Genomic DNA, 144,179 nt, shown 5'->3' with positions numbered 1-144,179 from the left:
GAATTACACCAGCATACAGGACAAGAGAAGTGGTCTTGTGTAGTGTCCATATCAACAGAATAGGGGAATATACTGAGAATTACACCAGCATACAGGACAAGAGAAGTGGTACTGTGTAGTGTCCATATATATACAGAATAAGGGAATATACTGAGAATAACACCAGCACATGGGACAAGAGAAGTGGCACTGTGTAGTGTCCATATATACAGGATAAGGGAATATACTGAGAATTACACCCAGCATACAGGACAAAAGAAGTGGTACTATGTAGTGTCCATATATACAGGACAAGGAAATATACTGAGAATTACAACAGCATACAGGAGAAGAGAAGTGTTACTGTGTAGTATCCATACATACAGAATAAGAGAATATACTGAGAATTACACCCAGCATAAAGGATAAGAGAAGTGGTACTGTGTAGTGTACATATATATAGAATAAGGGAATATACTGAGAATTACACCAGCATACAGGACAAGAGAAGTGGTACTGTGTAGTGTCCATATATATATAGAGAATAAGGGAACATACTGAGAATAACACCAGCATATGGGACAAGAGAAGTGGTAGTGTAGTGTCCATATATACAGGATAAGGGAATATACTGAGAATTACACCCAGCATACAGGACAAGAGAAGTGGTACTATGTAGTGTCCATATATACAGGACAAGGAAATATACTGAGAATTACAACAGCATACAGGAGAAGAGAAGTGTTACTGTGTAGTATCCATACATACAGAATAAGAGAATATACTGAGAATTACACCCAGCATACAGCTCAAGAGAAGTGGTACTGTGTAGTGTCCATATATACAGAATAGGGGAATATACTGAGAATTACAACAGCATACAGGACAAGAGAAGTGGTACTGTGTAGTGTCCATATATACAGGACAAGGAAATATACTGAGAATTACACCCAGCATACAAGACAAGAGAAGTGGTAATGTGTAGTGCCCATATATACAGGATAAGAGAATATACTGAGAATTACACCTCGCACACAGGACAAGAGAAGTGCGACTGTGTAGTGTCTGTATATACAGAATAAAAGTATATACTAAGAATTACACCGAGTATACAGAACACGAGAAGTGGTATTCTGTATTGTCCATATATACAGAACAGGAGAATATACTGAGAATTACACCCAGCATACATTATAAGAGAAGTGGTACTGTGTAGTGTCCATATATACAGAATAAGGGAATATACTGCGAATTACACCCAGCATACAGGACAAGAGAAGTGGTACTGTGTAGTGTCCGTATATACAGAATAAGGGAATATACTGAGAATTACACCAGCATACAGGACAAGGGAAGTGGTACTGTGTAGAGTCCATATATACAGAATAAGGGAATATAGTGAGAATTACACCAGCATACAGGACAAGAGAAGTGGTACTGTGTAGTGTCCACATATACAGGATAAGGGAATATACTGGGAATTATACCAGTATACAGGACAAGAGAAGTGGTGCTGTGTAGTGTCCATATATACAGAATAAGGGAATATACTGGGAATTACACCCAACAAACAGGACAAGAGAAGTGGTATTCTGTATTGTTCATATGTACAGAACAGGAGAATATACTGAGAATTACACCCAGCATACATTATAAGAGAAGTGGTACTGTGTAGTGTCCATATATACAGAATAAGGGAATATACTGCGAATTACACCCAGCATACAGGACAAGAGAAGTGGTACTGTGTAGTGTCCACATATACAGGATAAGGGAATATACTGAGAATTACACCAGGATACAGGACAAGAGAAGTGGTGCTGTGTAGTGTCCATATATACAGGATTAGAGAATATACTGAGAATTACACTTTGCATACAGGTTAAGAGAAGTGCGACAGTGTAGTTTCTGTATATACAGAATAAGAGTATATACTAAGAATTACACCGAGGATACAGGACACAAGAAGTGGTACTGTGTATTATCCATATATACAGAATAAGTGAATATACTGAGAATTACACCCAACATACATTATAAGAGTAGTGGTACTGTGTAGTGTCCATATATACTGAATAAGAGAATATACTGGGAATTACACCCAGCATACAGGACAAGAGAAGTGGTATTCTGTATTGTCCATATGTACAGAACAGGAGAATATACTGAGAATTACACCCAGCTTACATTATAAGAGAAGTTGTACTGTGTAGTGTCCATATATATACAGAATTATACAATATACTGAGAATAACACCAGCATACAGGGCAAGAGAAGTGGTGCTGTGTAGTGTCCATATATACAGAGTAAGCGAATATACTGCGAATTACACCCAACATACAGGACAAGAGAAGTGGTACTGTGTAGTGTTCATATATACTGAATAAGAGAATATACTTGTAATTACACCCAACATACAGGGCAAAAGAAGTGGTATTCTGTATTGTCCATATGTACAGAACAGGAGAATATACTGAGAATTACACCCAGCATACATTATAAGAGAAGTGGTACTATGTAGTGTCCATATATAGAGAATAAGGGAATATACTGAGAATTACACCAGCATACAGGACAAGAGAAGTGGTACTGTGTAGTGTCCATATATACAGGATAAGGGAATATATTGGGAATTACACCCAGCATACAGGACAAGAGAAGTAGTACTGTGTAGTGTCCGTATATACAGAATAGGGAATATACTGAGAATTACACCAGCATACAGGACAAGAGAAGTGGTACTGTGTAGTGTCCATGTATACAGGATAAGGGAATATACTGAGAATTACACCAGCATACAGGACAAGAGAAGTGGTACTGTGTAGTGTCCATATAGACAGAATAAGGGAATATACTGAGAATTACCCCCAGCATACAGGACAAGAGAAGTGGTACTGTGTAGTGTCCATATATACTGAATAAGAGAATATACTTGGAATTACACCAGCATACAGGACAAGAGAAGTGGTGCTGTGTAGTGTCCATATATACAGGATAAGAGAATATACTGAGAATTACACACCGCATACAGGACAAGAGAGTTGCGACTGTTTAGTGTCTGTATATACAGAATAAGGGAATATAGTAAGAATTACACCGAGTATACAGGACACAAGAAGTGGTACTGTGTATTATCCATGTATACAGAATAAGGGAATATACTGAGAATTACACCAGCATACAGGACAAGAGAAGTGGTCTTGTGTAGTGTCCATATCAACAGAATAGGGGAATATACTGAGAATTACACCAGCATACAGGACAAGAGAAGTGGTACTGTGTAGTGTCCATATATATACAGAATAAGGGAATATACTGAGAATAACACCAGCACATGGGACAAGAGAAGTGGCACTGTGTAGTGTCCATATATACAGGATAAGGGAATATACTGAGAATTACACCCAGCATACAGGACAAAAGAAGTGGTACTATGTAGTGTCCATATATACAGGACAAGGAAATATACTGAGAATTACAACAGCATACAGGAGAAGAGAAGTGTTACTGTGTAGTATCCATACATACAGAATAAGAGAATATACTGAGAATTACACCCAGCATAAAGGATAAGAGAAGTGGTACTGTGTAGTGTACATATATATAGAATAAGGGAATATACTGAGAATTACACCAGCATACAGGACAAGAGAAGTGGTACTGTGTGGTGTCCATATATATAGAGAATAAGGGAACATACTGAGAATAACACCAGCATATGGGACAAGAGAAGTGGTAGTGTAGTGTCCATATATACAGGATAAGGGAATATACTGAGAATTACACCCAGCATACAGGACAAGAGAAGTGGTACTATGTAGTGTCCATATATACAGGACAAGGAAATATACTGAGAATTACAACAGCATACAGGAGAAAAGAAGTGTTACTGTGTAGTATCCATACATACAGAATAAGAGAATATACTGAGAATTACACCCAGCATAAAGGATAAGAGAAGTGGTACTGTGTAGTGTCCATATATACAGAATAAGAGAATATACTGAGAATTACACCAGCATACAGGACAAGAGATGTGGTACTGTGTAGTGTCCATATACACAGAATAAGAGAATATACTGAGAATTACACCAGCATACAGGACAAGAGAAGTGGTACTGTGTAGTGTCCATATATACAGAATAAGAGAATATACTGAGAATAAGGGCTTAGTCACACGGGCACATCCACTAATCTAAGCTATGGAGCATCCTTGGACATGAACCCAACAAAAGTTTTTGTTCCCAGTTTAAGTTTCTCGCTATTTTGCGCAAATAAAAGGAAAAGCCTTCTGTTTTCTTAAACGTATAAGAACTGCATGTCCCCCTTTGCAGTTTGTCTTCTGGTTTGGAGGCGTGAACCGCTACTGATAACTGAAGACTTATAGGAATAAGTCCCCAGTTGTCAGTAGTGGTTCATCACAGATGCTGGTAGAGTTTTGCAATTGCCCTTGGATCACTGGGCACTTGTACCTCTGACCAGCGGAGGTGGGGTTGGCATCTTTCTGGCCTGTGGACATGAATAATGAGACGTCTCAGCAGCTGGGATGGAATCACGTTCCAGGAGACGCTCCCAATTTGTTTTTGTGTTGTTGGCAAAGATTGAGAAACTATGTGAAGACTTATACTGTGAAATTCCTGTTGTGGAAGTCACATGATGGAAGCTGCATATATTACTAGCTGTGTGACGCCGCCGAGCGTAGGTTAATGAAAGCAGTATCAGCTGTGTCCAGTCATACGTCAGCTAAACTCTGACGTTATCGCCCCCCATCCTCCATGGAAGGCAAGTCCAACCTTGTAGATATAGCTCCATCATCTTAGAACAAGGGACCTTCCACACAGGATGGAATATTCTGTAACAGAGTAGCAACAGAGAAGCGGAATAAGCCGTTCTGCGGAATATTCTGCTCCAAAATCTGCACTGCTGACGGACGGATTTTGATTTGGAATTGAAAATGGCCGACTGCTAATGGCAATTCTGCATCAAAATCCGCAGTAAGACGTGTGGACTTTGGCGCGGAATTCTAGGACGGCATATTCTGTAATTCTCCCTAACAGTTTCTTCAGCTTTCCAATAGACTTTATGTTTCCATTCTTCAGAATTCTCAAGATCTCTGCTTGTTGTCAATGACTGGAAACATTATTCTTCATATAGAGATGGTTGGAAATCCATCTTAACCTACCCATGCTCACACAGCTGAGGGTTTGTTACAGTTGTATCCAGGACTCTAGTGCGATCATTTTATCAGCACTGATATAGAAGGTGTCTAGATACTGTTTACCCAATTAGGGTGGTTTCACATTTGTATTGGGGGTTCCTGTTTTCTGCTCCATAATGAGAGCACGAAAGGGGATTCACCTGGCTGAATAGAACCGAACTATGCTGAACGGACCCCATTGACTATAATGGGGTCTGTACGGTATCTGCTCAGCTGCTCGGCGTGTGCAGCGCTGTTTGTTACGGTATTTTGTATTAGATTTGCGATGGAGGTTTCAGCTCAGATGTGAAAGCAGCCTAAGAAAATGTATGAAACATGAGCCGTAAAAAGAAAAAAATTCAGGTTGGTAACATTGACATTCTCAGCTTTTATTGCGAGAAAACGGCGACACCTGCAGAAAAGGCGATGCACATGCTTTGGTTATGGGAGACCCTTATGAGGTTTGGTGTTGCCTGTACCACCTATGCTGTTCCTGATTAATCAGGGTGACTTTCAGGTGGAGTTAAAAATATTTTGGCGTTGCGCTGTGAATTAAGCAATTGTTTATTTTTTCCCCAAACTAATTAATTTTTATTAAATTTCTAAATGGGATCAACAATTTCGAAACTGTATTAGGGCTCCTTCACGCGAGCGTGTATGCAAATGTGCACGCTTCAGCGCAACGTATTTGTGCTGTGAACGAGGTTGATTTGCGCACGTGTCTGCACATTATAATATCTTATTTTGCGGACACAGGGCCTGTTCATATGTTCGCAGAATACACCCACACCCCAGAAGCATAACTTTAGGCTTCTGGTCCCCGATGCAAAACCTGTAACAGGGCCCCAACTGTAATGCTTTATTCATACTACTGGGTTCCCTATATGAAGAAAAGAGGCCTTATGGGCCCCCTAAGGCTCCTGGGCCCGGGTGCAACCGCATCCCCTGCATCCTCTATAGTTACGCGCCTGCCAACCTGATTTAAAGCCTTTTAATGAGGTCCAGATGTGTTCTTTTCCCCACATCGCCCTGTGCATTGCGTGTGCATTTGCGCACCCCTCTAGATTTCTATGGTGCACAAATACACAGGAAATACACAAGGTTCTAATTTTCTATTCTAAATTGCCTTGAAGAAGATATATGAGTGAACCAGATGAAATCAGTGGCTTCTATTCTCTGTTTATTGTGAGCGCTAATCTGTCCGCGTGAAGAAACCGTTAAGCCCCCTGTCCACAGGCGTGAAATCGCCGGTGAATCACGCCGTCTGAAGCTTTTCACTGCGTTGCTATGGAAAGCGCCGTTCCCGTGTCCACAAGCAGAGAATCATTGCGATTCTCCGATCCCGGCCGGCAATTCGCAGCATACAGCAGATAGGCTGACAGTGGAGATCCATCTGCTGGCTCCTGCTCCCGGGCGGCAGCTGCCACGGCGGATCGTGGACAAGGGGCCTTATAGCAAACTATCAGGACACAAAAGGAAGTTGCTGCAGCTTTGTGTAGCGCAGAACTTCTGAGACTGGATACAATTGTAGCAAACCTTCAGCTGTGCTGAACGTGTAGAAGAATGTTCCCCTCTGCTGAGAATAAGCAGAAATCCTGAAGATGGTGAATAGTTGAAAGAGGAAGGGGATGATTAATCACTTTATTTCCACCAGTATTTTGGTGCAATTTGTTCTTTAGCCTCCTTTATCACATTTGTACCTGATTATAGTTTTGCCCCTGTTTTTCCCCCGGAAGTTGTAGTATCTGTCATTATACAGGGCTGAGGCTTTATTTACTGAAAACTGTATTTTTATGCAAATACTTTTCGCGCCGCTTATCTCCGGATTGGATCAGCAGTGAAAATGAAACATAGTGGATCTAACCGCACCCCCAATTGAATGTCTCAGTGGGCTTGGCATCCCCAATACACATTGGGTAGTCGTCTATGGAAGTGTCGCTCTCATTATATACCTCTCAGTTAGACTTTGAAACAATCAGGCGTTGCCATGGAAACATTGGGAAGCCATGTTATGCGCTGCAGCTGTTATTCATCATATTACCATGTGGCAAGAGCTACTTTTGTGTGATATCTCACGGATTCTACGAGGGACATGACGGTCAATGTTCAGTGCTTATGACATCCAATAACCCTAATTTTATGTCCCTGCGTCCACCTCTCATCATTGCCCCATTACTGGTCCCATCACTTACCTCCAGGAAGGCTAAGGGGGCCGCACGGTTTGCTGATCACGTCATTCCCTTCCATGAATATCTTCTTGGTACACAATCGCCACAAGCCGAAGTGCGCCATCTCACATGGTTCATCATAACTGTCCACTTTGGGGCTCATGACGGCCCAATGGTCGCTCATCACAGCGGCCAACATCAGGGACACCCCAATAAGGATGATGCTGAAGGTGATTCGGATCTTCAGGGCTTTCAGTTCCAACATGGTGGAGTCTACGAAGGTCTCTTCTGGGTTTTTTTTTTGTGAGTTTGTCTTGTCGCCTCCTCAGCTCTCGTGTCTTTGTGGCTACAGCTGAGATCGGAGAAGGGGCTGGGCTGGCCCGCAGCTGTCGGGATCTGTCAGTGAGGGTTACACATAGAGCAGGGAACGCTGGGAAGTTCTATTAATGCAGGACCCTTCGGTTTTCTCTTTGGCCGCGGTTAATTTGTTGCTGTAAATAATTACATTGTTGCTTCCTGCTGCAGCAGCTTGTTTGTTTGTAGCTTGGAAAAAAAAAGTCTAAACAGAAAAAACTAAACTTTCCAAGAAAGTTTTTAAACATTGTTGCATAATTGTTTACAACAAAGAATCTTCCCATGCAGGACAGCAGCGGTAATCACATCATCTGGTGCGCAGCCCGAGAGCCACCAGGAGGATTCTTGTCCCCGGACTTTCAAAGAAATTATTTTACAGTTTTTAAAATTACAATGTCCAGGTGTGAACATGGGTGATGGATGCTGTAAGGCTGCCTTCACATCTGTGCTGGAACCTCCATTCGGATATCAATATCAAGCCAGATCTTCTCTTGCCGCTGATCACTCCAAGCATTATTGATGTTTTTACACAATTAGCTCGCATTATGTGGCCAAAGTATGAGAATTTCTGTTTTGTAATTTTCCCCCTAATTATAACTTTTCATGATCTTGGCGGTCCAAGGAATTCGTAGGAGTTTCCTTCAGCACCAAGGTTCAAAGGCAGCAATCTTCCTCCAGTCCCTTTTCTTCATTATCCTGACAAGAGGTCATCAATAGAAAAAATACCCTAATTCCTGGAAAACTCTTATAAATGCTTTGTCACATTCCTTAAGCCATTTCCCAACATTTTTTGCAGTGTGGGAAGACATATTATCCTGTGAAAGAGGTCATTGCCACTAAGTAATACCGCTGGCGTGGTCTGTACAATGTTTAGGTACGTGGTATGTTACACAATAATATCCATGTCAATACCACAACCCAACCCAAGGTTTTTCCAGTGGGACATTGTCTTACTGGGAAAACCTTCACCACACCTTCACACTGCCTCTGTCTGCTTGCTTTCTATCCATAGTGCTTCCTGATGTCATTTCCTCCCCAGGTAAGTGGCTTTCCACATAATATAAAAGGAAACATGCTTCACAAAAGAGAAGGAGGGACAGAAGGAGGGAGTCCTTTAACCCCTTACTGAAGAGTATATTTTGTGTCTTAGGGACCAAGCAATTTTCATCATAGCTGTATGAGGGCTTGTTTGTTTCTTGGGACAAGTTGTATATTTTAATGGCACCACTCGGGTTCATGTAATGTGTTATATAACTTTTATAACTTTTTTTTGGCAGTAGATGGAAAAAATGTCCAGAAATTCCACAATTGTTTTTTTTTTTTTTCATACAGAAAAAATGCCATAATAACTTTCTTATCTGTATCTGCACGATTACTGCGATGCCAAGTTTATAGAGATTTCTTTATTTTTTCACTATTTCTGCACAATAAAAACACATTTTTGAAGAACCATTTCACTCTGCATCGCCGCATTCTAAAACTCATGACATTTTATTTTTCTGGCAACGGAGTTCTGTGAGGGCTTCATTTTTGCAGGAAGAGTTGTAATTAGAGATGAGCGAGCGTGCTCATTTAAGGCTGCTGCTCGAGTGAGTAGCAGTCTTTTCGAGTAACTGTGTATTCGCCGGAGCATCATGCGGGGTGGGGGGACATGGATGAACAAAAAAAGCATTCTTCACCCTTTTTTTTAGTGTTCAGTGGGATAAATAGTGTGATTATTTTATGGTTGTTACAGACGCTGCAACGCCAATTATGTTTTTTCTTTTAGTAACAAAAGAGTTTTGCAAGGGAAAAACTTCCTTTTTTGCTTTTACACTCTTGCACTAATCCCACAATGGGAATGTGATAGTTTGATTGCTTTCATAGTATACTGCACTACCTATGCAGTGCAATGTATAATGTCAATACCTTAATACCATGGCTACCAGATACAATTTCATCCTAGTGCATACAGTTCTGTCCCTGAGCAAGTCCCTCCTGGCTTAATTGATGTCCCACAAGTTTTCATAAGTGAGGCTTGTTGAACTGTAAGGTGGTGGACGAGCTCCCGGCTACTGCACTGTAGAAGATGAGTAGCCACCGATGCTCCCGGCTGGGGGCCACGACCCCTGGTGATTTGACTGTGGAGAAGGTCACACTCTTTAGTCTACACTGGCACTCTGGGCAACGGCCTGTAGCTCAACCTGTTGAATGATGCGGTTGGTGACTCAACTAGTGAATCACTGGTCCTTATGTTTCCGCCCACAGTACCCATTACTGATGATGGGACAAAGTAGGAGAGTCCCAATATAAGGCATACGCATGCACCATATTGCAGTGCACTGTGGCGTGAGCTTTGTGATAGACTACATTCTTCCCCCAGGACTGCGGTGAGCGGTTCTTTGGCATCTGCCAAGCCACGGCCCCCTGTGCAGCCCTGCAGTTCTGTATGGCCACAAAAGAGGGTCAGAAGGCCTGACAGTGGGGCCAGGAGGCAAGGGCCCAGTGACCAAGAGGCTAGATACAAAGGCCTGTGCACAGCTGCACAGGTGAAGGTAATCAGACAGTGACCAGCAGACGAAGGGCTGAAGATTACAGTGAAGCCAGGCCAGCAGAGAAGAGAGCTTGAGATGACCAGAAAGGCTCAGAGCAAGTGAGGAGTGTCCTTCCCCACCATTACCAGAGATGACCAGACGTAACAACAAGTTCTGGGCTTGTTGAAAGAGTTTTGGGAGTCGATGCTTCGGCCTGAGGGTCAGCCCCTGTGAACCTACAGTTGAGTGAACGTTTCTCAAGGAGAGTAATTCTATACCAGCATCTTAGAGGCAGTCAATCTAGGGGCCAGACTACTCGGCTCCTCAGCAAAATGCGACCACTTGGATGACTATCCATGGATAATTAGCATATGGCACGTGACACTTCGGTCTGGCAGGACCGTACATCCTATCAGGATCTTTGCAGAAACTGAAGGGTACCACAGCAGATGGCAGCCACTCACCAGCTGGACTCCCGGAGGATATATGTTGGCTGCAAAGGCTCTCCGGTCACATGCATATCACCCCTTGCCCAGTCTAAGAAGGAGGGGACATCACCACATGGTTATATTAAATAGACTTTAATCTCATAACCAACGTTGAAATGCAAGTAGATATACTTCTCCAACCAGCTTAAAGATTTTGCGAGGGAACCCCAACAGATAGTCTGTGAGCCTATGGAGCTGCTCAATCAGCAGCCTCACTGCACCACCGTATCACTGACACTTCTCGTAACTTGAGTCATTCTCCTTGATATGACACTTAGGGGCCACTTGCTTTCTCCAGGTATCGGCCCTTGCTGTAGAACAGCTTACTGCTGCCAAAATCTGACATGCATGCGTCCAACTTTTATAGGACCCTCATCTTATAAAAGACTGTGTCTTAATGCTTCCCCAGCTACCCTATATACAGAACACCTATTTAAAGTGACAGGACAATATTTTTTTTTTAAAGGAACGTTTATTTAGCCAAAAGGCAAATATACAGAAACAGCAGACATCATAAAGAATGCACACCTTGCTGATACATCACTGTACATGAGAACTGAAAAAAAAGACAAAAGTGAAAACACTGAGTGTCTCGCATATTCGTGTGCATTTCTCATAAAACATAATACTTGGCTGTTCATTTTCACATTCATCAACTACTCATAATGGAACAAACCCAAACCAGGGAGGGCTCCTAGTCCGGAGCCCCAATACAACAGGAGAAAAAGGAAGAAGAAAAAAACAAGACAAAACAACCAAAAAAGGGGTAAAAAAATAGAGAGAACAACCCCCCCTCCCCTCCCCCTTAAACAACAACCCTGCGCGACTCTTAAAGAAAAAAAGAATTAGCCCTAACAGTAGATCGGTTCAAGCGGGTATCCCTCACCATATCCATTCCCAGTATCTAGACAGGCATCTCTGCTGCTGTTGCCAGACAGTTCATCCAGTGCCCACAAACCTTGTCAAACTTCTCAGGAGATCCCCTCGCCATATAAGTCAGTTTATACATTGGAAGCACAGAGTTCACCACCTGGATCCATGCGTTTCTGGTCGGCCTACCAGGGTGCTTCCAATTTAACAAAATCACCTTCTTAGCATAGAAAAACAGTAGCTTATATAAGGTGCGGGTTGCGGCTGCCACTGGTAGGTCTCCAACAAGACCAGAGAGGCACACCCCAGGGTGCATGATCCTCGGGGCCCCCAGGTGAGATTCCATAAATACAAGTATGTCCCCCCAGTAGTCTTGCATGACACCACAGTCCCAGAACATGTGCATGATGGTCCCATTGGCCATTAAGCATCGGGGACAGGACGCTGAGGGGAGCAGACCCATTTCATGTAGCCTGGATGGGGTGTAGTATAAGCCTATCTCTAGCACTAATCAAAGGAGGACCAGAGCTCGCCAATATGTCTTCACTCTCCTCCGCTAACAGATCAGGAATGTCAATGACCCACTTCTGGGTCGCCTTTAACGAGGCAAGACACTGCACCAAGTGGGCATAGAAACTGGACAGTGGTCTTACTAGGTTGCACATCTGTGCCAAGCCTTCCAACTGAGTCAGGGACAGCGGTATGGACAGGCCCTGAAACTGAGCCCTGATCACATGTCGTAGCTGGTAGTACCTGAAATAGAGGTGCTCAGGCAGGTTGTAGATTATCTGCAGCTGGAGGAAAGTGCAGAAGATGCCCTCACGGACTATGTCCGATAGTACATTAATACCATGAGCTCTCCAGAATGCAGACTCTGTAAAGCGCTGCAGGTGCGGCAAGTGTGAATTATCCCACAAAGGAGTATGTGGGGACCATGTGACTTCCACTACAGGGGTCAGCTGCAAGGCCTTGTGCCATATTTTAAGTGTTACCAGCTTGGGGTCAGGTAAGGAGGCAATAGGAGAGGAGGGGCCACGCATCAGCAGACCCCTCAATCCCAGGGCGGAGCCCTCCACCCTGCGCTCCAGTCCCACCACCGGATTATAATCCGATGAAGTCAGCCACCACCCAGCATACACCAGCTGGCTGGCCAGATAGTAGTAGTAGAAGTGGGGTAAGGCTAATCCTCCCCAGCTCACCGGGAGGCACAAGGTCTCCAATTTAATCCTGGGGGTGGAGCCTCTCCACAGGATATGCAGTACAATCCCACGAAGCGTGGCAAAGAATCTGGTTGGGACCAGGACAGGGGAGTTATGCAGGACGTATAAAACTTTTGGTAGTAGCTTCATCTTTAACAAATTGACTCTGCCCACTAGAGTGAGCGGGAGAGAGGCCCAACGCGTAGCCATTCCCTCAGCCCATTTAAGGAGGGGAGCTAAATTAAGGTCAAAGAAGGTAGAAACCCTCACCGACACTCTTATACCCAAATAGGTTGCCTGAGCTGTCGACAGGACAATATTTAACAGTAACTTAAATACATACTAGCTGTCTTCAAAAACACTTTTATCTCCCTTCTACATCACTTCATTTTATTTCTTTATGTGGCAAGGAATGGTCTAGACAGGGACATTTGTAGAAGCCTTTTACTGTCGGGTACAACTCTAAGGTGGTGATTTAGGGGCTGGAAATGAGACCGGACTCCTGCAACCAAGGGACCAGCCTAGGGTGTTCCTAAGCTGAGCAGGTTCTTCACTTTAATTGGCCCAGTGAGTGGAGGTGGGGAGTGGGGGGTAAATTGGGTGTTTTAGCATGCACCGCTGTAGTTTATTCAGACAGTTGTGGGGCAGGACGGAATCCCTGGTAAGGTGATGACGGCAGTGGGAGCTGAGATACATGGCAGAAGGGCAGAACTATCAGCCATACGAAGTTGGTGTCCAAATTAAGCCCTTCAGCCACCATGGAAAAGGACCAGACAAGGTTCCTAGGAACGTTGTGAATGTGGCATGTTAGGTCATGCTGCTCATACGATCTGATTGCCCTGCCTTTCAGCCTAGTATCCCCTTCTCTATTGTGGCAAAACAAGGAATGCTTAGTGAGAGAATGGGGGAAACATCAGGCGGCACAACCCACACTTAACTAAAGAAATAGTTTCGAAGTTGCTGAGGATGGGCCCCTTTCAGCGCTTTTGAAAAGAGAAAACTCCCGAACGGATTCTTTCTCTCTTTTTTTTTTAATATAGTCACTGCTGGCATCTTCCTCACTTCAAACTAGATTACTCCACCTGAGGTGAGAGAATCTAACATCAACCCTTTCTCAGCCCTTGATCACAAAGGATACTGACCTCTTCACTTCCCTAGACCACCAGGGACACAGACATAAATCTTATCCCTACCCTAAACCATCAGGGTTGCAGTTATTAAAGGGGTTTTTGTTTAGTTTTTTTAATATGCTGCGCATGCAGAAATTATAGTAAAAGAGACTATATTTACCTGTCCTGGATCCCCGCAGCCCCAGTGCCACGTCTCCGTTAACCCCTCTGAAGTCACAGAGGAAGTCACAGAGTGCTGTGGTCAATCATAGACCACAGCTGTCAACTGCTGAGATCTGTGATTGCCTGCAACAGTCTATGATGTTCTGTTGATAGGCTTAGGCCTCTTTCCCACGAACATATATCGGACCATCATTTTCACGGTCGGCATATATACACTATGATCTGATGCATTGGATTCCAATGCATCAGATCGAATGGCCGTATTCCCGCGACGTAAGGCACCCAGCCGGCCAATATAGCGCTGCGCGTTTTTACATCGGGCTCAGAAGATAGTCCTGGAACTATCTTTTAGGCCGGAATACGTCGGCCGCTGCATGGGCTCCTATGGGCACCTCCAGGGTCATCGGATCCAACCCCCTGCTAAACGCAGGTTTCTTATGCTTGTCCATTTTTCCTGCTTTCAACACATCAACTTGAAGAACTGACTCTTCACTTGTTGCCTAATATATCTCAGGGCCAATTCTCACAAGATAACCAATGTTACTCACTTCAGCTGTCAATGGTTTAAATGTTTAGGCTGATTGGTGTATATTTGAAGGCAGACACCTATAAAATTTGATTAGGGTGACAGCAAAAACATACAGATAGGTGAATATAGATTGTGAGCCCAAAGCAGGACTGAACCCAATACCAAGTGATGTGTAATATGTAGAGATGAGCGAGCATTCTCGTCCGAGCTTGATGCTTGTTCGAGTATTAGGGTGTTCAAGATACTCGTTATTCGAGACGAGCACCACGTGTACTCGAGTCAATTACATTTACTTCCCTGAAATGTTAGCGCCATTTTCTGGCCAATAGACATGCAGGGAAGGCATTACAACTTCCTCCAGTAAGGTTCCAGCCCTATTCCACCCCCCTGCAGTGAGTGGCTGGCGAGATCAGGTGACCGCCGAGTATTTAAATCTTTTCCGCCCGCTGCTCGCCTCAGACACACGCTGGCAGAGATTAGGGAGGGTGCTACTGCTATAGTTAGAGTGTTGGTGTCTTCAAGAGCCCCAACGGTCCTTCTTAGGGCCACAGCTCACCTAGTGCACTACTGTTGTGGGTGCTGGGAGCAGTTTTGCACAATTTTTTTTTTATATCGGGCGTGCAGGCTATAGCGTTCTCAGGCTGCAGTCTGTACTACGTAGTATAGGGGCAGTATTGGTCAGGCAGGGACAGTGGGTAGTGTAGAAGAACCCCAACGGTGCTTCTTAGTGCCACATCTTACTGTGTGAATTACAGTTGTTGCTGCTAGGAGCAGCTTTGCACCAAATTTTTTCTTTCATCTTGGGCTCTGCAGACTATTGCGTTCTCAGTCTGCAGCCAATTATACAGAGTATAGGGGAAGTATTGGTGAGGCAGGGACAGTGCTACTGTAGAATCCTGTCAACAAATACCCCCAAAAAGCACCTGTTTAGGGCTATCTGTGACCGTCTGCATTTAACTCCGTGGCTGCTGGTAGTTGTAGTACCTCATTATTGCACAGCTAGGCGTGCTTGCAGTCTTCCGAATAATTTTTTTCCTGGCTGCAGTTTGCGCTGTCTCACTCCAACTGCAGGCCAATAAGAATTCAAAAATTTTTTACACTGCGGTTTGTCTGCTGTAAATTGCACGCACGGTGACAGACCCCCATACAGGGAAACTCACATTGGCGCAATATAGCCTGCATTGCACTGCATTGCACAAAAATTACCAAAAAAACCCAGAAAATCCTTAGGGCCCTGGTGGACAAACTGATGGTAAACTTCCCATCTGACAGCGCTAGCGGCAGAAGGCGTAGTTCTGAGGGCCAAGTAGCAGGGGAGACGCAGAGATCAGGCAGCATGTTCAGCATGTTTATTTCAGCTTTATGGCTCCCCAGCAATACTGTGTCACCACTTCCCAGTCAAGGCTGAATCGGAGGGAGCACTATAAAAAGATGGTGAGGGAGTATGTAGCCGATTGTACCACCGTCCTCCGTTACACCTCTGCTCCGTACAACTACTGGGTGTCAAAGCTGGACACGTGGCACGAACTCGCGCTGTATGCCCTGGAGGTGCTGGCTTGCCCTGCGGCTAGCGTCTTGTCAGAGAGGGTGTTTAGTGCAGCTGGGGGAATCATCACGGATAAGCGTACCCGCCTGTCAACTGACAGTGCCGACATGCTTACACTCATAAAGATGAACAAAGCCTTGATTTCCCCAGACTTCTCTTCTCCACCAGCGGAGAGCAGCGGTACCTAAACAATCTTTTCGCTGCAACCACAGATAAAAGCACTCTTCTCTATCACCGTAAAAAAAGGGACATTTACCTTTGTCAATCTGGCTATGATATTAGTCCTCCTCCTCCTGCTCCTCCTCCTGAAACATTCTGTCAGCACGCTGAACTGCCAATTTTTCTGTGGCCCAAAGGGCTCATATAACTTTTGTCTAACAATATTTCGACTTTTCTAACTGAAGCATTGAAACTTCAACATGAACCAATTTTTTTAACAGGGCTGCCTCCAGGCTCAGTTACAAATTAAGCCACAGTAAGCTAAAATACTAATGGGTTTCACCTGCCCTCTCGGTTGAGCAATTTTTCTGGGGTCTGTCTATACTGCTGCAAATGAAATGTTACTGGGGTCTGTCTATACTGCTGTAAATGAAATGTTACTGGGGTCTGTTTATACTGCTGCAAATGAAATGTTACTGGGGTCTGCCTATGCTGTTACTACTCAAATGTTATGGGCTCTGCCTATACTGCCGCTACGGAAATGTTGCTGGGGTCTGTCTATACTGTTACCACTGAAATGTTACTAATTCTGGGCTCTGCCTATACTGCTGCTACTGCAATGTTACAGGCTTGTGGAAACGGAGGCTTTCCTAAGCCATGATGGTGGCGAGGCCGCGCTATTAAGTCTGTCAGGGTAAATTCTGCGTACAGCACTAATCAGGCCCACCCCAATGCCCCGCTGCCGGCGGTAAAGAAGAGACACCACACATGGAGGTCTGGTATAGTTCCTCACACGGGGACATGACTGCGCACTTTATTACAGATTACATGGGATCTTATACCCTTTGGTCTCATAACTAGGAATGGGTGATGGGCTCATTGGCTCAAATTCACCGCATAACCATATATGTAAAGTCCGGATGTCCGGCCTGAGATAGTGAAAGTTATATACGTAGTTGAACAGTCGTTATCTAGATATGGCGCTTCTGGGAAAACAGCCAAGAACGCGGCCTTCGTGTCCGGTTCTGTATCATCTCTGAATTTCTGGAAACATCTCTCTCAGCCTTGCAAACTTTTGGAATATCTGATGTAAGGCGACATATAAGTTTTTCTCATTTTAACTTTGAATAGAACTTGCATACAGGTATAAAAGCATAAAAAAAACATGGCAATATATACATATACCCTCACAAACCCCCCTAAAAACTTATATGGAGATCAAGCACCAGACCTTGCACTCTTCCTCGGTCGCCTCTCCCTTGCGTCAGGGTTTCTCCATTGCCCGTAAGTCCCTACTCCTAGGAGGGGGGATCCCTACCTCACCTCAGAAGGAGGCCATGGATTCCCTGGGCTCATTTCCGGGCATCCATACCCTCTATCTGTACAAGTTAACACCCCACAGGGTGTGCCCTCGCTCGAACCTAAGGTCTTCTGCACTATCCCTAGGCAATGGATAGTCCACTGACAATTCATCTTATGAGACCGGGGCAGACACAGTACTAGTACATTTCTCCATTCTTCTGGTAACGTATCTGGTTGGCATTATCGGAACTGGCTCTTCATCTTTTTCAAACAAGGGAAATGTTGGTGTCACATTGTCCAGTCCCTTACTCATACTCTTTTTGATCAAATGGATAATACACATACAGGAAATTACATACCCCACCTCTTTCTGCTAAAATCATATCCAGGGCCACTCTATTTTAGAACACCATGGATGCAGTGGGCCCTAACTGGTCAGCTAACCCTTGCAAAAGCATCCCTGGTGTAGTTTACAAACCTCTGCTGATTGTAATAGATATAATTCATCCAATCTACATTATTATTAACAGTGACAATAGAAAATAAGGACTCAAAACCTGCTTTAACCTGATCTCTAGAATTAAATTAATCTCGCACCCCCCTTGGCACTCCTATTGCATCTATGTATACATGTGGATCAAAGTTACCACCTGGAGTCTCAACTTATCTCTTAGCACGATGCGGTGTTGGATTCTCATCCTCAGTGTAGTCTTATTGATTGTATTAATTTGTTCTGATCCCTGAAACAGGGGGCTAGTGTACTACTGTACTACTGTCAAAAGGTGTGTGTTAGTGGAATTGTACCACATTAAAGCATGTAAAGGATATGCAGGATCATGAGTTCTTTCAGTGCGAAGTGTGGATCCAAGTGGGCTTTCCTTCGAGCTTGACTGCAGTTGGGGTGGTGAGCAACATCTGGTAGGGACATTCAAACAGGGTTTCTCTCTCAAACTTTTTCACATAGACCCTGTCACCTGGTTTCAGATAGTGACACTCATCTGTAGGACCTGGGAGAAAAGCAGAGACTGCAGAATGCATTATTGACAATTCCTTGGAGAGGCCTATGACAAAATTAACAAGAAAATCATTCCCCAAACTCTGCTACTGAGGCATGTATCCTCCGGAGAAAAAGAAAAACTAATGGAAGACACTCAATTCAAGATTTGCCCGTTTTCTTCATTGCCTTTTGAATCTACTTTCCCACTACTCCGCGGATGGTAGGGTGTGTGAAAAGCCTGAAATATACCCAAAGCAGACATGATGTGTTGCATTATTTCACCTGTGAAGTGTGTACCTTTGTTTGACTCAATCACTTCCGGTGCCCCATATCTGCGGATTACCTCATTCATGAGCTTCTGTGCGGTTACCTGCTTATGCGGTTACCTGCTTATTTACTTTAGTAACAGGGTAGGTCTCCAACCTGAAAAGAAATCAACAACAACAAGCACATATTCATACTTCCCAACAAGTGGGAGCTGAGTGTAGCCAATTTGCAATCCCTGAAATGGGTAGAGTGGCCTAGGCAAGTGTTATGTGGCAAATTTACTTCTGCCCTGTTGCTTTACGGCAAAGATCATGCAAAATTGGACAAATGATGCAGCAGCTACAGAAAACCCAGGAGCCACCCGTCCTCGTTCAAGCGTCGACTTTATTGGTGCTTTGAGAGGTGCGTCTTTCCGTGCGTCAGCTGGGCCATCATGGGGCACAGGGATCATGGTGGGCAAGTGCTGTTGACTGTTCACCATACACCGTCCTGTTTCTGCTGCTCCCATATTTAGTCCATTTGTCTTTTTCTTTCTTGCTGGCTTGTAACTGTAAAGTCTTTAGCATATCAAAGTCCAAAGTTTTGTCAAAGTCCAAAGTTATTGTCAAATTCTTCTTTTTTTCTTTTCTTCCACGGCTTGAGGGCCACTGCCTTTGCTGTGTGGTCTTTGATGGCGTTGCCTCTTGCTTCTCCGATGTAGGAATTGGTGTGAGCTCTGCATTTTGTCAGGTAGAAGTAGGGCCTCCGTGAGACTCTGCACCGCTGCATCATTCTTAATTGGCTGTCCTGCTGAGGTAAAAAACTGTCTGGCCTTCCATGTTGGGCCGTAATCATGAGCTATGCCAAATGCATACCGGGAGTCAGTGTAAATGTTTGCCGTCTTACCTTCCTCCACTCTACACGCCTCAGTGATGGCCTTTTTAGTTCCGCTTCTTGTACTGCGACATGCGGAGGCATTCTGCTTTTAGGACATCTTGTTGTGTGACCACTGCATATCCAGTGTGGAGTCGTCAATCACCCTGGTACCATCTATAAAAAACAACTCAAAATATGCATTGTTAACAAAGGCTTTCAGTAACTTTTTAAAACTTAAATTTTCTTGTTGCATCACTGCTAGACAATCATGCTGATATTCTATTTCAAAAAGATCAGAACCTTGTTGCAAAAAAAAAATTTAAAAATGGCTGATTTGCAATACCTAGATCACCTATGCCTTCTCCTCCCCCCTTTGAACCAGGGTACTCAATTGTAAGAAGAGTAGCCGGGTTTAAAGTAGTATAACATTGTAAAAAGATTTGATGGATGCAGATAAGGCCTGTAAAATGTTAGCACCAATAACAGAGACATGAGTTACATCGGGGCAGAATAATCTACAAACACCTATTAATATTGGAAATGTGATATCCTTTAAGCAAATTCATTATTAATCTGATCCTGCCTGCAATGTCTTATCAAATTTGAGAGAGAGAAAAAAAAACAAAAAAACTTTTACTAGCTGCTCAAGATCCTCACCCCCTCCCTTGTGGATAAGAGGGATGAAACATTACGTCCTTTACATCATCTAGCTCCACCCCCTCGATACTGGTCGCTTGCATCTTTTTTCCACCTTCATTTAAGCTTAACAGTCTAAGCATCCACATCTCAAACAAGTAAAGTCTTATGCATGGAGGGGCTTTTATCCCCAGTCAATACCTGCATCACACATTTTACATTCATCACAGCCTGAACACTGGGCACTAACTCTCATCCATCCATGTGCTCAAGTCTGTCCCATCACCCCCCATTGAAGGTGTCCCAGTACATACAGATGCACAGACAAAAAAAGTTTGACAAACAAACATACATCAGTTGAAAAACATTGAGGTGAGTGCTATAATGTTATAAAGTACATGATTCTATTGAGATGAGATTATGAATGAGCGCTATTTTTGACAAATTATGTGAAAAAGTTTGAGTGACTGAGACATTCTATACTTCTTATTTACTGAAGCTATTATATGCTATATTAAACGCTGAAGTATTTTAGTTTCTGTGACCCTGAGTTTGAGTCAAGTCTGAAAGCCCCCACCTTTGCAAAATAACTTCTTGGCCTTGGAAAGCTACACAGACTGCAGCTTTAAGTAAACAATCCTTCTCCTCTAAAAGCAAGCTCAGTTAACCCTTTGCACACATATATACATATATACACATACACATACATCTATATCTATTATCTATCTAGTATTATACACCTTTTCCTCTCTCTCTGCCAACAAATCACATGCATTGTAACCTTCTTCTCGACTTTGCTTGTTCCCCATATTTCTCTCCCTACCTAACTGCCAATGTAACCTTCAATAGACACTCTCCCGACACCCTCTTGATCACTTACTGTACTTTCCAACATTTCACTTACGGATACTTTCTTAAACAAATAATGTGTACATACTTAACTTTCTCTGACTGTCTCTCTGCTTCTCACTTCAGCACTTTCTAGCAACCCTTGGTCTTTCAAGGCGCCCTTCTTGGTCCTAAAGACCTCCTCCCAGTCACCATACTGTAATCTACCGTGCGGGTCCATGTCACACATTTTCATAAGAGTTTTCTTACATTTTACAAATTGGGACCCTTGTCTCTCCTACTGTCTCTCCTCCATCAATTGATCCGCACGGCGGCAGCCCATAAAGGGCTCCGTCTTCTTTAATAAGGTCTTACGCATATTAGAACAACAACAACAATAATAATAATAACACGCTCCATAGAATGTATCCTTCTTAATTCCAAATTGTCAGCCCCTTATATACCGGCAAAACAACCGAAGGTCTCTTCTCCTATGGAACCAGCCTCACAGAATGCATCCCTCTGAAATCAAATCGTTAGCCCCATATATAAGGCAAAACAACTGAGGGTCCCTTCTCCTATGAAGCCTGTCTCACAAAATGCATCCCTCTTAAATCAAATTGTTAGCCCCTTATATACTGGAAAAACAACCGAGGGTCCCTTCTCTTATGAGACTAAATGAAAAGAAAGAGAAAAAAAAATTCTGCAGATACAACAAACAATCTCCACTATCATTAAAACGTTAAAACTTCAAAGTACAAATAGACTAATGACTAGTCCCTGGGTGAGCGATTGGTGCGCATATCACGGTCAGTGGTCCGTGACGGCAAACCCGAAGCCCACACGAGTTACCGTGTAGAACTCTTAACCCAACCCGTCCGGTCACAAAACACAGATAGTCCTTCCCGCTGCAAGACTCGCAGTGTAAAACACAACATAAATATATGCCGGTCTTACCTGGAGTTCTGTGAGTTGATCAGGCTCGGTTTGCAGCAGGACGGCTTCCCCGTGGCGTGGATCCGGGTGGACTGCGCTGTACGGCTCCGGTTTTACGGCTCCACTTTTGGGCGCCATTGTCAGGGTAAATTCTGCGTACAGCACCAATCAGGCCCACCCCAATGCCCCGCTGCCGGCGGTAAAGAAGAGACACCACACACGGAGGTCTGGTATAGTTCCTCACACGGGGACATGACTGCGCACTTTATTACAGATTACATGGGATCTTATACCCTTTGGTCTCATAACTAGGAATGGGTGATGGGCTCATTGGCTCAAATTCACCGCATAACCATATATGTAAAGTCCGGATGTCCGGCCTGAGACAGTGAAAGTTATATACGTAGTTGAACAGTCGTTATCTAGATATGGCGCTTCTGGGAAAACAGCCAAGTACGCGGCCTTCGTGTCCGGTTCTGTATCATCTCTGAATTTCTGTAAACATCTCTCTCAGCCTTGCAAACTTTTGGAATATCTGATGTAAGGCGACATATAAGTTTTTCTCATTTTAACTTTGAATAGAACTTGCATACAGGTATAAAAGCATAAAAAAAACATATGGCAATATATACATATACCCTCACAAGTCCACAGTCGCGACAATTTTTACACCAACGCAGTTGCTGGGAAGGTGCATATAACCACGGACACGTGGACAGGACACGTACTGCCTCAAAAACATTCCCCTCCTCCTCCTTCAACAATGAAAACATTCTTGGCAAATGCTTTCGCAGTGGTCCATCTGGCGTCGGTCCAAGAATTTCACCTAAAACGACACGATAAGAAAGCCTCTCACCACCCCCCGCCACGGCCCACTTAATCCTGGCCACATTCCGAAAACCAACTAAATACAACTGCGCTTCTAGGTCGACACTCCACAACTTCATCCTGGCCACATTCCGAAAACCAACTAAATACAACCGCACTACTAGGTCGACACTCTACAACTTCATCCTGGCCACATTCCGAAAACCAACTAAATACAACCGCGCTACTATGTCCACACTCCACAACTTCATCCTGGCCACATTCCGAAAACCAACTAAATACAACCGCGCTACTATGTCCACACTCCACAACTTTATCCTGGCCAGATTCTGAAAACCAAATAAATAAAACCGCGGTAGTAGTCCGTTATCCCTAGCTGAAGCTTTCAGCCGACTGGTAGAGCAATGGTGGCTTCCAACTTGTTGGTACTGCTAAGTCCAAAGATAAGCGTACAGCTGAGGTCGGAATACAGGTGACTATAGAACACAGCATCCCTGCAGGGCAAGGGACAGAGTAGCAGCAGACACCGATCCTTGGTGGAAGCAGGCCAGCTGAGAACCACATACTCCCTTAATGATTTTGGACTGACCGATGATGAGGCCTTTACTTGTGATCATCTTTGGTAATACCTAAGAAAGAAGCGTGGTAGTAGCCGGAAACTTGGATTGCTATTTGCTAACACTTTGAAATGGACAACAGAAAACATATGAATGAAGCCTTTCCATATTTCAGCTTGAGATGAGGAGGAGTGCAGACTTTCAGTACCTCGAATATCCTTTTCATTGCAATCAAATGCCCCTCTCTTGTCTCAGAAAATACTAGCTTTTCCACAAAGGTTTTGTCTATCTGTCTATACTGTTACTACTGAAATCCCACTAATACTGGGCTCTGCCTATACTGCGGTTACGGAAATGTTACAGGGGTCTGTCGATACTGTTACTACTGAAATGTAACTGATACTGGGCTCTGCCTATACTGCAGCTACTGAAATGTTACTGGGGTCCGTCTATACTGTTACTACAGAAGTGTTAATAGGGTCTCCCTAGACTTCTGCAACATAACTGTTAGTGGGGTCAGCTTATACCTTTGCTACAGGAATATTACAGGGGTCTGTGCATACTATCGGTGCACTAAGTGTTTCCATCGCGGTGTTCAACGTACATGGTCCAAAAAAAAATTACCCAGACTGACTAGGGCATGCAGTGTGGGCCGAAGCCTACCTGCATTTTATCTCACGTTACCTTAGCTATTCGGGGCACTGCAATGTTATGAATAATTCACAGAAAAAGCCAAACATCCAATACCCCTTACTCTTCAAAGCAGACACGGTCGCCATAGGTAGTATCACCACAAGGCAGGCACAATCGCCATCAGCAAAATCGCAGTAGGACAGGCGCAAATGCCATAAGCACTACAAATATGCCGGCAGCCAGACAATGCTGTGGAGGACAAACTTGTCCATGGCAGGCTAATATGCGGTCACTCACTCAACCAACCCCGTCGGTGGGTTCCAGGGAGCCACCCATACTGTGGGTGCACACATAGCGGAGTTCTACGTACCTGTCACATTGTAAATTACACATACTGACTGGAGCATGCAGTGCGGGCCAAAGCCAACCTGCATTTCTTCTCACGTTACTTCAGCTTTAAGGGCGGCACTGCAGTGGGATATTTTTATGTACCATCGGTGGCTTCCTGGGACCCACCCCTGCTGTGGGTGCACACAGACTTCCCATAGTGGAGTTGTACCTGCCTGTGATTATGTAAATTACCCAGACTGACTGGAGCATGTAGTGTGGGCCGAAGCCAACCTGCATTACTTCTCGCGTTACCTCAGCTTTAAGGGAGGCACTGCAATGGGATTAATTTATGTACCGTCGGTGAATTCCAGGGAGCCACCCATGCTGTGCGTGACCACGGAATTCCCATTGCGGAGTTGTACCTGCCTGTGTCTATTTATAAAAAACCCCAGTCTGACTGGGGCATGCAGTGTGGGCCGAAGCCCACCTGTATTTTATCTGACGTTAGCTCAGCTGTGCAGGGCACTGCAATGGGATGCATTTATGTACCGCCGGTGGTTTCCTGAGACCCACCCATGCTGTTAGTGCACACGGAATTCACATAGGGGAGTTGTACCTGCCTGTGTCTATTTATAAAAAAAACTCAGTCTGACTAGGCCATGCAGTGTGGGTCGAAGCCCACCTGTATTTTATCTGACGTTAGCTCAGCTGTGCATGGCACTGCAATGGGATTAATTTATGTACTGCCGGTGGCTTCCTGGGACCCACGCATGCTCTGGGTGCACATGGAATTCCCATGGTGGAGTTGTACCTGCCTGTGTCTATTTATAAAAAAACCCTGTCTGACTGGGGCATGCAGTGTGGGCCGAAGCCCACCTGTATTTTATCTGACGTTAGCTCAGCTGTGCAGGGCACTGCAATGGGATGTATTTATGTACCGCCAGTGGCTTCCTGGGACCCACGCATGCTGTGGGTGCACATGGAATTCCCATGGTGGAGTTGTACCGGCCTGTGTCTATTTATAAAAAACCCCAGTCTGACTGGGGCATGCAGTGTGGGCCGAAGCCCACCTGTATTTTATCTGACGTTAGCTCAGCTGTGCAGGGCACTGCAATGGGATGTATTTATGTACCGCCGGTGGCTTCCTGGGACCCACCCCTGCTGTGGGTGCACACAGACTTCCCATAGTGGAGTTGTACCTGCCTGTGATTATGTAAATTACCCAGACTGACTGGAGCATGCAGTGTGGGCCGAAGCCAACCTGCATTACTTCTCGCGTTACCTCAGCTTTAAGGGAGGCAATGCAATGGGATTAATTTATGTACCGTCGGTGAATTCCAGGGAGCCACCCATGCTGTGCGTGACCACGGAATTACCATTGCGGAGTTGTACCTGCCTGTGTCTATTTATAAAAAACCCTAGTCTGACTGGGGCATGCAGTGTGGGCCGAAGCCCACCTGTATTTTATCTGACGTTAGCTCAGCTGTGCAGGGCACTGCAATGGGATGTATTTATGTACCGCCAGTGGCTTCCTGGGACCCACGCATGCTGTGGGTGCACATGGAATTCCCATGGCGGAGTTGTACCGGCCTGTGTCTATTTATAAAAAACCCCAGTCTGACTGGGGCATGCAGTGTGGGCCGAAGCCCACCTGTATTTTATCTGACGTTAGCTCAGCTGTGCAGGGCACTGCAATGGGATGTATTTATGTACCGCCGGTGGCTTCCTGGGACCCACCTATGCTGTGGGTACACAAGGAATTCACATAGGGGAGTTGTACCTGCCTGTGTCTATTTATAAAAAAAACGAGTCTGACTGGGGCATGCAGTGTGGGCCGAAGCCCACCTGTATTTAATCTGACGTTAGCTCTGCTATCCGGGGCACTGCAATGGGATTTATTTATGTTCCGTTGGTGGCTTCCTGGGACCCACCCGTGCTGTGGGTCCACACAGACTTCCCAGAGCGGAGTTGTACCTGCCTGTGATTATGAAAAAAGGCCAGACTGACTAGGGCATGGAGTGTGGGCCGAAGCCCACCTGTATTTAATCTGACGTTAGCTCTGCTATCTGGGGCACTGCATTGGGACAAACTAGAGGAGAAATACAGCGCTAATAAGACGTTGACAGCTACGCTAGCATAGGAGTCCGCTGTAGGCACGCGATTGCTGAGGGTTTGTGCAGAGGCCTATGTCCTGGATGCAGTGAAAGTCCGCTTCCTGCCTACGATTGCTGAGGCTGTGGGCCAAGGCCTATGTCGTCGGCGCGGTGCAAGTCTGCCATGTTTGGCCGCTCTTATTTATTTATTGTTCATGTCTTGAGTTGCCTAGGACCCACCTATGCTGTTGGTGCACACTTAGTTCCCATCGCGGTGTTTGACCTGTCTGGCACAAAGCCACTGACTGCCTTGGGTAGGAGGCAGAGTGCAGATGGCTTTCCCCTTGCAGTGTCGATTGAGCTATGCGACACCTTGACAGAATGAATACTGTGTGGCACATGGATTCCCCATTGCTATGTAACTCATGCCCACGTTTGCAGCTCCTGACAAAGGTGGCACAGGGTTGGAATGAAGATCGAACGTCAATTTCTCATCGATTCTCTACAGCATTGTGGGCTATCGCCCCACCCATTTTAAAGAGGGTCGCTGCCTGGCCCTGCCAACCCTCTGCAGTGTGTGCCTCCGGTTCCTCCTCATGGCTGACGCACTTATAAATAGACATGAGGGTGGTGTGGCTATGAGGCCAGCGTGTGGCATGAGGGCAGCTGAAGACTGCGCAGGGACACTTTTGTGTGCGCTGCGGACGCAGGGTTGTGCGGGGGAGGGGGGGTTGGGCAGCATGTACCCCGGTGAAGAGGTTTGGTTGGAGGTAGTGTGGTGCTTAGCTAAGGCGTGCCTTGCTAATGAGGGTTTGTCCGAAGTAAAAATTGTTAGGGGAGGGGGTCCACTCTTGCCGCTATTGTGGCTTAATAGTGGGACCTGGGAACCTGAGATGCAGCCCAGCATGTTGCCCCTCGCCTGCCCTATCCGTTTCTGTGTCGTTTTCATCACTTTCTTTGGTTTTCTAGATTTTCACAAATGAAAACCTTAGCGGAGCATGGGTCATATACAAAAATGCTCGAGTTGCCCATTGATTTCAATGGGGTTCGTTACTCGAAACGAACTCTCGAGCATCGCAGAAAGTTCGACTCGAGCAACGAGCACTCGAGCATTTTGGTGCTCGCTCATCTCTAGTAATATGCATGCACTATATGATTATCATCTATACTGGTTAATGATTGTGGTTTATGTTATGCCATAGGTGCCTAGACTTTGTGCAGTGTTAAGCTACACGTAGTACCTATGTTGAGTGAGGAGAGCTTGTGTTGAACATCTACCTTGAAAGACGGGTGCCATTATTAAGTCACGGGCACCAGTGTTGAGTGACAGCCACCTATGTAAGTGTTGGGTCCAGTATTGGATACGGGAAGTCTATATTTAGTGATGGGGCCTTAGTGTATGAGATGAACCTCTACATTGGGCCATTGGTGCCTGTGTTAAATCACAGATGTCTGTGTTGGGAGACAGCCACCTATGATGTGCAGTGATCTCCTGTATTGGGGAATACAGTAGAAGCCAACGCCTTGCGATGGGTTCTTGCACTTACTGATGTGTTCTTGTATTGCGCTATATTAAGCATGTATACTGGATGATAGATGTTTATGTTACATCATGGGTGCCTATATTTGGTAATAGCCACCTTCAATGATTATGGTACTTTTGTATTGGGTTATTGGAGTTTACATTGAAAAGTATGTACTTACACTGAGTGATGTGCCTGTAGTGTACATTGTCAGTGCTCACATATTTTAAGTCCTGCGAATCCATATTAGTTGACAACCACCTATGATGAGTGGCGGGGCTCCTACATTGGTTATGGGGGTTGTCTGATGAATGGTGTGCACCTATATTTTCTGTATTGGATTACAGTGCTTTATGTTCAGTGATGGACACCAAGATAGGTCTACTGTTAGCTTTGTATATATTGGCTGTGTTGTCTGAGGTGGAGGCGGCCTGTGTCTTCTGGAGCTATGTTAGAGTCAGTTTAGGGCTTCCATCTCTGTACTCCATTTTTATAGGACAGAACCAGATATAAAATGGAAAAAAGCTGATAAGTTTTTTTCCCGATTAATTTCAAAGGGGTTTCAAAAAGTGGAAAGCAAACAGAAAGGTTTCTGTTTGCTTCTATTCCATTAGGTTTCAGTTTTTTGGATAGGAAAAAAGGGTAGCCTTCAGCGGTTATTATGTGTTCATGGTCCGGGGGTGTTATTTGACCCTCATATAGTGTTATTATTGGTAATATTGATCGTTGTAGTGGTCTTTATTCGGTGAAATTAATTCAGGAAATTACCAGTACCAGTGTTTTTGCTGGCGTAAATTGCCACACAGCTGTGCTACATGGTACATCCATTATGATCCCCACACATCACACACACAGCTCTACTACATCCATCCTGACCCCACACATTACACACACAACACATTACACACACAGCTCTACTACAACCATCCTGATTCCCATACATCACACACATCACATGACACACACAGCTCTGCTACATCGTGATTCACACCCACAGCTCTGCTACATGTTACATCCATTATGATCCCCACATATCACACACACAGCTCTACTACATCCTTCCTTACCCCATACATCACACACACAGCTCATGACACACACAGCTCTGCTATATCCTGATTCACACACAGCTCTGCTACGTGGTACATCCATTATGATACCCACACAGGACACACACAGCTCTGCTACATCGGGATTCACATACACACAGAGCTCTGCTACATGGTACATCCATTATGATCTCTACACATCACACACACAGCTCTACTACATGCATCTTGATCCCCACACAAGACAAAAACAGCGATGTTCCTCCCACAGCAGTGACATCCCCACAGGTTCTTCAGCTCACCGGATCTCTGTGGTGGTAGTAGGTCGGTGTCTTCTGTCAGGGCCGCTGAGATGTGTCTGAGATGATAACAGCTTAGTTGTATTCTCATATTGTCATTTTTGTTCTCCCCTTTTCAAGAGCCCTAACTGTGTTGTTCTTCTGTCGGTCAGGCTTTGTGTATTATATATCCTGTAGGACCTGCGATGACGTAATCATGGGGTGGAGCATGAGAAGACCCCACATACAGTACTTTCTACCAAACTGCACAATGGCTCCTCCCACAGTAGTGACGTTACCACAAATCATTCAGCCCACTGGATCTCTGTGGTGGAGGTAGGTCAGTGTGTTCTGTCAGGACTGCTGAGTTGTGTCTGAGATAATAAAGGCTTAGTTGTATTCTCATTTTGCTATGTTTGTCCTCCCTTTTAAAGAGCCCTAAATGTGTTGTTCTTGTCGGTCAGACTGTGTTTTATATATATATATTGTAGGGCCTTCGATGACGTCCCCAAGGGGCGGTGCATAAGAAGCACTCACATACTAACTGGCAAGTGGTTGTTAGTAGTTTATAGGTAATATGTGATCACAGTGTGGCAGTATTATCTGCCCCTCATATAGTGTTATTATTGGTAATGTTGGTCTTGGTATAGTGGGTTTTGTTTAGTGACAGTATGGAAGTAATTCTAAGGGTTGCGATGATTAAAGTGATTCTGTGTATTCTTTATTTTTCTTCTCTTCTACAAAGTAACTTTTTTTAAAATTATTAAATTGTTAATAAACTTTATTAACATTTATTCTGCTATGTATTTAGACCCACAGAGTGATCTTTGGTATACTCAGTATAGCGAAGAATTAATCCATGTGTGTCTAAAACTGCAAAGCAATCTATTAGGTGGTGCTGAAGGCTCAGCCTAGGGGCGGCTTCAGACAACCGTATGCGCAATTGTACATGCTTCAGCTCAATATATTTGCGCTGTGAAACAAGCTTGTTGATGTAGATTTGCGCACATATCGGCGCATAGTACTGTACTTTTTGTGCACACAAAGCCTGTTCATACACGCATTTGCACACCTTCCATAGACTTCTATCGGGATCTTTTCTGCACAATCCAAAAGAAAAAAATAGAACAGGACCTATTGTTTTGCGCCCACGTATCGATGGACTCTATTCTTTGCGCATTGCACGTATATTTTCCGGAAATACGGTCGTCTGAAGCCGCTTTAATACAGCTGTGGTATGCCTGGGAGCCTTTCCTCTGTCTCTGCATGATTACCCATTGGCATCCCGAGATTGTATTGGTGGGGGGCCAATAGGGACAGAAGGAGCCCCCTCCCTCTGTCTAATCACCTACGTAGCATGGTCGCTATTGATCAAGGCATCTAGGGAGTAAAATGACAGGGATCAGAGTCTCTCTAATCCTGGCCATTACAGTCAACACGGAGATCATGCGTGCGCAGGACACATGATACATGTCTGTCATAGAACTTCAAGACTAGCCGGACTATAATGTTCATTTATGTCATGGAGGATTAACAGGTTAGAAATAGTCGGCACCTTAATATATACCCCCAGTCCTAAAATGTTCTGTGCTTCACAGTGAAGTTACAGCGGCGAACTATGCACACCATATAGGCTTCTCACCTTCAACCTCGTGGCTGCGGTAGGTGATTTGCTGATCCCTACCTATTTGTATTCTCCCCATTTGCTGCTGGTTTGGGCCCCCCTACAACATGGGTCACTTTGTAATATTTTCCAGGGCCACTTTGATTTCCCAATCCGCCGCAGTTCTCATCTCATGTTATTGCGCCGCTTCCTAAGTAATCATTTCCTTCTTTAAACCCATAAATATGGAGAAGCCAAGTTCTTGTTGGCTCCCTTGAGATACTGAACCCGGAGCCAACAGTTGCAATCAAACTAATTTAACCCCCATTACAAGTTAGTTTATTTGCCAAATTTACAATCTTTCAGCTGTTTGCAAAAAGCAACCAAAGAGCAGCAATCGTAAATGGAATGCAAAAACAATAACGGTGCATGCATATTTGCGCACATGAGCGTAGTGTTTTTGCGGATGAATGTGCGTACATTAACGTATTTTACTGTACTTTTTGCGCTCACAAGACATGTTCATTTGCGTGCGGCAAACAAAGACACACCAATTAAAATGGCGAATTAGTCTTAATGGGTACCAAGTGTGTGTTTTCTACAGCAGAATTACGCAGTGTTTCACGCATCTCTCTGTGTATTGCATGTGCATTTGCGCACCCCTCATTGACTTATATGGTGACTTTTTGGTGCGCAAACATACAGAAATATATAGCTTGTTCTAATTTTTTTTTGCACAATCGAAATGTGCGCACAAAATCCGGAAATTTGAAGCTGGCCTTAGAGATTGCCGATAACATACCCGGGTACAGAGCGGCTGACATGGGGAATAAATAAACACAAAGGGCTTGACAAACATAGATGACAAAACGTAAGACATGGCATAAACTAGCTTTATAAGATGCGTAATATTTATAATCAACGTAAAGAGGAGAGAAAAAAAGAGCAACATGGGGATGAATTAAGGAAAAAATAAAAATATTGGATAATATGGGGACAAGCCCAGCATATAAGTATAGTTCCATATTACAAGCATAGGGAATTTGGGACCTCTTAGTACCCTTTCCATGAAAACTGTAAAAATGCAATCACATTGAAGCCATTTCAATAGGGTTCACAGAAATACTTACTGCAGTGGCTCGGAATAGCAAGGCCCCTCTATAATGTATACATGCATTTGTCTTGTGCCTATGTGTTGTCAGTGTCTTCTATGTTGCATGAATAGGATGTGTATTGCATAGTTGCAGCACTGAATGGGTTAACTGTCTGGTATGGCCGCCTGCAGACGGGCGGAAATTCCGCGGCGGGATTTCCGCCGCTGGAAGCCTGCATAGGATTGCGTTAACAAACGCAATCCTATGCAGACGGCTGCGGTTTGGCCGCGCGAAATCTCGTGCGGCAAACAAACCGCGGCATGCTCTATTTCTGTGTGGGGCTCGCACAGCCCCGCACAGAAACGTCACTGCCCACCCGCCGGCTCCGCTGTGCGCATGTGCCGGCTGCCCGGCAAGCCGGCACATCAAACAGCCGGAGCCGCGGGCCGGGTGAGCACGCGCCGCTCTCTGCAGGCGCTCGGGTCGGGTCCTGCGGCGAGAATCCTCGCAGCCGAATCCGACCTCGCCTGTCTGCAGGTGGCCTATGTGAGGTGTCTGGAAAATGTATCTTGTTGTGTGTCACATGATCGTGCTTTGTATATATGTGTATGCAAGATGTTTTGCAAGAGTTCCAGTCTGGGCTTGCAAGAGAGAAGGAAGGAAAGGTTGGAGTTCTGCTCTGTGTGATCCGGAATGGAGGAGGCTAAGAGGTATCCACCAGCTTATCCTGGGCCTAGTTTACCCAGGAGATTCCAGTGTTACCTTTAAATACTGTGAGGAGGAGAGGGAGAGGAGCTGCCATGCAGAGTGGAGTGCCTGGATTCCAAATGGGAGTGCTGACCGGTAGAGAGCTGAAGAGAGTAGAGAAGAGTGACCGGGAACAGAGCCCCACCGATAACTGGGACTGTGGATTCTTCTGCTATCCTGTGATTTTCCTCCCTGTTACATCACTTTGTGTTTTGCACTGATTTCCTGCTGCTGTGAGTTTGTACCATTGTTGTACCAGTTATTCTTCAAGTAAACAAGCACTGCTGACCGTTCCCGGCTTTGCTCTTTAAACGCTTCCCTGTGTGTGGACTGCTTTTTTTCTGCTATCCGGCTTCACCCCAGAGGAAGGAACGGTGGCGTCACGAGCGACAGGACCTAAGGAAATCTACATATTGGGTTACCCACGTGCAAGTTCCCCCAGCGGTAACTTGTGGACAGGTCCCATGCTACCCCCCAGGATTTGACCAGGCCCAAATTCTACTCCGCTGTCTACTCAGCTGTGGGCCCGCTCCTTAGTTGCTGCGTTTACCACACCAGCTGTGGGGATCCACGTAGAAAACAGATTCAATGGAAGTTTCAGCACTGCTTATCGTTCACTGTACCATAAAAATCCTAGTGTCCACTAAGGTTCGGTCTCAGAAGTCCTGTAAGATTTTGGAGTGGCCATCGCAGTCATCTGACTTCAACCCCTTAGAAAATCTTTGGTGAGATTTGAAGAAGACGGCTGCATCACTGAAACCCCAAAATAATAGTCAACTGGAAGCCATTACCCATGAGGAATGACCTAGCATACCCCAGGAACGCTGCCAGAAGCTGCTGGCTGGCTAAGCATCATATTTGCAGCAAGTAATAACAGCAAAAGGGTCACTACTAAGTACTTAAGACGCTTGTGAAGAAGGGGTTGAATAATTCTGAGCAGGGGCCTGACCAGAAAAGGCTGGGCCCCATAGCAAAATATTGAATGTGACTCCCCCTTGAGCATGAACAATTTCCAGCACCATGTAAAACTTCAGATGATAGAATAATACCATACCGTTACTGAATAAAGACCACTGCAGAGAAAAATGTTACCAATGATAACTGTATGAGAGCCAATAATACAAATAGAAAGACCAATATTAGCCCCATATAGCGACCATATAGCCACAAATACCAGCTCTTCAAACGTTCTGCAGACCATAAAAGTGCTATAAGTACCATTATAGCTAGTGATCACAAGTGATGTCTTTTCTGGATGGAGTTGTTCATTTTTCACATCTTTTCCATCCAGAGCACCATGATGACTTCTCCTGTCTGCAGAATTTGATATACAGACAACTTTGGCTTCTTGCTTTTTCAAAACCCTCGCTACATTTCTTTCCTTTATACAATCTCCCCATTACAGTGTCCCAGGTAGTAATAATGCCATCCCTCGTGCCCCACACCATAATAGTTTTACCCATTTTGTGTCCTCTGTAAGCCCCACACAGTAAGTGATGCTTTTATTGCCCCCACACCCCTCAAAGTGCCTCCTTGTACCCCTGGTTAGTAATAATGCCTCCTTATCTTCCTGCTGAGTATTTGTGATCTGTTGATGACACTTTCCATGGGCAGATGTGTTGGTCTCTGGATATAAGATGACACTGCATGCATAGTGCTGGATGAGATAGTGATAGCTGCCTGCTCACCGTGTGCACCCTCCTTGCTGGAGACGCCTTGTCTGCAGGTTCCTGGAATGTCTTAAGGACAATTACATTGGACATTCTTCCCACAAACTACTACGTACCACTCCTGTACTTACACAAGAGCGGTAGCCATTGGAGTGAATGGAGGCGTAGCGAGCTGGGAGTGTTTCTGCAGCTCGCCTCCAAACAGGAGTCAATGTTTCCACGGGCCGACAGTCGTCTGGTTTTTAGTTTTGCTATAAACCAAGAGACTCAGACAGGTGTGCAGTTTCTCGCTCCGTGCGCTGTGGATAGCGGCGTGTACACGGGATGATTATTGACCACATTCGCTATTTCCAGTGGGTGATAATCGCCTCGTGTAAAGGTACCTTTACAGGTTCTGGAGTCATCAGATTGATGTGCGCATAATGTGACATTGTTCATTGTCTCAGCTGCAGTTGAACCTCTTTGAGAGAGGAAAGGGAATTTATTATGATGTTCTGCAGCAGTGGGGGCATATATTATGATGTTCTGCAGCAGCTGATCTATATATGATGATGTTCTGCAGCAGTGTGGGGGGTATATGTTGATGTTTTGCAGCAGTGGGGGTATATATATAATGATGTTCTGAAGCAGCTGATCAAAATATAATGATGTTCTGCAGCAGCTGAAATGTATATGAGGATGTTCTGCAGCAGCTAAGGTGTAAATGATCATGTTCTGCAGCAGCTGAGGTGTATATGATGATGTTCTGTAGCAGTGTGTGTGTGTGTGGGGGGGGGGTATATGTTGATGTTTTGCAGCAGTGGGGGTATATATATATATATATAATGATGTTCTGAAGCAGCTGATCTAAATATGATGATGTTCTGCAGCAGCTGAAGTGTATATGATGATTTTCTGCAGCAGCTGAGCTATATACGATGATGTTCTGCAACAGCAGAGGTGTATATGATGTGGTTTTGCAGCAGTGGAGGTATATATGATGATGTTCTACAGCAGTGGAGGTATATATGATGATGTTCTGTAGCAACGGAGATGTATATGATGATGTTCTGCAGCAGTGGAGGTATATATGATGATGTTCTTCAGCAGCTAAAGTGTATATGAGGATGTTCTGCGGCAGTGGAGGTATATATGATGATGTTCTGCAGCAACGGAGATGTATATGATGATGTTCTGCAGCAGTGGAGGTATATATGATGGTGTTCTGCAGCAGCTGAGGTGTATATGAGGATGTTCTGCAGCAGCTAAGGTGTATATGATCATGTTCTGCAGCAGCTGAGGTGTATATGATGATGTTCTGCAGCAGCTGAGAAATATATATAAGATTCCGAAGCAGCTGTGTTGTGTATTTTGAGGTTCTGCGGGATTCCTGGACACATCCTGGGTGCTTTCTTCAGCCTGTAATGCTCTCCGCTGGCTTTCTCTGGTATCTAATATCTCCCAGGAGGCCAAATGTCTGAGTCACTGCTGTCCCCTTCTGCAGGCTAAATCCACCTCACCCCAGATACAGGGAAAAAACAGCTGTAAAGTTCCTATAGACTGGACCAGAAGTGACCCGAAAACAGACCAGCAATCATCCTGCGCACGTATGAGAGAGGACCAGTGATGTCATCACATCAGCGCAGTGATGTCATTCAGAACTCTCAGCCAAATGCCAAGCCATCTAGACCAATGATAACACATGATGCAGACGTCACCTGAGCCTTAATGATGTCATAGTTGTGACTTATTTATGATGTCACTTCACATAAACAAGGCTCAAGGCCCTTTAACACAAAACAATTATTGTTTAAAAAAATTAAAAAAAATTGTTCAAAGACGCAAATGTGAATGATATATTGGTTAGTCTGAACGCAGCCAACGGCCGGGGGACTAACCATAAATCATTTACTTTTTATTCTCCGTTCATTTTATGCAGAACTAAACATCATCGTTGTCTTGTTCATTTTTCATTCAGCTAAGGGCTCCTTCACCTGGGTGTATTTGTGCGCATTTTGGCACACGCAAAAACTGAATGCGCAATACACAGCGAATAGAACCCTATGATTTCATTGGGTTTGTTCTCATTTCCTTCTTCTGCGCATGAATTTCTTGCGTGCAAAAAAAAATACAATTTGCTCTATTTTGTGTGCATTTGTGCATCACAGGGCCCCATAGAACTCTATGGAAGGTGCGCAAATGCACAGGCAAGACACGAAGGGATGCACAAAATACGGCGAAAAGAGCACATCTGGACCTCAATAGGCTAAATAGCCATAGCGTTCTTGTATGTGAAAAAATATGCCCTGCTTGCGCCAAAAAAATACATTAAAATGCACCTATATGCACGAAAATCTGCCTCGTTCATAGTGCAAAAGTTTCACTGAAGCATTTGCAAATGGCGCGAAGTTTGAAAAGCTGTCAAAGTGGAAGTAATTCCCTTAGTTCAGGCACAACTACGCTCTATGCCAGCATAACGGGACAAAACGAAACCATTGACTTCACAATGGCTTCATTTTCACTAGCGGGATTATCGGCCGTAATATTAACGAGATATGACTCGCCCTGTAGATAGTATTAAGATCAGCCAGCACCCATCTTCCCAGAGTTTTTTTTTTCAAATTCCTGTGCTATAGCGCAGAGTTTGCACGGCCGGAGAAGGAAAAAAAATCCTGTTCATGCGCGACTATGCTCCGTAGCAGCGAGCGTAGTTGCTCATAAGCCTGTGTGATTTTGCCTTAAGTGAATGAATAAGCGCTATTGAAACCGAATGACTAGTGAATGAACCAACGATGGTTTTTATGCTGCATAAAATAAACAAGGACCAAAAAGCGATCGTTTGCGCTAAACTATTCGTTTTCGCTCATTTGCATGATTGTTCGAATGATAATCGTTCCGTGTAAAAGGGACAGCAGACAGTATCACTCATAGTAGACAGAATCACACATGGAAAGCTTCGACACCCAGACATTTATGCACAGATTGATAAGTTTGTGCCCCCCTGTAGATACAGTAAATAACTATGCAATAGGACATACAGAGTTGGGAAATATTTTTTTTTAAACTCAACATTTCAGGAAAGGCAATTCCAGAATCACAAGCAGAGTCTATGTGGAAACATATTGCTGTATTTAATCCTTTGCGGTCTTCCTTCAGGCGTCCTTGTGTATTCGTGTGAGTTTGGTGTCTGGAATGTCTGGCATTGGAAGGCGCTATTAGGAAGCACTTGACTAGAGGCATCAATAACCCAATGCCTCACCCTCCACCCCAATCCAGGCTCCTCAGGATGGTCTGGAGGGAAATACGGCACCAAACATAAAACCAAACTATGAGCAATGTTCCACTTGTCCTACAGATCTGACCTTTTACATTCCAGTCCGTAACCCCAGGGGCCAACAAGGTCTCAAAATATTTTTGATACATTTTTCACCAAAACATTAGGGTTCAGGCAAATGTCTTCAGTTTTTAGCTGGTCGAATGTTGGACTGAAGCATCTCTATGTAGTGTCAAGCATGTCCCATCTGTAGACAATGGTGGTAGAGTTACTTCTACTCTACCTCTGAACTTGAAGACTGGGTTATCTCATGTATCTACTGAACATCATTATGGAGACTACTGGGGTTCCCCAGTCACTTTTGTGGTTTCCACATTGAACTCTACAAAATTTTCAGAAGCTCACAGTATAGGACATATCTAGCAAAGTTAAGGAAGAAATAGAGGTTACAAAGTATCACAAAATTGTGGCGTTCCTGAGTTTCGGTGGACCAAAGCCATCATCTTAGAAGTTTGCTCACCATCAGTAGTGTAGGATTACCCTGGAGTTGGCTAGTTGGTGAAACACTGTTATGATCTTCCTCACCTGCTTTGATAGCAGAGACCTCAGTCAGCTTGGCTCTGGCTAGACATGATGTGCAGTCTATGGCATCCTCAGATTGTCACCCTTTAACCCTTGTGCATGGATCTGAACATTTCTGCTGGTTACTCCCAAGTCACGTCCACGGAATAGCTGCTGACTAGTAGAGGGGTAGCAGGTAACGCATAGTTGGGAGTAGGATGGAGCATTACAGGTATCAACAAGGATCTCAAGAGTCCAGGGAATAGATTATAAAGTAGTACAACATGTTCCAGATGAGGTATCAAAATGGCAAAGTAGGAGCTTAGTCATGCTAAGCCAGGAGTCACGTTAAGGTAAAACTAGAGGTTCCAGTTAGACTAACCCAAAGGGCAAGGCAACAGATAGAGTCCAAAAACAGAGCTGGTAGTAGCAGAGTTGTATACATAGTCCTGAGAGCAAACCAATTAAAGGGGTCAGCTGAGAGCATACAAGCAAAGGTTAGCTCACAAACCAGAGTTCAGAGACAAACACCTAATAAATGCCACAGAGTTCAGCACACTAATGACTTGTAATGAGCGCCCAACTTCAATAGAGCGCTCGGATTGGTGGGATGGGTGTGCACACAGATCGAGCAACTGTGCAATTCACACATGGCAACAATGACACTGGTGATGGCTGGCAGACGGAGATAGCACTGGAAGGTTACTGAAGACTCCTCCCAACCGAGATCATATAAGTCATCGACCTGTTGAGGCCTCTCCGAGATCATACATGTCTTTGACCTGTTGAGGCATCTCTGAGATCATACAAGTCTTGGACAATTGGTTGAGGAATACTGATATTGGCTAAATCCATGTTAATCGCAACTAACTGAAAGAGCCTTTGGTGATAGTGGTTGGAGTAATAGGAGATGCTGGGCTTTCCAATGCTGATGATAATAGTAAGATATTGTCATCAAGATAAGGTTCTTTTCCTCCAGGAAAACTTTACATGAATGGGATGCTGAACCCTTATACACTATTCTCTCCCGATATTTATTCAAGTTTTAGTGAAATATATGTTTAGATCCTCCAAGATGCAGAACTGACACAAATAACCTAGAAGAATCATGGTCAACAAGTCAGCCAAGCCCATGGAAAAACTTAGAGGTAGCGGGTTGGAGGGACTTATTCTGAGATGACAATGTAGCCGCATGGTCAGGGTGATAGTTGTTTTGGCAAGACCAAGTCATCTGAGAGATGTTGTCAAGTCATTTTTGCAATTGGTCACTGATTCTGATTACCAGGGCCATGAGGCTGTAAAGCACCATAGGCTCCAAACATAGTATGTTCTCTGATGTGGCTCAAAATGCTGGTCAAAAACATTTATTTTAATGGGCAGAAATGACTTTTAGGTTATGCACACTTTTGCAACAGTAATAATTTGTATCTAAAAGAAAAAAAAATGAAGTATTCTCGTACTGCATGTATACAGCTCCTATGCAAAGCTATGTGTCTCCATCAGCACTAACTAGAAACAAACCTCTTGTTAATCCATTCCACTTGCCCTCTTTGTTTTGATCATCAGTATTTTGTGGGCAGTTACAGGGTGTATGACTGAGGGATCAGATTACACAAGGTTTTGTAGCCTTGGAGACATACAGCTCTCCATAGAAGCTATATACACAGCAGTGGGACATTTACAGTGAAGACTATGTGCAAAGTTGATTCACTTTTAATTTTGGTTACATTGTCTCAATAAAAAGATGGCTGCAGAAGTATGCATCCCCTTTACCGTTTATCGCAGACATTATCCTCCTGCAACAGTTTTGCCATTGATTAACAGTCGCATTGTTCAAAACAGTCAATTCACATAGAAAAATTAGCATGGCCGTAACAGAATCCACTGAAAGGTGGGGCTATGTATTATAGCCAGGTAGTGCCACCTTCTTGCAAGAGCCCTTGAGTCTCATCAAATGATAATAAAAAAGTTTCAGAACACAAACAAGATTTTCATCTGGCCTAAAGTTTTTGCAAGTATTTTGGGGGTTGTTATCACAAATGGCTTATTTGGCACAATTAAGGAGCTTCTGCTTTCAGTTTTGGGTACATTATGAAATTTACACCTCTTCTTGCTCCCGAACCCTACCTGCCTATATCCGACCTGAAGACGTAAGTTCATTACCTATATTGGGGAGGGAAGGGTAAAACGTTACATAATCCATCACAGAACAGGAGTGAGGGCTATCACGTACCGCAAGCAGGTACCAGTTTTTCTCTTCTATATAGAAGTACACAGACTGCTGTCTCTCTCCCATCTGATCCTTCTAGACTCATTATCCATATATAATACTGATCTGATCCATGGTTCACCCACCATGGCCAACCCATTATTGTCCCCAAAGTTTCATATCCACCAAAACAGCAGGCCTTGATCAAACTGGGGTGGTCCTTCGATTTACCATGCTGATGTGAAGACCTTCTTTCAGTTCTTTCTGAAAGCAGTTATGGACTTGCATAAAGCTGGCATCTTGATCTGGGTTAAAACTGGCAGCTGTGGTGATTTTCAGGGGTTCCCTCGACAGAGTATACATGGAAATGTCCGCTATAGGGATGGTACTGGCATATTTGATGGCAGCTGGAGACATTTCCCTGGATGGAGAAGCCTCTGTAGACCTGGAGCTTGACCTGGACCGTCTTCTGCGATACCTGTAACTCGGCATTCTGGCGTAGGGAGACGATGAAGTCTTGATGAATTCTCTCTTGGATTTGAACCTAATTTCTTTGTTTCGTTCTATATAGATATTTACGGCCAGGACACCTATAGTCTCTGCCACAATAAAGGAGAGCGCCCCGAAGTAGAAAGACCAGCCATAGTTATAATGGTTCTTCTTATCCTCATCCTTTTTATCACTGGGGTCTCCCGCATTACTGGATATATAGACGATGATCCCTATGATGTTGCTGAGACCTATGAGCAGAAAGAAAAACAGAGGAGAGCTGAAGTTTAAATCATGGAAAAGGGACTGAAGAACAGTCTGAGAGACTGATCAGCCTGGAACTGAACTTTAGACTACAAGACTCCAATGGACCATGAAGATGAGCTGGAGTCACTAAGCATAGCTATAACCTAATGGAGATTCAGTTTAAAGCACATAGGGAGGACAGAGCTACGGCCTGAGCTTCTGATGAAAGACTATGTAGCAGAGCTAAATCAATGATCCCAGCTGAGCAGTAGTTTAAAGCATGGAGTAAGCTTTTGATGAGAGAATAGGTAAAGTTCAGCCTACCTCAGACTCAGGGGCGTAGCTAAAGGCTCATGGGCCGGCTGAAAAAGTTTATCTTGGGGCCCCCAACTTTTCTTAACCCTTAACGCAGAGGCGTAACGTGAAGCTCCTGGGCCCCAATGCAAAACCTGTAACAGGGCCCCCAACTGTAATGCTTTATTCATACTACTAGGCTCCCTATATAGAGAAGAGAGGCCTTATGGGCCCCCTAAGGCTCCTGTGCCTGGGTGCAACTGCATCCCCTATAGTTATGCCAGTGCTCAGACTCCAAAAGACAATATAGATGACCTGGAGACACAAATTATAGCTGTACCCTAATAGAGCAGAGATACAGTTTAAAGCATGGGGGATGGACAGAGCAACAACCTGACCTTCTGAAATTGGAAAAAGAGTTTGATGTAGATGAGTTGGAATTGGGCTACTTCCCACTTGCGTTTTTTAACACTGCGATATCGCAGCCCTTAAAGCACTGATGAGAGACAGAGCAGCACCCCAGGAAACTGGTGGTGGAGAAGCTAACACAGCAGCATAGGGGCACATTATTGGTGCTGCCCCAGAATTCTGGTGTAAGTTGTGCCTTTTTTGTGGCAACTTGATTTAGCCAGATTTACTATTGATTTGAGCCAAAAAGAGCAGATGTTATGCTCTTACTCCACTTTTCAAAACGGTCTACAAAAGGGGGTGGAGTTTCAGAGATATTGGTGACATGCAACTTTCTAAAAAGTCACACAATTTGTCAAAATCTCACTTCAGTAGCCGAGTGGTGCACAAAGTGACTCTACATCTCTAGACATTGGAAGATGCAACAAATGTATCAACTTGCAACATTTGATACATTTGCTGCAACTTTAAACTGGAGAAGGTAAGAAAAACTGCCAAAAAAGTGGAGTCAAAATTTCCCCCGATGATAAATCCCCCCATAGTTTGTAAGAGATAATAAACGAGAGCAGCGCTCCTGGGATAGGGAGATAGATAAATAAAGTGGAGGTGACTTACCTGGCGTGATCGGGCCACCCTAGAAGGGGCAGTGCATCACACCTGAAGTCCCAGTTTGCTTATCCAGTGGTTTTCGGTCACACAGCCACTGGTCAAAGGGCCGGAGTGCAAGGGCATGCGTTCCAGCAATTGTTTTTACACCTGGATGCACCACAAAATGTGCGCTCCACTGAAGGTTTCTGCTCCGGGACGCACAGCGTTGGTAGATGCTCATCTTCAGAGCTTTTTTTCACGCCAAGATGACCGGAGTAGTGGAAAATTGCTAATACACGCCTACTGATATCTATCTTTCGTAAACATATCGCCTTGCTGGACACCCTGTTATGTGCTTCAGAAAGGGAGTGAAGCCATCTTCCGAAACGCGTTGCACACTTTCCTCGGTTATTTAGATGTATTGGGTTTTTTTTGCTTTTTTTAATGCAGCCAGGGCTTATTTTAGGGACAAACAGTAGGATTTCCTACTGTAAAAGTTGCAGTGCACGAAAATGAAAAGGAGGGCTCCTTAGGGAAACATTGGCTACAAAACATTGCAAATCTTGGCAATATTCAGCATGCTGTGATTTTTTTTTCTCACAATGTAACAGCCTACAAAACATCACTAATCTGGAGGAACCCATTGAAAAGCCTGGGCTTCACATACATGCGATTTGTAGCACCGTTGCATTGGAAGAAAATCACATGATTTTGTCGCCCGTGTGACAACGGCCTCAAGCATAAGGAAGCTACAACAGCCCATGCTTTTAACAAGATTTGTGCTGGAATTTTCTACCTGAAACTCCAATAGATAAAGTAGATGACATGAAGTCACTGATTAGAGCTTGTGCTATGGAGTGAGAGATGCAGTTTAAAGCATGGGGGATGAACAGATGGATGGCCTGAAGCTACAGTTTAAATCAATATTCCATGCTGATTACATTGATCTGTGGGTTCATATAAGATCATCTGCTAAATAATAGAATTGTACTTACCAGCTGCCACGAAGAGTATGCCTGCGCTCAGGATGATGTTATTCCGTCTGTTATAGATGCGTCCTGCCCCTATACACAGTCCTCCCAGTAACAGTAAGATGGTGCTGAGGATGGGGAAGACACTGGAGGCTCGGACAATACCTGCAGGGGATAAAGCAGGTACAGAATTACATGCCGTAGTATGGGCAAGCATGGCCCTCAACAAGAATGGGCTCAATAAGTTTGTCATTCCCCTTCTCATAGCAGCAGCTCCCACCATTACTTTTTCTGGGTTATGGTCAGGGGAGGGTACTTAGCTTGGTCATTAGTTGAACGTTACGTTTGTTGGACCCATGCGGGGTAATTGCTCCTCATCTACTGATAGATAACAAGGAATGACAGGTGCCAGGCAGTGTCCGTTCAATGATTTGAGGGTTATGACTCCCAGAGCATCGGTTTCAATCTGTAGCCACAGGGGCGAAAATTACATTGAGGCAACATATGGTTACGGTCCCAACCGCGGAAGTATGGGCAGCGAGGGGTGAAAGTGTCAATGAGATGCCAAAAGGTTTAGGGACTAATAATGGCTTGGAGCATGATCAGGTGACTATGGGTGTGAATTTAGGAGCAAGTGGCACAAGGGTACTGTTTTTAACGATTAGACTGCTTAAAAAATTAACACCGGGGTAAGACGGTTTAAGGGCTTCTTCAAATGACCGTATTTGTGCATGTTTCTGCGCATATAATATATATGCGCAGAGAATAGGCCCCATTGATGTCAATGAGCGAACCGTGCGTGCAAGAAAATAGATGCCGTTCTATTTTCCTGCGTATTTGTGCACAAAGGGCCACTTAGAAGTCTATGAGAGATATGCAAATACGCACTCAATATATGTGAAAATGCGCAATTCCGTGGGACCTAACTCGTCTTAATAGCCTTTTAAACCATAGAAGGAGTGTGTTGCGTGCGCATATGGCCCTGCATGCGTAAAAGTACAGTACTATGAACACGCGCAAGTCAACCTCATCAAGCTTCAACCTCGTTCACAGTGCGAATACGTCACACTGAGGCGAGCGTACTTCTCAAGCCGCCCTTAGGGTATGTTCTTATGTTGGAGAAATCCTATGGAAATTTGCAGAGCAGGAATTGTGGATGAGATTTCAAGAAAGCTTCAAGCTTCAGGAAAAATCTGCAGTGCAAACTGACCTGCGCCGTGGATTTTAGATCTGTAGTCTGTTCATTGATGCTGATTTTACCACTTCATGTGAAACATGCAAATTTTGATGCGGTCTGCAAAAGAAATTTGCTGTGGATTTTCCATTGCAGAAAACCCCCAACATGTGAGCATTCCCTAAGGGCTAATGCTGGAGTTGATAATCCGGCTCATTATGAAGCACATGGTGGGGTAAGAGGGTCCAGGAGCGGAGAGCGATGAATATGTGGATGTAGGGATAGGGAGTTCCGGGTCTGAGGGCTCCCACCCACTGACGATATTTTCTTTCTTGCGCTGCGAGAGCACGAGAAAAATCTCGCATCGCAGCGCAAGAAAGAGGCCGGTATAGAACCGGCATATCGCAAGTGGTTTCAATGGGGCTAGTGACAGCAGCGTTGAAAGCATAGGGAGAATAGCACGGACTTCTGCCACAGCTGTGACAGAAGTCCGCGGCATTCTATTCTATTGCTTTCAATGGGATTGGCACTGCTGCCGATCCCATTGAAATCAATGGTTGCAGCCAAGCCCCGCAGAATGATTATCGGGGAAGGGCTTGAAATATAAGCCCTTCCCCGATAATCATAAATAAGTGTGTAAAAAATTTAAAAATGTATTACTCACCTCTCCTGCGCTCAGCCGCGTCCTCCTGCTGGCTCTCCAACACTGCTATGAAGCTCTTTCAGCAGTCGGGGATTTAAAAATCCCCGCCTCCTGAAAGGGCTGTGCAAATTGGCTGAGGGCTCAGCCAATAACAGCTACTGCTTAGCTATTGGCTGAGCGCTCAGCCAATCACACATAGCTCTTAGCTATTCATTCATAATCAGTAGCTGCTATTGGCTGAGCCCTCAGCCAATCTGCACAGCCCTTTCAGGAGGCGGGGATTTTTAAATCCCCAACTGCTGAAAGTGCTGGACAGCAGTGCCGGGGAGCCAGCCGGAGGACGCGGCTGAGCGCAGGAGAGGTGAGTAATAATTTTTTTTATTTTTTAACACACTTTTGGCAGATTATAGGGGAAGGGCTTATATTTTAAGCCCTTCGACGATAATCATTCCGCGGGGCTTGGCAGAAAGCAATGCTTTCAATGGGATCGGCAGCAGTGCCGATCCCATTGAAAGCAATGGGCTAGAATGCAGGGGACTTCTGCCACAGCTGTGACAGCTGTGACAGCTGTGGCAGAAGTCCCCGGCATTCTCCATCTCTTTTCAATGGGGCTAGCGCTGCTGCCGCTGGCCCCATTGAAAAGACTGGCAATATTTCGGCGTGATGCCGATATCCCGGCGTCATGCCGATTTTTTTCTCGCATTGCAATGCGAGACTTTAAATTTAGAATCGCATCGCAGTGGAGAAAATATCGCCAGTGGGTGGGAGCCCTTATAGTTAGTGTTATAAGTGTGCAGGTTGCTGAGGGGGCAAATGGTGGGACAAGGGGGTTCAAGGTTGAAAGGGGCTTTCGTCAATTGGTATGCTGTGTGTGAGGTTCGTGTGTAAAGGAGTAAGGGACTATTTTTGGTGAATAGAGTAAATTGCTACAATGGACAGAATTTTCTTAAAATTTTTGAGACTTTTTGATAACATTCCAAGCCCTTGTTACGTCATATCTGGCTGTGTTAGAATAGATATCACTATTTCACCTCTCAGTAACTGTTATTTCTGTCCTTCTATAATGTGTTTGTGTGTACGTATGTGTGTTTGCGTATGGGTAGGGGGTGGGGGGGGACTTACGCTTCAACGCATCCCACCAAGTATGGCCTATTTTAGGAAGCATCTTTTCTTTCTTTCCCATTTAAAGCTGACAAATGAACTGTAAAAAAAACAAAAAAAAAACAGGCAGCAACCTGCTCCAGGTATCGAGCTACCGAACCCAGATTTAAGCTTCATGAAGGAGGCAGATCTTGTGTTGTCCTTTTTTGTTTTATTGGCTTTGAAAAAAAAATGTATACAAGTTTAGATTTTCTTACCAAACTGTCATCTTTCTCCGAGTCTAAAGGCAGCTCAGAGAAGGGTTAACACTCCACTTAATCCCAGCTAGGGCAGAATATAAGGGAGAATCAAATTCTGTTAGTTAACTGCCTAATTAACCAATTACACTCACACAGGCCTATAGGCCCATTTACACTTTAAGATAATTGCTCAAACGACAGTTTGAGTGACAGTTTTGAGTGATCATCTTTGTATAACTCTAAGTAGCTAATTAGCTTCTTAAGAGTTAATGCAGGCGGAGCGGGATACCGCCGCGATAACTCTGAGAACAATGCAGCTGTTTTGTATATGCAAACAGCTGCATTGTTCTCAGAGCTTTCAGCTGGTGTCCCGCTGAGAACTGCCAGCGGGATGCCAGCTGAAAGAGTGCTATCAGCGCCACCCGCTGAGAAAATCAGCCTGCGGCACTGAACAGTCATTGGTGATGTCTAGCTTGCCAGAAATCACCGATGAACGAATAGTGCATGAACAGTGCACGATGGCCGCACGTTTAGATGCAACGGTTATCACTCAAAAGATGGCCTTTGAGCGAATTTTGAGTGATAATCGTTGTGTCTAAGTGGGCTTTTGGAAGAACCTTACTGAGACAATGATCAGACGGGTTATTATTAGAGATGAGCGAGAATACTCGCTAAGGACAATTACTCGATCGAGCATTGTCCTCAGCGAGTATCTCCCCGCTCGGAAGAAAAGGTTCGGCTGCCGGCGCGGGTGACAGGTGAGTTGCGTCTATGAGCAGGGGGAGCGGGCGGGGGGGGGGGGGGGAGAGAGATCTCCCCTCCGTTCCTCCCTGCTCTCCCCTGCCGCCCTGCTCATAGCCGCAACTCACCTGTCACCCGCGCCGGCAGCCGAACCTTTTTTGCTCCCGAGCAGGCAGATACTCGCTAAGGGCAATGCTCGATCGAGCAATTGCCCTTAGCGAGTATGCTCGCTCATCTCTAGTTATTATATAGCAACAAATTTTTTTTTCTTTTTGAAATAATGTTTTTATTAAATTTTTACAGTTGTTTGATAAAGAAAACAAAGCAATATTCGAGTTTAGACATATGAATTAATACAGTCTTAAGATTCATTGCTTGAATTAAAACAAATCAAACAGTTTTAATATAAAAGTAGTAAAAATGAATGTAAACTGGTCAAGTTATAGATTCTCGAATCATGTATAGTAAATCTCTCAATGGGTCAAGTGTAGACTGAATATTGTTCAAGTATCAGATCAGGAGAAGCAGTAGGAGCTCTGGAGGAGGGAACATTTGTGCTACCTTCGGACTCGGAGAAAGAATTTAAACTTTCCCAGTCGTCCTCAGGCAGCACAGGAAAGGGAAAGTAAAGCTATGAAGGAAATAAAGAAGGAAACACCTAAGGCTCCATAACATCTAGTACTTTTTTGCCAAAGGACACCTCCAAATCAGCCAATGTATCCAACCTATAAGGTCTTGTGAATGTATTAGAAGATGGACACTTGGCTGCTTGATACATTTAATCCAGTGAGACATGCTTCCTTTCGGCCCAAGAAGTTGACACTGCCCCTAGTTGAGTGAGCTCTCAAATGTGAAGGAATCGGTAGATCTTCATTGTTTCAAAAAGCAATAGTGTCCTTTATCTATCGGCCCAAAGAAGACTTAGCCACTTTTCCCGCCTTTATAGGAACCTTGGAACTAAAGAAATAGAATTCAAGATTTCCTGAATGGTCATGTTCTTTCTAAACTTAATTGAACAGACCTTGTAACCTTGAGGGGATAAACATTAAGGTTCTCTGTGGATGAATCAGTAGTAAAACGTGAAAGTAAAATTTCTTGGTTGACATTATTAGAGAAAGCCACTTTAGGCAAGAAAGAAAGGCACAGCTCTAGTATTAAACAATCAGGATGAATTTTCAAATAAGGATCCTTGGATGATAATGCCTGCAATTCCCCACCCCTCTTAGCTGTAGTAATTGCTACAAAAAATAATGTTTTCCAAGATAAAAATCACAGATTAGCCTTCTGAAAGGGTTCTAAGGGAGATTTTAAAATGTTTTTTCACAATAGTTAAGTCCCAAGAAGAAGCCATAGTTTTCATTGGTGATCTCAAATTCCTTATAGTCTTGAAAAATCTCTTAATTAGAAGTCGATTAGAAAACTTGTTCTCTGACAAGAAACTGATTGCTGAAAATGAACTTTCAGTTTATTAAACTTTAAACCTTTATCAAAACCTTCTTGGAGAAATTGAAGCATAGAAGTTATAATGGATGCTGATATACTTTTCAAAATACATCAAGATTGAAAGTTCTTCCAGATTCTTGAGTATACTTGTGATATAAAAGTTCTTCTAGAATGTAAAAGGGTATTTACTACTTCCCTACTTTTCCATTAAAAGTTTCCGATCAACTTCCAGGACATCAGATGCAATTTCACTGTATCTGGATATATCATGTTGCCTTGTCGAAGAAGGTCCGGTCTGACTGGAAGTTTCCAGAACTGACCCCTCAAAAGTTCTAACATGAGTGGAAACCAACCCCTCGAGGTCAAAATGGTATGATCGCTATTGCAGTTTCCTTTAATTTCTGTAGGACTCTGGGGATCGATGGAAGAGAGGAAAAGACATGAATCAGGTGATGACTCCAACTAACGGACAGACTGTCCAGAGCTTCTGGATGATCGTCCCTGCAAAGGAAACAAAACCTCTGAGTCTTCGCATTCTGGGCTGTTACCGTGACATTTATCACTGGAATTCCAAAGCCCTTTGTTATCTGATTGAATATCTCCACATTAAGACTCCATTCTCCTGGTTTTCAAAAGTTTGCGTCTGAGCCAATCTGCTCTGCAATTTAAGGAACCCTTGATGTGATTTGCTGATAGATCTATGACATGGTTCTTGGCCAAAGACATAATACTCCTGCATATTGATATCAGAGAATGGCTGTGATTATCATCTTGCTTGTTCAAGTAGAAGACAGTGACAAGGTTGTCTGACTGAACAATCACTTTGGAGTGAGACAGAAGAGGGGTGAAATGTACAAGTGCTAGGTGAAGCTTCTTAGAATTGGAAGACCTGGATATCTGTTCTTCTAACCATCTTATTTGAATCTATTGTTTGGTGAGCACCCTAGCCTTGTATGGATGCAATCATTTGGGGATGTTTAATGAGAGATCTTCCCTAAGACAAATGAGATGGGTGAAGCCATTATCCCAAATCTTGCTTTGCTGCTAGCGACAGGCACATCCATTTGTCAAAATTGTTCTGTGCGCCATCCCATTGAGATAGGATCTCCAACTAAAGACTCCGAAAATTAACTCTTTCCCAGGGTGCTGCATCCAGGGTTGAGGTTAGTAGACTTAGCTCATTGTTGTTCTCACTCAGTTTCTCTGAGCTGTAATTAACCAAATCAACTTTGTTCTGCGACTGGTAATTCTTGATTCTGATAGGGAGCCAGATATATTTATTGAATCTATGAGGAAACCTAGGAACCTGCAAGAATTCAATGGAATCAAATGAGACTTCTTGTAGTTTATGATGAAACCTAGACTGGATAGAGTTTTGAAAGTGAGATGTAGATGAAGACTAAGTAAATCTATTGACGTTACTCTGATGAATCAATTGTCTAGGTAGGTATTATGTACACTCCCTTCATTCGCAGATAAGCTGCTATCACTACAACAATCTTGGTGAATAATACCCTTGGAGGGCACAATAAATCGAAAGGAAGACAGGTAGATTGGTGATGTCTCATTGATCTGCTCCTGCATTTCACTAGTCTGAGGAACTTGCGATGGGACCTGATGACTAGCAAATAGAGATTGTGCATCCTGAAGGTCTATTGTCAACATCAAGTTTTCCTGTTGTGGAATTAGCATGACAGATCTTATTGACTCCATTTTGAATTTCACTTTCTTGATAAATTTGTTGAGGAAGGTGAGATCTATTACTAGTCTCCAAACTTTTTTGGTACAACAAAAATTTTGGAATATACCACAAAACGTCTTTGATGAAATGGAACATCCTTTAATGCTCCGTTTAATACAAATTCCCAAAGAAGATGACGAATAGAGATGAGCGAGCACCAAAATGCTCAGGTGCTCGTTACTCGGGACGAACTTTTCGCGATGCTCGAGGGTTCGTTTCGAGTAACGAACCCCATTGAAGTCAATGGGCGACCCGAGCATTTTTGTATTTCGCCGATGCTCGCTAAGGTTTCCTTGTGTGAAAATCTGGGCAATTCAAGAAAGTGATGGGAACGACACAGCAACGGATAGGGCAGGCGAGGGGCTACATGTTGGGCTGCATCTCAAGTTCACAGGTCCCACTATTAAGCCACAATAGCGGGAAGAGTGGCCCCCCCCCCCTCCCAACAACTTTTACTTCTGAAAAGCCCTCATTAGCATGGCATACCTTTGCTAAGCACCACACTACCTCCAACAAAGCACAATCACTGCCTGCATGACACTCCACTGCCACTTCTCCTGGGTTACATGCTGCCCAACCGCCCCCCCTCCCCCCCACAGTGCACACCAAAGTGTCCCTGCACAGCCTTCAGCTGCCCTCATGCCACACCACCCTCATGTCTATTTAGAAGTGCGTCTGCCATGAGGAGGAACCGCAGGCACACACTGCAGAGGGGTTGGCACGGCTAGGCAGCGACCCTCTTTAAAAGGGGCGGGGTGATAGCCCACAATGCTGTACAGAAGCAATGAGAAATAGAATCCTGTGCCACCGCCATCAGGAGCTGCACACGTGGGCATAGCAATGGGGAACCTATGTGCCACACACTATTCATTCTGTCAAGGTGTCTCTGCATGCCCCAGTCAGACCGGGCTTTTTAATTCATAGACACAGGCAGGTACAACTCCCTATTGTGAAGTCCCTGTGGACCGACAGCATGGGTGGCTCCCTGGAACCCACCGGCGATACACAAAAATATCCCATTGCATTGCCCAACACAGCTGAGGTAGTAATGTCGTGCTTAATGCAGGTGGGCTTCGGCCCACACTGCATGCCCCAGTCAGACTGGGGTTCTTTACAAGTGGAAACAGATGCATTTATAATTCCCTGTGGACCCACAGCATGGGTGGGTGCCAGGAAGCCACCGGCGGTACATAGAAATATCCCATTGCATTGCCCAACACAGCTGAGGTAGTGTTAGCGCAATTTTCGCTATTTCGATATACTGTGCGTTTCCAAATTAAGATAATATGTGCAGGCCTGGAGAGCCTTTCAAAGACCACACGTCTACATCATGTGCCCCCGAAGAAAACTCTGTCTTTATTAAGCGCGCGTAAAACTTAAATAAGTTTAACACAGGAAATGAAGTAATTTAGGAATACAGTTACAGTATTTAGCGAGCCGATTGGTCATTCTCAGAGGGAGGTATTTGTGAGGTAGCTTGTGATGTCATCCATCTGGGAGGAACTTCAGTGAGCACGCTCAGTTCATTCTTGAATTTAGCTTCATGAGAGAAACATCCTGTTTCTCCTCTCTGTTTGTCAAGGACAAAGACATTCCTATGCCATGTGCTTTCAATTGGACCCCCCCCACCATCTGAAGTAGCCAGTTTCTTTGATCAAAGGTTCAGAATCAACAACTCAATTCCCTAGACAATGCTGATGGTATCACAGGATTAACAAGACTCAACAGATTCATGGCCATACAATGTATATGGACAGAGCTCAAACAAACCTATACAAATGGAATTGTAGTAAAAGCAGGTAGCATTGTTCTGTATAAGTAAGACCAATATACATATGTTAGACCTCTATCTTATACAAAGAACTAACAAGTCACATACACATTTCACAGTTACATCAAAGCTTCCTACACCAAACAGGTTTGAAGTCCACATGAATGTTCATAGCTATTCGTATGTAAAATACAGAATGGAGAATAAAAGCAAATATAAAATGGAGGATGAAGGACAAAATGGAGGGCTACAAATAGCCAATTATATTTGCACCACAATCCACCCTTTGGCTATTTGTAGCCATCATACAACTATTTCATAATGTGATAAAGAAACATAAAATAAACATACAATTTAGGGCTGGAATATGCATTTTGACATATCATGGTTTGATCTTCAAGTTCTATTAATGAACAATTAGCAGCTTCCAAATGTTTCCTTCAAATGTTCATATTTTATATTCGTTTAATACGTCAAATATTAAAACATGTATATATACATATACATCAGACAATAATATCCTGAAACTTTTCATTCCGCTCACAATTCCCTCTTTTTTTTTTTTGTGAATATTTTCGTTGTCATGGATGGTTTTGCTCTTCCTATTTGTGTTCTCGGGCCTTTCCCTACCACCTACAGGGGACCCTGGCTGTCACCTTCGCCATGAGGCTGCCTCCCGCAAGGGTGACACCCCACGCCTGGGCCCTTTCCCTGTCTCCTAATATTATCCCTTCCTGCAGCTAGTGATAATCCATGACAAGGTAAATATCTCACAACATTTTACATCCTGTTTCTATTTGTCAATATTGCGGATGGACAGTTCTTAGAAGGTGTACCTCCCCCCTGATATTTCTGTTGATTTGAGTAGCCCAACCGGTACATAGAGCAAACAAAGTGGGCACACATTGAAGGCAGCAGCATACTGAAATACAAAAAATTGTTAAACTACATATAATTCCCAAGAAATGTCGGATCCAGGACATGCTAAACCATGAGCCAAAAAGCCAATCAAACCAACCTTTGTCCTTGTCTTGCTTAAGGGTTTGCACAATTTTTCGAATATCCTGGATGTTTCTATGTATAGACTCTGAATTATCTGTCAGGTTAAAGCAGCACATACCTTCAAATTCTTCACAATGATGATTTAATGCTAACAACATATAGTCAATAGTGGCTCTATTTTGCAAGGTGGCTTTTCGTATTTCTTTTACGTCTAAAAGTAGTGAATCAAGGGCTTGGGAGGTAGCATTTAGAGCCTTGGCCATGTCACACGCTATTCCATTTATTACTCGACCGTTGTATACTGCCAAGCCCCAAACTCCCACTATCGATGCTCCTAGGGCTATTACTTCAGTTTTACTCAGAAGCGTAGGTGGACCCTCACAATTTTCATCCAACCCTTTTGTCTCCCGTTTACTTCTAATACTATGATCAGGCTTCTGGTACATAAAAACACTCAAGCGAGCCAAAGCACAAGGGCCTCCAGTACTGAAGTAGAAGTGGGCACGGCTAACAGACAAGTCCGTAATATATCTTCCCCACTTTTAAGATTTGCCATACACATATTGGTGATATTTAATACATCTCTGGTCAAATATTCCCACATATTTGCATGGCCCTCTGCCCATTGTAACCACCTCTTTTCGTGGTGGAGATCTTCTTCTTTTCCTGTTCGGAAAAAGAAAAAGAAGGATAATACAATGACCCCAAAGGCCCCACATGCTATGAAGGATATAGGCTTCATTCGACTTTTTCGATGTTGACCTTCTTGCAATGACTAGCGTGAACCCAATTAGGCTTTCCCTCCAACTTTACTGAGGTAGCGGTGGTTAGTAGTACTTGATATGGCCCGTCGTATCGTGGCTCCAGGCTCTTTCTTACGTGTCTTTTAAGAACAACCCACTCTCCTGGCTCCAATAAATGTGTACTAGTTTCAGAATTTGGATCTAGAAGAGAATCAAAAACTTGTTTATGCACCTGATTAAGACGTTTTTGCAGGGCCTGGACATGTCCTGTAAGGGCATTATGATGCATCTGTAACACCTGAGGGAAGTACAACCCCGTTCTGGGGACTGATCCAAAAAGGATCTCAAAAGGGGACAATCCTGTCCTCCTGTTGGGGGTAAACCTCGCAGAAAAGAGGGCCAAAGGTAGGCACTCAGTCCAAGGTTTGCCTGACTCTTCCATGGCTTTTTGGATTTTTAGCTTTAGAGTACCATTCATTCTCTCTACCTTCCCATTACTTTGTGGGTGATATGGAGTATGAAAAGCTTGCTCTATTCCCAGAGCCTCCATTATTTCCTTCATCAGATCTGCAGTAAAATGAGTACCCCTGTCACTCTCTATGGTTTCTGGTACTCCGTATCTACAAACTACTTCATTAATTAATTTCTTGGCTGTTGCCTTTGCAGTGGCGTTTGGTACCGGATAGCATTCGGGCCAGCTGGAGAAAACATCAACACAGACAAGGGCATACTCATATATGCCAACCTTTGGCAACTGTATGTAGTCAATTTGCAACCTTTGGAAGGGGTAGAGCGGCCGTGGGAGGTGTTTCTGAGGAACTTTTATTACCTTACCAGGGTTATGCAGAGCACAGACCATACATGCTTGCGTGAAGCGGGCAGCTACAGTACTGAATCCTGGAGCAATCCAATGTTGGGCCACTATATTACACATCTCCGTTTTCGACTGGTGTGTTTTCCCATGAACACACTGTGCCATCATGGGATAGAGGGCGCGGGGAAGACACAGCTGTCGTCCTTTTCCCCATAGACCATCATCTTTTTGACTGGCTCCAGCCCCTGCCCAGCTCTTCAGCTCAGATGGTAAAACCTGATTCTGAAGAGACCGGAGCAGTTCCAGATGAACTGGAGTGGCTAGGGTCACAGCTTGAAGATGGGCCTGCTCCTCTGATCCGTATCTTCTCGCAGCTGCTTTTGCAGCCGCATCAGCACGTGCATTTCCTTTTGCCTCTGGACTGCCTGTTCCAGAATGGGCTTTTACCTTCACTATACCTAGCTCTACGGGTAACATAAGAGCTTCCATCAACTGCCTCACACTCTCTGCATTCTTGATGGGTTTTCCCCCTGACGTCAGAAATTCCCTTGCTCTCCAAATGGGTCCATAGTCATGAGCTATGCTAAAAGCGTATCTGGAATCCGTGTAGATGTTTGCTGTTTTACCTCCAGCCGCTCTACATCCTTCCGTTAGGTCCCTCAACTCCGCCTCCTGTGCCGACAGATGTGGCGAGAGTGGTTCAGCTTTTATTACCTCATTCTGTGTGACTACAGCATAGCCGGTGTAGAATTTGCCATTTTCCCGGTACCTGGAGCCATCTACAAAAAACTCAAAGGTAGGATTATCAATTGGTTCATCTTTCACGTGTTCAAACCCAACAGTTTCTTGTGCCATTAATGCTATACAATCATGAGGATGTAAGATGTCATCCTGCCTGCCTTCATCCAAAGATTTAAAAAAAAGAGGGTGTTCTCTATATTCTCCCCCCCCCCCCCTCTGAATCCAACGGAAGTAATGTAGCTGGATTCAGAGTGGTACATCGTTTTAAGGTGACATTTGGCGGAAGCAATAAAGCACATTGTAAACGCAACTGCCTGGCCATTGATATGTGACGTGGTTGAACTTGGTTCAGGATGGCATATACATCATGGGCAGTGTAAACAATGATGTCATAGGTGAGTACAATTTCAGATGCTTTATTAAGCAGCAATTGTACTGCCGCTATGACTCTGACACAGAAAGGAGCCCCCCTCGCTACTGGATCAAGCCTTGCAGAATAGTAGGCAACTGGACGCTTTTGCTGACCATGATGCTGCGTTAAAACTGCCGTACCATGTCCAGCAATCTCTGTACAATACAGGAAAAAAGGTTTTTTCGTAGTTTGGAGTACCCAATGCTGGTGCTGAGACAATGGCCAACTTCAAGGAATGAAAATTGTCTACTGCGTCTTGTGTAAGTTGGAAAGGCTTTGATGATAGACACTCATAGAGCGGTTGCATCATCTGGGAAGCTGAACGAATCCAAGGCCTGCAGTATGACACAAGACCCAGGAATGTCCGAAGCTTCCCAAGATTTGTAGGTATGGGAATATTCTTTACCGCTTCTTTCCTTGTTTCAGTGAGATGACGGGCCCCTTCTGAAATACAATGACCCAAAAAGATGACTTGGGTTTTCACGCATTGCAATTTTGTTTTTGATACCTTACATCCATTCTCTGCCAAGAAACAGAGTAGGGAAACAGAAGCTTTCCAACACACTACTTCTGAGGGGGCACAAAGTAGTAGGTCATCCACATACTGCAGTAATACAACTTGAGTATCCGGTGGAACCCAATGCTGTAGTACCGATGCTAAGGCTGTTGAGTACTGTGTCGGGGAGTTTTGGGCCCCCTGGGGCAAGACTAACCAAGTAGATGACTAATAAAATGTTTACCTTTATTATTTATTATTACTTCTGGTGTACCCAAATATTCAAAATTACTTTCATAAAACATATTCTTAGGTCATATTTTTGGCGTGTTAAAAATTATTTTTATTTTATTTATTTATTTCTCAAGCCACGCCTCCAAATAACATGAAAAGAGGTCTATGCAAACCAACAACTCCAAACACCTACCTGTGGTAGCTGTATGCTATCATTCTGCAGTCACTGATACAGATTGTCTGGCTCGCACCGAGAAGGTACCTTGACCAATTGGCCTGGATTGTAACGGGCGCATATCGTGCATCCCGTGTACAAACCCTATTGCAGCAGTGTTGAACCCTGGGGTAAGCCAAGCAGAAGACACCATACCACACATTACCTCCTTGGATGAATGGGTTAGCTCAGGGATCAGGTGTGACATCATGGAGTACAGCGTGCAGGGGAGGCACAGGCATTTACCTTTCTGCCAGACCCCAGTAGCATTCCGCTCGCTTTTCCACTCCTCTTTTTTCTTCTTTTGAGGCCTGTTCCTGTAATTCAAGCAACAGAGAAATATCTACACCTGTTTCAGGTGCAAGCAGGTTACCAGCCGTTACCTCATTCAAGGGAAGTCAGGCTGCTGCGGTGCTTGCTCTCTGGTTCCTTCCAGCCTCAGTTGTTGTCTCTGTGGCATAAGCCTGGACTCTGATGATAAGTCACCTGTGCGGAAAGAGCTAAAAACTTGTAGAACAAAGACACTTCTTCTGCATTCTGGATTGGCTTACTCAAGGACCCCATGAAACTTCCACTGTGCCACATAGATGTGAAATCGTGTACGATTCCAAATGTGTACCTTAAGTCGGTGCAGACATAAACAGTCCTACCTGCAGCCAGCTTACATATTTCAGTGAGCGCCATCACCTCTATTTCCTGAGTAACTGAGTGTCTCATGAGGAAAAGAGTGGTTTTTGTATAATTACCTCTTTCTGTCGGTTACCATTGCATAGCCTGTTTTGCTTGTCAATTTTCACAATATTTGGAACCATCTATGGGTAAAACTCAAGATTTACATTAATCATGGCAGTTACAACATTATTGTTAGGACACCCAGTTTTCTGTTTTCATTAATCTTCCGACAATCATACAACCATGTGCTTGCTATTGAATGTCATGGTCTGCACCTGCTGCCCCTCCTCTCAACCTTCTAAATTCAGTAAAAGACATGAAACATCATTTGGAACTATACCCCTCTTGATTGCGATATGTGAGGGTGCTAGCAGGGCAGTCTCATACATAGCTAGTCTGGAAGCTGAAAGATGTTTAATTTGTACTCTATGCAGTATTTTATGACCCCTTGAGGAAGCATGATATTAAGGGGCCCCGCACCATCTCTGGTACCTGTACGAAAACGTACTGCAAACAGGAGAGGAAATATTGTTATTACAATCTGCAACCATGACAACTGCACCAATGATAGTTAACTACTGGTTTACTAAGGGACTGGTATCCCTGATACCCTTTGGGATAAACTCAATTACTGGCATTAAAAATTTTCTTATTTTTCAAATGTAACGATTTTCATGTAAAATACTGTTGTTAACTGAAAATGAGATACACTCTAAAATAGAACTTTTGCTATTTATTTGACTAAAGTACTTATCAGGTGTCTCAAGTACACAATTATCTCATTTTAGTATTTTAATTCAATAATATTCAAAATAAATACAACTCAATAATTTTAAATTCTCCACATACTCAAAGAACCTATATATAGATATATATACTGTGGCAATCTTGGACTATTATCTCACACAACTACCCTCAGGAACAAAACTAGATGCCCCTCCTTTGGTCACCTACATTTGTTCAAGTGAAAGACTTAACATGGAGTCTAAGAGTGACCTTCCCTCTATACATTACCACAATATACATATATATACCAACATCCACTTAAATGGAGACACACTTCTCTCCTAGGCTGGTCTGTGTTGAGGGTGGAGCAAGACCTCTTCCTATTGTTCTTCCCTCCCATCTCCTTACATCACCTAGCTCCACCCCCTGTGGCCTGGCTCAGCGTTTGGTCTTTCTTGCATCATTTCATTTCTAGCCACCGGACAGTACACACCATATAACACAATCTAACTCTCATACGGGCCCTTCATTTATACACAAATTCACACTCACTGGGGTTTTCATTCACTCATATACAGACTGATAAGTATCTCATGTGAAGTAGAAACTGGGATTGTATTTACTGTTCATAGAACTTCCCATATTGAACAAAGTATATATATAAGAAAAACTCTTATGTACCGCGGTTTTTACATATTTTGTTCAGAATAGGCTATCCAATGACAAACATAATACAACTTATGCCCATTTCCACCCACATACTTATATTCACCACTCCAGATAGCAACTATTATCACCGTTCATTGTTAAACCTTCTACCTTTCCTTAACTCATTGACTTGCTTTTTCCTTTCCCATTTTTGTGTGTCCAGTTATGTTTACAAACATCATCTCACTGAATTTGCTTGCGAGTCATTGATTTTTCCCACAACTCACGACACAGGTCTGGCTTACCACTAATAAGCACTTGCAATTTCACCCCTGCCCATCTTGTCGTAATTGGAAAAATCCTTAATTAATTGAGATTCTCTACTCCTGCACCTCATGGCACAGATCTGTACTTTTGGCACCACATTGCGGAACCTCAACAGCCTGCTTGGCCTGCCATAATCGGAGCAGAATCTCTGGCTAGCCCACATCTCTACTCCAAGCCCAAATTCCCTTGAGTTGATGTATGCAGACATGGCAAATGCAAGCATTCCATGTGCACCCCTCCCCCCACATAACAAAGGGAGACCTCTTCAGCCACATGTTGAACAATGGAAACTCACCGCATGGACACTCTCAGCAACTTTACTCACTACTATAACCTTCAGCTAAAATTGCTTATATCAACTTTCCTTTTTGCTTTCTTTTAACAAGTTATACTACACATTCTTTGTTCCTTATTAACCTGCACAGTCTGTTCACACCATTCACTACTACAGAGACAATATAACCCCCCATAGCTTACACCTTCTTACACTCAGGACATTACTTCACAGAGAACATAAAAACCACACAGTATATCTGCTTCATAGTTCTTTTGATACAGACTTATCATATTTCAACTCACCCGGCCTGGGGCGGATCATAGCAGAGAGGGAGAGATGGGACAGATATAAGAATAGCTTATTACCTTGTTTGAGCTCATTATCTGTCCGTCTCTGCTTCGAAGTCCCCTTGTGTCCGGATAACGATGAAATATGTTCATATCTCTGTATCTTCATTATCCCAGCGGTGCCTCCAAATTTGTTAGCGCAATTTTCGCTATTTCGATATACTGTGCGTTTCCAAATTAAAATAATATGTGCAGGCCTGGAGAGCCTTTCAAAGACCACACGTCTACATCATGTGCCCCCGAAGAAAACTCTGTCTTTATTAAGCGCGCGTAAAACTTAAATAAGTTTAACACAGGAAATGAAGTAATTTAGGAATACAGTTACAGTATTTAGCGAGCCGATTGGTCATTCTCAGAGGGAGGTATTTGTGAGGTAGCTTGTGATGTCATCCATCTGGGAGGAACTTCAGTGAGCACGCTCAGTTCATTCTTGAATTTAGCTTCATGAGAGAAACATCCTGTTTCTCCTCTCTGTTTGCCAAGGACAAAGACATTCCTATGCCATGTGCTTTCAATTGGACCCCCCCACCATCTGAAGTAGCCAGTTTCTTTGATCAAAGGTTCAGAATCAACAACTCAATTCCCTAGACAATGCTGATGGTATCACAGGATTAACAAGACTCAACAGATTCATGGCCATACAATGTATATGGACAGAGCTCAAACAAACCTATACAAATGGAATTGTAGTAAAAGCAGGTAGCATTGTTCTGTATAAGTAAGACCAATATACATATGTTAGACCTCTATCTTATACAAAGAACTAACAAGTCACATACACATTTCACAGTTACATCAAAGCTTCCTACACCAAACAGGTTTGAAGTCCACATGAATGTTCATAGCTATTCGTATGTAAAATACAGAATGGAGAATAAAAGAAAATATAAAATGGAGGATGAAGGACAAAATGGAGGGCTACAAATAGCCAATTATATTTGCACCACAATTCACCCTTTGGCTATTTGTAGCCATCATATCACTATTTCATAATGTGATCAAGAAACATAAAATAAACATACAATTTAGGGCTGGAATATGCATTTTGACATATCATGGTTTGATCTTCAAGTTCTATTAATGAACAATTAGCAGCTTCCAAATGTTTCCTTCAAATGTTCCATATTTTATATTCGTTGAAGGGCGCCCACCCACTGGCGATTTTTTTTCCCTGCGAAATTCGCAGCATTTTTTTCTCTGCAGGAGTCTATGGGACTTGTAATGTTAAAATCGCGATCGCGCAAAATCGCGATTTCGCGGTAAATTGCGATTTTGCGCGATCGCGATTTTAACATTACAAGTCCCATAGACCCCTGCAGAGAAAAAAATGCTGCGAATTTCGCAGGGAAAAAAATCGCCAGTGGGTGGGCGCCCTAACAGTAACAGCGTTGGTGGGAAATGGCCTCGCTGCCATCATGTCTTTGGGAAGCCTCTGTTTCCACACCCCAGAGACATACCATTAGCAGCGGTATAGGCAGAGCCCAGAATTAGTAACATTTCAGCCGTAGCATTAGCGACAGGCCCCACTAACATATCACTAGCAGCATTATAGGGGGAGCACAGTCTTAGTTCCATTTCAGTAATAGTAGCAGCCTACACAGGCCCCAGTAACAATTCCAAAGCAGCAGTATAGTGGGAGCGCAGTCTTCGTTCCATTTCAGTAATAGTAGCAGCCTACACAGGCCCCAGGAACAATTCCGAAGCAGCAGTATAGGAGGAGCATAGTCTTAGTTCCATTTAAGTCATTGTAGCAGCCTACACAGGCCCCAGGAACAATTCCGAAGCAGCAGTATAGTGGGAGCGCAGTCTTAGTTCCATTTCAGTAGCTGCAGTATAGCCAAGGCCCAAGTTACATTTATGTAGCTAAAGTGTAGGCCAACCCCGCACACACTTCTGTACCATGAGTGCAGGCGAAGAACATACAAATTGCTATGATTACACTGTAGGTGAGGGCCCCAAAACATTGGTGTACCAACAGTACTAATGTACCTCAGTAAAAATTGGCCATGCCCAACCAAGATGGCAGGTGAAACCCATTAATCGCTTTGGTTAATGTGGCTTAAGTGGTAACTAGGCCTGGAGGCAGCCCAGTTTAACGAAAAATTGGTTTAAGTTAAAGTTCCAACACTTTTAAGAGCATTGAAACGTATAAAAAATTTTTAGAAAAATTATATGAGTGAGCCTTGTGGCCCTAAGAAAAATTGCCCGTTCAGCGTGATTACGTGAGGTTTCAGTAGGAGGAGCAGGAGGAGGAGGAGGAATATTAGACACAGATTGATGAAGCAGAAATGTCCCCGTTTTGGATGGTGAGAGAGAACGTAGCTTCCATCCGCGGGTGCAGCCTACGTATTGCTTACGTATCGCTGCTGTCCGCTGGTGGAGAAGAGAAGTCTGGGGAAATCCAGGCTTTGTTCATCTTGATGAGTGTTAGCCTGTCGGCACTGTCGGTTGACAGGCGGGTACGCTTATCTGTGATGATTCCCCCAGCCGCACTAAACACCCTTTCCGACAAGACGCTAGCCGCAGGACAAGCAAGCACCTCCAGGGCATACAGCGCTAGTTCAGGCCACGTGTCCAGCTTCGACACCCAGTAGTTGTAGGTGGCAGAGGCGTCACGGAGGACGGTCGTGCGATCGGCTACGTACTCCCTCACCATCCTTTTACAGTGCTCCCGCCGACTCAGCCTTGACTGGGGAGCGGTGACACAGTCTTGCTGGGGAGCCATAAAGCTGTCCAGGCCCTTAAAGACTGTTGCACTGCCTGGGCTGTACATGCTGCTCGATCTACGCACCTCCCCTGCTACCTGGCCCTCGGAACTGCGCCTTCTGCCACTAGCGCTGTCGGATGGGAATTTTACCATCAGCTTGTCCGCCAGGGTCCTGTGGTATAGCAACACTCTCGAACCCCTTTCCTCTTCAGGAATGAGAGTGGGAAGGTTCTCCTTATAGCGTGGGTTGAGCAGTGTGTACACCCAGTAATCCGTAGTGGCCAGAATGCGTGTAACGCGAGGGTCACGAGAAAGGCATCCTAACATGAAGTCAGCCATGTGTGCCAGGGTACCTGTACGCAACACATGGCTGTCCGCACTAGGAAGATCACTTTCAGGATCCTCCTCCTCCTCCTCCTCCTCCTCCTCAGGCCATACACGCTGAAATGATGACAGGCAAGCAGCATGGGTACCGTCAGCAGTGGGCCAAGCTGTCTCTTCCCCCTCCTCCTCCTCCTGAACGCGCTGAGATATAGACAGGAGGGTGCTCTGACTATCCAGCGACATACTGTCTTCCCCTGGCTCTGTTTCCGAGCGCAAAGCGGCTGCCTTTATGGTTTGCAGGGAACTTCGCAAGATGCATAGCAGAGGAATGGTGACGCTAATGATTGCAGCATCGCCGCTCACCACCTGGGTAGACTGCTCAAAGTTTCGAAGGACCTGGCAGATGTCTGCCAACCAGGCCCACTCTTCTGAAAAGAATTGAGGAGGCTGACTCCCACTGCGCCGCCCATGTTGGAGTTGGTATTCCACTATAGCTCTACGCTGCTCATAGAGCCTAGCCAACATGTGGAGCGTAGAGTTCCACCGTGTGGGCACGTCGCACAGCAGTCGGTGCACTGGCAGATTAAAGCGATGTTGCAGGGTGCGCAGGGTGGCAGCGTCCGTGTGGGACTTGCGGAAATGTGCGCAGAGCCGGCGCACCTTTACGAGCAGGTCTGACAAGTGGGGGTAGCTTTTCAGAAAGCGCTGAACCACCAAATTAAAGACGTGGGCCAGGCATGGCACGTGCGTGAGGCTGCCGAGCTGCAGAGCCGCCACCAGGTTACGGCCGTTGTCACACACGACCATGCCCGGTTGGAGGCTCAGCGGCGCAAGCCAGCGGTCGGTCTGCTCTGTCAGACCCTGCAGCAGTTCGTGGGCCGTGTGCCTCCTATCTCCTAAGCTGAGTAGTTTCAGCACGGCCTGCTGACGCTTGCCCACCGCTGTGCTGCCATGCCGCGCGACACCGACTGCTGGCGACGTCCTGCTGCTGCTGACACATCTAGATTGCGAGACAGAGGTTGAGGAGGAGGAGGGTGCTTTAGTGGAGGAAGCATACACCGCCGAACATACCACCACCGAGCTGGGGCCCGCAATTCTGGGGGTGGGTAGGACGTGAGCGGTCCCAGGCTCTGACTCTGTCCCAGCCTCCACTAAATTCACCCAATGTGCCGTCAGGGAGATGTAGTGGCCCTGCCCGCCTGTGCTTGTCCACGTGTCCGTAGTTAAGTGGACCTTGCCACTAACCGCATTGGTGAGGGCGCGTACAATGTTGCGGGAGACGTGGTCGTGCAGGGCTGGGACGGCACATCGGGAAAAGTAGTGGCGACTGGGTACTGAGTAGCGCGGGGCCGCCGCCGCCATCATAGCTTTGAAAGCCTCCGTTTCCACAACCCTATACGGCAGCATCTCAAGGCTGATAAATTTGGCTATGTGGACGGTTAACGATTGAGCGTGCGGGTGCGTGGCGGCGTACTTGCGCTTGCGCTCCAACACTTGCGCTAGCGACGGCTGGACTGTGCGGTGCGAGACATTGGTGGATGGGGCCGAGGACAGCGGAGGTGAGGGTGTGGGTGCAGGCCATGAGACGGTAGTGCCTGTGTCCTGAGAGGGGGGTTGGATCTCAGTGGCAGGTTGGGGCACAGGGGGAGAGGCAGCGGTGCAAACCGGAGGCGGTGAACGGCCTTCGTCCCACCTTGTGGGGTGCTTGGCCATCATATGTCTGCGCATGCTGGTGGTGGTGAGGCTGTTGGTGGTGGCTCCCCGGCTGATCTTGGCGCGACAAAGGTTGCACACCACTGTTCGTCGGTCGTCAGGCGTCTCGGTGAAAAACTGCCAGACCTTAGAGCACCTCGGCCTCTGCAGGGTGGCATGGCGCAAGGGTGTGCTTTGGGAAACAGTTGGTGGATTATTTGGTCTGGCCCTGCCTCTACCCCTGGACACCGCACTGCCTCTTGCAACCTGCCCTGCTGCTGCCCGTGCCTCCCCCTCTGAAGACCTGTCCTGTGTAGGCGTTGCACACCAGGTGGGGTCAGTCACCTCATCGTCCTGCTGCTCTTCCTCCGAATCCTCTGTGCGCTCCTCCCTCGGACTTACTGCCCTTACTACTACCTCACTGCAAGACAACTGTGTCTCATCGTCATCGTCCTCCTCACCCACTGAAAGGTCTTGAGACAGTTGCCGGAAGTCCCCAGCCTCATCCCCCGGACCCCGGGAACTTTCCAATGGTTGTGCATCAGTGACGATAAACTCATCTGGTGGGAGAGGAACCACTGCTGCCCAATCTGAGCAGGGGCCCGAGAACAGTTCCTGGGAGTCTTCCCGCTCCTGAGCATGTGTCATTGTAGTGGAGTGAGGAGGCTGGGAGGAAGGAGGAGCAGCAGACAGAGGATTCGGATTTGCAGCACTGGACGGCGCAGAACTCTGGGTAGATGATAGCTTGCTCGAAGCACTTTCTGCCATCCACGACAGGACCTGCTCACACTGCTCATTTTCTAATAAAGGTCTCCCGCGTGGACCCATTAATTGGGCGATGAATGTGGGGACGCCAGAAACGTGCCTCTCTCCTAATCGCGCAGCAGTCGGCTGCGACACACCTGGATCAGGAGCTCGGCCTGTGCCCACACCCTCACTTGGGCCTACGCGTCCTCGGCCGCGTCCACGTCCTCTCGGCCTATCCCTACCCCTCAGCATGCTGTATTACCAGTGATTTCCAAGCCAGGAAAGAAATTGGCGCAGGCCTGCAGCCAAAATAGAATTTATTCCCTTGTTTTTCAAAGGACAAGCCACACTGCGTGTATTCAATGAATACTACTAAGTTTAATAACTGTGTTGTGGCCCTGCAAATGTGTCAGAGAACTGCAGTGATGCAAAGTTATTGGCTCCAGCAGATCAGGGATTTCCCATGCAGGAAAGAAATTGGCGCAAGCCTGCAGCCAAAATACAATTTTTTCCCTTGTTTTTCAAAGGACAAGCCACACTGCGTGTATTCAATGAATACTACTAAGTTTAATAACTGTGTTGTGGCCCTGCAAATGTGTCAGAGAACTGCAGTGATGCAAAGTTATTCGCTCCAGCAGATCAGGGATTTCCCATGCAGGAAAAAAATTGGCGCAAGCCTGCAGTAAAACGTAGCTGGCTGCGTCAGATTTTTTTTTAACGTTCTGCACGCAGCACACACGTACCCAGAGCCCTGAGGACTGTCAGAGGCAGGTGAAATAGAATTTTTTCCCTTGTTTTTCAAAGGACAAGCCACACTGCGTGTATTCAATGAATACTACTAAGTTTAATAACTGTGTTGTGGCCCTGCAAATGTGTCAGAGAACTGCAGTGATGCAAAGTTATTGGCTCCAGCAGATCAGGGATTTCCCATGCAGGAAAAAAATTGGCGCAAGCCTGCAGTAAAACGTAGCTGGCTGCGTCAGATTTTTTTTAACGTTCTGTACGCAGCACACACGCACCCAGAGCCCTGAGGACTGTCAGAGGCAGGCGAAATAGAATTTTTTCCCTTGTTTTTCAAAGGACAAGCCACACTGCGTGTATTCAATGAATACTACTAAGTTTAATAACTGTGTTGTGGCCCTGCAAATGTGTCAGAGAACTGCAGTGATGCAAAGTTATTGGCTCCAGCAGATCAGGGATTTCCCATGCAGGAAAAAAATTGGCGCAAGCCTGCAGTAAAACGTAGCTGGCTGCGTCAGATTTTTTTTAACGTTCTGCACGCAGCACACACGTACCCAGAGCCCTGAGGACTGTCAGAGGCAGGCGAAATAGAATTTTTTCCCTTGTTTTTCAAAGGACAAGCCACACTGCGTCTATTCAATGAATAATGTATGTCTTCTGGCCCTGCCTACCCAGTTCTATCCCTGTAGTATTAATGCCGGGTGCAATGGTCTGCACAGCCGGTCTTGAGAAAAAAAAAAAAAATATGCAACACTGCTAACAGCAGCCTGGACAGTACTGCACACGGATAGATGTGGCCCTAGAAAGGACCGTTGGGGTTCTTGAAGCCTACACTCACTGCTAACACTCTCCCTGCCTAACCACCACTTCTGTCCCTATTGCAGGGCGCAATGCTCTGCAGATCCAATTTTGAAAAAAAAAAAAAATATACAGTGCTAACACAGTACTGCACACTATTAGATGTGGCCCTGAGAAGGACCGTTGGGGTTCTTGAAGCCTACACTAACTCCTAACGCTCTCCCTACAGCAGCTCCAGCACGATACCACTGTCCCTCAGCTAACTCACAAGGCATGTGTGGCGAGCCGCGGGAGGGGCCGACTTTTATACTCGGGTGACATCTGATCGCCCCAGCCACTCACTGCAGGGGGGTGGTATAGGGCTTGAACGTCACAGGGGGAAGTTGTAATGCCTTCCCTGTCTTTCAATTGGCCAGAAAAGCGCGCTAACGTCTCAGAGAGGAAACTGAAAGTAACCGGAACACCGCGTGGTACTCGTTACGAGTAATGAGCATCCCGAACACCCTAATATTCGCACGAATATCAAGCTCGGACGAGTACGTTCGCTCATCTCTAATGACGAACCATCGGTTTGCTTCCTGGATTGATAAATAATTTTGGGGAAAAGATATTAGCTCTACAGAATATCCCTTTGAGTCAGTTGGTAGGACCCAAGCATCTGAAGCTATCTCCTGCCAGTTGCTTGCAAATTTTTGTAGGCGGGCACCTACTTTTGAGGGATTTAAATTGTCATAAATCTTCTTGCTTTAACTCTGATTATTGCTTTTTCTTTGTAGATTGGATCTGTTGACCTCTTCGTTGAGTAGACCTACTTTTATTATCATGATATATGATGTTTTTTCTGTTTCTTGGAGATCTTCTCAGTTGGAAACGAAAATTCCAAATTTTTTTCTTAAGAACTTGTGGAAAAGATAAACCATGCTCTTTGATAAGAGATCTTAGAATATTCTCCAACTGAGGGCCAAAGAGAGAACTAGTATGATAAGGTAAGGCAAAAAAAAGATTATTTGACGGAACATTTCCTGATCATTCAACGAGAGATGTAGATAAAGCCGTGATTTTAGTATTGAGATGAAAAACATCCAGAGGAAAATCTAATAAGAATTCTGAAGCCAATTTAAGATTTGGGATAGTCTGTAAAAGCAGAACCTCCTCCTGTAAATCACTAGAGAGCTGGCTAAGCCAAATCATCAAGGCTCTTGCTGCTGAAACAGATGCTAATGATGCTGTAGAAGCAGCCGCTGAGGCCATATAGCTCCTTCTTCATAAAGATTCAGATTTACGATGCATAGAGTCCCTAAATAAAGAAGATTTATCTGAAGGAAAAATAAACTTCCTTAAAAGTTTAGCTGCAGCCAAATCCATTCTAGAACGATTTTCTCAGTCTTTGCTGAATTTAGGATCCGGTCTATATAAAGATCTGTTTCGAAATCTGGCTTTTTTTTCGGGTTTAGACCAATCTAGTTCAAAGAACTCTTTCATAAGGGGATGATCTGGAAAATATTTTGGACATTTCTCAGGAAAATAAAATGCTGTTTCTTTGGTTTCTTAGAATTAACTCTACACTCAACAGCTTTAGGCTTCTTTCACACGAGCGCATATCGGCTGGCCTTTTTCATGGCCGGTCAATATGCGCTGTGATCTGATCAGATCACATGGGCGTATTACTGAGACATAAAAGCGCCAGGGAAGGCCAATATAGTGCCTGCCGTTTTTACGTCAAGCCCAAAAGATAGTCCTGGCGCTGGAATATGTCTGCCACTGCATGAGCTCCTATGGGAGCCCATAGCAGCGGCCATAGGTGGGAGGGAGTTTAGCAGCATGGCTAAACTCCCTCCCTCTGCTCTCCTCACCCCCCCATGCAGGCTCACCTCTCGTCTCCTCCCTGCTCGTTCTGTACAATGGAAGGGGGCGGGGCAGAGCTAAGCGTCGGCCCGTTCCGCCTCCTCCCATTGATGGCTATGAACAAGTAGCAGGACGTGGGTGAAGCTAAGCTACCACCCTCTCCCCGCCCCTTGTCTATAGCCATCAACGGGAGGAGGCGAGGCGGGCCACCACTTAGCTCTGCCCTGCCCCCTCCCATTGCAAAGAACGAGCGGGGAGGAGATGAGAGGTAAGCCTGTGATGGGGAGGAGGGGAAATGGGCGTCGCATGGTGAACTCGGCACATATACACTGGGCCCTGTTTCGTGTGAATGGGCGCACAAACATTAGATTTGTGTGCCCGTTCACGAGCTTCTACGCCCCAGATAGAACTGTATATTGGCCGGCTGTGAAAACGCCGGCCAATATGCGCTCGTGTGAAAGAAGCCTCAGGAGAACAAGTAGATAACTTATATCTCTATTGAATAAATAATACTCATCAGCACCACCGCGATGAGAATAATCAGAATCAGAACATAATTCACCCTCCGATACAATATGTTTGGAAGAAGTGTCATTATTAGAAGAACACACATTTCCACAACATCACTTCTTTGGCACTTTGATCTTCTACTATAATCCTCTTTAAACCCCCAAAACACTTCCACGATTTGAGATTTGAACCCGTTGAAAAATTATTTTGCTTTCTTGCTGAATAGAAGCAGACTCAGGAGATTCACATAGATTACATATGTCAGAGACTGAATCATCAGGTAATGGTTGGTTACACTGAAGACATTGTCTACTTTTACCACCGGGATGGGAGGAATTGGACATCTACAAACACAGAATACAGTCATAATTAGTGGAATGATCAGGAGCACAAAAGAGAATAACCTCTGGAGAGAAGCATATCTTAGCGCCAAGTTGGATGTGCAGCCTGGCAGAGCACAGAACGCTGAATAGTGAAGGAGTTTGAAATAGGCCACAAATCTCTCGAGAATTTGATCATTCTGAACAGGTGCACTAATTAAGCAGACTTGTGCATACTCCATAGAGAACTAATCGCTCGCTGATCTGATCTCTGATCCAAGAACTCTATCGCAAACATCCTGAGGAAGTCCATTGAATAGCCTGCACTATAAAGTGGCCACCACTTAGTACCAAGAGAGCCAACCCAATTACAGGGGGCAAAGTGGATGCTCCGGGGGTTCCACCTCATCGATCAGAAGATAAAAAAAAAACTAATCGAAAAGACGGCAGAAGAATAGAAACACGTCTGATCATTGTCTTAGTGAGGTTCTTATAAGGCATGTGAGAATGTGATTGGTTAATAAGGCAGTTAATTAATAGAATCTGATCCTCTCTTACCGTGTTTCCTCGAAAATAAGATTATATACGTTTTTTCCCTAAAGAGGCATAGTCTTATTTTCGCGGGATGTCTTTTTATACTTACCTAGCAGGCTCAGTCCAGGTTCCTCCTGCTGCTCTCTGGACCTCCAACGCACTTCTTGCTGTTCTCGGTCACCCACAGAAGATTACTTCCTCTTTACGGGATTCATAAATCTCGCCTCCAGGAAGTGATGGCTCTGATTGGTTCTCAAGCACTGATCAGCCAATCAATGCAGAGCTTGATGAATCACTCCAATGGCTGTGATTGGTTCATCGAGCGCTGCATTGATTGGCGGAGCAGCGGTTGAAGGACCAATTACAGCCATCGCGTTGTGGAGGTGGGATTTATGAATTGGCTGAGCTGTGGCATTACCAAGCCTGCTAGTTAATGTATTCCTTTTTTCATGTAATGCAACTAGGGCATATTTTTGGAGTAGGGTTTATATTTCAATCCTCCCAAAAAATCTTGGAAGGGCTTATTTTCAGGATAGGTCCTATTTTTGTGGAAACAGGGTATTATCTTCTGTCTTAGCTGTGAAAAGTGGAGTGTTAACCCTTTCATGTGCTGCCTGAGGAAAACTGTGATAAAGGGTGATATAAATGAAGATTATTGAATGAAGTGTACTCTTTCCAATAAACTTTATACAAAGATATACCAAGTTCAGCTTTAGTAAGCTTGAGTAAGTCACTGGTAAAGGCATGCTCACATGTGTCAGTGATAATGTGCAAAGGTGTACATAACGTAGAAGCAGCCCATCCAGCTGCAATGGGCTCTTGGAGGGAAGGGACGCTGATCCTAGTTGGTCCCACCCCCTTGGCTATTAGCTGGTGAGAACCTGTGCAGGAATCCTCTCCATCTTTAGCAAGTAAGGATGGTTGGTGGTGGGTTTTGGCCCAATGTACATGGAAAGTGTGAAAGAAACATCAGGTCCTTCTGTCCAAGGAAGCGAAGCCTAACAAGAACACCAGGGCTATGTGATACGAAGATCGCAGTGTCGTAATGCAACGTTACATCAGGCGATTGTCAATGAGGTCACTTTACGACCAATGGCCTTGCAAAACTGCGAACCGACAGTTGCAAAAAACTCTAACAACTGGGATTTTGGTTGAAGGTCGTATGTGACTTTTCCACAATAGACGCCAATGTAAGTGGCATGTGACTGCGACTTGCTTGCAACCTGTCTGCGATTTGGCTGTTTAACAGTCCCGCAACAACAAGTCGTGCAAATTTTTCAATCATGCGACTTTTCTGGGACTTTATGTCATGTGACACATGTCGCCATTGCCCTAGCCGTATGGGAGTGCCCAGTTTTAGTATTTGCTTACATTGTTCACCACTTTACTGTCACTTTAGGGCTCAGTCACACGGGCGTTTGTATGCGCATCTGTCAGTTGCGTTTGCGATCCGCATCTATATAGAGCCAATGCTTTTCAATGGGAGCGGTCACATGTGCGAATTTTACATGTGCACAAACGCATGCGGCGAAAATTATAGGACACAACGATTCGCAGAACGTTGCTATCTGCGTTCTGCATTTCAAATTTCAACACAAACGTATGTTTTGAAGATGCCTGCGATTTTTATTTTTTGACCATGCCACACTGCATTCCCGTCGTGGAGCACGACGAAAAAGTTCCGGATTCATGCATGTTTTGATGCGCACTGCGCATATACCCAGGTCAGACGGCCGTTTTACCGGCACAGATAAACGCTGCTGAGTGCAGATTTTTCGCCGTGACGCCCGCTTTGGTCACACGATTTTTTAAACGCATCAGTTATGTGCACTAAAACTCGTGCTACCAAACGCCCGTGTGACTGCGCCCTAAGGAATAGCATCAAAATCATGAAAAACTCAATGTAGTTCACCATTATTTTTTTTTACTATCAGCACGTATTTTTTTCCCAAGAACTAGATATATCACTACAACAATCATTTCTTCCTTGTGGGGAGTTTCTGTCCCCTTTAGCCACTTTCCACCCTAAGCCGTAATAGTACATTATGACTTACACTTACCGCAAGCCGCCGTACAATTACAATGCTGTGACAGCGCAAGCTCAGGAGCTGCCATCACCTGCCAGTGACAGCTGTATTATACTGCCGGCACCCCAAGATCAGAGATAATTCCACTCCCAACTGTTTAATTCTTTAAATGCCACTGTCAATACTGACCAGTGTATCTAAAGGGTCACCGATGTCAGCCCATCGGCCATCGGTGATGCAATCTCGTTGGACCGGCCATCGGTGATGCAATCTCGTTGGACCGATTGGTTGCCACGGCAACCAGAGATATAACAGTAGCCTCCAGGCCTGCCATGGCTGTCAAAAGAAAAAGAGCAGAGATAACATACTGTAGTACAGAAGCATTGCCCTACATTATCAGAGCAATCATAGGATTGCATGTTCAAGTCCCCAACAGGGAACTCAACAGAAAAAAAACACAAGAAGGTTAAAAAAATAAATTAAAATGCCCCTTCTTATACACATGCCTTTTCTCCAACGGAAAAAAAATAGTTAAAAAATACTTTTTTGGTATCACCACGTGTGTAATGACCAGAACAATAAAAAAGTATTATGGATACCGCATGATAAACACTATAAAATGTAAACAAAAACAAAGCCAAAATCCTCTACAGTCTAAGGGCTTATTCACACATTCGTATATTGGCCGGGATACGGACGTGTGAAAAAGCTCTTACCTTGGCTTGCGAGCTTTTTGACTGGCGAGCAGGCTCTCTCCCAAATTTTTACTCTGATTTAAGAGCAAAACCTCGGGTTACGAGCTGTTTTCCGCATTGCAGCATTGCTTTCAAAGAGCCGCCGCTGCTGCCGGTGGCCCTTTTGAATGCAATGGGTTGCCAGCACCCCCTGCAGTGATTTTCAGGGAAGGGCTTTAAATATAAGCCCTTCCCTGAAAATCATCCCTAGCTGTAGGGAAAAAAAATAAATAATATATTTATATATACTCACCTGTCTGCCGAGGCTTAGGTGCGTCTAGCCTCCGCTTGTTCTCCCTGCACTGCTCTAAAGCTTTTCAGCAGTTGGGGATTTAAAATTCCCGCCTGCTGAAACGGCTGTGTCTGATTTGCTGAGCGTTCAGCCAATCACAGGCGGCGCTCTGCCATTTATTGAATTCAATAATAAATAATAATAATCAGTAATAAATCAGCGGATACTCACCTCTCTCCACTCCCCACTTATTCCCCACAGCGCGGCCAAGAGAACGGAAGAAAGAACCCTTGAGGTGTTAAAGGGAATCTGTTACCGTGTTTTTGCTGCCCCGAGAGGAGCAGAACTAGTGCCGGAGACCCTGATTCCAGTAATGACTCAGTTACTTGTTTTCATACCGTAGTTTTTATACAGTGACCTTTTATAAGATGCAACGGGCTCCAAGGTTGTAGTCATTGTGTGCGCACGTCCTATAGTCCTTAATATTCATAAGCTGTGGTTCATCCTACCCAATTGCGGCTGATTGACAGCTTTTATTCCTATGCAGAATATAGGAGGAAAGCTGCCAATCAGCAGTAGGCGGGATTACGAATACAAGGACTGCGGGTTGCCATTTGTAAAAGTGGACTTTATGACAACTACTGCACTGAATCTAGTAAGTGAGACATCACTGCAATCAAAATCTCTGCCATTAATTTAGCTGCCCCCCCCCCCTCCCCTGATAGGGCTGCATAAACCTTGTAAGAGATTGCCTCTGAATGCACAATCCAACACTGGAGATGCAGCAACGGGTGAGAGCCAATGGTGAGAGCTGATGACAGTGCTGGAGCTTAGGAGTCATTTAAAGATATGCACGATAATGACTACAATCCACTCAGACATCACAGCAAACTTCACCCTGAACTAATCAGCGGCATAAGAGAACACAAAAAAGTGACAAGTCACAATGCAAATTTTTTCTTAATAAACCGTCATTATCGCATCAAAGACAGAACATATTTACTGCAGTTTTATATCTGTAGACAACAAGTGTAGACTGACGGTCTATGACTGCTGACAAGCAAACACAAGACTGCGAGGCTGTCACTGCCCCCCCCCCCTCCCCTCATGATACTGACATCACTGAATAAAATATAATAGTAATATAATTACACTCTTTGTAAAAAAAAAAAATCCAAGCCGCTAGAAGACGTTGTCGTTTTGCTGCAAACCTCGTCCTGCAGTTCCATCTCAGGCAGATATGCAAATGATGAGAGTTGTGGTGATTAGATGGACGGTCTTGTCACCGGACGCCCTAAAAGCGCCTCCCCCTTGTCCTATAAGAGGCTCTCGGAGGCTCCTTGTGTGTAGTGACCTCTTCTTCCACTTGTGTGGAGCTTGTTGGCCACTAGACGCCTCTACGACGCAGAGAAGAGATGTAACCCCGTTACCAGCTGGATGGTTGTAACGATGGATTGTCCCCCACCGGGCCGTGGGGACCAGTGGATGTGTGAGGGCACACAAGGTGACCGGGCTCAGGACGCGCCCTACAGACCACCAGTAGAGAGGAGCGTCTGACCAGACTGTTAGGAGGTGTTGGGACCAGTGGATGTGTGAGGGCATACAAGGTGACCGGGCTCAGGACGCCCCCTACAGACCATCAGTAGAGAGGAGCGTAAGACCAGACTGTTAGGAGGTGTTTGGACCAGTGGATGGGGACACACAAGGTGACCGGGCTCAGGACGCCCCCTACAGACCACCAGTAGAGAGGAGCGTAAGACCAGACTGTTAGGAGGTGTTGGGACCAGTGGATGTGTGAGGGCACACAAGGTGACCGGGCTCAGGACCACTGACAGATCACCAGTAGAGAGGAGCGGTCCCCGCCAGTAGAGGCGGTACAAAGTGGTACTAGAGCCTCCATGTCCTCCTGTATCACATCTTGTATCCAAGCTAGAGGCGGTACAACACGGGATTAGAGGTTGCCTTCAAGGGGTCGTATTCTGCAATAAATGATCTTCTTAGGGCTCCCACACACTTGCGTTTTTGTAACGCTGCGTTTTTTGTTAAGGCGATTGTCAATGAGACTTTCTGATGTTAAAAACACAACGCAATGCACCAAAAACGCAAGTTGCATTGCGTTGCATTTTTAACATTAGAAAGTCCCATCGACGATCACGTTAACAAAAAATGCAATCGCAAGTGTGTGGGAGCCCTTAGGCTGGGTTCACAAAGGGCGGATTTGCCGCGGTTTTGCCGTGGCCACTAATCTCGGGATTAGCCAGCCATGTGGATGAGATTTCTCAGAAATCTCGTCCACATAGGACAGCTAATCCGCTGCAGTAAATTCGGTTGAAATCGGGGCCGCGGTTTCAAAAGAAGCAGCATGTCTATTTACTTTCTTTTTTTGTTTATTTACGTCGCGGCCGTGCTCTCCTCTATGGGAGCGCCGGTTGCAACGGAAAAGCATGCGGCCGAGCGGCTTCAAAGCTGCCGCGGTTCTCCCGGCGGAAATCTCGCGGTTTTTGCTGTGGCCAAACCGCGAGATTTCCAACGGGAATACGCCCAGTGTGAACCCAGCCTTACTCGGATATTGTAATCACTTACTTATATCAGCGCTACAATCACACAGTAAAAATTTCTTTCCATTCCGACAACTTCTTGGGAGGGCTGTTTTTTTATTATACTGACATCACTGGTATAATATAATTACACTGATCAGACATGACATCCACACACCTTATACTATAGTGACAGTATCCCATCTATTACTGACAACCAGCCCCTATATCATGTCTGAGGGGTTGTCACAGCCCCCCCCCCCCCCTTATACTGACATCACTGGTATAATAGAATATAATTACACTAATCAGACATGACATTCACACACCTTATACTATAGTGACAGTATCCCATCTATTACCGACAACCAGCCCCTATATCATGTCTGAGGGGTTGTCACAGCCCCCCCCCCCCCTTATACTGACATCACTAGGTATGATATAATTACACTGATCAGACATGACATCCACACACCTTATACTATAGTGACAGTATCCCATCTAATACTGACAACCAGCCCCTATATCATGTCTGAGGGGTTGTCACAGTCCCCCCCCCCCCCCTTATACTGACATCACTGGTATAATATAATTACACTGATCAGACATGACATCCAGACACCTTATACTATAGTGACAGTATCCCATCTATTACTGACAACCAGCCTCCTATATCATGTCTGAGGGGTTGTCACAGCCCCCCCCCCCTTATACTGACATCACTGGTATAATATAATTACACTGATCAGACATGACATCCACACACCTTATACTATAGTGACAGTATCCCATCTATTACTGACAACCAGCCCCTATATCATGTCTGAGGGGTTGTTACAGCCGCCCCCCCCCCCCCTTATACTAACATCACTGGTATAATATTATATAATTACACTGATCAGACATGACATCCACACACCTTATACTATAGTGACAGTATCCCATCTATTACTGACAACCAGCCCCCTATATCATGTCTGAGGGGTTGTCACAGCCCCCCCCCCCCTCCCTTATACTGACATCACTGGGTATAATATAATTACACTGATTAGACATGACATCCACACACCTTATACTATAGTGACAGTATCCCATCTATTACTACTGACAACCAGCCCCATATATCATGTCTGAGGGGTTGTCACAGCCCCCCCCCCCCCTTATACTGACATCACTTGTATAATATAATATAATTACACTGATTAGACATGACATCCACACACCTTATACTATAGTGACAGTATCCCATCTATTACTACTGACAACCAGCCCCATATATCATGTCTGATGGGTTGTCACAGCCCCCCCCCCCCCTTATACGGACATCACTGGTATAATATAATTACACTGATCAGACATGACATCCACACACCTTATACTATAGTGACAGTATCCCATCTATTACTACTGACAACCAGCCCCTATATCATGTCTGAGGGGTTGTCACAGCCCCCCCCCCCCCTTATACTGACATCACTGGGTATAATATAATTACACTGATCAGACATGACATCCACACACCTTATACTAAAGTGACTACATCCCATCTATTACTGACAACCAGCCCCTATATCATGTCTGAGGGGTTGTCACAGCCCCCCCCCCCCCTTATACTGACATCACTGGGTATAATATAATATAATTACACTGATCAGACATGACATCCACACACCTTATACTATAGTGACAGTGTCCCATCTATTACCGACAACCAGCCCCTATATCATGTCTGAGGGGTTGTCACAGCCCCCCCCCCCTTATACTGACATCACTGGGTATAATATAATATAATTACACTGATCAGACATGACATCCACACACCTTATACTATAGTGACAGTGTCCCATCTATTACCGACAACCAGCCCCTATATCATGTCTGAGGGGTTGTCACAGCCCCCCCCCCCTTATACTGACATCACTGAGTATAATATAATTACACTGATCAGACATGACATCCACACACCTTATACTATAGTGACAGTATCCCATCTATTACTGACAACCAGCCCCTATATCATGTCTGAGGGGTTGTCACAGCCCCCCCCCCCCCCTTATACTGACATCACTGGTATAATATAATTACACTGATCAGACATGACATCCACACACCTTATACTATAGTGACAGTATCCCATCTATTACTGACAACCAGCCCCTATATCATGTCTGAGGGGTTGTCACAGCCCCCCCCCCCCCCTTATACTGACATCACTGGTATAATATAATTACACTGATCAGACATGACATCCACACACCTTATACTATAGTGACAGTATCCCATCTATTACTGACAACCAGCCCCTATATCATGTCTGAGGGGTTGTCACAGCCCCCCCCCCCCTTATACTGACATCACTGGTATAATATAATATAATTACACTGATCAGACATGACATCCACACACCTTATACTATAGTGACAGTATCCCATCTATTACCGACAACCAGCCCCTATATCATGTCTGAGGGGTTGTCACAGCCCCCCCCCCTTATACTGACATCACTGGTATAATATAATATAATTACACTGATCAGACATGACATCCACACACCTTATACTATAGTGATAGTATCTCATCTATTACTGACAACCAGCCCCTCTATCATGTCTGAGGGGTTGTCACAGCCCCCCCCCCCCTTATACTGACATCACTGGGTATAATATAATTACACTAATCAGACATGACATCCACACACCTTATACTATAGTGACAGTATCCCATCTATTACTGACAACCAGCCCCTATATCATGTCTGAGGGGTTGTCACAGCCCCCCCCCCCCCTTATACTGACATCACTGGTATAATATAATATAATTACACTGATCAGACATGACATCCACACACCTTATACTATAGTGACAGTATCCCATCTATTACTGACAACCAGCCCCTATATCATGTCTGAGGGGTTGTCACAGCCCCCCCCCCCCCTTATACTGACATCACTGGTATAATATAATATAATTACACTGTTATCAGACATGACATCCACACACCTTATACTATAGTGACAGTATCCCATCTATTACTGACAACCAGCCCCTATATCATGTCTGAGGGGATGTCACAGCCCCCCCCCCTCTTATACTGACATCACTGGGTATAATATAATTACACTGATCAGACATGACATCCACACACCTTATACTATAGTGACAGTATCCTATCTATTACTGACAACCAGCCCCTATATCATGTCTGAGGGGTTGTCACAGCCCCCGCCCCCCTTATACTGACATCACTGGGTATAATATAATATAATTACACTGATCAGATATGACATCCACACACCTTATACTATAGTGACAGTATCCCATCTATTACTGACATCCAGCCCCTATATCATGTCTGAGGGGTTGTCACAGCCTCCCTATAACATAATGGGGGGGGGGGGGGGGGGGGGCTATACTCACGCAGCAGATATTCAGAGCTGTCATGGTCGTAGTCATTGTCTTCTGGAAAGTGATTAATCCTGAAGCAGTTTCCCTTGTAGAGACCTGAATGGAGAGAATAAGACATGGTGGATGTTATTCTGCTGGAGCCCCCTGTCCTCCCAGTTTCCCCAGAGCCCCCAGAGCGCCTTACATGGTAACATCTGGACTTGGTCCAATTTAGGAGGTGTAAATGTGGAGGAATACTGTGTATTTATCCCCTGACCAGCACTTTGCGAACAGCTTTACTCAAAGCTCTTGACTGCGATTCTGTTTTCCTGATAGCTGATAACTGTGAGCAGTAGACTGTATTTGCCTGTCTTCTAGTCAGCTGTCCCCCATCCTGAAATGGCTGATAACAGAGAGCAATAGAATGCACCAGATGTCCCTATATGGTAAATTTTACATTTGTACTGGATTGTGGACAGCGTAATAATTAACCCATTGTATAGATTACAGTGATAGACGTGAATGTGATTTACCCCGGCGGTGTAACTGTCTCCTTCTACCTCTTATAATAGAGGAATAAGCACAGACTACAGACTACAGACCTCAGACTTGGTCTTCATGTGATGAGGTAGAACTTCTCTGACTCTTGGAACTTGCAACATTTCCTTCATTTTCTATAGTAACAGTAAACTTTCAAAGGAAGTTTGCAGTTCATGTATTTAAGTCCCCAAGACTGCAATACAGCAAGACTGAAGACACGACACTCAGACTGTTCACATAACCAAGAAGTCTCAGACTTTACTGTCTTTACACTAGTAATGTAATAGGATGATGGAACAATGAATGCCTCTACAGCACCACCTACTGGAAGGCAGCATTCATGTCAAGTCAAGCCGTCAAGTCAATGTCAGACTGAGGGGCAATCTGAGGGGCAATCACCCTGAAACAGTCTGTCTGGGCCTGCTTATCTTTTCCTTCTGGTGAAGACTGGCTTTGGCTCATATTCCCAGTCATTGTTACTCTGCTTGTTAACCCCTTAATGACACGGCTTATTTTGGCCATAAGAACTCAACGATTTTTGGGTGATTCTCACCTCCACTCTGCAAAAGCCATACCCTTTTTGTTTTTCTATCGACATGGCCGTATGAGGGCTTGTTTTTTTTGTGTGGCAAATTGTATATTTTATTAGTACCATATAATGTATTTTAAAACTTTTTACATTTTTTTGGGAGTGCAGGGAGAGAAAACGCACCAATTCTGACATTGTTTTTTTATTTATTTTCTTACATCCTCATTTTGTTCTGCAGACGGCTAGGATTACAACAATACCAAATTGTCTATTTATTTAAGGTTTTTCCACTTTTGCACAATAAAAACTCTTTGTTTTGGGAAATTATTTTTCTACATCGCTGCATTCAAAATCTCATCATCTTTTTTATGTTTCCAGGGACTTGTTTTTTTGCGTGATGAGCTGCAGCATTTATTAGTACCATTTTGGGGTTCATATGGCTTTTTTGATCACTTTAATGACATTTTTCTGGGAGGCAAAATGAACAAAATAAGCATTCTGCCTCTGGTTTTTAGGGTTTTTTTCCCCGTGCAGGATAAATAGTGTGCTCAATTTGTTGTACAGGTCATTTAGGTATACAATGATACTAAATATGTGGAATTTAAAAAAAATATATATATTTTTTATACAAACATGAAAGTACGCAAAAAGGCGTTTTTTACCCACGTTTTAAAAAACTTTTTTTAATACTATTTTTATTTTTTTTCTACATTTTCATGTTGCTGTAGGAGATTTAAAGAATGGAAGCTCTGATCGCTATGATAATGCATTGCAGTACTTACATTGTCGATGACATCACAGAGGGAGCGCAATCCCTCTATGAATCCTTTACATACCGCACTGTACCTTGATACGGCATATAAGTGGTTAAGAGCGGGGATCGCTGTTCTTAAGCATCTCAGTTGAAGTACCATCCACCTGATGATCCAATCATCCCCATGAGTAGAAGGCCCCACTACCATGATAGAAAGCATCAGAGTAGAGGAGCCAAAAAACTCAGTAAAAGACCTCACTTCCATGGTAGAAGACTCAACTGGTGTATCATAGTAGAAAACCCAAACATTTTTGTAGATGACCCACTAACATCATACTTTTTATCCCCACTTCTATAGGGGCTGCATACATAACTGCACATACCGGTATATCTTGCTCTTAAGATATGTTTTCTTAAGATGCATCCGTAGAAGAATGATGGGGAGCATTTTATGCGGTCCATATTTGAGGGCCGGCCAATAATTTCTTGCATATAAGTCATCGTTCTTCCATCTATGACATGATTGTATAGGACGTCTATAGTTGTACATGCAATGCCATCAACAGATCCTGTCATGTCTCTCATCTCTGTTGTAATTTCAATTTCTCATCTGTAGTTTATAATGGTTTTGACTGAACACAAGATGGCAGAACTGAACTTCACCTACAGAAGTCGCCTTTTGTAGGTTCTATCACTGTTTCCCATTGTTCACATATTGGCCCCAGGACTTTCCATAGGGCCAAATTGTGTAACAACTGAACAGTTGACAGTGAACACATATGAAATACATATCAACACTAGTAGGTAATACAAAAGTAAGAACTCACCGTAAGGTGACCATAATCAATTATTAATAGAGCAAGTGGCCACAGCCTAATATATAACCACCATAATATGTAGTACCAAACTCTACACCTCCTATACCCCAATAGACAACTGCTCAATAGAAAAAAATCTAAAAGTGCAAGTGCAAAATAGATCTAAAATAGCAGCAAGGCAGTATAATTAAATGTGTCAGACATGGTCACAAGGCAACTAGCCAAAGACATGTAGCAGAGTAATCGGGCAAAATACTACTGCAAAGAGAGGAGGGAGTCACAGACCCCATGCGTATCGTTAATCTAAATTTAGCTTCATCAGGGGTTTAGATAATGGCACAAACTGAGAAGATGGTTGATGGAAACAGAAATAACAAACTGGCCATAACTAACCCTAATGCTAGCTCTTCCTCTTTCCCTCACCCTAACACTGGACACCGCTGTCCCTGAATAACCCTAAGATATCTCCAAATGGAAACCGAATCTGAAACTCTGTCCCAGACAAATAATTAGAGATTACTAATAAGCCTTTTACATGGGCTGGCAGTCAGATGAACGACTCCATGAGCACTGATGTCACCGCTAAGGTCTATAGCGCTTGTGCAGAGCGTTTATACTAACAGCTGCAATGCGGGCTTCTCGCTCAGTGCTTCATCTTCTATGAGCGTTTACAGTGAACGATAAGCCCATGATCCAGCAATGTTTTTTATGCTGACTGAAAGTCAACGATAAAGACCTATGAGCGAATAGTGAGTGATTTTTTTGCATTTTCACTGCACGATTATCGCTCATATTCCTTGCACTTTTGTGTAAATTAGGAAGCAGAGAAAAGAAATCTAAACTGAGCAGAAATAAACTAGAAGCAAGACAGGGACTCTACTTGCAAAAACAAAGCTAGACTAGAAACAAAACACTAGGTTAGGAACAAGCTGCTAGAAGCAAACAAAGAGCACTGAATTTAAATGCACATAGAATACGCTAAAACCAGCACCGCATTGCAGAAGCCAGGAATATTTAAAGAGAGGCAAAGCCAATAAGGAACACCTCCACAAGCGAGGCTGAGTTGCAGTGGTGTGGTCATTTAATCTACTCTAATGAAACAGCTTTGGAACATTTGCATAGCAACTGCCCCAACAACAGGAGCATTCCTGCTGTTTGTAACATGGCAACTGTTAAGTCAGTGACATTACAAACCTTTGGCGCATTTAAAGTGATCTAAAATGTTTTTTCCTTGCACTGTTGTGTAAAACTGGAACATGTCTACACTAGAAAAAGTACAAACATCCTCGCAGAGTAGCAGTCCAGAGGGGCAGACATTTTGGATGGATAACTAGGGTTTTATAGAAGTACATAACATGGCATGGTGTCAGAGAGCGGCACTGATGGCGGACATGTGTCTCCAGCGCTGGGACTCAGATGTGACTCACTGCACAGCTTCAGGAGACAGGATAATAAGGCTTCTTAATGACGTGATGGGGCAGAGCTGGGAGCATCTCCCGCTGGCGGACGCTTGTCCCCGATTACTCGCCAAAGGTCACATCTCAGATACTAGTGTGCGGCGGCATGTTTAAGTCTGTCGGCTTCAATGATTCATCCCGACACACGAGCCAGAGAATTAACGTGGGAAGAAGACGTTGATTCACCTTTATTACCTTTAAATGTTAATTGCATGTCTAGCTTCAATCACAGGCTAGTTTCACACAAGCGTTTTGTTGCGGCGATTTTGCCATGATAAAACGCTGTCCGAAAACCACGACCATCTGAAGCATTGAATTACAATACATTTGTTCAGATGGGTGATTTTCCGGTGTGTAGAAAATCGGCCGCCCAGAATGCACTCCATATGCGCTATCTCTTCCAGCTAGCCGATTTCACACACTGGAAAATCGCCCATCTGAACAAATGCATTGGAGTGCATTCCGGCTGGCCGCTTTTATGCCGGACGGAAAAGATAGGTTTTGTCCTATCTTTTGCAGGAATATGCTGGCTGTTCCCATAGACTCCTATGGGAGCCTAAGAGAACCATTAGAAAAGGGAAGGGGGAGGGAGTTTAGCAGCGGCGCAGGTTGCTAAAGTCCCTCCCCCTTTCCTTGTCGGCAGCTCCCATAGGCTGGGAAGAGAGGGGAGGGAGTTTAGCATAACTAACTCTGCTAACCTCTCGCCTGTCCCACCCAGTCCCCTTGCCGTTCATGCAATTTTGTCCATGATTCAGCCAGCCAAAAATTGCAGTGCCCATTTGAAAGAGCCCACAGAGTAAAGGCCCATTTACACGGAGCAATGATCGCTCAAAAAACACCCAAAATCGATCGTTTGAGCGATAATCATTGCATCTAAATGCGCGTCCATTGCGCACATTTTTTATGCACTGCTAGCTGATCGTTAAATTCAAGCCAGCCTAAAAATCATCATGCGGTCTTATCAGGATTACACGCTAAATTCTTCACAGATAGTGCTGATATCATTATTACTAGAGATGAGCGAGCGTACTCGCTAAGGCAAACTACTCGAGCGGGGAGGAACGGGGGGGAGATCTCTCTCTCATTCTCTCCCCCCCCCACTCCCCCTGCTCACTCCCGCAACTCACCGCTCTCCCCCGCCGGCACCCGAATCTTTTGAGACGAGCAGGCAGGTACTTGCATAAGGCACTACTCGCTCCAGAAAGACATCAAGTCCCCTTTTAAACTCCTCTATGGATTTTGCCATCACCACATCCTCAGGCAGAGAGTTCCACAGTCTAACTGCTCTTACAGTAAAGAACCCCTTTCTGCATTGGTGATGAATACTGCTTTCCTCTAAACGTAGCAGATGCCCTCTTGTTACCGTCGCAGTTCTGGGTATAAACAGATCATGAGAGAGATCCTTGTATTATCCCCTCGTGTATTTATACATAGTTATTTGATCACCCCTTAGGCCGCCTGCAGACGAGCGGGTCGGATCCGGCGGTGAGAATTCTCGCCGCGGGACCCGGCCCGAGCGCCTGCAGAGAGCGGCGCGTACTCACCCGCGCCCGGCGGCCCCGGCTCTTTCATGTGCCGGCTGCCGGGCAGCCGGCGCATGCGCAGACCGGTGCCGGCGGCCGGGTGAGTGACGTTTCTGTGTGAGGCTCTGCGAGCCCCGCACAAAAATAGGACATGCCGCGGTTTGTTTGCCGCGCGAGATTTCGCGCGGCCAAACCGCGGCCGTCTGCATAGGAGTGCGTATTGTAATGCACTCCTATGCTGGCTTTCAGTGGCGGAAATCCAGCGGGAAATCCCGCCGCGGGATTTCCGCCAGTGTGCAGGCGGCCTTAGCCGTCTTTTTTCTAGAGTAAATAATCCCAATTTTGTTAGCCTCTCTGGGTATTCCAGTCCAGTCATTCCATGTATTAGTTTAGTTGCCCTTCTTTGAACCCCCTCCAGTACTGTAACATCTTTCCTGAGCACCGGTGACCAGAGCTGTGCGCAGTATTCCATGTGGGGCCTGACAAGTGCCTTATATAGTGGGAGGATAATGTTCTCGTCCCTCGCCCCTGTACCTCTTTTAATGCATCCCAAGACTTTATTAGCTTTTGCAGCAGCTGACTGGCATTGGTTGCTCCAGTTTAATCTACAATCCACTAGTACCCCGAGGTCTTTCTCCATATCACTTTTCCCCAGCAGTACCCCATTTAGTGTATATTGGTGACATCCGTTTCTCCTGCCCATGTGCATAACCTTACATTTATCAACATTGAACTTCATTTGCCATTTTTCTGCCCAAGCCCCCAGCTTATCTAGGTCTGTTTGTAGCCGCACATTGTCCTCCGTTGCATTGATTATCTTGTATAATTTTGTGTCATCTGCAAATATTGATATTTTGCTGTGCAGCCCCTCTATCAGGTCGTTGATACATATATTGAACAGAATGGGGCCTACTACTGAACCCTGTGGCACCCCGCTAGCGATGGTGGCCCAATCAGCGTACGAACCATTTATTACCACCCTCTGCTTTCTATCTCTGAGCCAATTCTTTACCCAGATACACACGTTTTCACCCAATCAGAGCTGTCTCATTTTGTATATTAGCCTATTATGTGGCACGGTGTCAAAGGCTTTAGAGAAGTCCAGATATACAAGATCGATAGACTCTCCCAGGTCCAGCCTAGAGCTTACTTCATCGTAGAAGCTGATCAGATTGGTCTGACATGATCAACCCTTCATGAATCCATGCTGGTGAGGAGTTATTCCCTTGAGGTGCTCATCGATGGCGTCTCTCAGAAACCTCTCGAATATTTTTCCCGTTACTAAAGTGAGACTTACCGGTCTGTAGTTACCAGGCTCACATTTGGTCCCCTTTTTGTAAATTGGAACCACGTTGGCAATGCGCCAATCCAATGGTACAATCCCGGTCTTGATAGTATCCACAAATATTAGATATAGCGGCCTAGCTATCACATCACTTAGTTACTTTAGTATCCTTGGGTGTATTCCATCTGAGCCTAGCGATTTATCGATTTTAATCTTCTTTAACCGGTTCCGCACTTCCTCCTGCGTTAGGCATAAGATATTTTGTGAGGCGTTCATTTTATTCCCCTGCATCTCATGTGGCATTTCCTTTTCGTTTGTGAATACGCTTGAAAAGAAACTATTTAATAGATTTGCCTTCCCTCCATCATCTTCAATGATTTCTCCCGCATTATTCGTTAAAGGGCCAGTGCTCTCGGTGCAAATCCTTTTGCTGTTAATATAATTGAAAAATAGTTTCGGGTTGTTTTTGCTCTCTTTGGCGATCCATCTTTCTGCTTCCTCCTTGGCAGTTTTGATCTTATCTTTGCATATTTTGTTTTTTTCCCTGTATGATTTTAGCGCTTCTTCGCTGCCTTGTTGCTTTAGTAGTTTGAACTTTCTTTTTTTCATTTATTGCCTCTCTTACCGTCTTGTTGAGCCACATTGGTTTCGTTTTACTTGAGTTTCTTTTATTTTTAAAGGGAATGAACTGCTCACATGAGGTGATTAGGATCCTTTTAAACTTTTCCCATTTGTCCTCTGTACCGTTATTTTTGAGGATGTTGTCCCAATTAATGTTACCGATAGTAGCTCTAAACTGATCAAATTTTGCTTTACTAAAGTTTAGTTTATTTGTCGCTCCCTGATAAGGCTTCTTATTGAATGACAGCTGGAAGTTGATTATATTGTGGTCACTGTTCCCCAAGTGCCCCTCAACCTGTACCCCCTTTATTCGGTCTGGTTTGTTAGTACTAAGTCCAGAATGGCCCTCCCTCTTGTTGGTTCCTGTACCAGTTGGTTCAGATAATTATCTTTAATTGTTCTCAGGAACTTATCACCCTTGTGAGATTTGCAGGTTTCGTTTTCCCATATTACATCTGGATAATTACAGTCCCCCATGATAATTACTTCGTTGCGGTTTGACACCTCTTCTATCTGCCTTAATAGTAAGGTTTCAGTTTCTTCTGTTGCTTTTGGTGGTCTATAGAAGACCCCTATCAGGATTTTGTTATTTTTTTCTCCCTGTATTTCTACCCACAGTGATTCCACATGTTCATCTCCTACTCCTATATGTTCCCGTAGTCTCGGCTTTAAGTATGATTTAACGTACAGACATACCCCTCCCCCTTTCTGGTTTCCACGGTCTCTTCTGAAGACATTGTAACCCTGTAAATTCGCCGCCCAATCGCACTTATCATCAAGCCATGTTTCCGTTATTCCGACTATATCATAGTTCTCATCAGCCATTCTCGCTTCAAGCTCACCCACTTTACCGATCAGACTTCTTGTATTCATGGTGATTAGAGATGAGCGAGCATACTCGCTAAGGCAAACTACTCAAGCGAGTAGTGCCTTATTCGAGTACTTGCCCGCTCGTCTCTAAAGATTCGTTTGCCGGCGGGGGAGAGCGGGGAGGAACGGAGGGGAGATCTCTCTCTCACTCTCTCCCCCCCCCCGCTCCTCCCTGCTCACTCTGGCAACTCACCGCTCACCCGGGCCTCCAGCCTAATCTTTAGAGACGAGCGGGCAGGTACTCGAATAAAGCACTACTCGCTCGAGTAGTTTGCCTTAGCGAGTATGCTCGCTCATCTCTAGTGGTCATACAATTTATACAGGTTTTTTTGTTCTTTAAATTCATTTTGTCGCTAATGGTACTATTGGCCAATCTGACAGTTCTAACTGTACTAACCCCCCCCCCCCCTGTTTGACCCTCATTCCCATTGCTTAGACCCTGGTCGCTAGCTACACTGACTACCCCAGTATTTCTCTTTTTGCCCTCCCCCCAGTCCCTAGTTTAAACACTCCTCCATTTTCTAGCCATCTTCTCTCCCAGCACAGCTGCACCCTCCCCATTAAGATGCTGAGTAGCTACTTAATAGTTTATGCAAAATGATCACTCAAAGCTGTCACTCAAACTGTCGTTTGAGCGATTTTTGAGCGATCATCACTCCGTGTAAATGGGCCTAGGTGGCTAGATGGCAAGTCCTGAAACCGCGGTCTGCAGAAGGGTTCCTCTTCTTTTTGGAGACGTCTCTGATTAGGCTGGTGTCTGATTTCTTTTGAGAGAGAACTAATTAGCGTATAACTGAAAATACAGTCTTCTAGCTGCGCTTGACAAAAACAAAGTCAATCGAGGAGGAGGATTTTCCTTATGAAGAGTTCAGTTAACTTAAAGGGGTATTCCAGTTAAGTAAAGATGCTGTCAATTGAATGCCAATCAAAAGTTCTTTGAGTTTGCCATTTGGTTCTACTTTGGATTCTGTGTCTGTAGCTCTTAGGCCACTCTCACAGATGTGCCTTTTACTGTGATCTCAATAGGGCCTTGAACGCAGCATTTTCCAACGCTGTGATTTTTTAGCGCTGTCTGCGCTATTTTGATGCATTTTTGTTCTTCTTTTAACATACCTCATCACCCATCAGATTGATAGGGTGCATTAAAAATCGCTGTCAGCGTCAAAATCGTGGCATTTTACCGACACTGTGTGTGAGAGTGGCCTAAAAACCATTACCGCAATCCACTCAGGTTTAACTCGCAGCACACCTCAGGGTTCTTCAAACCAAGCAGAAAAAGGGACTAATAAGTCCAACGGGTGCACGCCAACAGTGTGGGGGTCAGAGCCTCAAAAGACCCCCCAAGGTATATCACGATATCTCACAGAAGGTTCGTGGCAGCATCCAGGGCGTAGTGCAAAAACATATACTTTATTCCTCCAAAAACATGCTACGTTTCGACCCTCATGGGGTCTTCATCAAGCATGCTTTTTTTGGAGGAATAAAGTATATGTTTTTGCACTACGCCCTGGATGCTGCCACGAACCTTCTGTGAGATATCCTAAAAACCATTACCTTCTCTGGGCATTTCCGAAGTGTTAATTCACAGGTTGCCTCTGGATAAGACCTGTAAGCATTCTAGCGAAAGATGTCGGGCTTATTCAGTTGGAACGACCAGGGACGGCTTTTTCTCTCTTCAGCTCTCGGGACCGTATTGTGGACCAATAGCAGGGCAGCGCTTCGTGGAGAAGTACAAGGAAAAAAGTACAGAGCGCGCAATTTTGCTAAATGTAGTTTCAAGCTGCATATTGGTAGGTATGCAGTGCCAACATGGAAAATTGTGATGTAGAAAAATATTAAAAAACGGGACACGATGTGAAGGTAATGGCTGCTCAATTTATACCCATAACCAGCTGTGAATAAACCTGGCACAAACACCTTTCACATCTGAAGTTTTGGAAAATTTGCCTCATAACCAGAATACCCCATTACTCCATTTTCAGTTTTTCCTCCCCTTTTTAAAAAAAATCATAACTCCATGCAGCACACTAAAGCGCAACGCCTCAGCACGAATGCAAGATTGTGTCAATTTAAAACCGCAAACACAAAGCATTTGCACTCACAACTTGCACCTCTCCAGGCAATGATGGAAGGACCCCTGTCCCTAACTAATCAGGGAAAGTGGGAACCCCTGCCTAAAAGCAGGGTGCTCGTCCCGATAAGGTCAGCCCCAACTATCTTCATCTGGGACCTGGCTATCCATGATTGGGAACCTGGAGAAGTGCACAAAGCACATGTAGGACACAACACTGTTCACACACACTGAACACAAAACAGGACTGCACATAAAGCACGTGTCTGGCCACCTGCACAGACATAACATACGTCGCTGTTCACACCAACACAGTGTAACACAAACTACATAGCATAGGACTGTAAATAAAGTACACATCTGGCCACTTGCACAGACATACCACATGTCACTGTTCACACCAACATAACAGGTTGTGTATACAACATATAACAGGAACCACACCCAGAGCTGACCTGCATACAGATGGTAAACTATAAGTAGTCAAAGTGTCCTCACAGCAGGGGAATAGAAAGTCAGTCACTGTGCTGACATAGGGAACAGTGTCAGGCTTTACCCATCTGAAACACACATAGGACAGTAGATGTCTGGGGACCGCACCTGTCAAAGGCAGAGCAAGAGGGGGTCTGTATATGATGCAGAACTCACATGCCTACAGATGGTAAACCATAGCCAGTCCAAGTGTCCTCACACCAGGGGAATAGAGAGTCAGCCACCCTGCTGACATAGGGAATAGTGTCCGGCATGACCCAATTGACACACACATAGGACATCGGACATCTGGGGGGCAGCACCTGTCAAAGGGAAGGAAAGAAGGGGTCTGCATATAATGCAGATGGGGGCTTCAGATGTCCAGACCATCCTCAGGGGAGGAGAGAGGGTGACTACAGACTAGCATGCAAACACCAGCTCTGAGTTGGATTAACAGTGATACATAAAGCACTAAAATGAGAGGCAATCTTTCACAAGAGTTTTCTGGAATTTATCTGCAACAGACAAGAGGGGATTGGCTGGTGGAGAATACCACACCCAGCCAGCTCAATTAACCCCTACCTATGAAGGTGTGTACAAGGAAATCTGTAGAACCACAGGTCCCAAAAGCAAAACCTTAACAGTACCTTCCCTTTCAAAAAGGGGCCTCTGGACCCTTTGGGCAAAAAAAAAAAATTAGTGCAACTTCTCCAAACCACGCACGTGTACAGAATTTATCTATAAAGGCCCTGACACCAAGGCAAAGACGGCAAAAAGGAAGCAGTAACAAATAGTGCACCTAAAAACAGGACCACTGCACCTTACACAACCGGCCTCACTCACAGTAGCCTAAAAGTGCACAAGCCAAGAGGGGAAAAGATGGCAACCCTTGCTACTGACACAACGTTGCATAGAGCTTATCCAAATGGGCCTAGTGCAGGACGCATACATGTCAGGTAGTAGTGGGCATAAAACATAGGTACATACCGCACAGTGGTCTGCAGCAAACGCTAAGGCTGGTTATTATGTTATGTCTGCTCGATGCACTATAGCGCCACTCCTTAGCACGGATGCAGAATTGCATCCTTTTAAACCGCAAACACTCACTCAGCATTTGCACTAACAAATTGCACCTCTCCAGGCTGACTTGGAAGGACCCCTTTCTCTTACTAATCAGGGAGAATGGGGCACCCCTGCCTAAAAGCTGGGTGCTCGTCTCAATAAGGTCAGCCCCACTGTTTCTTCTGGGACCTGGGTTTTCCTGATCAGGAACCTGGAGAAGTGCACAAAACACTGTTCACACACACTGAACACAGAACAGGACTGCACCTAAAGCACACGTCTGGCCGTCTGCAGAGACATAACATACATCGCTGTTAACACCAACATACAAAGTAACACAAACCACACAGAACAGGACTACACATAGAGCACATGTCTGGCCATCTGCATAGACATACAACACACATCACTGTTCACACCAATATTCATGGTTGTGCATACAACATATAACGGGAACCCCACCCAGAACTCACATGCCTACAGATGGTAAACCATAGCCAGTCCAAGTGTCCTCACACCAGGGGAATAGAGAGTCAGCCACCCTGCTGATGTAGTGAATAGTGTCAGGCATCACCCATCTGACACACACATAGGACATCAGACGTCTGGGGGGCCGCACCTGTCAAAGGGAAGGGAAGAAGGGGTCTGTATATGATGCAGACGGGGACTACAGGGGTCCAGACCATCCTCAGGGGAGGAGAGAGGGACACTACAGACTAACATGCAAATACCAGCTCTGAGTTGGATTAACAGTGATACATAAAGCACTAAAATGACCAGCAATCTCTCACAAGACGAGGGGATTGGCTGCTGGAGAATACCACACCCAGACAACTCAAATAACCCCTACCTGTGAAGTTGTGCACAAGGAAACCTGTAGTACCACAGGTCACAGAAGCATAACCTTAAAAACAATTTTATTTATTCATCGGTGTAGATGTCTGCGGGCTAGTACTGAATAACTTTTAAAAAATTCTAAGTGGGGTGAAAAAAACTAACTTCCACCATTTTTGGGTGCGTGCACTATGAATTTTATTCTGTGAGTCAGTATGATTACAATGATGCTAAATTTATATAGTTTTTTTTATTTACTACTTTTATTTAATTACTAGTAAAGATATTTAATTTTTTAACCCCTTAATGACCAGCCCATAGTGTTTTTACGTCCTCCCGAAGTGGGCTTTATTCTCTGAGAACGTAAAAACACGCCTCCTGCAGAGAATAAAGCCCCTCGGGCTCTGGACGTGACAGCTCCATGCTGTCGGTGTCCGCAGGTAGCCGACAGCATGGAGCTCTCATCCCGGGCTGCGGGGATCCCCCCCCCCCCCCCCCGGCATTGCGATCGGCGCTATCCAATGGATAGCGCCGATCGCAAAAAAGTAAAAGTTTGAAAAAAGTTAAAGATTCAGCTGCCCGGATGGATCGGATCCATCGGAGCAGCTGAAATTACTCACCTGGGTCTGGCACGCTGCTCGCCGCTCTCCTGGTCCTCCGGGTCCTGAAGCCGGCGTTCTGCGCATGCGCGCCAGGCGGCATTACGTCAGCCGCATGCGCAGAAGGCCTGGCGGCCCGGGAAGTTTAAAATCTCCTGGCTCCCGGCTCCTGTAGGTAGCCGGGAGGCAGGAGATGTCAGCGGGGACCGCGGTGAGCGGTCCCCGGTACCGCGATCGCCGTTATACAATGGATAACGGCGATCGCGGAAAAGTTGAGAAAAAAGTAAAAAAAAGAAAAGCTTCACCTCCCCTCATGGATCGGATCCATGAGGGAAGGTGAAAATACTCACCCCCCTTTCTCCGTGTCCTCCGGCTGGTGTCGGGACCATCCGCTGGCTTCTGCGATGTGCCGATGTGGCGCGCATGCGCAGAAGGCCGGCGAGCCCGGCAAATTCAAAATCTCCCTGCACCCGGCTGTCACAGATAGCCGAGTGCAGGGAAATATGACTGGGGACCGCTGTATGCGGTTTCCAGTCATATGATCACCGTTATCCATCAGATAACGGTGATCATATAAAGTTAAAAAGTCAAAAAGAAAGTTAAAAGTTAAAAAAAGTTTAAAAAGTTAAAGTTTCATCTCCCCTTACGGATCGTATCCGTAAGGGGGGATGAAATTACGTACCCTAGGTCCCGGATTTGTTCCGTGGTGGGATGTTGATCCGTGGACCTTACCCCAGCTTCTGTGCATGCGCCCGTCAGCATGATGGCGGACGCATGCGCAAAACTGAAAGATTGCCCATGAAATTTAAAATCTCCCTGCTGCTGGCTACCAAAGGTATCCAATGCATAATGGCGATCACGTAAAAGTTCTTTAAAAAGTGGAAGTTTCATCTCCCCTCACCGATGCGATCGGTGAGAGGAGATGAAACATCTTCTCGTAGGCTTCCGCATTTGAATCCAGATGCGATTATCCTCCATGGACCCTTCCGGCTGCTGCGCATACGCCCGCCGGCAAAATGCCGGACACATTCGCAGGAGCCGGGGAGCCCAGGAAATTTTAAATCTCCTTGCTCCCAGCGTTCGTCGCTGAGTGCTTGGAGCAGTGACCGGCGGCCTCGTTGAGCGGTCCCCGGTCACGTGATAAAGTAGCGATCTAACATTAGGCCGGTCATGCATGACCGGAGAGGAATTACGGGTTCTGCATGCGCTTGATCAGCGGTAATCCACGGATCAATCACATGCATTGGATTACACAATTCCCCCCAATTAGCAGGTCGAAATTGCGTAATCCACTCGCAGAAAACAGAACACAGCATGTTATATTTTACTGCGGATATCCGCGACCTAGAGCCCCTTGTGCTCTATGACCGCAGATATACCTGCAGCCCATGTGTAAACACATTGTGAATGGGCTGCGGGTACCCGGGTCATCTGTAAGCGACAGCGCAGGAAATATGAACAAAAAACGGTGTACTGCGCATGACCGCCTGTGTGAGTAGGCAGTTATGCGCAGTACATTACGCGGCCTTACGCAGGGTCACAGCCGGGCTCACAGCTGGGATCCGCTGCGGGCCTCCGTAAGCGGATTCTGCATACGGCCGTGAGAGCCTGGCATTATTTAGACCGCTACCTGTAATCCGTAATTTACAAGAAGCCCCGGGAACGCTCGCCTTCATGCAGTTCCAGGAGCAGCTTGTTGAGCGCCTTCTATGTGAGACCGCCGCACCGCAGCAAGATTACAAAGCCTCACAGAGCGCCACTTTTTACACCCCATCCCCGCCGCTGAGGTCACGAAATACCCCCAAAAAAACAAGAGAGGGGGTGGGGGATACCCGGTTTTCTTGCCCCATGTGCCCATCCCAACCAGCCTCCGTAATTACCCCTGTCTTCGGACATAAAACACAGTTTATATTATTACTTTTATCTAATATTTAGGGAATGCCAAAAAATGGGGATGGCGGGGTAGTATTTTTAGGACACTAAAACAAAAAAAACTGTTTTTAAATTGACACAATTGCCAAAAAAATGAAAATCATAATTTTTTTCTTCTGCTTGGCTTAGATTCATTCAAAAACTGTGAAGTCAAAAAAGTCATCGTACCCCTAGATAAATTCGTTAAGGGGTCTACTTTTCAAAATGGGGTCACTTGTGGGGGTTCTCCATCGTTTTGGTCACTCAAGGGCTCTACAAGTGGGCAATGGGGACTAAATCTCCTTCAAGCAAAATTTCTGTTCCGAAAGCCACCGGTTGCTCCTTTCATTTTGGGCCCCATTGTGCATACAGACGTAATACTAGGGCCACAATGGGTATGTTTCTGAGCACGGGACAAACAGGGGTATCCATTTTGGGGTGCAAGTCTTCATTTATATGTGTGCTGTACAAAAAAACTGCTTTTAAAATGACAGAATTACCAAAAAAATGAAAATCGTAATTTTTTTCCTTCTGCTTGACTTAGATTCATTCAAAAACTATGAAGTCAAAAAAGTCATTCGTTAAGGGGTCTACTTTTCCAAATGGGGTCACTTGTGGGGGTTCTCCATCGTTTTGGTCACTCAATGGCTCTACAAGTGTGCAATAGGGCCTAAATCTCCTTCAAGCAAAATTTCTGTTCCAAAAGCCAAAGGTTGCTCCTTTCATTTTGGGCCCAATTGTGCATACAGAGGTAATACTAGGGCCACAATGGGTATGTTTCTGAGCACGGGACAAACAGGGGTATCCATTCTGGGGTGCAAATCCTAATTTTCATGTGTATTATAGAAAAAAAGTCCCATCTTTAAAATGACATATTTGCAAAAATATGAAATTTTAGTTTTTCTCTTCTAAATTGCATTGACTCCTGAAAAAAAACTGTGGGGTTAAAACACTCATGACACCCCTCAGTGAATACGTTAAGGGGTGTAGTTTTTAAAATGGGGTCACTTGTGGGGGTATCTATCATTTTGACTCCTATGAGCCTTTCCAATCTTGGCTTGGTGTAGGAAAAGAAAGTATTCCTCAAAATGCTGAAAAGTAATGTTAAATTTGTACGTCTCCTAAATGGTTAAAAAAAAAAACGAAAGTTTTTCCAATATGCACCCAAAATAAAGTAAACAGATGGAAATATATATCTTAGCAAAAATTTCTATATTATGTTTGCACATATTTGAGATATTGCAGTTGGAAATGTGAAAAAATGACGATTTTTTCAAAATTTTCCCAATTTTGGCACTTTTAATAAATAAACACAAATTCTATCGGTCTTTTTTTTCCGCCTAAATGAAGTACAACATGTGGCGAAAAAACATTGTTAGAATAGCTTGGATATGCAAAACCTTTCTGGTGTTTTTCCATGTTAAAGTGACACATGTCAGATTTGCAAAATTTGGCCTGGTTATTAAGGCGCAAACAGGCTTGGTCACTAAGGGGTTAAAATTATTTTCTGTCGCCATCTTCTGCGCGCAAATCTTTTTCATTTTTCCGTCAACAAAGTTGTGCGAGGGCGCATCTTTTACGTAATGTCCTGTAGTTTCTATTAGTACCATTTTGGAGTACATACGGCTTTTTGATTGCGTTTATTACATTTTTTCTTAGAGACAGTGTGACCAAAAAAGCGTAATTCTGGCATTCTTTCTTTTTTTCTAACGACGTTCACTGTGCTTGGTAAATAATGCTTTACTTTGATATATAGGAATTTTATGGACGCAGAGATACCAAATAGGTTTTTTTGCTTCATTTTTTAGATTACAAATATAGCAAAAGGGGGTGAGGGTGGGAGGCTAACATTTTAAAGGTTTAATTTTTTTAATAATTAGTAAAACTTAAGAAAACATATATTTGCAATTGTCCCCAGAGGGGACAAGAACCTGCGGTGGTTTGATTGCTCCTGCAGTATTATGTAATGCCAAAACATTACATAATACCACAATCTGACAGGCAGTCTTTCAAGCCTCGCCACGGACATGGCTTGATAGGTACTCTGCAATGACAGCAAGGGGTCTTTCAGAAGCCCCTGGTTGACATAACAACCACTTAGCAACCTGCAATCTCATTGCGGTGGGCTATACGATACTACCAAACATCGGTTGGGGTATTTAAACGCAGCCATCAAAGTTGAGAGAGACATCTAAAGGATTAACATCTCCGATAAGTGGCGCGGCTTGTCGGAGCTGTTGTACGCGGGTGTCGGCTTTAACAGACAGCCAATAGCTGCAATCTATGGTGCGGGATCGAACAGCGATGCCCCTCCATAGTTACCCCGAATGACCAGGACGCAACTGTACGCCTAAGAGCTTATTTCGACGTCCGTATATCAGCCAGGTTTTCCCGTCCGCCCGATATACGCGGTCTCTCTCTGCAGGGGGGAGAGGTGGGCCGGGCTGGGTGCAGTGCCCTGAGCTTTTGCCGCCTCTCCTCGCCTCGCCAATATTTGTACTGCGAGGGGGCAGAACTTAGCTTCTCTTCTCTTGTATGCTGGGTATAATTCTCAGTATATTCCCTTATTCTGTATATATGGATACTACACAGTACCACTTCTCTTGTCCTGTATGCTGGTGTAATTCTCAGTATATTCCCTTATTCTGTATATATGGACACTACACAGTACCACTTCTCTTGTCCTGTATGCTGGGTGTAATACTCAGTATATTCCCTTATCCTGTATATATGGACACTACACAGTACCACTTCTCTTGTCCTGTATGCTGGTGTAAATGTCAGTATATTCTCTTATTCTATATATATGGATACTACACAGTACCACATATCTTGTCCTGTATACTGGGTGTAATTCTCAGTATATTCCCCTATTCTGTGTATATGGACACTACACAGTACCACTTCTCTTGTCCTGTATGATGGTGTAACCCTCAGTATATTTCTTTATTCTGTATATATGGACACTATACTGTACCACTTCTCTTGTCCTGTATGCTGGGTGTAATCCTCAGTATATTTCTTTATTCTGTATATATGGACACTATACAGTACCACTTCTCTTGTCCTGTATGCTGGTGTAAAAGTCAGTATATTCCCTTATTCTGTATATATGGACACTAGACAGTACCACATCTCTTATCCTATATGCTGGTGTAATTCTCAGTGTATTTCCCTATTCTGTATAAATGGTCACTACACAGTACCACTTCTCTTGTCCTGTATGCTGGTGTAATTCTCAGTATATTCCCTTATTCTGTATATATAGACACTACACAGTACCACTTCTCTTGTCCTGTATGCTGGTGTAATCCTCAGTATATTCTCTTATTCTGTATATATGGACACTACACAGTACCACTTCTCTTGTCCTGTATGCTGGTGTAATTCTCAGTATATTCCCTATTCTGTATATATGAACACTACACAGTACCGCTTCTCTTATCCAGTATGCTGGTGTAATTCTCAGTATATTCCCTTATTCTGTATATATGGATACTACACAGTACCACTTCTCTTGTCCTGTATGCTGGTGTAATTCTCAGTATATTCCCTTATTCTGTATATATGGACACTACACATTACCACTTCTCTTGCCCTGTATGCTGGGTGTAATACTCAGTATATTCCCTTATCCTGTATATATGGACACTACACAGTACCACTTCTCTTGTCCTGTATGCTGGTGTAAATGTCAGTATATTCTCTTATTCTATATATATGGATACTACACAGTACCACGTATCTTGTCCTGTATACTGGGTGTAATTCTCAGTATATTCCCCTATTCTGTGTATATGGACACTACACAGTACCACTTCTCTTGTCCTGTATGCTGGTGTAATTCTCAGTGTATTTCCCTATTCTGTATATATGGACACTACACAGTACCACTTCTCTTGTCCTGTATGCTGGTGTAATTCTCTGTATATTCCCTTATTCTGTATATATGGACACTACACAGTACCACTTCTCTTGTCCTTTATGCTGGTGTAATTCTCAGTATATTCTCTTATTCTGTATATATGGACACTACACAGTACCACTTCTCTTGTACTGCATGCTGGGTGTAATTCTCAGTATATTCTCTTATTCTGTATATATGGACACTACACAGTACAACTTCTCCTGTCCTGTATGCTGGATGTAATTCACAGTATATTCACCTATTCTGTATATATGGACACTACACAGGGCCACTTCACTTGTCGTGAAGGCTGGATGTAATTCTCTGTATGCTCCCTTATTCTCTATATATGAATATTACACAGTACCACTTCTCTTATCCTGTATTCCGGGTGTAATTCTTAGTATATTCCCTTTTTCTGTATATATGGACATTACACAGTAGCACTTCTTTTGTCCTGTATGATGGATTTAATTCTTAGTATATTCCCTTATCTATATATATAAAGCTGAAAGCCCTCACTGACTCACTGACTGACTCACTGACTGACTCGCCAAAAGTTCTCTAACTTCCCAATGTCGTAGAAACATAAAATTTGGCGCAAACATAGATTATCTCCAAAATAGGAAAAGAAATTGGGTCCCAACTCGATTATTCAATTCTAGCGCAAAAGAATTGGCGTCGAAATTTAACGTACATAATCTAAATCACTTCCCAATGTCATAGAAACGGGAAATTTGGCACGAGCATTGATTATGTCATAAATAGGAAAAGCTAATGGGTCCCAATTCGATTATTCAATTCTATGCGCAAAAGAATTAGCGTCCAAATTTTACGTGTGGAATGTAATTTTCTCACTTTCCGGTGTCATAGAAACGTGAAATTTGGCACGAGCATTGATTATGTCATAAATAGGAAAAGCGAATGGGTCCCAACTCGATTATTCAATTCTAGCGCAAAAGAATTTGCGTCGAAATTTTACGTGCGGAATGTAATTTTCTCACTTTCCGGTGTCAAAGAAACGGGAAATTTGGCACGAGCATTGATTATGTCATAAATAGGAAAAGCGAATGGGTCCCAACTCGATTATTCAATTCTATGCGCAAAAGAATTAGCGTCCAAATTTTACGTGTGGAATGTAATTTTCTCACTTTCCGGTGTCATAGAAACGTGAAATTTGGCACGAGCATTGATTATGTCATAAATAGGAAAAGCGAATGGGTCCCAACTCGATTATTCAATTCTAGCGCAAAAGAATTTGCGTCGAAATTTTACGTGCGGAATGTAATTTTCTCACTTTCCGGTGTCAAAGAAACGGGAAATTTGGCACGAGCATTGATTATGTCATAAATAGGAAAAGCGAATGGGTCCCAACTCGATTATTCAATTCTAGCGCAAAAGAATTGGCGTTGAAATTTTACGTGCGGAATGTAATTTTCTCACTTTCCGGTGTCATAGAAACGGGAAATTTGGCACGAGCATTGATTATGTCATAAATAGGAAAAGCTAATGGGTCCCAACTCGATTATTCAATTCTATGCGCAAAAGAATTAGCGTCCAAATTTTACGTACGGAATCTAATTTTCTCACTTTCTGGTGTCATAGAAACATGAAATTTGGCACAAGCATTGATTATGTCATAAATAGGAAAAGTTAATAGGTCCCAACTTGATTATTCAATTCTAGCGCAAAAGAATTGCTGTCGAAATTTTACGTGCGTAATGTAATTTCTTCACTTTCCAGTGTCATAGAAACAGGAAATTTGGCATGAGCATTGATTATGTCATAAATAGTAAAAGCTAATGGGTCCCAACTCCATTATTCAATTCTATGCGCAAAAGAATTAGCGTCCAAATTTTACGTACGGAATCTAATTTTCTCACATTCCGGTGTCATAGAAACGGGAAATTCGGCACGAGCATTGATTATGTCATAAATAGGAAAAGCTAATGGGTCCCAACTCGATTATTCAATTCTATGCGCAAAAGATTTAGCGTCCAAATTTTACGTGCGGAATGTAATTTTCTCACTTTCCGGTGCTATAGAAACGGGAAATTTGGCACGAGCATTGATTATGTCATAAATAGTAAAAGCTAATGGGTCCCAACTCCATTATTCAATTCTATGCGCAAAAAATTAGCGTCCAAATTTTAGGTACGGAATCTAATTTTCTCACTTTCCGGTGTCATAGAAACGGGAAATTTGGCACGAGCATTGATTATGTCATAAATAGGAAAAGCTAATGGGTCCCAACTCGATTATTCAATTCTATGCGCAAAAGAATTAGCGTCCAAATTTTACGTGCGGAATGTAATTTTCTCACTTTCCGGTGTCATAGAAACGGGAAATTTGGCACGAGCATTGATTATGTCATAAATAGGAAAAGTTAATAGGCCCCAACTCCATTATTCAATTCTAGCGCAAAACAATTTGCGTCGAAATTTTACGTGCGGAATGTAATTTTCTCACTTTCCGGTGTCAAAGAAACGGGAAATTTGGCACGAGCATTGATTATGTCATAAATAGGAAAAGCGAATGGGTCCCAACTCGATTATTCAATTCTAGCGCAAAAGAATTGGCGTTGAAATTTTACGTGCGGAATGTAATTTTCTCACTTTCCGGTGTCATAGAAACGGGAAATTTGGCACGAGCATTGATTATGTCATAAATAGGAAAAGCTAATGGGTCCCAACTCGATTATTCAATTCTATGCGCAAAAGAATTAGCGTCCAAATTTTACGTACGGAATCTAATTTTCTCACTTTCTGGTGTCATAGAAACATGAAATTTGGCACAAGCATTGATTATGTCATAAATAGGAAAAGTTAATAGGTCCCAACTTGATTATTCAATTCTAGCGCAAAAGAATTGCTGTCGAAATTTTACGTGCGTAATGTAATTTCTTCACTTTCCAGTGTCATAGAAACAGGAAATTTGGCATGAGCATTGATTATGTCATAAATAGTAAAAGCTAATGGGTCCCAACTCCATTATTCAATTCTATGCGCAAAAGAATTAGCGTCCAAATTTTACGTACGGAATCTAATTTTCTCACATTCCGGTGTCATAGAAACGGGAAATTCGGCACGAGCATTGATTATGTCATAAATAGGAAAAGCTAATGGGTCCCAACTCGATTATTCAATTCTATGCGCAAAAGATTTAGCGTCCAAATTTTACGTGCGGAATGTAATTTTCTCACTTTCCGGTGCTATAGAAACGGGAAATTTGGCACGAGCATTGATTATGTCATAAATAGTAAAAGCTAATGGGTCCCAACTCCATTATTCAATTCTATGCGCAAAAAATTAGCGTCCAAATTTTAGGTACGGAATCTAATTTTCTCACTTTCCGGTGTCATAGAAACGGGAAATTTGGCACGAGCATTGATTATGTCATAAATAGGAAAAGCGAATGGGTCCCAACTCGATTATTCAATTCTAGCGCAAAAGAATTGGCGTTGAAATTTTACGTGCGGAATGTAATTTTCTCACTTTCCGGTGTCATAGAAACGGGAAATTTGGCACGAGCATTGATTATGTCATAAATAGGAAAAGCTAATGGGTCCCAACTCGATTATTCAATTCTATGCGCAAAAGAATTAGCGTCCAAATTTTACGTACGGAATCTAATTTTCTCACTTTCTGGTGTCATAGAAACATGAAATTTGGCACAAGCATTGATTATGTCATAAATAGGAAAAGTTAATAGGTCCCAACTTGATTATTCAATTCTAGCGCAAAAGAATTGCTGTCGAAATTTTACGTGCGTAATGTAATTTCTTCACTTTCCAGTGTCATAGAAACAGGAAATTTGGCATGAGCATTGATTATGTCATAAATAGTAAAAGCTAATGGGTCCCAACTCCATTATTCAATTCTATGCGCAAAAGAATTAGCGTCCAAATTTTACGTACGGAATCTAATTTTCTCACATTCCGGTGTCATAGAAACGGGAAATTCGGCACGAGCATTGATTATGTCATAAATAGGAAAAGCTAATGGGTCCCAACTCGATTATTCAATTCTATGCGCAAAAGATTTAGCGTCCAAATTTTACGTGCGGAATGTAATTTTCTCACTTTCCGGTGCTATAGAAACGGGAAATTTGGCACGAGCATTGATTATGTCATAAATAGTAAAAGCTAATGGGTCCCAACTCCATTATTCAATTCTATGCGCAAAAAATTAGCGTCCAAATTTTAGGTACGGAATCTAATTTTCTCACTTTCCGGTGTCATAGAAACGGGAAATTTGGCACGAGCATTGATTATGTCATAAATAGGACAAGCTAATGGGTCCCAACTCGATTATTCAATTCTATGCGCAAAAGAATTAGCGTCCAAATTTTACGTGCGGAATGTAATTTTCTCACTTTCCGGTGTCATAGAAACGGGAAATTTGGCACGAGCATTGATTATGTCATAAATAGGAAAAGTTAATAGGCCCCAACTCCATTATTCAATTCTAGCGCAAAACAATTGGCGTCGAAATTTTACGTGCAGAATGTAATTTTTTCACTTTCCGGTGTCATAGAAACGGGAAATTTGGCACGAGCATTGATTATGTCATAAATAGGAAAAGCTAATGGGTCCCAACTCCATTATTCAATTCTATGCGCAAAAGAATTAGCGTCCAAATTTTACGTACATAATCTAAATCTCTCACAATGTATGTCTGTCTGTCTGTCTGTTTGTCTGTTTGTCCTTTATGCGCTACTACACCATTCATCCGATCGCCATGAAACTTTGGGAAGTTGTTGAGTACACTCCTGGGAAGATTATAGGCATAGTACAACTATCCTACGATAAATGGCGCGCGCGCGAGCGTCGTCGAAAGTTACGACCCCCCCCCCCACGTAGATCGTTCGATTTCCATCATTGCCACTAATTCTCTCACTTCCCGATGTCGTAGAAACATGAAATTTGGCACGAGCATTGATTATGTCATAAATAGGAAAAGGTAATGGGTCCCAAATCGATTATTCAATTCTATGCGCAAAAGAATTAGCGCCCAAATTTTACGTACAGAATCTAATTTTCTCGCTTCCCAATGTCATAGAAACTTGAAATTTGGCACGGGCATTGATTATGTCATAAATAGGAAAAGTTAATAGGTCCCAACTCGATTATTCAATCCTAAGCGCAAAAGAATTAGCGCCCAAATTTTACGTACGGAATCTAATTTTCTCGCTTCCCAATGTCATAGAAACTTGAATTTTGGCACGAGCATTGATTATGTCTTAAATAGGAAAAGCTAATGGGTCCTAACAATTCTTCAATTCTATGCGCAAAAGAATTAGCGTCAAAATTTTACGTACGGAATGTAATTTTCTCACTTTCCGGTGTCATAGAAACGTGAAATTTGGCACGAGCATTGATTATGTCATAAATAGGAAAAGTTAATGGGTCCCAACTCGATTATTCAATTCTATGCGCCAAAGAATTAGCGTCCAAATTTTGCGTACGGAATGTAATTTTCTCACATAGAAACTTGAAATTTGGCACAAGCATTGATTATGTCATAAATAGGAAAAGTTAATGGGTCCCAATTCAATTATTCAATTCTAAGCGCAAAAGAATTAGCGTTCAAATTTTACATGCGGAATCTAATTTTCTCACTTTCCGGTGTCATAGAAACTTGAAATTTGGCACGAGCATTGATTATGTCATAAATAGGAAAAGTTAATGGGTCCCAATTCCATTATTCAATTCTAAGCGCAAAAGAATTAGCGTTCAAATTTTACATGCGGAATCTAATTTTCTCACTTCCCGATGTCATAGAAACTTGAAATTTGGCACGAGCATTGGTTATGTCATAAATAGGAAAAATTAAAGGGTCCCAATTCGATTATTCAATTCTAAGCGCAAAATAATTAGCATCCAAATTTTACATACGGAATCTAATTCTCTCACTTCCTGATATCATCTATATATATAAAATTGAATGTATGTCTGTCTGTCTGTCTGTTTGTCCTTTATGCGCTACTACACCATTCATCCGATCGCCATGAAACTTTGGGAAGTTGTTGAGTACACTCCTGGGAAGATTATAGGGATAGTACAACTATCCTACGATAAATGGCGCACGCGCGAGCGTCGTCGAAAGTTACGACCCCCCCCACGTAGATCGTTCGATTTCCATCATTGCCACTAATTCTCTCACTTCCCGATGTCGTAGAAACGTGAAATTTGGCACGAGCATTGATTATGTCATAAATAGGAAAAGGTAATGGGTCCCAAATCGATTATTCAATTCTATGCGCAAAAGAATTAGCGCCCAAATTTTACGTACAGAATCTAATTTTCTTGCTTCCCAATGTCATAGAAACTTGAAATTTGGCACGGGCATTGATTATGTCATAAATAGGAAAAGTTAATAGGTCCCAACTCGATTATTCAATTCTAAGCGCAAAAGAATTAGCATCCAAGTTTTACGTACGGAGTCTAATTCTCTCATTTCACAATGTAATAGAAACTTGAAATTTCGCGTGAGCATTGATTATGTCATAAATAGGAAAAGCTAATGGGTCCCAATTCGATTATTGAATTCTAAGCGCAAAATAATTACCGTCCAAATTTTACGTACGGAATCTAATTTTCTCACTTCCCAATGTCATAGAGACTTCAAATTTCGCATGATCATTGATTATGTCATAAATAGGAAAAGCTAATGGGTCCCAACTCGACTATTCAATTCTAAGCCCAAAAAATTAGCATCAAAATTTTACGGACGGAATCTAATTCTCTTACTTTCCAATGTCATAGAAACTTGAAATTTGGCACGAGCATTGATTATGTCATAAATAGGAAAAGTTAATTGGTCCCACCTCGATTATTTAATTCTAAAAGCAAAAGAAATAGCGTCCCAATTTTATGTACGGAATCTAATTCTCTCACTTCCCAATGTCATAAAAACTTGAAATTTGGCACGAGCATTGATTATGTCATAAATAGGAAAAGTTAAAGGGTCCCAACTCGATTATTCAATTCTAAGCGCAAAATAATTAGCATCCAAATTTTACGTACGGAATCTAATTCTCTCATTTGCTGATGTCATCTATATATATATAAATGAATGTATGTCTGTTTGCCTGTCTGTCCTTTATGCATTACTACACCATTCATCCAATCACCATGAAACTTTGGGAAGTTGTTGAGTACACTCCTGGGAATATTACTGGCACAGTACATCTATCCTACGATAGGTGGCGCGCGTGCGAGCGTCGTACATAGTTATGCCCCCCAGACAAAGATCGTTTGATTTTTATCTCAAGCACGAAAACAAAAGGCATTACGAGCAATGGGATGCGTGTTCCACTACAAAATGATGCATCCGCCAAACAATTGCTGGATATTGAGAATGCTGAGGTAAAATGAAAGCTGTGCTGTGATTGGTTGCTATATATTATACTGCTGAGGCAACACGAAAGCTGTGCTGTGATTGGTTGGTATATATTATACCGCTGAGGTAAAATGAATGCTGCGCTGTGATTGGTTGCTATTTTTTATATTGCTGAGGCAGAATAAAATATGCTCTGTGATTGTTTGCTATTTCTCTTACTGCTGAGGTAACATGAAAGCTGCGCTGTGATTGGTTGTTATTTATATATATAAACAAATGTATGTATGTCTGTCTTTCTTCGCAGCAACGCGCGACGGGTAAGCTGGTCTATTTATATAAAAATGAATGTATGTCTGTGTGCGTGTCTGTCTGTTTGTCCTTTATGCGCTACTACACCATTCATCCGATCGCCATGAAACTTTGGGAAGTTGTTGAGTACACTCATGGGAAGATTACTGGCATAGTACATCTGTCCTATGATAAATGGCGCGCGTGCGAGCGTCGCCGACAGTTACGCCCCCCCGCACATAGATCGTTCGATTTCCATCATTGCCACTAATTCTCTCACTTCCTGATGTCTTAGAAACATGAAATTTGGCATGAGCATTGATTATGTCATAAATAGGAAAAGTGAATAGGTCCCAACTCGATTATTAAAATCTAAGTGCCAAAGAATTAGCATCTAAATTTTACATACGGAATCTTATTCTCTCACTTCCCAATGTCATAGAAACTTGAAATTTGGCACGAGCATTGATTATGTCATAAATAGGAAAAGTTATTAGGTCCCAACTCGATAATTCAATTCTAAGTGCAAAAGAATTAGCGTCCAAATTTTATATACGGAATCTAATTCTCTCACTTCCCAATGTAATTTGTCACGAGCATTGATTATGTAGTAAATAGGAAAAGTTAATGTGTCCAAACTCAATTATTCAATTGTAAGCGCAAAATAATTAGCATCCAAATATTACGTACGGAATCTAATTCTCTCACTTACCAATGTCATAGAAACTTGAAATTTGGCACGAGCATTTGCTATGTCATAAATAGGAAAAGTTAATAGGTCCCAACTTGATTATTCAATTCTAAGCGCAAAAGAATTAGCGTCCAAATTTTACGTACGGAATCTAATTCTCTCACTTCCCAATGTCATAGAAACATGAAATTTGGCACGAGCATTTACTATGTCATATACAGGAAAAGTTAATGCGTCCCAAATCAATTATTCAATTGTAAGCGCAAAAGAATTAGCGTCCACATTTTACGTACAGAATCTAATTCTCTCACTTCCCAATGTCATAGAAACTCAAAATTTGGCACGAGCATTGATGATTATGTCATAAGTAGGAAAAGTTAATAGGTCCCAACTCGATTATTCAATTCTAAGCGCAAAAGACTTAGCATCCAAATTTTACGTACGGAATCTATGTCTCTCACTTCCCGATGTCATTAAAACTTGAAATTTGCACAAGCATTGATTATGTCATAAATAGGAAAATCTAAAGCATCCAAATTCAATTATTCAATTCTAAGCTCAAAAGAATTAGTGTCCAAATTTTACGTATGGAATCTAATTCTCTCACTTCCCGATGTCATAGAAGCTTGAAATTTGGCACGAGCATTTACTATGTCATATATAGGAAAAGTTAATGCGTCCAAACTCAATTATTCAATTGTAAGCACATAAGAATTAGCATCCAAATATTACGTACGGAATCTAATTCTTTCACTTCCCAATGTCATAAAAATTTGAAATTTGGCGCGAGCATTGATTATGTCATAAATAGGAAAAGTTAATAGTTCTCAACTCGATTATTCAATTCTAAACGCAAAAGAATTAGCGTCCAAATTCTACGTACGGAATTTAATTCTCTCACTTCCCAATGTCATAGAAACTTGAAATTTGGCACGGGCATTGATTATGTCATACATAGGAAAAGCTAATGGGTACCAACTCGATTATTCAATTCTAAGTGCAAAAGAATTAGCGTCCAAATTTTACGTACAGAATCTAATTATCTCACTTCCCAATGTCATAAAAACTTGAAATTTGGCACGAGCATTGATTATGTCATAAATAGGAAAAGTTAAAGGGTCCCAACTCGATTATTCAATTCTAAGCGCAAAATAATTAGCATCCAAATTTTACGTACGGAATCTAATTCTCTCAATTCCTGATGCCATCTATATATATAAAAATGAATGTATGTCTGTCTGTCTGTCCTTTATGCATTACTACACCATTCATCTAATCGCCATGAAACTTTGGGAAGTTGTTGAGTACACTCCTGGGAATATTGCTGGCATAGTACATCTATCCTACGATAGGTGGCGCTCGTGCGAGCATCGTCGACAGTTATGCCCCCCCCAGAAAAAGATCGTTTGATTTCCATTTCAAGCACAAAAGCAAAAGGCATTACGAGCAACAGGATGCATGTTCTACTACAAAATGATGCATCCGCCAAACAATTGCTGGATATTGAGAATGCTTATGTTAAAATGAAAGCTGTGCTGTGATTGGTTGCTATATATTATACTGCTGAGGCAACACGAAAGCTGTGCTGTGATTGGTTGCTACTTCTTATACTACTGAGGTTACATGAAAGCTGTGCTGTGATTGGTTGGTATATATTATACCGCTGAGGTAAAATGAATGCTGCGCTGTGATTGGTTGCTATTTTTTATATTGCTGAGGCAGAATAAAATATGCTCTGTGATTGTTTGCTATTTCTCTTACTGCTGAGGTAACATGAAAGCTGCGCTGTGATTGGTTGTTATCTATATATATAAACGAATGTATGTATGTCTGTCTTTCTTCGCAGCAACGCGCGACGGGTAAGCTGGTCTATTTATATAAAAATGAATGTATGTCTGTGTGCGTGTCTGTCTGTTTGTCCTTTATGCACTACTACACCATTCATCCGATCGCCATGAAACTTTGGGAAGTTGTTGAGTACACTCATGGGAAGATTACTGGCATAGTACATCTGTCCTATGATAAATGGCGCGCGTGCGAGCGTCGCCGACAGTTACGCCCCCCCGCACATAGATCGTTCGATTTCCATCATTGCCACTAATTCTCTCACTTCCTGATGTCTTAGAAACATGAAATTTGGCATGAGCATTGATTATGTCATAAATAGGAAAAGTGAATAGGTCCCAACTCGATTATTAAAATCTAAGTGCCAAAGAATTAGCATCTAAATTTTACGTACGGAATCTTATTCTCTCACTTCCCAATGTCATAGAAACTTGAAATTTGGCACGAGCATTGATTATGTCATAAATAGGAAAAGTTATTAGGTCCCAACTCGATAATTCAATTCTAAGCGCAAAAGAATTAGCGTCCAAATTTTATATACGGAATCTAATTCTCTCACTTCCCAATGTAATTTGTCACGAGCATTGATTATGTAGTAAATAGGAAAAGTTAATGTGTCCAAACTCAATTATTCAATTGTAAGCGCAAAATAATTAGCATCCAAATATTACGTACGGAATCTAATTCTCTCACTTACCAATGTCATAGAAACTTGAAATTTGGCACGAGCATTTGCTATGTCATAAATAGGAAAAGTTAATAGGTCCCAACTTGATTATTCAATTCTAAGCGCAAAAGAATTAGCGTCCAAATTTTACGTACGGAATCTAATTCTCTCACTTCCCAATGTCATAGAAACATGAAATTTGGCACGACCATTTACTATGTCATATACAGGAAAAGTTAATGTGTCCCAAATCAATTATTCAATTGTAAGCGCAAAAGAATTAGCGTCCACATTTTACGTACAGAATCTAATTCTCTCACTTCCCAATGTCATAGAAACTCGAAATTTGGCACGAGCATTGATGATTATGTCATAAGTAGGAAAAGTTAATAGGTCCCAACTCGATTATTCAATTCTAAGCGCAAAAGACTTAGCGTCCAAATTTTACGTACGGAATCTATGTCTCTCACTTCCCGATGTCATTAAAACTTGAAATTTGCATAAGCATTGATTATGTCATAAATAGGAAAATCTAAAGCATTCAAATTCAATTATTCAATTCTAAGCTCAAAAGAATTAGTGTCCAAATTTTACGTATGGAATCTAATTCTCTCACTTCCCGATGTCATAGAAGCTTGAAATTTGGCACGAGCATTTACTATGTCATATATAGGAAAAGTTAATGCGTCCAAACTCAATTATTCAATTGTAAGCACATAAGAATTAGCATCCAAATATTACGTACGGAATCTAATTCTTTCACTTCTCAATGTCATAGAAATTTGAAATTTGGCGCGAGCATTGATTATGTCATAAATAGGAAAAGTTATTAGTTCTCAATTCGATTATTCAATTCTAAACGCAAAAGAATTAGCGTCCAAATTCTACGTACGGAATTTAATTCTCTCACTTCCCAATGTCATAGAAACTTGAAATTTGGCACGGGCATTGATTATGTCATACATAGGAAAAGCTAATGGGTACCAACTCGATTACTCAATTCTAAGTGCAAAAGAATTAGCGTCCAAATTTTACATACAGAATCTAATTATCTCACTTCCCAATGTCATAAAAACTTGAAATTTGGCACGAGCATTGATTATGTCATAAATAGGAAAAGTTAAAGGGTCCCAACTCGATTATTCAATTCTAAGCGCAAAATAATTAGCATCCAAATTTTACGTACGGAATCTAATTCTCTCAATTCCTGATGCCATCTATATATATAAAATTGAATGTATGTCTGTCTGTCTGTCCTTTATGCATTACTACACCATTCATCTAATCGCCATGAAACTTTGGAAAGTTGTTGAGTACACTCCTGGGAATATTGCTGGCATAGTACATCTATCCTACGATAGGTGGCGCTCGTGCGAGCATCGTCGACAGTTATGCCCCCCCCCCCCAGACAAAGATCGTTTGATTTCCATTTCAAGCACAAAAGCAAAAGGCATTACGAGCAACAGGATGCGTGTTCAACTACAAAATGATGCATCCACCGAATGTTTCGCAAGACAATTGCTGGATATAGAAAATGCTGAGGTAAAATGAAGGCTGTGCTGTGATTGGTTGCTATATATTATACTGCTGAGGTAACATGAAAGCTGTACTGTGATTGGTTGATACTTCTTATACTACTGAGGTTACATGAAAGCTGTGCTGTGATTGGTTGCTATATATTATACCGCTGAGGTAAAATGAATGCTGCGCTGTGATTGGTTGCTATTTTTTATATTGCTGAGGCAGAATAAAAGTTGCACTGTGATTGGCAGCTATTTCTCTTTCTGCTGATGTAAGATGAAAGCTGCGCTGTGATTGGTTGTTATATATTATAAAGCTGAGGTAAAATTTAAGCTGTGCTGCGATTGGTTGTTATTTATTATACCACTGAGGTAACATAAAAGCTGCGCTGTGATTGGTTGTTATCTAGATATATAAAAACGAATGTATGTATGTATGTCTGTCTTCGCAGCAACGCGCGATGGGTAAGCTAGTTCTCTATATATAGGCACTACACAGTACCACTTCTCTTGTCCTGTATGCTGGTGTAATTCTTAGTATATTCCCTTATTCTGTTTCTGTGGACACTGCACAGTACCACTTCTCCTGTCCTGTATGTTGGTGTAATTCTTAGTGTATTCCCTTATTCTGTCTATATGGACACTACACAGTACCACTTCTCTTGTCCTGTATGTTGGGTGTAATTCTTAGTATATTCCCTTATTCTCTATATATGGACACTACACAGTACCACTTCTCTTGTCCTGTCCACTGGGTGTAACTCTCAGTATATTCACTTCTCCTGTATATATGGACACTACACAGTACCACTTCTCTTGTCTTATATGCTGGGTGTAATTCTCAGTGTATTCCCTAATTCTGTATATATGGACACTACACAGTACCACTTCTCTTGTCCTGTATGCTGGTGTAATTCTCAGTATATTCTCTTATCCTGTATATATGGACACTACACAGTACCACTTCTCTTGTCCTGTATGTTGGGTGTAATTCTCAGTATATTCCCTTATTCTCTATATATAGACACTACACAGTACCACTTCTCTTGTCCTGTATGCTGGTGTAATTCTCAGTATATTCTCTTATCCTGTATATATGGACACTACACAGTACCACTTCTCCTGTCCTGTATGCTGTGTGTAATTCTCAGTATATTCCCTTATTCTGTTTCTGTGGACACTACACAGTACCACTTCTCCTGTCATGTATGCTGGCGTAATTCTCAGTATATTCCCTTATTCTATATATTTGGATACTACACAGTACCACTTCTCTTGTCCTGTATGCTGGTGTAATTCTCAGTATATTCCCTTATTCTGTATATATGGACACTACACAGTACCACTTCTCTTGTCCTGTATGCTGGTGTAATTCTCAGTATATTCCCTTATTCTATATATTTGGATACTACACAGCACTTCTCTTGTCCTGTATGCTGGTGTTAATCTCAGTATATTCTCCTATTCTGTATATATGGACACTACACAGTACTACTTCTCTTGTCCTGTATGTTGGGTGTAATTCTTAGTATATTCCCTTATTCTCTATATATGGACACTACACAGTACCACTTCTCTTGTCCTGTATGTTGGGTGTAATTCTTAGTATATTCCCTTATTCTCTATATATGGACACTACACAGTACCACTTCTCTTGTCCTGTCCACTGGGTGTAACTCTCAGTATATTCACTTCTCCTGTATATATGGACACTACACAGTACCACTTCTCTTGTCTTATATGCTGGGTGTAATTCTCAGTGTATTCCCTAATTCTGTATATATGGACACTACACAGTACCACTTCTCTTGTCCTGTATGCTGGTGTAATTCTCAGTATATTCTCTTATCCTGTATATATGGACACTACACAGTACCACTTCTCTTGTCCTGTATGTTGGGTGTAATTCTCAGTATATTCCCTTATTCTCTATATATAGACACTACACAGTACCACTTCTCTTGTCCTGTATGCTGGTGTAATTCTCAGTATATTCTCTTATCCTGTATATATGGACACTACACAGTACCACTTCTCCTGTCCTGTATGCTGTGTGTAATTCTCAGTATATTCCCTTATTCTGTTTCTGTGGACACTACACAGTACCACTTCTCCTGTCATGTATGCTGGCGTAATTCTCAGTATATTCCCTTATTCTATATATTTGGATACTACACAGTACCACTTCTCTTGTCCTGTATGCTGGTGTAATTCTCAGTATATTCCCTTATTCTGTATATATGGACACTACACAGTACCACTTCTCTTGTCCTGTATGCTGGTGTAATTCTCAGTATATTCCCTTATTCTATATATTTGGATACTACACAGCACTTCTCTTGTCCTGTATGCTGGTGTTAATCTCAGTATATTCTCCTATTCTGTATATATGGACACTACACAGTACTACTTCTCTTGTCCTGTCCGCTGGGTGTAATTCTCAGTATATTCTCTTCTCCTGTATATATGGACGCTACACAGCACCACCTCTCTTGTCCTGTATGCGGGGTGTAATTCTCAGCATATTCCCTTATTCTGTCTATATGGACACTACACAGTACTACTTCTCTTGTCATGTATGCTGGGTGTAATTCTCAGTATATTCCCTTATTCTGTATATATGGACACTACACAGTACCACTTCTCTTGTCTTATATGCTGGGTGTAATTCTCAGTATATTCCCTAATTCTGTATATATAGACACTACACAGTACCACTCCTCTTGTCCTGTATGCAGGGTGTAATTCTCAGTATATTCCCTTATCCTGTATATATGGACACTACACAGTAGCACTTCTCTTCTCCTGTATGCTTGTGTAAATCTCAGTATATTCCCTTATTCTGTATAGTTGGATACTACACGGCACTTCTCTTGTCCTGTATGCTGGTGTAATTCTCAGTATATTCTCTTATTCTGTATATATGGACACTGCACAGTACTACTTCTCTTGTCCTGTCCGCTGGGTGTAATTCTCAGTATATTCTCTTCTCCTGTATATATGGACACTACACTGTACTACTTTTCTTGTCCTGTATGCTGGTGTAATTCTCAGTATATTCCCTTATTCTGTCTATATGGGCACTACACAGTACTACTTCTCTTGTCCTGTATGCTGGATGTAATTCTCAGTATATTCCCTAATTCTGTATATATGGACACTACACAGTACCACTTCTCTTGTCCTGTATGCTGGTGTTAATCTCAGTATATTCTCCTATTCTGTATATATGGACACTACACAGTACTACTTCTCTTGTCCTGTCCGCTGGGTGTAATTCTCAGTATATTCTCTTCTCCTGTATATATGGACGCTACACAGCACCACCTCTCTTGTCCTGTATGCGGGGTGTAATTCTCAGTATATTCCCTTATTCTGTCTATATGGACACTACACAGTACTACTTCTCTTGTCATGTATGCTGGGTGTAATTCTCAGTATATTCCCTTATTCTGTATATATGGACACTACACAGTACCACTTCTCTTGTCTTATATGCTGGGTGTAATTCTCAGTATATTCCCTAATTCTGTATATATAGACACTACACAGTACCACTCCTCTTGTCCTGTATGCGGGGTGTAATTCTCAGTATATTCCCTTATCCTGTATATATGGACACTACACAGTAGCACTTCTCTTCTCCTGTATGCTTGTGTAAATCTCAGTATATTCCCTTATTCTGTATAGTTGGATACTACACGGCACTTCTCTTGTCCTGTATGCTGGTGTAATTCTCAGTATATTCTCTTATTCTGTATATATGGACACTGCACAGTACTACTTCTCTTGTCCTGTCCGCTGGGTGTAATTCTCAGTATATTCTCTTCTCCTGTATATATGGACACTACACTGTACTACTTTTCTTGTCCTGTATGCTGGTGTAATTCTCAGTATATTCCCTTATTCTGTCTATATGGGCACTACACAGTACTACTTCTCTTGTCCTGTATGCTGGATGTAATTCTCAGTATATTCCCTAATTCTGTATATATGGACACTACACAGTACCACTTCTCTTGTCCTATATGCTGGGTGTAATTCTCAGTTTATTCCCTTATTCTGTATATATAGACACTACACAGTACCACTTCTCTTGTCCTGTATGCTGGTGTAATTCTCAGTTTATTCCCTTATTCTGTATATATGGACACTACATACTGCCAGTTCTCTTGTCCTGTATGCTCGTGTAATTCTCAGTATATTCCCTTATTCTGTATATATGGACACTACACAGTACCACGTCTCTTGTCCTGTCCACTGGGTGTACCTCTCAGTATATTCCCTTCTCCTGTATATATGGACACTACAAAGTTCCACTTCTCTTGTCCTGTATGCTGGTGCAATTCTCAGTATATTCCCTTATTCTACATATTTGGATACTACACAGTACCACTTCTCTTGTCCTGTCCACTGTGTATAACTCTCAGTATATTCACTTCTCCTGTTTATATGGACACTACAAAGTACCACTTCTCTTGTCCCGTATGCTGGTGTAATTCTCAGTATATTCTCTTATTCTGTATATATGGACACTACACAGTGCCACTTCTCTTGTCCTGTATGCTGGTGTAATTCTCAGTATATTCTCTTATTCTGTATATATGGACACTACACAGTACCACTTCTCTTGTCCTGTATGCTGATGTAATTCTCAGTATATTCCCTTATTCTATATTTTTAGATACTACACAGCACTTCTCTTGTCCTGTATGGTGGTGTAATTCTCAGTATATTCTCTTTTTCTGTATATATGGACACTACACTGTACCACTTCTCTTGTCCTGTATGCTGGTGTAATTCTCAGTATATTCCCTTATTCTATATATTTGGATACTACACAGCACTTCTCTTGTCCTGTATGCTGGTGTAAATCTCAGTATATTCTCCTATTCTGTATATATGGACACTACACAGTACTACTTCTCTTGCCCTGTCCGCTGGGTGTAATTCTCAGTATATTCTCTTCTCCTGTATATATGGACAGTACACAGCACCACCTCTCTTGTCCTGTATGCGGGGTGTAATTCTCAGTATATTCCCTTATTCTGTCTATATGGACACTACACAATACTACTTCTCTTGTCCTGTATGCTGGATGTAATTCTCAGTATATTCCCTCATTCTGTATATATGGACACTACACAGTACCACTTCTCTTGTCTTATATGCTGGGTGTAATTCTCAGTATATTCCCTTATCCTGTATATATGGACACTACACAGTACCACTTCTCTGGTCCTGTATGCTGGTGTAATTCTCAGTATATTCTCTTATCCTGTATATATGGACACTACACAGTAGCACTTCTCTTCTCCTGTATGCTTGTGTAAATCTCAGTATATTCCCTTATTCTGTATAGTTGGATACTACACGGAACTTCTCTTGTCCTGTATGCTGGTGTAATTCTCAGTATATTCTCTTATTCTGTATATATGGACACTGCACAGTACTACTTCTCTTGTCCTGTCCGCTGGGTGTAATTCTCAGTATATTCTCTTCTCCTGTATATATGGACACTACACTGTACTACTTTTCTTGTCCTGTATGCTGGTGTAATTCTCAGTATATTCCCTTATTCTGTCTATATGGGCACTACACAGTACTACTTCTCTTGTCCTGTATGCTGGATGTAATTCTCAGTATATTCCCTAATTCTGTATATATGGACACTACACAGTACCACTTCTCTTGTCCTATATGCTGGGTGTAATTCTCAGTTTATTCCCTTATTCTGTATATATAGACACTACACAGTACCACTTCTCTTGTCCTGTATGCTGGTGTAATTCTCAGTTTATTCCCTTATTCTGTATATATGGACACTACATACTGCCAGTTCTCTTGTCCTGTATGCTCGTGTAATTCTCAGTATATTCCCTTATTCTGTATATATGGACACTACACAGTACCACGTCTCTTGTCCTGTCCACTGGGTGTACCTCTCAGTATATTCCCTTCTCCTGTATATATGGACACTACAAAGTTCCACTTCTCTTGTCCTGTATGCTGGTGCAATTCTCAGTATATTCCCTTATTCTACATATTTGGATACTACACAGTACCACTTCTCTTGTCCTGTCCACTGTGTATAACTCTCAGTATATTCACTTCTCCTGTTTATATGGACACTACAAAGTACCACTTCTCTTGTCCCGTATGCTGGTGTAATTCTCAGTATATTCTCTTATTCTGTATATATGGACACTACACAGTGCCACTTCTCTTGTCCTGTATGCTGGTGTAATTCTCAGTATATTCTCTTATTCTGTATATATGGACACTACACAGTACCACTTCTCTTGTCCTGTATGCTGATGTAATTCTCAGTATATTCCCTTATTCTATATTTTTAGATACTACACAGCACTTCTCTTGTCCTGTATGGTGGTGTAATTCTCAGTATATTCTCTTTTTCTGTATATATGGACACTACACTGTACCACTTCTCTTGTCCTGTATGCTGGTGTAATTCTCAGTATATTCCCTTATTCTATATATTTGGATACTACACAGCACTTCTCTTGTCCTGTATGCTGGTGTAAATCTCAGTATATTCTCCTATTCTGTATATATGGACACTACACAGTACTACTTCTCTTGCCCTGTCCGCTGGGTGTAATTCTCAGTATATTCTCTTCTCCTGTATATATGGACAGTACACAGCACCACCTCTCTTGTCCTGTATGCGGGGTGTAATTCTCAGTATATTCCCTTATTCTGTCTATATGGACACTACACAATACTACTTCTCTTGTCCTGTATGCTGGATGTAATTCTCAGTATATTCCCTCATTCTGTATATATGGACACTACACAGTACCACTTCTCTTGTCTTATATGCTGGGTGTAATTCTCAGTATATTCCCTTATCCTGTATATATGGACACTACACAGTACCACTTCTCTGGTCCTGTATGCTGGTGTAATTCTCAGTATATTCTCTTATCCTGTATATATGGACACTACACAGTACCACTTCTCTTGTCCTGTATGTTGGGTGTAATTCTCAGTATATTCCCTTATTCTCTATATATAGGCAGTACACAGTACCACTTCTCTTGTCCTGTATGCTGGTGTAATTCTTAGTATATTCCCTTATTCTGTTTCTGTGGACACTACACAGTACAACTTCTCCTGTCCTGTATGTTGGTGTAATTCTCAGTGTATTCCCTTATTCTGTCTATATGGACACTACACAGTACCACTTCTCTTGTCCTGTATGCTGGTGTAATTCTCAGTATATTCCCTAATTCTGTATATATAGACTCTACACAGTACCACCTCTCTTGTCCTGTATGCTGGAGTAATTCTCAGTATATTCTCTTATCCTGTATATATGGACACTACACAGTACCACTTCTCTTGTCCTGTATGTTGGGTGTAATTCTCAGTATATTCCCTTATTCTGTATATATGGACACTACACAGTACCACTTCTCTTGTCCTGTATGCTGGTGTAATTCTCAGTATATTCTCTTATCCTGTATATATGGACATTACACAGTACCACTTCTCTTGTCCTGTATGTTGGGTGTAATTCTCAGTATATTCCCTTATTCTCTATATATGGACACTACACAGTACCACTTCTCTTGTCCTGTCCACTGGGTGTAACTCTCAGTATATTCACTTTTCCTGTATATATAGACACTACACAGTGCTGGTGTAATTCCCAATATATTCCCTTATTCTATGCATTTGGATACTACACAGCACTTCTCTTGTCCTGTATGCTGGTGTAAATCTCAGTATATTCTCTTATTCTGTATATATGGACACTACCCAGTACCACTTCTCTTGTCCTGTATGCTGGTGTAATTCTCAGTATATTCCCTTATTCTATATATTTGGATACTACACAGTACCACATCTCTTCTCCTGTATGCTGGTGTAAATCTCAGTATATTCTCCTATTCTGTATATATGGACACTACACAATACTACTTCTCTTGTCCTGTCCGCTGGGTGTAATTCTCAGTATATTCTCTTCTCCTGTTTATATGGACACTACACAGTACCACTTCTCCTGTCCTGTATGCTGGTGTAATTCTTAGTATATTCTCTTTATTCTGTATATATGGACACTACACAGTACCACTTCTCTTGTCCTGTATGCTGGTGTAATTCTCAGTATATTCTCTTCTCCTGTATATATGGACACTACACAGTACCACTTCCCTTGTCCTGTATGCTGGTGTAATTCTCAGTATATTCCCTTATTCTGTATATATGGACACTACACAGTACCACTTCTCTTGTCCTGTATGCGGGGTGTAATTCTCAGTATATTTTCCCTTATTCTGTATATATAGACACTACACAGTACCACTTCTCTTGTCCTGTATGCTGGATGTAATTCTCAGTATATTCCCTTATTCTGTATATATGGACACTGCACAGTACCACTTCTCTCGTTTTATATGCTCGGTGTAATTCTCAGTATATTCCCTTATCCTGTATATATGGACACTACACAGTACCACGTCTCTTTTCCTGTATGCTGGGTGTAATGCTCAGTATATTCCCTTATTCTGTATAGTAATCTAGGGTCGAGATGGAATTAATCATAGCATGTCCAATGGTGTATGCTAGTGAACGGGGTAATAGTAGCATCCTAGGGATCTAGTAAAGTAACAGGGTCAATTAGAACATCTCTGGCTGGCTTATGGTGGCCATACACAAGTAGGTTGATGGTTAAACAACCACTGAATGATTGATCGTCTAGTGAATGATCATCTCACTGATGTAGTCATACACATTTTAGTCCATAATGATTCTTACAGTTATTTAGACTGGCCATACAGTTTCCATTTTTCCTTTCTGGAAAACACTCTTTCAATGAAAGATAGTTCGTGGATGAAAGATGTTTTGTAAAAGTTCTTCTACAAGCAGAGGTATATGGGGAGATGCAACGTATGCTGTATGTTTAGAGACCTACCAAGAAAAGCCAAACTTCACTGGTCAGAAATGCAAGCTTGTGTCTCTACTGGAGGAAAAGGTGCAAAGTCTTCAGGAGAAAATAGCTACATTGAAACTCATTAAGGAAGATGATAGAGCAGGAGTAAGTCTTCAAAATGTTGAAGAAAAATAAATGTGCAGTGTACCTGCAGAAGCAAAGGAATGGAAGCATGTGACCCAAAGAAGCATAACCTAGTAACATAGTATGTAAGGCCGAATGAAGACAGTGTCCATCTAGTTCAGCCTTTTTAACCTCCTTGTTGATCCAGAGGAAGGCAAAAAACCCCAAGAGGCAGGAGCAATTAGCCATTTTGGGGGAAAAATTCCTTCCCGACTCCCTAATTTTAGTCAGACTAATCCCTCGATTAACCTCTAATAGTTCCTACCTGTCTGTATACCCAGATCAGCAACCCACTGGTCACCAAAAATTTATATTCTGTAATCTCCTTTCACTCTAGAAAGACATCAAGTCCCCTCCTAAACTCCTCTATGGATTTTGTCATCACCACATCCTCAGGAAGAGAGTTCCACAGTCTCATTGCTCTTACAGTAAAGAACCGTTTTCTGAGTTGGCAATGAAACCTGCTTTCTTCTAGATGTAGTGGATGCACTCTTGTTACAGGAGAATCAGGAGTCAGTCAGCACTCATACTGCTCAGGAACTGGTACCAGGTTCTCATGAAGGAGAACAATGAAGAGGTACATTAAGAAATTACTTTGCCCACGAAGAACAGTCTAGTAAGCACTCAGAATCCTCTTTGATGGAGAAAAAGAAGTGATGTTATGAGATTCCCTATTGAAAGGAACAGAGTCTGCAGACCTGACATAACCTCACGAGAGATGTGCTGTCTTCCAGGTGCAGAAATCAAAGATGTGTCTGATGTTCTGTAGGACTGAAGAGCCTTGACAGCCTACCACCCATTCCTACTAATACATGTAGGGACAATTACACTGCAAAAAAAGACCTTGCAACTATCTGCAGAGACTTTGAAGACATTGGCAGGTGATCTTCTCATCCATCCTCCCAGTGGATGGCCATGGAATAAGAACATGAAAAAGTATTCTAGAGGTGAACAACTGGCTATGTCGATGGTGCCATCAGCAAAGATTTGGATTTCTAGACCATGGAGTGAATTACCTATATGATGGACTCCTTGCTTGAGATGTGTTGCACCTTACAAAGACAGGTAAGCATATATTTGGTGGGTGTCTTGCTTCACTTATTAGGATAGCTTTAAACTAGAACAACATGGGAAAGGAAGTGGAAGGTCAGAAGAAATATACAGCTAATTAATACATTTGAGAACCTTGCTATTAGAAGTGGAAAGAAAGACCAAAGACAAAAAATTCAGAAGGCAAGTAGAGAAGCAAGAGACACGGATCACAAATGCCCAGAGCATAGGAAACAAACAAGGAGAACTGGAACTCCTAACACAGGAAGAGAAATATGATTTTATAGGCATCACGGAAACTTGGTGGGATGATGCACATGATTGGAATGCAAGGCTTGAAAGATACAATCTTTTCATAAAAAAACAGATCTAATAAAAGTGGAGGAGGTGTTGCGTTGTGTATGTTAGGAAAACATTCATCTGCACCGAAATTAAGCTTCAGAGCTGGGAGTTCAGTAGAAACTGTTTGGGTAAGAATACAAGGAGAGAACAACAGAAAGGACACTATTTTAGGCATTTACTATAGGCCGCCTGGACAAGCAGAAGATATTGATGAACTCTTTCTACATCAGATGGCTAAGCTCTCAATAAAGCATGACATAGTGATCATGGGAGATTTTACTGATCCAGATATTTGTTGGGAATCTCTCTCAGGTAAAAGTAATGGATCCAACAAATTCTTATCCGCTCTTGCTGACAACTTTATCTTCCAAAAGGTCAAAGAGAAAACAAGGGGATCTGCTGGCTTGGACCTAATTCTTACCAACAGGGAAGGAATGGTTGAGGAAGTAAGGGTGGCTGGGACCTTAGGAGGCAGTGATCATGATGTCCTTAAATTTTGGATAAAAAGGGGAGGAACCCCTGAGAAAACTCAGACCTCAAGGTTGGATTTCAGAAAGGCAGATTTCGATTAACTCAGAAAGAGAATAGGAAGGATCCAATGGCTGGATGTTCTTAAGGACAGAAATGTCCAAGAAGGTTGGGAAATATTGTGAAATGAGATTCTCAAAGCACAATTGTTAACAATCCCTAAAAGAAGGAAGAATGGGAAGCATTTAAAGGGACCAGGATGGATGAACACAGAACTTACACACATGTTAGAAAGGAAGAAAAATGTGTTTATCAAATGGAAAGAGGAGGGAATATCTAAAGAAGAATATAATGCGGGCTGCAGAAACTGTAGGGCAAGTGTCAGAAAAGCCAAAGCTAATAATGAATTGAGGCTTGCAACAGAGGACAAAAGCAATAAAAAGGATTTTGGGGGTATGTCAAAAGCAAAAGAAAAGTCAAAGATGCTATTGGATGCTTACAAGATAAAAAGGGTGAGTTGGTTAAGAATGATGTTGAGAAAGCCGAACTTTTTAATTCCTATTTTGTATCTGTTTTCTCTCAGAAATTAGATTGAACATCAACTGATCTGCCCTGTGCTATTGGGGGAATAAAAGAATGCAGGCTACCTGTAAGCAGAGAGATGGTGAGGGAACACTTAGCTAACTTAAATGACTTCAAGTCTCAAAGTCCAGATGAATTACATCCTAGAATACTAAAGGAAATAGCGGAGGTAATTGCTGAACCACTCACCATAATCTTTGAAAATTTATGGAGACCAGGAGAACTACTGCTGTAGCAGCTGCGAGTCCTACATCACAGGGGGTCAGGTTGCCAGGCCCCCCTGAGCTTGTGGTTATGAAGTGGAGGAGGTTAATCCTGTTGCTTTCTTCCGGTCCTGTCTGACTTTTGTTCGTGTGATCATGTGCTACGGCACATGATCATTGTGGAAAATTCCTGGCCTCAATGTCTGAGGTCAGGTATTGGCCAAAGATGTCACATGTGAATATGCTACCAAGAAGTTGGGAAGGACCAGCACGCCAGAGCGCAGCAACATGGAGAGCAAAGGAGGTGAGAATATTGTTTTGTTTTTTGTAATTTACAGCATAAAGGGGACTGCAGGAGCATTTAATGGGGGCAATAAGGCGGAGTAGATTTACTGAAGGGGGCAATAAGGGAGAGCATTATTCCTGATAGAGACAGTAATCGGAAGCAGTTTTACAGATGTGGGCGATAATGGGAAGCATTTTGATGGGCGCAAAAAATGGAAGCATTATATATGAGAGGGTCAATAAGTTGGAGCAAGTTTAATGAAGGGGGCATTATGGGGGAGCATTTTGATGAAACCAACAAATGTGTCCATTATTACTGATCGTAATAAGTAAAGTAGTAAGGGAGAGCATTATTCCTAATGGAGACACTAAGAATTTTACTGTTGCAGGCCATAATTAGGAGCATTTTGATAGGAGCAGTAAAAGGAAGCATTTTTACTTAAGGGGGGGGGGCAATAAGGAGGTAGTTTGGGCTAGATGGAGAGGAAAAGTGAACAAATCCAGTCAGGACATAACCTGTGATCAGTGGATATAATGGTACTGTCATAAGGTCTGCAGAACACCTGTGTAGAGCTGGTATATACTACTACGGTATATGTTTGCTATATGGGATTTAGTCACCATATGGAGGTAATATTGCTGTTTGTATAGTATTTGTTTAGTAACCGTATGAAGTATTATTCCATCCCCATGTGGTGGTATTATTTAGTCCTCATATAGTGTTATCATTGGTAATATAATATTTGTAGCAATTGTTCAGTAACAGTACTGTGGTGTTATTCCATTACTATCTGGTAGTAATATGTCATCATGGCGTTGAGGTATTATTGAGTGTCCCCTTCTTCTGTCTAATCACCTAGATGCTGTGCTCGCTATTGACCATGGCATCTAGGGAATTAAACAACCAGGATCAGAGTTTTCTCTGATCCTGGCCATTACAGTGTGAGCCCAGTTACCAGTCAATACAGGTGATTATTTGGACACTGAACCCATGGCCTAAATATTTGTCGAAGAGTCTTAAGGCAAACTAGTCTATGATGTTCATTTTCATCATGGAGCATTAACTGCTTAAAAATAGGTTGCCCTTTAATGTGTACCTCCAGTTCTAACATGGTCTGTGCTTCTTACAAAATTTGCTGCAGCATAAGCTTCTCCCTTTCTACTGCCGACTTGGCTGCAGCTAAACGTTTGCTGACTCCTGCGTATGTGTGTTCACCCTACGTGCCGGAGATTAGACCCACTTACAACATGGGGCCACTTTGGGTTTTCAATCCCTCTCTTGTCAGGAGGAATAGGTGACAGCTAATCAAGCTGGCCTCAACCTCGTCCAATTTGAGACTGTGAGCCTGACCTCAATCTCATTCAACCTGGAACTATACAATCACACAGTGAAAAATCCTCAGCGCACCGTTAGTATGAATGTAAGGAAGATATTAGAGATCTTACTTGTTTGGGGGTGCCGGTTCCGTGGCACCCCTCTTATCCAGGTATCAAGGTAAAACATTGCGCGGGAGCGCACAATATCATCTACTATATAGTGAAATATTGGCTAAGAGTGAATGTGGTCATTTGTATTTTAATCATAAGATGCACTGTCACATGGAAATACCGGAAGTGAACGCCCCAAATGGGGGCGGCATAGCATTGATTTCCCTGCCCCTTTCCTGTTCACTCACTACAAATACAGGTATGTTGTAACATGACATGTATGCTTGAAAAAGGCTTAAGAATAAGCTGAAACGTGTTGCAATAAAGAAGCCAATATAAAGAAGCATTTCCTTGCATCTCCTTGCATTACCTAAAAGTTCTCCTGGATAAGAGGGGTGCCACGGAACCAGCACCCCCAAACAAGTAATATCTCTAATATCTTCCTTACATTCATACTAACGGAGCGCCGGGGATTTTTCACTGTGTGATTGTATTGCCTCTTTCTCCACAACAATTCTGTTTTTGGAGTCCCTCTAAGCTGCTCTTCCTCTGGGATGTCATGCGGTGACCGTTGATCCATCAATGAATAACACACGTTGAGACAAAGGTTTTCGTGGATAAGGCGACTAACCGGTACCCTCCAGGACCAGTTTAGTTGGGGTGAGTCCATATCTTTTAACACCAATAATAAATATATATATATACATCTCTTCTACCCCACACCATTGGAGTGCCGCTTTCCTTTATTATTGTTCTTTCATCCAACCTGAAACTGTGAGCCAGACCTCAATCTCATCCAACCTGAGACTGTGAGCCCGACCTCAATCTCATCCAACCTGAGACTGTGAGCCCGACCTTAATCTCATCCAACCTGAGACTGTGAGCCCAACCTTAATCTTATCCAACCCGAGACTGTGAGCCCGGCCTCAATCTCATCCGACCTAAGACTGTGAGCCCAACCTAAATCTCATCCAACCTGAGACTATGAGCCCGGCCTTAATCTCATCCAACCTGAGACTGTGAGCCCAAACTCCATCTCATCCAACCTGAGACTGTGAGCCCGACCTCAATCTCATCCAACCTGAGACTGTGAGCCCGACCTTAATGTCATCCAACCTGAGACTGTGAGCCCGACCTTAATGTCATCCAACCTGAGACTGTGAGCCCAACCTTAATCTTATCCAACCCGAGACTGTGAGCCCGGCCTCAATCTCATCCGACCTAAGACTGTGAGCCCAACCTTAATCTCATCCAACCTGAGACTATGAGCCCAACCTTAATCTTATCCAACCTGAGACTATGAGCCCGACCTCAATCTCATCCAACCTGAAACTATGAGCCCAACCTTACTGTCATCCAACCTGAGACTGTGAGCCCAACCTTAATCTCATCCAACCTGATTCTGTGAGCCCGGCCTCTATCTCATCCAACCTGAGACTGTGAGCCCAGCCTCAATCTCATCCAACCTGAGACTGTGAGCCTGGCCTCCAACTCATCCAACCTGAGACTGTGAGCCTGGCCTCCAACTCATCCAACCTGAGACTGTGAGCCTGGCCTCCAACTCATCCAACCTGAGACTGTGAGCCCAACCTCCATCTCATCCAACCTGAGACTGTGAGCCCACCCTTAGTCTCATCCAACCTGAGACTATAAGCCCAACCTTAATCTTATCCAACCTGAGACTATGAGCCCAACCTTAAGGTCATCCAACCTGAGACTGTGAGCCCAACCTTATTGTCATCCAACCTGAGACTGTGAGCCCAACCTTAATCTCATCCAACCTGAGACTGTGAGCCCAGCCTCTATCTCATCCAACCTGAGACTGTGAGCCCAGCCTCCATCTCATCCAACCTGAGACTGTGAGCCCAGCCTCCATCTCATCCAACCTGAGACTGTGAGCCCAGCCTCCATCTCATCCAACCTGAGACTGTGAGCCTGGCCTCCAACTCAGGCAACCTGAGACTGGGAGCCTGGCTTCCAACTCATCCAACCTGAGACTGTGAGCCCAACCTCCATCTCATCCAACCTGAGACTGTGAGCCCACCCTTAATCTCATCCAACCTGAGACTATGAGCCCAACCTTAATCTCATCCAACCTGAGACTATGAGCCCAACCTTAATCTTATCCAACCTGAGACTGTGAGCCTGACCTCAATCTCATCCAACCTGAGACTGTGAGCCCAGCATTCATCTCATCCAACCTGAGACTGTGAGCCTGGCCTCCATCTCATCCAACCTGAGACTGTGAGCCCAGCCTCCAACTCATCCAACCTTAGACTGTGAGCCCGGCCTCCATTTCATCCAACTTGAGACTGTGAGCCCGGCCTCCATTTCATCCAACTTGAGACTGTGAGCCCGGCCTCCATCTCATCCAACCTGAGACTGTGAGCCCGGCCTCCATCTCATCCAACCTGAGACTGTGAGCCCGAGCTCAATCTCCTCCGTTTGACTGTGTGCCTGGCCTCAACCACATTCAACATCATCCCACCAGCAATACCCCTTCCTAACATTAATATTGGTCTTGTGGCTCCATGAACAAATCCCTGCAACATTTGGTATGACTTGATGGAAGACTTGCCAGAAGAGTCCGGGCTATTACATCAACACTTCTGGAAATATAAATGGGGTACATATCTTTGGTCATATAGTGCATATTGTATAGTACTGTAAAGAAGTAGCTGTGGGGACTTGGTGGATTTTTGCAATTACTGTATTATACATCAGGGAATGTATAGATGCCATAGACGTCATGTCAGTAGTCCAGTCAGTGGTCAGCACTGGTCAGTGAATGGATCTCTCTCTGTGAGGCTGTAAATATATGAGGGTAAATTAAATTAATATCAGGGGTTCACTGACTCCACAAAGTCCTAGAATTAACACACGACTTCCTTCATCCACAGTTATATTTAGTTAGCCCATATAGTAGTAACATGGTCAGAGATGTCCTCAGGGAGGTAATATAATAACCCCCCCCCCCCACACACACACACACACACACACACACACGCACCTCTAGAGCAACATTATATTGTACAGCATAATAACACTAATTACTCTGCGCCGCAGATCCATCATTAACTGTCCAGGAAGATGTGAAGACGAACTACTTCTCCATTGTCCATTAGGACCCAAGAAAGTAAACATCAAGCTATAAGAGAAGTAATAATCATTGGGGGGGGGGGGGGGGGAGGGGAGGGGCAGAATGTGCATTGTAAGCTACGTGTGTCTCACTTGTGCGCTGTATGATCTGTGTGTCTCACACATGACTTATGTAAGATGTTTCATGTGTGCACTTTATGACCTATGTGTGTCTCTCACGTCTGATCTGGACATGTGTCTCACATGTTCACTATATGACCTGTATACAGGTCTCTTATGGCCCCTTCACACGAGCATATGAGTAAAAACGCTTGCATCAGCACAGTGTATTTGCACTATGAACGAGGTAGATTTGCACACATATCAGAATATTATTTCACTGCACTTTTTGCACCCGCAAGGCATGCTTTTTTAGCGCACAAGACACAACCATGCCCCAATTTAAAAGGCTCTTTAGCCTAATGAGGTCCAGATGTGTTCTTGTCTACGTTGGCGTGCATATTGAGTGCATATACAAATGCGCCCAAAAATAAAGCATGCCCCTATTTTTTCTGTGTGCACAAAATCAGAAAAAACCCATTGAAATAAAATGGTTTCTGTTCTCTGCATTTGGCCCTCAGGGCTCCTTCACATGGGCATATCTGCGCTGTGTACAAGACTTTTTTGCATGCGTTTTAGCATATTTTACTATAATTTTTGCGTATGCAGGGTGTGTTCATTTGCACGCAATCGTGCCCAATTAAAATGGCTATTTAGCCTAATGAGTTCCAGATGTTTGTTTGTTTTTTTAACAAAATTGCGCAAAATTGGAAAATGTGTATGAACCCATTGACATCAATGGGTTCTATTCTCTGTATATCACACCTTTTGTATGCACTAAAGCGCACAGCGCAATGTACGAGGTTTTTGAGGTAGATTTGTGCACATATTGGCACATAATACTGTACTTTTTGTGCACACAGTGCCAGTTCACACGCGTGTGGGAGACCCCTTTTCCATGGATTACAAGGTTGTTTAGCCTTATGAGGTTTAGATATGTTCTTTTCCTCAGTTTTGTTCATCTCCTTGCGTATTTGCGCACCTCCCACAGACTTCTATGGGCCCCTTTGATGTGGAAAACGCAGAAAGATAGAGCAGGTCCTACTATTTTCCATGCACTAAATGTGCGTGTAACACACACTCTCGGGAACAAGGCCATTGAAATCAATGGGTTTTATTCTCTGTGTTTGGCGCACATATACTTTACACATGCAAAAACATGGGCAAATATGGTGTGCAGAAGCCCTAAGGGCTTAAACAGATAAGTGGGTTTATTCTCGCTTCTCTTTTTCCCACTGTTGTTTCCACGGGCGCAAGAAAATAGGACCTGCTGTATCTTGTGTGTTTTTGCGCATCAAAGAGCCCCATAGAGGTCAATAGGAGATGCGCAAACACACACATCTGCCCGCGCGGGTATGTGCTAAACGCAGCGCATACCTGCGCTCACCAGCACCTCATTAGGCAAATTAGCCCTTTAAATCAGGGCGGAGTGATTCCCTTGCCTGTGTGAATGAGTGGTGCCTGCACCTATACTGTGCGTATTTGCGCAGGCACGCGTGCAAAATACACTTGTGCATTGTGTAAAAAAATTGCTCAGGAGCGAGAGTATTACATCACACGCTCGTTTGTCCCCCCCCTAAGGAGGCCGCCAACAGGTGCATTTGTGTGCATATTTGGGACGCAAAATCTGCATGCAGAATGTATAGCAAATAGATCCCATTGATTTAAATGGGTTCCTTCACAGCGTCTTTTTCTGTGCGCACTCCGATGATGCAGAAAAAAATGCGGCATGCTCTACTTTGGTGCACAATTGCGTAATAAAGGCCCCCCTCTGCACGAAATCGCGCACTGAACTGCGTGGTTTTGCGCAGAAAATCAAAAACACCTGGGAATAAGTAGATTGTCCCGCCTACTCAATCTTGGTGCTGCCGGGACCGCACCGATTTGAGCGCTCCTTCACACCTCAGGATTTTTTATCAGTATTTTGTGAGCCAAAACCAGGAAGGGAGCCGACAGAGAGAAGGTCCAGTGGGGGGATTTGTAGTTTTTGGTCCCGCTCCTGGTTGTGGCTTACAAAATACTGACGTGTGAAGGAGCCCTAGGGGCGCAATATAGCACATGGTTGTGCACCCTGCATAGCACATGTATCATGAGCATACAGTATATGCGCTCACACCCGTGTGCGGCCGCCCTTATATAGAGCATGTTGCGGGTTTTTTTTACACATGCATAAAAATAAATATTGTAAATGAACCCGTTGAAAACAATGGGTTCAATTCTCTGTGTATTGCGTGCATAAATACGCTTGTGTGAAGCGGCCCTCTCATGTGGACTGTGTGCCCTGTATGTGTCTCACATGAGAACTGTGTGTTATGTATGTGTCACACATGTGGACACCCGCACTGATGTGAAGAGTCCACAAGAGCACAAAGAGTACAGTAAAATGTGCTTACACTCGTGTGAAGCTGCCCTCACTGTGTTATGTATGTGTCTCACATGTGTACTGAGTGTTGTGTGTCCCACATGTGGTCTGTGTGTTCTGTATGTTCTGTATGTATCTCCGATGTGGACTGTTTATTGGGCATATGTCACACATGAGGACTCTGTGTTCTATATCTTTCACAAATGTGGACTGTGCGTTGTGCATGTTTCACATGTGGACTGTGTGTTCCATACATGTATCATATGTGCACTGTGTATGTGTCTCACATGTGGACTCTGTTTGTGTGTCTTCCATGGGGACTGTATGATCTGTGTCTCGCATTTGCATTGTGTGTTCTGTCTGTCTCACATGTGCATTGTGTGTTCTGTATGTGTTTCACATGTGGATTGTTTGATCTGTCTACTTGTGGACTGTATGATCTGTGTGTCTCACATGTGCACTGTGTTCTGTATGCCTCACATGTGCACTGTGTGTGTCTCACATGTGGACTGTATGATCTGTGTGTCTCGCATGTGCACTGTGTGTTCTGTGTGTCTTACATGTGCACTGTGTCTCACATGTAGACTATATGATCTGTGTGTCTCACATGTGCACTGCATGTTCTGTCTGTCACACATGTGCACTGTGTTGTGTGTCTCATATGTGGACTGTATGATTTGTGTGTCTCACATGTCGACTGTGTTGTGTGTGTCTCCCAGTGCTCTGTGTGTTGCGTCTCCTCATGCTCTGTGTTTTGTCTGTTTCTTAGTGCTCTATGTATTCCCCCTGCACTCTGTGTGTTGTGTCTCCCCATGCTCTGTGTGTTGTAAGTCCCAGTGCACTGTGTGTTGTGCATCTCCCAGTGCTCTGTGTGTTCCTGTACTCTGTGTTGTCTCTCCCTACGCTGTGTTGTGTGTCCAGGTGCACTGTGTATTGTGTGTCTCCCAGTGCTTTGTGTGTGTCTCCCAGAGCACTGTGTTGTGCGTCTCCCAGTACTCTATGTGTTGTAAGTCCCAGTGCACTGTGTGTTGTGCATCTCCCAGTGCTCTGTGTGTTCCCCCTGTACTCTGTGTTCTGTCTCCCCATGCTGTGTTCTGTGTGTATCCCAGTGCACTGTGCTGTGTATCTCCCAGTGCTCTGTGTGTTGTAAGTCCCAGTGCACTGTGTGTTCCCCTTGTACTCTGTGTTGTCTCTCCCCGTGCTGTGTTGTGTGTCCAGGTGCACTGTGTGTTGTATGTCTTCCAGTGCTTTGTTCGTTGTGTGTGTTTTCAAGAGCTTTGTGTGTTGTGTGTATCTCCCCATGCTCTGTGTTGTGTCCCCCCCAGTGCTCTGTGTTTTGAGTCACAGTGCTCTGTGTCTTGTGCATCTCCCAGTGCTCTATGTGTTATGTCTCACTGTGCTCTGTGTGTTGTGTTCTCCGAGTGCTCTGTGTGTCCCCCCAGTGCTCTGTGTTGTGTCTCCCCATGCTGTGTATCCAAGTGCACTGTGTTGTGTCTCCCAGTGCTCTGTATGTTGTGTCTCCCCATGCTCTGTATGTTGTGTGTCTCCCAGTGCTCTGTGTGTTCCCACTGTGCTCTGTGTGTTGTGTCTCCCCGTGCTCTGTGTGTTGTAAATCACAGTGCACTTTGTGTTGTGTTTCCCCATGCTCTGTGTATTCCCCCTGTACTCTCTTTTGTGTCTCCCCATGCTGTATTGTGTGTCCAGGTGCACTGTGTGCTGTGTGTCTCCCAGTGCTTTGTGTGTTGTGTCTGTCTCCCAGTGCTCTGTGTGTTGTGTGTGTTTCCCAGTTCTTTGTGTGTTGTAGGTATCTCCCCATCCTCTGTGTTGTGTGTCTTTCAGTGCTCTGTGGCTTGTACATCTCCGAATACTCGGTGTTGTGTCTCATTGTGCTCTGTGTGTTGTGTTCTCCAAGTCCCAGTGCACTGTGTGTTGTGCATCTCCCAGTGCTCTGTTTGTTCCCCCTGTACTCTGTGTTGTGTATCCCCATGCTGTGTTGAGTGTCCAGATGCACTGTGTTGTGTGTCTCCCAGTGCTTTGTGTGTTGTGTGTGCCTCCCAGTGCTCTGTGTTGTGTGTCTCCTAGTGTTCTGTGTGTTTTGTGTGTCTCCCAGTGTTCTGTGTGTCTCCCAATGCACTGTGTGTTGTGTGTATCTCCCCATGCTCTGTGTGTTGTGTGCCCTCCAGTACTTTGTGTTGTGTGTCCCAGTGCTCTGTGTGGTGTGTGTTTCCCCAAGTTCTGTATGTTGTGTGTGTCTCCCAGTGTTCTGTGTCTCCCCATGCTCTATGTGTTGTGTGTGTCCCCCAGTGATCAGTGTGTTGTATGTGTCTCCCAGTGCTCTGTGTGTATCTCCCCATGCTCTGTGTGGTGTGTGTCTCCCCGTGGTCTGTGTGGTGTGTGTCTCCCCGTGGTCTGTGTGGTGTGTGTCTCCTCGTGCTCTGTGTGTTATGTCTCCCCGTGCTCTGTGTGTTGCATCTACCCGTGTTCTGTGTGTTGTGTCTCCCACTGCTCTGTGTTGAGTCTCCCAGTGCTGTGTGTGGCGTGTCTCCCCGTGCTCTGTGTGTTGTGTCCCCCCAGCCCTCTGTGTTTTGTATCTCCCAGTGCTCTGTGTGTTATGTTCACCCTGCGCTCTGTGTGTTGTTTGTCCCCCAGTGCTCTGTGTGTTGTGTCCCCCCTGCGCTCTCCAGTTCAGCACCGGCCTGTGGACAGCAGCCTTCGTCTCCCCGTCAGTCTATGGAGAGCCGCGCTCAACCTCCTCCGCTAGAACCTCTCAGTGCAATTGTTCAACTTTCGCTCCATTGCAAAAATCTTCACACCCCCTCAGAGTTGAGAATCCTTCCTAACTTGCTGGAAGTATCAGTGGCCCCTAGCTGTGGGGCCCCGTGTGCTGGGATGGAAGAAGCGTGGATTAGCCTTCAGACGCCGGTTACCAGGCAACTACATGCCATACACAATGCACCGGCGCTTCACCTGGACAAGCTGATGTGCTGCCTGTTAACTCTCTCAAGCCTGCAGCACTTACCCTCAATGCAACAGATCCTCCAGAGCCCGGAGTGGGTGAGGTCCCCCTTGGTCTTCTTGGGTTGGCTTTGGGGGTCCTCCGTAGTCAAGTTTGTCCCGTTGCATATATGAGCCCGAGAGTACAGCCAATAGTCTGTTCCGATGGCGATAGTCATAAGGCTGAAGGCTGCAAAAGCCCCCACTGTGGTCAGCAACATCTGCACCCCACGATCACACCAGACCATGGTGCTTCATACTCCACTAGCGCAGCTGGGAGGTGGAGCAAGGCTGAGCAACAGGAGCCGACTGCTGAGTCTCCAGGGAGTGTGGGTGAGGCACCAATTCCATCCACAGCCTCAGACAAAGGACTCCAAGCAGGGGGCATGAGGACCACAATGCCTCCTCCTGGCCTCCCCGCTCTGGAGCTGCTCAGGTGCTGCTGCTGGAGCAGGAGGAGTGCAGCGCAACACTTTCTGAAGGTGCACTTACATGAAAGGAAAGTGTCAGTGTTGTCATAGTAGCCTCCTGTAATGTAGAACTCATCAAGATGCTGGGGCTACTAACCTTCCACCCAAGACCCTCCTCTTGCAACCTCCACCAATCAGCAAAGACTATGCAAATTGACATGTGGGTCTCTGGCTGACTGAGACCCCCAGGGATGACTAGAGAGGAAAACAAACCCTCCAATAGCTTGATGAAACAGTGATGGGTTAATGGTGTACCAGCTTCATGCATGGTCAGGAGCTGCTGGGTGAGACACTGACCATCCCCTGGCTGTGCATCCAGGCTTACACAGAGCATTTGGGGGAAGCAGGGGGATGTAATTATACAGCAATGGGGGGAGTTGAATATTAATACTTGTGGGAGGAGAAACTTATACTAGTGAGATGAACTTGGCAGATGAGGGGTTAACTCGTGCTCCTTCCCACCTTAACCTATTCGTTGCTGGAAAAGAAGTGGAAAACCCGCTGACAAGGCGACAGTCAGAACATGTTAAATCCCATTTCTTTGTTTGCTGTGCTCCAGGGTTTGCAACTGGGAAGAAGGAATGGGGAGGGGGGCATACTGATGCACATTGTGCGGGGAGCAGGCAGTGCCAGGGGTGGGGAGATATACTGATGTATGGAGAGTAGACAGTGTTTGGGGAGGGTTATGCTGATGAACATTGTACAAGCAAGAGGCAATGTGGGGGACTGGGTTATACTGACATACAGTGTACAGGGAGCAGGCAGAGTCTGGGGGTAATAGTGATATATGGGGAGCAGGCAAAGTCTGGGGGTTTTACTGATAAATGGTCAGCAGGCAGAGAATGGGGGATATACTCATGTGTAGGGAAGCAGGCAGAGTCTGGGGGATATACAAATATGTGGTCAGCAGGCAGTGTTTGGGGGTTTTAGTGATGTACGGGGAGCAGGCAGAGTCTGGGGGTTATAGTGATGTATGGGGAGCAGGCATTATCTGGGGGTTATAGTAATGTATGGGGAGCAGGCAGAGTCTGGGGGTAATAGTGATATATGGGGAGCGGGCATTATCTGGGGGTTATAGTAATGTATGGGGAGCAGGCAGAGTCTGAGGGTTATAGTGATATATGGGGAGCAGGCATTATCTGGGGGCTATAGCAATATATGGGGAGCAGGCAGAGTCTGGGGGTAATAGTGATATATGGGGAGCAGGCAAGGTCTGGGGGTTTTACTAATAAATGGTCAGCAGACAGAGACTGAGGGATATACTCACGTGTAGTGGAGCAGGGGGTGTCTGGGGGATATACTAATACGTGGTCAGCAGGCAGTGTCTGGGGGTTGTAGTGATGTATGGGGAGCAGGCAGAGTCTGAGGGTTATAGTGATGTATGGGGAGCAGGCAGAGTCTGGGGGTTATAGTGAGGTAAGGAGAGCAGGCAGAGTCTGGGGGTAATAGTGATATATGGGGAGCAGGCAGAGTCTGGGGGTTATAGAGATGTATGGTCAACAGGCAGAGTCTGGGGGTTAGAGTGATGTATGAGAAGCAGGCAGAGTCTGGGGGTTATAGTGATGTATGGGGAGCAGGCAGAGTCTAGGGCTATAGTAATGTATGGGGAGCAGGCAGTATCTGGGGGTTATAGTGAATTATGGGGAGCATGCATAGTCGGGGGCTATAGTAAAGTATGGGGAACAGGTAGTGTCTGAGGGTTATAGTAATGTATGGGGAACAGGCATTATCTGGGAGTAATAGTAATGTATGGGGAGCAGGCAGAGTCTGGGGGTTATAGTGATGTATGGGGAGCAGGCAGCATCTGGGGGTTATAGTGATGTATGGGGAGCAGGCAGAGTCTGGGGGTTATAGTGATGTATGGGGAGCAGGCAGGGTCTGAGGGTTATAGTAATGTATGGGGAGCAGGCAGGGTCTGGGGGTTATAGTGATGTATAGGGAGCAGGCAGAGTCTGGGAGTTATAGTGATGTATGGGGAGCAGAGAGTATCTGGGGATTATAGTAATGTATGGGGAACAGGCAGAGTCTGGGGGTTATAGTGATGTATGGGGAGCAGGCATAGTCTGCGGCTATAGTAATGTTTGGGGAGCAGGCAGTATCTGGGGGTTATGGTGATATATGGGGAGCATGAATAGTCTGGGGCTATAGTAATGTATGGGGAGCAGGCAGTATCTGCGGATTATAGTGATGTATAGGGAGCAGGCATTATCTGGGAGTAATAGTAATGTATGGGGAGCAGGCAGAGTCTGGGAGTTATAGTGATGTATGGGGAGCAGGCAGAGTCTGGGGTTATAGTAATGTATGGGGAGCAAGCAGTGTCTGGGGGTTATAGTGATGTATGGGGAGCAGGCAGTATCTGCGGATTATAGTGATGTATAGGGAGCAGGCATTATCTGGGAGTAATAGTAATGTATGGGGAGCAGGCAGTGTCTGGGGGTTATAGTGATGTATGGGGAGCAGGCAGAGTCTGGGGGTTATAGTGATGTAAGGAGAGCAGGCAGAGTCTGGGGGTAATAGTGATATATGGGGAGCAGGCAGAGTCTGGGGGTTATAGAGATGTATGGTCAACAGGCAGAGTCTGGGGGTTAGAGTGATGTATGAGAAGCAGGCAGAGTCTGGGGGTTATAGTGATGTATGGGGAGCAGGCAGAGTCTAGGGCTATAGTAATGTATGGGGAGCAGGCAGTATCTGGGGGTTATAGTGAATTATGGGGAGCATGCATAGTCGGGGGCTATAGTAAAGTATGGGGAACAGGTAGTGTCTGAGGGTTATAGTAATGTATGGGGAACAGGCATTATCTGGGAGTAATAGTAATGTATGGGGAGCAGGCAGAGTCTGGGGGTTATAGTGATGTATGGGGAGCAGGCAGCATCTGGGGGTTATAGTGATGTATGGGGAGCAGGCAGAGTCTGGGGGTTATAGTGATGTATGGGGAGCAGGCAGGGTCTGAGGGTTATAGTAATGTATGGGGAGCAGGCAGGGTCTGGGGGTTATAGTGATGTATAGGGAGCAGGCAGAGTCTGGGAGTTATAGTGATGTATGGGGAGCAGAGAGTATCTGGGGATTATAGTAATGTATGGGGAACAGGCAGAGTCTGGGGGTTATAGTGATGTATGGGGAGCAGGCATAGTCTGCGGCTATAGTAATGTTTGGGGAGCAGGCAGTATCTGGGGGTTATGGTGATATATGGGGAGCATGAATAGTCTGGGGCTATAGTAATGTATGGGGAGCAGGCAGTATCTGCGGATTATAGTGATGTATAGGGAGCAGGCATTATCTGGGAGTAATAGTAATGTATGGGGAGCAGGCAGAGTCTGGGAGTTATAGTGATGTATGGGGAGCAGGCAGAGTCTGGGGTTATAGTAATGTATGGGGAGCAAGCAGTGTCTGGGGGTTATAGTGATGTATGGGGAGCAGGCAGTATCTGCGGATTATAGTGATGTATAGGGAGCAGGCATTATCTGGGAGTAATAGTAATGTATGGGGAGCAGGCAGTGTCTGGGGGTTATAGTGATGTATGGGGAGCAGGCAGTATCTGAGGGTTATAGTGATGTATGAGGAGCAGGCATCATCTGGGGGTTATAGTAATGTATGGGGAGCAGGCAGAGTCTGAGGGTTATAGTGATATATGGGGAGCAGGCATTATCTGGGGTTTATAGTAATGTATGGGGAGCAGGCAGTCTGAGGGTTATAGTGATATATGGGGAGCAGGCATTATCTGGGGTTTATAGTAATGTATAGGGAGCAGGCAGAGTCTGAGGGTTATAATGATATATGGGGAGCAGGCATTATCTGGGGTTTATAGTAATGTATGGGGAGCAGGCAGTCTGAGGGTTATAGTGATATATGGGGAGCAGGCATTATCTGGGGGTTATAGTAATGTATGGGGAGCAGGCAGAGTCTGAGGGTTATAGTGATATATGGGGAGCAGGCATTATCTGGGGTTTATAGTAATGTATGGGGAGCAGGCAGAGTCTGGGGGTAATAGTGATATATGGGGAGCAGGCAAAGTCTGGGGGTTTTACTAATAAATGGTAAGCAGACAGAGACTGAGGGATGTACTCACGTGTGGTGGAGCAGGGGGTGTCTGGCGGATATACTAATACGTGGTCAGCAGGCAGTGTCTGGGGGTTGTAGTGATGTATGGGGAGCAGGCAGAGTCTGGGGGTAATAGTGATATATGGGGAGCAGGCAGAGTCTGGGGGTTAGAGTGATGTATGAGAAGCAGGCAGAGTCTGGGGGTTAGAGTGATGTATGAGAAGCAGGCAGAGTCTGGGGGATATAGTGATGTATGGGGAGCAGGCAGAGTCTGGAGATTATAGTGAAGTATGGGGAGCAGGCAGAGTCTGGGGGTTATAGTGATGTATGTGGAGCAGGCAGAGTCTGGAGATTATAGTGAAGTATGGGGAGCAGGCAGTCTGAGGGTTATAGTAATGTATGGGGAGCAGGCAGAGTCTGAGGGTAATAGTGATATATGGGGAGCAGGCAAAGTCTGGGGGTTTTACTAATAAATGGTCAGCAGACAGAGACTGGGGGATATACTCATGTGTAGGGGAGCAGGGCGTGTCTGGGGGATATACTAATACGTGGTCAGCAGGCAGTGTCTGGGGGTTATACTGATGTGTGGGGAGCAGATAGATTCTGGGGGTTATAATGATCTATGGGGAGCAGGCAGAGTCTGGGGGTTATAGTGATGTATGGGGAGCAGGCAGAGTCTGGAGGTAATAGTGATATATGGGGAGCAGGCAGAGTCTGGGGGTTATAGAGATGTATGGTCAACAGGCAGAGTCTGGGGGTTAGAGTGATGTATGAGAAGCAGGCAGAGTCTGGGGTTTATAGTAATGTATGGGGAGCAGGCAGAGTCTGGAGATTATAGTGATGTATGGGGAGCAGGCAGAGTCTGAGGGTTATAGTGGTGTATGGGGAGCAGGCAGAGTCTGAGGGTTATAGTGATGTATGGGGAGCAGGCAGAGTCTGAGGGTTAGAGTGATGTATGGGGAGCAGGCAGAGTCTGGGGGTTGTAGTGATGTATGGGGAGCAGGCAGAGTCTGTGGGTTATAGTAATGTATGGGGAGCAGGCAGAGTCAAGAGTTAATAGTGATATATGGGGAGCAGGCAGAGTCTGGGGGTTATAGTGATGTATGGTCACCAGGTAGAGTCTGGGGGTTAGAGTGATGTATGGGGAGCAGGCAGAGTCTGGGGGTTATAGTATTGTATGGGGAGCAGGCAGAGTCTGGGGGTTATAGTATCGTATGGGGAGCAGGCAGAGTCTGGGGGTTATAGTGAATTATGGGGAGCAAGCAGAGTCCGGGGGTTAGAGTAATGTATGAGGAATAGGCAGTGTCTGAGGGTTACAGTAATGTATAGGGGACAGGCAGTATCTGAGGGTTAGAGTGATGTATGGGGAGCAGGCAGAATCTGGGGGTTATAGCGATGTATGGGGAGCATGCATAGTCTGGGGCTAAAGTAAAGTATGGGGAACAGGCAGTGTCTGAGGGTTATAGTAATGTATGGGGAACAGGCATTATCTGGGAATAATAGTAATGTATGGGGAGCAGGCAGAGTCTGGGGGTTATAGTTATGTATGGGGAGCAGGCAGAGTCTGGGGCTATAGTAATGTATGGGGAGCAGGCAGTATCTGGGGGTTATAGTGATTTATGGGGAGCATGCATAGTCTGGGGCTATAGTAAAGTATGGGGAACAGGCAGTGTCTGAGGGTTATAGTAATGTATGGGGAACAGGCATTATCTGGGAATAATAGTAATGTATGGGGAGCAGGCAGAGTCTGGGGGTTATAGTGATGTATGGGGAGCAGGCAGCATCTGGGGGTTATAGTGATGTATGGGGGCAGGTAGTGTCTGGGGGTTATAGTGATGTATGGGGAGTAGGCAGTGTCAGGGAGTTATAGATATGTATGGGGAGCAGACAGTATCTGGGGATTATTGTAATGTATGGGGAACAGGCAGAGTCTGGGGGTTATAGTGATGTATGGGGAGCAGGCAGAGTCTGGGGATTATAGTGATGTATGGGAAGCAGGCAGTGTCTGAGGGTTATAGTGAGGTATGAGAAGCAGGCAGAGTTTGGTGGTTATAGTGATGTATGGGGATCAGGCAGTATCTGGGTGTTATAGTGATGTATGGGGAGCAGGCAGAGTCTGGGGGTTATAGTGATTTTTTGGGGAGCAGGCAGTATCTGGGGGTTATAGTGATGTATGGGGAGCAGGCAGTGTCTGGCAGTTATAGTGATGTATGGGGAGCAGGCAGAGTCTGGGAGTTATAGTGATGTATGGGGAGCAGGCAGAGTCTGGGGGTTATAGTGATATATGGGGAGCAGGCAGCGTCTGAGGGTTATAGTAATGTATGGGGAGAAGGCAGTATCTGGGGGTTATAGTGATGTATGGGGAGCAGGCAGAGTCTGGGGCTATAGTAATGTTTGGGGAGCAGGCAGTATCTGGGGGTTATGGTGATATATGGGGAACATGCATAGTCTGGGGCTATAGTAATGTATGGGGAGCAGACAGTATCTGGGGGTTTTAGTGATGTATGGGGAGCAGGCAGAGTCTGGGGTTACAGTAATGTATGTGGAGCAAGCAGTATCTGCTGATTATAATGATGTATAAGGAGCAGGCATTATCTGGGAGTAATAGTAATGTATGGGGAGCAGGCAGAGTCTGGGGGTTATAGTGATGTATGGGGAGCAAGCAGTGTCTGGGGGTTATAGTGATGTATGGGGAGCAGACAGTATCAGGGGGTTTTAGTAATGTATGGGGAGCAGGCAGAGTCTGGGGGTTATAGTGATGTATGGGGAGCAGGCAGAGTCTGGGGGTAATAGTAATGTATGGGGAGCAGGCAGAGTCTGGGGATTATAGTGAAGTATGGGGAGCAAACAGTATCTGGGGGTTATAGTAATGTATGGGGAGCAGGCAGAGTCTGGGGGTTATAGTGATGTATGGGGAGCAGAAAGTATCTGGGGTTTTAGTAATGTATGGGGAGCAGGCAGAGTCTGGGGGTTATAGTGATGTATGGGGAGCAAACAGTATCTGGGGGTTATAGTAATGTATGGGGAGCAGGCAGAGTCTGGGGGTTATAGTGATGTATGGGGAGCAGACAGTATCTGGGGGTTATAGTGATGTATGAGAAGCAGGCAGAGTCTGGTGGTTATAGTGATGTATGTGGATCAAGCAGTATCTGGGGGTTATAGTCATGTATGGGGAGCAGGCAGAGTCTGGGGATTATAGTTGTGTATGGGGAGCAGGCAGAGTCTGGGGTTTATAGAAATATATGGGGAGCAGGCAGTATCTGGGGGTTATAGTAATGTATGGGGAGCAGGAAGAATGTGGGGCTATAGTAATGTATGGGGACCAGGCAGTTTCTGGGGATTATAGTGATGTATGGGGAGCAAGCAGTGTCTGGGGGATTTTGTAATATATGGGGAGCAGGCAGTATCTGGGGGTTATAGTGATGTATGGGGAGCAGGCAGTGTCTGGAGGTTATAGTGATGTATGGGGAGCAGGCAGAGTCTGGGGGTTATAGTGATATATGGGGAGCAGGCACTATCTGGGGGTTATAGTAATGTATGGGCAGCAGGCAGAGTGTGGGGGTTATAGTGATATTTGGGGAGCAGGCAGAGTCTGGGGGTTATAGAGATGTATGGTCAACAGGCAGAGTCAGGGGGTTAGAGTGATGTATGAGAAGCAGGCAGTATCTGGGGGTTATAGTGATGTATGGGGAACAGGCAGTGTCTGGGGGTTATAGTAATGTATGGGGAGCAGACAGTATCGGGGGGTTATAGTAATGTAAGGGGAGCAGGCAGAGTCTGGGGGTTATAGTGATGTATGAGAAGCAGGCAGAGTCTGGTGGTTATAGTGATGTATGTGGATCAAGCAGTATCTGGGGGTTATAGTGATGTATGGGGAGCAGGCATAGTCTGGCGGTTATAGTAATGTAGGGGGAGCAGGCAGAGTCTGGGGGTTATAGTGATGTATGAGGAGCAGGCAGAGTCTGGGGGTTATAGTGATGTATGGGGAGCAGGCAGAGTTTGGGGGTTACAATGATGTATGAGGAGCAGGCATTATTTGGAGGCTATAGTGATGTATGGGGAGCAGGTAGTTTCTGGGGGTTATAGTGATGTATGGGGAGCAGGAAGAGTGTGGGGCTATAGTAATGTATGGGGAACAGGCAGTTTCTGGGGATTATAGTGATGTATGGGGAGCAAGCAGTGTCTGGGGGATTTAGTGATGTATGGGGAGCAGGCAGTATCTGGGGGTTATAGTGAAGTATGGGGAGCAGGCAGTGTCTAGAGGTTATAGTGATGTATGGGGAGCAGGCAGAGTCTGGGAGTTATAGTGATATATGGGGAGCAGGCATTATCTGGGGGTTATAGTAATGTATGGGGAGCAGGCAGAGTCTGAGGGTTATAGTGATATATGGGGAGGAGGCAGAGTCTGGGGGTAATAGTGATATATGGGGAGGAGGCAGAGTCTGGGGGTTATAGTGATGTATGGGGAGCAGGCAGAGTCTGGTGGTTATAGTGATGTATGGGGAGTAGGCAGAGTCTGAGGGTTATAGTGATATATGGGGAGCAGACAGTATCTGGGTGTTATAGTAATATATGGGGAGCAGGCATTATCTGGGGGTTATAGTAATGTATGGGGAGCAGGCATTATCTGGGGGTTATAGTGATGTATGGGGAGCAGGAAGAGTGTGGGGCTATAGTAATGTATGGGGAGCAGGCAGTGTCTGGGGGTTATAGTGATGTATGGGGAGCAGACAGTATCTGGGGGTTATAGTAATGTAAGGGGAGCAGGCAGAGTCTGGGGGTTATAGTGATGTATGAGAAGCAGGCAGAGTCTGGTGGTTATAGTGATGTATGTGGATCAAGCAGTATCTGGGGGTTATAGTGATGTATGGGGAGCAGGCAGAGTCTGGGGATCATAGTGATGTATGGGCAGCAGGCAGAGTCTGGGGGTTATAGTGATGTATGGGCAGCAGGCAGAGTCTGGGGGTTATAATGATGTATGAGGAGCAAGCATTATTTGGAGGCTATAGTCATGTATGGGGAGCAGGTAGTTTCTGGGGGTTATAGTAATGTATGGGGAGCGGGCATTATCTGGGGGTTATAGTGATGTATGGGGAGCAGGAAGAGTGTGGGGCTATAGTAATGTATGGGGAACAGGCAGTTTCTGGGGATTATAGTGATGTATGGGGAGCAAGCAGTGTCTGGGGGATTTAGTGATGTATGGGGAGCAGGCAGTGTCTGGGAGTTATAGTGAAGTATGGGGAGCAGGCAGTGTCTGGAGGTTATAGTGATGTATGGGGAGCAGGCAGAGTCTGGGAGTTATACTGATATATGGGGAGCAGGCATTATCTGGGGGTTATTGTAATGTATGGGGAGCAGGCAGAGTCTGGGGGTTATAGTGATGTATGGGGAGCAGGCAGAGTCTGAGGGTTATAGTGATGTATGGGGAGCAGACAGTATCTGGGGGTTATAGTAATATATGGGGAGCAGGCATTATCTGGGGGTTATAGTAATGTATGGGGAGCAGCCATAATCTGGGGGTTATATTGATGTATGGGGAGCAGGAAGAGTGTGGGGCTATAGTAATGTATGGGGAGCAGGCAGTTTCTGGGGATTATAGTGATGTATTAGGAGCAAGCAGTGTCTGGGGGATTTAGTGATGTATGGGGAGCAGGCAGTATCTGGGGGTTATAGTGAAGTATGGGGAGCAGGCAGTGTCTGAAGGTTATAGTGATGTATGGGGAGCAGGCAGAGTCTGGGGGTAATAGTGATGTATGGGGAGCAGGCAGAGTCTGGGGGTTATAGTGATATATGGGGAGCAGGCATTATCTGGGGGTTAAAGTAATGTATGGGGAGCAGGCAGAGTCTGGGGGTTATATTGATGTATGGGGAGCAGGCAGTGTCTGGGGGTTATAGTGATGTATGGGGAGCAGGCAGAGTCTGGGGGTTATAGTGATGTATGAGGAGCAGGCAGAGTCTGAGGGTTATAGTGATGTATGGGGAGCAGTTAGTATCTGGGGGTTATAGTAATGTATGGGGAGCAGGCATTATCTGGGGGTTATAGTAATGTATGGGGAGCAGGCAGAGTCTGAGGGTTATAGTGATGTATGGGGAGCAGGCAGTGTCTGGGGTTATAGTGATGTATGGGGAGCAGGCAGAGTCTGGGGGTTATAGTGATGTATGAGGAGCAGGCAGAGTCTGAGGGTTATAGTGATGTATGGGGAGCAGTTAGTATCTGGGGGTTATAGTAATGTATGGGGAGCAGGCATTATCTGGGGGTTATAGTAATGTATGGGGAGCAGGCAGAGTCTGAGGGTTATAGTGATGTATGGGGAGCAGGCAGTGTCTGGGGTTATAGTGATGTATGGGGAGCAGGCAGAGTCTGGGGGTTATAGTGATGTATGAGGAGCAGGCAGAGTCTGAGGGTTATAGTGATGTATGGGGAGCAGTTAGTATCTGGGGGTTATAGTAATGTATGGGGAGCAGGCATTATCTGGGGGTTATAGTAATGTATGGGGAGCAGGCAGAGTCTGGGGGTTATAGTAATGTATGGGGAGCAGGCAGAGTCTGGGGGTTATAGTGATGTATGGGGAGCAGGCAGTGTCTGGGGTTATAGTGATGTATGGGGAGCAGGCAGAGTCTGGGGGTTATAGTGATGTATGAGGAGCAGGCAGAGTCTGAGGGTTATAGTGATGTATGGGGAGCAGTTAGTATCTGGGGGTTATAGTAATGTATGGGGAGCAGGCATTATCTGGGGGTTATAGTAATGTATGGGGAGCAGGCAGAGTCTGAGGGCTATAGTAATGTATGGGGAGCAGGCAGTGTCTGGGGGTTATAGTAATGTATGGGGAGCAGGCATTATCTGGGAGTTATAGTGATATATGGGGAGCAGGCAGTGTTTGGGGGTTATAGTG

At 44.1% G+C, this 144,179-nt stretch overlaps 2 protein-coding genes across 3 annotated transcripts in view; both read right to left on the bottom strand.

Moving 5' to 3' along the window:
- Positions 1-7,723, bottom strand: part of CACNG1 (calcium voltage-gated channel auxiliary subunit gamma 1) — an 88,400-nt gene extending 80,677 nt beyond the window's left edge. For both annotated transcript variants that reach the window (XR_010787601.1, XM_066588236.1), the window contains exon 1: positions 7,370-7,723. Coding sequence is in view for 1 of the 2 variants with exons in the window: in XM_066588236.1 (XP_066444333.1) it covers positions 7,370-7,610 (241 nt within the window). In the remaining variant the exon portion in view is untranslated. The remainder of the gene's footprint in view (positions 1-7,369) is intronic.
- Positions 7,724-37,502: 29,779 nt separating this feature from the next.
- CACNG4 (calcium voltage-gated channel auxiliary subunit gamma 4) lies at positions 37,503-133,071 on the bottom strand. Its single transcript, XM_066586618.1, has 4 exons — positions 132,804-133,071; positions 79,212-79,295; positions 43,565-43,705; positions 37,503-41,284 (listed from the first exon to the last, which is right to left on the bottom strand). Exons 1-4 carry the CDS (start codon positions 133,024-133,026, stop codon positions 40,749-40,751), a joined length of 984 nt encoding a protein of 327 aa, XP_066442715.1. The 5' UTR covers positions 133,027-133,071; the 3' UTR covers positions 37,503-40,748.
- Positions 133,072-144,179: the final 11,108 nt, after the last annotated feature.

Source organism: Eleutherodactylus coqui, chromosome 13 (genome assembly GCF_035609145.1).
Source record: "Eleutherodactylus coqui strain aEleCoq1 chromosome 13, aEleCoq1.hap1, whole genome shotgun sequence".
NCBI classification, from domain to species: Eukaryota; Metazoa; Chordata; class Amphibia; order Anura; family Eleutherodactylidae; genus Eleutherodactylus; species Eleutherodactylus coqui.
The sequence above is the reverse complement of the archived record's forward strand: the minus strand, read 5'-3'. Positions and strand labels throughout refer to the sequence as shown.

Bases quoted from the DNA above. Each gene is read 5' to 3' on its own strand.
- CACNG4 (XM_066586618.1), bottom strand. From the start codon at position 133,026: ATGGTCTGGTGTGATCGTGGGGTGCAGATGTTGCTGACCACAGTGGGG. The intron at 79,296-132,803 runs GTAAGTGCTGCA...CTCTCCATTCAG, and splicing joins GAGGATCTGTTGCATTGAGG to GTCTCTACAAGGGAAACTGC. The intron at 43,706-79,211 runs GTGAGTATAGCC...TATCCCCTGCAG, and splicing joins CAGCTCTGAATATCTGCTGC to GTATTGTCCGAGCCTCCAGT.